Source organism: Marmota flaviventris, chromosome 1 (genome assembly GCF_047511675.1).
Source record: "Marmota flaviventris isolate mMarFla1 chromosome 1, mMarFla1.hap1, whole genome shotgun sequence".
Lineage (NCBI taxonomy): Eukaryota > Metazoa > Chordata > Mammalia > Rodentia > Sciuridae > Marmota > Marmota flaviventris.
The window spans coordinates 7,939,529-8,083,707 of NC_092498.1; the positions used below are offsets into that span (position 1 = coordinate 7,939,529).

Here is a 144,179-nt window from a genome sequence, read left to right on the forward strand (position 1 = left end):
TCTGTTAAGCAACCATTTGGGCCTAAAGGTGACTCACTGGAGCTCAACCCTCTTGGCCTGTTAGGATATGGTATGGTTGAGTAAATGAAGGCAAAGGACCTGGAATGGCATTTTCTTCCCATAACAGTACATTTATCCAGTATGAAGGGGGCAGGTTCGAGTGTGGGTCTGAAGACAGACGGAATCGGTGCCTGACAGAGCTGTCCCTTCACGTGTTCAGCTTTGCTTACTGTTAAGCAAAACAGAACCAAGGCACTTACCCAGGGCCGCCTGATCCTGGAGAGGTGAAGACTCGAGCAACCTCCTGAGGATCCTTTCCACTGTTCATGGACTCACACACAAATTCTCAAAGTTGTTGTTTCTTTACAGAATTTTTCCCAGAGATAGAAAAGGAATGGTTACAAGGAAAAGCAAACTGTGAGCACCACTCCCAATTGACGTTAAGGGGCGCTTTTCCAGTCCTTCCCCTGGAGCCTGAGGGCACTTAAGGGTTGGAGAAGGTCCCACTGCAGCTTGTGCCTGGCTTACCCACTGGGACACACTGGAAGTATGCATGCGTCATGAGCATTAAGAGCCTGCTGGGTTCCGAGGAACCCCAAGCACTGCTGCTCACTTTAGTCGGCTGTGCCTCCTCCCACTCTGCTAACTCAACCTGGTAAAGGGAGGATGTCCAAGCATTTGAGACATTCTGAGCTTCCATGAGGAAAATGAAAGACCTGGCTAGGGAGCCTGGCCACCTCCTCCCCATTCTTCTGGCCAGAAAATGAACACAAACCAGACCTAAGAATGAGAACCAAGAAGGAAGCTAGTGAGGAGCAGATGTACAACAGCCACTGAGGGGTGCAGGACACCCAGGATGTGGCCCCATCTGAGGTGGGTGTGCAGCCTGAAACTCAGCTTGAGGTCTCCTTTGGGGACATACTGGGAAGGTGCTCCATACTCATTGGAGAGGAGGAGGAACCCTTAACTCACCTCCTGTTGACCTGTTCGATTTGGCAGTTGAGGTGGGACACTGTAGAGCTCTGGCCAGCTCCACCTCCAAATCTCAGCTCCTCTGTTCAACTGTGACAGTCTAGCCCCTCCCCAGAGGATTAACCTGTGAAGTGCTCAGTGTCAGCCAACCGACCTGAGGTCACTGAATTTCTTGCTGCATTCAAGTCACAGGAGGAAGCCTCAGAAATAAGTGTGGGTGTTCAACAAATTGCAAGGGGAACTGATTAAGATCTTAATCCAGAGATGCAGCCCTTGAAGACTACAGGAAGACACGGGGAATATGAAGTTGCACAATCATTATATCTTTTATTTACATATAGAAATTAGTAAAACTTAAAACAAAACCAAATGCAACTTGTACAGAAATCCTTTAATTTTCTTTATTTTCACACATTAAAAAATGAAACACACTATACAAATGGTTTTTCATAGCAGATTACACGTGGGTCCATTCAGACTTGCTCTCAAAGTGCTGCCAACGTTACAGGCGCTGCCTTGGACGACAGCTGTTATCAGGTAGCCAATGTATTGATTTAAATGCAGTAGCATGCAGCCCTCAGCATGGAAGGTTCAGTTCCCCTCTGTTCTTAAATTAGGTTAAATGGCGTTGGTGTCCATATTTACAGACTTGAAATGTATCAGTCCTGAGCAGTTCTGCTGTAAATCCGAGACCAGCTGATGGGAGTCTTGGTCTCGGTTTTAAAAAGGGAGGTCCAAATGGTGGCAGGCTGGCTGCTATGAACTTGACTTGTTTCCATTCTCTCCACCAGAACTATTTGCTGCGGGTCGTGCAGACCCTTCTAGAAGGGTTAAGCCAAGTAACTGTAGGTGTCCTTTTCACCATCGACTCGCTCCAAATATTCCTTCTCAATCAGAATGTCAATGCATTTCTGGGCAGTTTGTTAGGAAAGGAAGAGGTAGTGAACGGGGAAGAAAAACACAAACCACCATCAGAACAGAGGTAGGCTGCCCTCACCAAGGCTCACCCCCTACTTCCCAAAGCTCGGCAAATTCACCCTGCATGTCTGCTTACGGTATAGGCAGCTCAGACGTTGCCTTCGCTGGTGGAATCCCTTCAGTAAACTTGGTGACTCCTCCAGAGCCAGCCCAGAAACCCCCTACCCCCACCCCCTGCAACTGGCACCAGAGGGTATAGAACCATCTGGGCTACAATTTCCCTTTCTAGCAGAGTCTCGCTGTCTTAGTCTTAGGCGGGACTTGGTCTCACAGGACTCCAGGAGCCACACCTGGCCTCCTGACTGCTGGGGAGTCACCATCATTGCCACCCTCTGAGGCTCTCCATTGTGGGTGTTCAACAAATTGCAAGGGGACTGATTAACTTATCCAAGTTTTTTCAGAAGAGGAAAGACCTGTTACTATTCTAAACAAGCTCAATTAGAAACAGGCCAAATGCGAGTCAACAGTAGACAAGTAATGAAGGTGTGTGCTCATACCACGGAACACCTGTGCGGGTGAAGATGGGCGCAGGACGGCTAGACGCTGCGGCCTCCAAGGCCCTCCTATAGAGGACGGAGCCAATTCCTCCTGCACGGCGAGCGTGTTCTATAAACCAGTTACGTATGGTTCACAACAAGGCCGGCTGCCCTTTGGTGTGAGAAGTCAGATGGACAGTGGTTTGCCGGGGAGAGCGTAGGTCCTGGCCGACTCTGGTTAGGTGGGATGTGTGTATGTATTGGGGAGGGGGGCGTGGGTGCTTCTGGGATGTTGGTGCCCTCTTATTCCTTGTCTGGGTGCCGATGACACAACTGTCTTTGAAAATTGCTAAGCTGTATACTTAAGGTGTGTGTACTTCTCTGTATGAAGATTTCAAGAGAATGTCAAAATTAATCCTACTTCTTTTGTATAACTCTATTACACAGGAGTAAGCCAGTTCCCTCCTTCTTCACAAACCAGCAGTTAATCCACCTCTCCCTCCTCTGCAGTGAGAAGGGAAAGCTGCCGCTGTGGGCCGGTACCTTGATCACTGGGACCCGAGGCTTGAACCTGGAGGACAGCTGGGTGAGGACCTCCCCGAGGAGCTGCTGGTGCTTCAGGACCTTCCTCATCTTCATGATCCTCACGATGGCCGCCTGTGAACAGAGCACACAAACGGATGCTTTGAGCTGCCAAGCTGAGCACTGGAGTTAAAGACAGCCGCATCAAGGCTGCCCAAAGCCTGGGTCTACGCACAGGCGCAGTTTCCCACGGGCAGCAGGTGTCCTGCAGGTGAGAGGGGGCAGGGAGCCAGTTTATCCGCCCATGTTTCAACTCTAACAAACATTAAAATGTTTTGCTCTTATGCCAACTTTAGTGACAGTCTTGAGAGCACGAAACTGCCCGTCCTTCTCTCAAGTGGCCCGCCTTCCCTCTCCTCTTCCTTCCTTAACTCCGCTGTGTTTATCTGCTTTCCAACATTTAAGGAAAGCGGAGACATAACGACCTCATCCCCTGGACACCAAGCGCCTGGTTCCAGAACTCATCTTTGGCCATTGCAGAATCGGTATTGACCTCGCAGCCACTCACTGCCACACATGACACAGCCTGTGCCTCAGCCCTGTCCTGAGGAGAATCACACGTGACGTGGCCATGTTTAGTCACCTGAATCAGGAGTTTGCGGTCTTCCTCAATGTTTTTGTGTGTGGTTTCTTGTTCTTGCTTCTGTTCAGTTTTCATTGGCACATTGATGTTAACCCTCAATTTCTTACTGTCAAGAAAACCAAAGAACCCGATCACTACTCTCCCCAAAAAGTGGCAAGGGAGCATCTTCCAATGTTTCAAAAGAGTTTGGCCCCCCTTGTCCCAGGCTGGGCAGAGGGTGTGACATGCCTTCCATCTCGGCTGGGAAGTGTCCTCCCTGAACACCACGCGCTGCCATCACGGGTGGCCTCCTGCTCTGCCAGTAACAGGGACAACTAGTGGCAACACATTACCACAGGACATCCAGGTCCTTGATCTGCTCCCCCAAAGGAGAGGAAGCTGAGACATTTGGACACATAGGCCTAAAAGTTCCAGGCGAGTCATTTAAAAGGGCATTTCTCAAATAAGGAAAAAACCCAAACTCTGCGTCTGATGAAGCACTTTGGACTGCCAACAGAATCCAAGGCCGCCAGCAGGCTTCGAGCTGGCCCCACCCAGCCTTGCGCTGACAGCAGACTCCCTCAGTTTGTAATACCAACGAACCCCAGGTGCAAGGGAATCAATCTATGCTCAAGCTGTTCAGTAGGCTTTTCTTACTTTTTATAACCAAGATACAACTTTATTAAGGTGTCCGGCTTCAACTCCACCTCGTCAACATTTGCGTTTTCATCCTCCAGGACCTGGAGGGAAACCACCGTTAGTCTACGGACCTCAGCACAAGTCGACTAGCTGCGGGTACAAAGTGCACAAACATACCAGCAACTTCGACTTCAGTAAAATCTGCAGCACCTGTGCCAGAATGTCCTGCAATTGGAGAGAGAAAGAAAGTGAGCTAAGGAGAACGAGCTCTGCTGTCTGCAACAGCCACCGTGGCAACCCCACGGCCCATGCTTCCTCCGTATAACCGTCCCCGAAGAAGAATATGTCCAGAGGAAAAAGAAAAACAGTGCTTCTCAGAGGTTCTCTAATCCATCACTTCCTCCCACCCTCAGTAAGAGTGGAGTCATTCCCTGATCACCAATAACAAAAGCTGACCATTCCACCACACCTGAGTATCAGAATGCACAGCTGGTTTCTTCCATTAAAGCTACAGGAAGTTTTCATTTCTTAAATGCCTGACAGATCATCTGAGACACTGATCACTGCAAAAGAAACTTGTTTTTTATTTTTTGGTGCTGGGAATAAACCTAGGGCCTTGCATGTATCAGGCAAGCACTCGATACCATTGAACTGCACCCACCCCATACCTCATACCCACCAAAGAACTTCAGCAGCAGCACTGGAAAAAAAGTTCTGTTTATGAACATGCTAGGGCTCAGGGACAGTGACTTGCTGCCAATGTGGCTTTGGTGACTTTAAGCATATTGTGTGGCGGCCTCTCATCCCTAACAGTGAATGGTCTGGTCACTTCCCAGTTTTATGATCTCATGGAACCCAAGGACACCATCAGCCTGGGCACCTCCACCACCCCCTGGACTGTCATCATGCACGAACAAAGGTCTTGCCCACACCATAAGGAAACCATTCTGGCCCAAGGATACACAGGTAAGGCAGGCAGTTCAAGAGGCCTCTAAGCTAGTAACTGGCCCAGAAGTGCCAACTATGGCTAGGGTAGGGAAGGGAACAGCAACCTAATACTAAACACGGGTAAAGACTGGCATGGCCTTGATCATGAAGCCAAGCAAAGGCAGCGAGATGGCTGCCCGTCAGCCCCTCCAGCAGCACCAGCCTCCAACTGCCTTTCAGTCGCCTCACTCTGATGTGACGAGGAAGCAGGAAAGGCTCCCACGTACCAAGGAGCGAACCCATCTGCTTATCAGGAGTTGAAGATGTATTTGAGACTAAAATGATTCTCCTTACTTTCTACGAGGCCAGCATTAACCTGAGCCCCAAAATGAGATAAATGTCACTAGGAAACAACAGATACCTTTTATGACTATAATCTAAAACTCCTCAAGAAAACATTGGCTGGGAACCACTCTTCTGAAATACTCGGGAGAAGTATTTCAAATCTCAGAGTGTTTGCATTCTGTGATATTTACATGGACTGTACTGGTTGAACCTCCCTGATCCAAAAACTTGAGATCTTGAACACTCTGAAATCTGAAACTGTCTCAATCTGCGGGTGAATCTCAAAATCCTACAGACCCCACAGTGGTTAAAGCTAGTGAGTGAAGCACGGTGTGAGACCCAGATGTATGTACAACAGCTGTGACCTTATATACTACTAATGCCTACCTAATCAATGAGGTCAAGAGAAAAACTCTACCTACAATAGTGTCAGAATGATCTGTAGGAATACATTTAACAAGAAATGCAAGACTCACATACTGAAAACTACGAAGCACAGGTGAAAGAAACTGAAGAGCCTAACCAGATAGAAAGACACCCATGCTCAGAATGGGAGAATTAACATTGCTGAGGTGGTGAAATATTCCTTCCTCAAAGCAACCTACAGATTTGGTATAATCCCTGTCACGATCTCAACTGCCCCTTTTTAAAGAAATGAACAAGCTGAGCCTGAATTCATATGACAATGTAAAGGCCTCAGAATACCAAAATAATCTTGAAAAACTAGAAAAAAGTTGCAGGTCTCCATTTTAAAACAGTAGTACTACAAACAACAGTAATCAAGACGGCATGGTGTGGCCTAAGGAGAGACAGGGATCACTGGGAAAGAACCCAGAAATAAAGCCACACACCTGTGGTTCATGTCACCACTGCTAACAAGTACAGGTCTCTTTGGGGTTAGAAATGTTCTGGAACTGGACAGCTGTGGTGGCTGTGTAAGCGTGTACACACCCTAACAACCACTGAGTTGCACACTTTGAAATGGGAAGATATGTTATGTGGAATTTTATGGTATTTAAAGTGTCAATAAAAATGACACTAAGAGAAAACTTAATCTAGGTAAGAAAAGTCTAGTTGAAAAGAGATTAAGAACTAGTTAAATGGAGAGAACAGTGTGTGTGTGTATGTGTGGGGGGTGGTGATATAAATCAGCTCGACCCAACTGCAGCCAATTTGAGTCACAACAACCTTGGATGCCGCTGTGCAGGCCTCATCTGTTCTCCCCACACAGATTCCAATCAACTCTAAACACAGACAAAACCATTAGCGTGATCTGAGGAACCCCATGGCCCAGACCCTGGTCCTGTCAGCAAGACGTACGTTCTGGCTTGGATGAAGCCACTTGTGCCTGACCATTACAAGTGCCCCTCCTCCTCCCCCAAACTGTGGTGACCATGGCCTTGCCACCACCCAAGACATGCTTGTGTCTCTAAGTCCCCAGTTTCCAGCACACCCTGCTCAGTCGGCCTCTCCTCAGCCTCCTGAAGGGTCATACACTGGGGCCAGGATTTTCCGGAACTCGGCACGTTCATATTCATGAAGCAAACTTCTATTTCAAATCAAAGACACCCACCCATGTCCTCTCCCCACACCTTCCTACCACATCCACAAGAACAAGGAGTGGCCCCTGGACACAGTAAACACCGTGGCGCGACAGCAATACCATTTTGATCTGCGTGCTGTCGGTCAGCTGCTGCACAGTGTAGGCGTCCTCTGAGTTGTACTGGAGCAGGATCGCCATCTGGAACGTGGATGCCTTTGAGGCCCCGTGTGAAAGACAGAGAAGAAAAATTTAAATAGTGGGGAAAAAAACACACAAACAGCTTTAAGTTTTATGAAACACACTTTTCAAACAGATGCAAAAAACAAAGCAGATCTATTTCAAAGGCAATACAAAGGCTGCAACGTCACCGTTACACACTTTCCGGAAGGACCAGTGGCTGACTACCTTCTCAAACATCACCATGATTTTGAGTTTCCTTCTTCAACGTGCTATGTAATACGCTCTACACACAGCCACGCGCGCTCACCTAAACATGCGTGCACCTGGTACACGGAGACATCAAGCACACATCTTCATGTTTGCTTTTGTACTTATGAGAAGGACATTATTTCTTGGTATAATATCGACATAAAACAACCCGCACAGTGAATCTTTTAATATATATATGTTTCCCCTGAGCACTTCACTATGAATGTATTAAAAACGTCTAGTGAAAAGGCAAGAAAAGCCCATGGGGGCTGAGGACCCCCAGGGAGCACCTGATGATGGACTCCTCTCCTGCCCTTCCCTCCCTCCCACAGGGTCCAGAGCTTCCAGCAATGCACAGGACTCCACGCCTGGTCGACGAGAGAGAAATATGCAATGACACCCTGGGCCTGTTTCAGGGCACCCACAGCAATGCTTCTGGCCAACTAAAAGATGCCAGTCAGAAATGACCAATGACTCTCCAGAGGGAGGAAGGAAGAGCAAGACTCTGCAAGGCCCCCGAGATGCTCTTCCCAGGACAGTGAGCAGGCTGCCTGGGGAACAGGAAATCCCATGATCTTTCTAATGGCAGTGACCAAAACAAATCTTAAAGGAACGTTGTCCTGGTTTGGTTACACAGGTGTTTTCTTTGGCCGTAATTTAGACTGTATGATTAAAATGCATGCCTTTTATTGTATTAAATGATTTCAATAAAGATGACGTACAATAAAGAATCAATTACAAACACAGGGAAAAGCACCTTATTTGTTCCTGCCTTAAATAAAACACAAGGACAGGGAAGGAACACATTACGGCTTCAAGCTGTGCCTGCTCTCAGCCACCTTAATGTGGCGGATGCACCCTGTGCTAAGCTTCCACCTGGTCAGGAACAGAGCAAGACACCCTAGGTTCTGGGTTCTGCAGTATAAACACATGCATTCTCTGGTGCGTATTTATAAACCAAACTTCCAATTGTAGAGTAACATGTGCTCAAGGTGATAAAGACCTCTGAACCCAGCACAACAGAACATTTACGCATTTAATAAAATTCCTGAAATTTAAATTAATGAATAGCTTGAGCTGCAGAATCCATTTGGAAGTTTCTTAACATTTAAAAAGACTTGCAATTATCTTTTTAGGCTCAGGGCAAAATGATGCCAGACGTTAAACAAGTGGTTACTGTGAAGCCCACCATTCACAAATGCTTGTGAAGAACCTGGACTTACATTTTTAGTAATAGGGACTGAACCAGAGGGGCGTCACCACTTAGCCACACCCTCAGTCTGGTTTTCACATTTTCTTTAGAGACGGGGTCTCGCTGAGCAGCTTATGGACTTGCTAAGTTGCTGAGGCTACTTTGAACTTGCAATCCTCCTGCCTCAGCTTCCCTAGCCGCTGGGATTATAGGCATGTGCCTCAACAATCCCACATGTGCCGCTGGGATTATAGGCATGTGCCTTTTAGAACCTGGATTTTTTTTTTTTTTAAAGAGTAAAAGCCTTAAGTGAAATTTTGGCTCTGCTACCTAATAAGCTAGAATCCAAAGAATCAGTAAAATTAACTGGACCTCAGTTTCCTCATCTACAAAATGGAAATATGATTACATGGTTATTTTGACCACATACTCATTTAGTTCTCAGAACTGCTGTAATCATTCTGGGTTATTATTAATACAAAACTGCTCAAAGAGCTGTTATCATAACTAAATATATGAAATTCCAGTTTTTAAGCTACCACCTAAACATCACTGTGTGTCAGGCAGAAACCACATCACATGCACACACCACTTCTCAAGTACAAACACCAACATCCCCGTTTGGCAGAGGGGCAAACTGAGGCTCAGAGTATTGTCTCCTTAGCCAACACTAGTGCAGCTTGTCGGCCCACAGAGACTGGGCTTTTAAACAAGTTTTTTTAAAAACTTGTTTCTAAATAAGAAGGTGATCTTACCTGCAAAGTGTACCTGTTCTTGAAGCAGTTAGTTACCAATTCTCCTTTGGACAACTGATACAACCATGTCAGTTTTCTGCCACTGTGACGGCTGGCGTAGAAAGCTGTGAATCGCTGATAGCTTCGTTCCAACTGGATAAAAGAACAGTAGTATGTGGACTCCACAGCCCACCACATCCTACAGTCAGCATTTCTAGATAAAGCGCCACCCCAAGTTTACAGCATCAAAGCTGTGCATACATAGAAGTCGGGGCTAGAGGAGACTCCTGGAAAGTTCTGGAAGCACTGGAGGGTAAAGCCAAATGGGGCTTCCACTTCAAGCCCAGCAGCTGCCATCAGATGTTTATCGCAGGCCCTGTGACTCAGCAGAGTGCCTGGCCAGCAGGGACCATGCCACAGTGGGGCCTGCTGCCCTGTCTATCTCTGCTCAGCCCCAACAGCAGTGGGCAGAGCCATCCTTACCTCGGACGGCAAGGCGAATGTGCAGGACTGCTGGAAGGGCCACGACCCGGAGCTCAGGACTTGGATACTGAAGTCCACTGGGGGAGGGGGTGAAAATTTAGAAATACCTTTAGTCTTACAAGCCAGAACATTCCATTGTTTCAGATAAACACGAAATCCTTAGTCAAAACATGTTAAATGAAGAATCCTGCTTAAATGTAAATTAAGAATTAAACAAACATTTTATTTAATTAAAATTAGTAAAAGACAGAAGAGTCCAAGTTTAAGTTTTACATGTTATTGTCAAAGAAGAGCCGTGATACCCTGTGCCGTTCTGTTTGCCCACTGTCTTTTTCTGCTGCACATGATGCAGTCTACCTGCCACCTCGGGTCACAGGCACTGCACAATAGCTTATGGCTTGTGAGGAGACCAAACTGGGCCCATGTAACCCATGAATTGTTAACAAGACTTTCACCTTAACAGATGGCAGAAGGCCCACTGGCAAAACTGCCAAGCTTACCAGTGGGTTAGCGTGGTTAGCACATGACATCAGCTGACAATGCTGGCACAAACCTGCCTCCCACCACCACCGCAAGACCCTAAAGCAGGACCCTGACTGCTCTCTCTGGTGCACTGAGTCGCTTGCATTGTCTATAATAGTCCTAACTCTGACCCGAAGTTGCAACGTCTAGTTTGACTCACTGTCTTTCTTGTAATCAAAAAAATTTCTAGGAGCTGGGGTTGTGGCTCAGAGGTAGAGCACTCACCTAGCATGCGTGAGGTGCTGGGTTCGATCCTAAGCACCATATAAAATAAAATAAAGGTATTATGTTCATCTATTAAAAAAAAAAAAAAAGTAAATATTAAAAAAAAATTTCTGGCCAGGTGCAGTGGCGCATGTCTGTAATCCCAGCAGCTCAGGAGGCTGAGGCAGGAGGATCGCAGATTCAAAGCCAGCTTCAGCAAAAAAGGAGGCGCTAATCAACTCAGTGAGACCCTGACTCTAAATAAAATACAAAATAGGGCTGAGAATGTGGCTCAGTGGCTGAATGCCCTGAGTTCAATCCCCAGAACACCCACTCTAATTTTTTTTTCCTAAAAACAACAAAATTTCTAGAATAGATCCAAAGTAAGGTTCAAAATAGGACAAGACAAACAAGCCCATGCACCCCTCATCTGTGTGGGGTGAACTTGGAGGCCAGAGAAGAGAGCCATGCTCAGGCCCCCAGGATCAGGAGGATCGTGTGGTATGCGGGGGGCGGGGGACGGGACTTCCTACTACTCCGTCTCGATGGCTGGCGGAGCACCTGCCACTGTTGCTAATGGTGTTGTTATTTCTCTCTTTGGCTGCAAAGAACCCTGCCTGCAGGAGAACACTTGATACTCACAGTCTAGCGGTTCTGAATTCGTCAGGTGCTTTTTGAACTGCTCATTCAGATCTTTGCTCACACCAATGTCCTGGAACATCCGCTGGAGCTTGGAAGTATACTCAAAACCACAGGCTTGCTGAAAGGATCCAGATACTGTTTCACTCATTTGTACAGAAATAGCAACATGCACAAGGCAATTTCAGAGGAGTAAGAGCATGGCATGACTCAATCACGTCAAACTACTCCCTGAGTTAATAATGTTTAGTTATGTGGTATGGTATAAAAGCATATAAATGATTAAAGTTGATACACTGTCACTACATGACACTGTCACTACATGTGAAACAGTGAAATCTTAATGCATACCAAACCACTGTTTCAGCATCCAAGAGCACAGCATCCCCACCCTCAGGTAGAACGCATAGATGATGTGATTTGTCCTTTATCCCAACCCCTCCCCCATCCCCAGTGTTGAGGCTCCAGCCACGTGGGTGAAGGTACTCGGAGGGGGCGCCTTTGGGGCAACTAGGTCTAGATCCCAGGCTTGGTGTCCTCTTGGACAGAACTTGTAACGTGCTCTCTGCCAGGTGAGGAGAGGGAGAGAAGGCGCAGCTGTACTCAGCTGGCCAGCACCTGGTCTTGGAGCTCCACCTCCAGAGTTTTGAGAACCAACTGCTGTTTCCAAAGCCTCTGGTCTAAGGTGTTTGGCTTTAGTGTCTGAGCAGACAAAGACGGCACTGACCCTGATTCTGGGTCAAGTGAAACATGCTGAGTCACAGACGGCCCCGGAAAGGCTGGCCGCCCCACCTGTACCCAGGGACAGGGCTCAGGGGCAGAACAGAAAACCCCAGAGCAAACAGCACAACAACCCAGCCTTGTGGCCGGTGGTGGAGTGGCAGAGTGCACTGGGCAACTCCTCTGCCCCTGGACAACCCAGTAAACACGACTGGATGGATGCGGTCTGAGGGCTCGGGGTCTCCAGGAAAGAGGACACTCACCTTGAGCTTGGAGATCATGCTCGCTTCGGCATCATCGCTCGCACTGTTCTGATGAACGAGTCTCTTGGCCAACATCTTCGCGTAGAACTTCTGGAACACATCTTTGTCCTCTATGTACTTGAAGACAACCATCTGACAAAGCCACGAGAGGACGCACTCATGAAGCACGCTCTCAAGGTGGCAGTCCACATGGCAGGACGCACAGTGTGCCTGGTTTTGGCCAGGCCTGTGTGCCAACGTGTATGAAGGCAAAATCCAGCCCAGAGCACTGGCACTAAGCATTTCCGCCAGTCCACTGAAGTACATGGAGCTGGCCTGGGCTTAGTGTCAACGAGGACAGTAATGCCTCAATTTAAGGAATAAAATCATCGATTCAAAATAAAATCACTGCCCAACATACACAGCCTCACAACAACTAGTGAAGCACAGAGGTGGCCGCGGAACGCCTTACCACTTGATTGAGTGTGTCTTCTAGTTCTGCCTCTTCTGGGTTCTTGGAACTGAAATTTTAAAAAAGGTACCATGTTTTAAAACAAAGAGCAGGCGTTTACACAAGCACCACTTGGCCAAATGACCCTATCAGAGAGTGGGCGGAGCGTAAGTGATCCGCTTCCTAGACCAGGCCAGACCTGAGGCTGCCGGAGGGTTGGCCCTCCTCACTGAGGTGACCTGGTAAGCCCCAGTTACACCAAAGAACGGACTGTGAAGGAATATTTAGAATATCCAACAGGAGACAGTTAGGAAAAAAAAAAACCCCAAGAAAAACATGACGCTATCCTTTAAGATAATCCATTTAAATATCAGTAAGTGAGGGTCACTTTTCTGATTGCTTTTTACAGTCTGCTGTAATTTAGCTTTGAAAAAATTAAAAGGTACATCGTTTCCTTTCGGTGGCCTAAGTGCCGCATAGAGGGAGGCATAGACAGCCTGAGAACATCCAGCTCAGAGACTACCTGTCCTTCACTGGCTGGTCAGGCAGCTGCGCTCCCAGGAGCAGTCACTCAGCACCCGCTAAAGGAATGCCTGGAAATTTCTCTGCCGCTGTGTTTCAGCAGACTTAACTGATGACACATCATAGATTTGATTAGGGCCATTTAGAAAAGACAATGGGTTAAAAAGGACACCAGTAACCTGAAAACCTCAGACTATCTCCATATTTAAATTACTTAATATGCTACATTCTAAAACAGGTGACATAAGTCACAGGAAGCATTGCAACGTCAAGCCCTTTTTCATTCTTAGAAAGCACGCACTAGAGCATCTGATGAGAAGAGCTGAAATCACGCACGAGCCCAGCGTGGTGGTAGTGAGCAGAAAGATCACCAACTACTCAAGTTCTCACTGGTAGGGGTTGGTGGGGGGGCGTGTTGCTAGAGATAGCTATTTTTAAAAATTAACTAATTTTTAGAGAGAGAGCTATTGACCTTTACCAAATGTTTCCCCATCTCCTACCACAAAGCCCATGTGGTTTTCCCAAGGTTCCCAGCTAAGGTTGGAGACCCTCAAGGCTTGCTCCTGCTGAGCTGGGCTCGAAGTTCCAGGAGGCTACACAGATTGTATTTCCAGGAATAATTCCTCAGTTCACTGAAGAATCTGGGTTGCTCAAACTTCAGATTTCTGCAACTCTCTTCTTATGTGAGACTTGTCTCTGGTCTTTTTATGCTGGTATATGTAGGTATTCTTGGGCTTTTTGGTATTGAGGTCATGTTCTTAGACTGTTCTCTAAGAATAATTTACCGATATCAAACCAGTACAATTTGTGTGGGAAACTACTGTAGCAGAGAGCCGGAAGGGAACTGTCTCCCTTCATTAACATTTGTTGATGTGACATTCAGGGTTGTGAAGCAGACCTTGAGCACCTCTGATCTGAGAGGAACTGTGGAAGGGAAGGAGAACCTGAGGGAAAGCAGGATGGGGTTGGGGATGGACACAGGGACACATGGGGACACACACAATCAGTGAGAACTTGACACACGTGGAGAGAGAAGCACATCTGACGATGTCACTTCCACTCTGAATACACATAAATCATAAATAAGATTAGGGAAAGTACCAGTTGAGAAATAAAATGATTAAAAAATAAAGACTATGAAACAGCAACATAACAAACTCATCAAATGAAAAATAATGTCTCAAAGTACACAGAGTAACACAGCACTAGATATGTGGTCTCTGCTTTCTGCAAACAGCCCGCGGGAGCTGGTACAAATTTCCAATTGGAAACGTGATGCATTATCTTTGAGGCATTTTCTCAAAAGGTACCAAAATTAAAATCCAATCCACATAGAACCATAATGTAAATTTTAACTCCTCAGATAAAAGCTGAGATTTTAAACAGAGGCACAAGCAAAAACACAAAGGGTAATACCTCTTCTTCAACAAGGAGTCACAGTATCGCGCCAGCAGCTCAGGGGATTTACTGGATGACTGGGCCATTTTGGTAACTGCGTTGTTGTTTATGAACCGACCACACGCCTGCGGGCAGGAGAGACAGTCAGAGAAAAGCATCTCGCCCCTGCGCGCTGCAGGCGAGCCACGGGAACAGACCCACCTTGTCAAGTGCAGCCACGAAGCCAGCGTCGTTGTTGAAGGCCGACATTACCAGGGCATTGTACTTTTTATGAACATCTAGCACTGTCTGTACATACATTTTGGGGTCCTTAGATAGAGGGAAAAACAGAAACAAAAGGTGGTTACTGGGAGTTCAACTGTATGTGCTGCTGTAGCATACTCTAGCCAGGCGGGGTGGTGCAGGCCTGTCTTCCTGGCTAAAGGAGGAGGCAACTTCAAGGCCAGCCTGGGCAACTCAGTGAGACCTTGTCTCAAGAAACATAAAAATTAAAAATAAATAAATAAAAGGGATGCAGCTCAGTGGTAGAGCATCCCTGGGTTCAATCCCTAGTACTGCCACTACACACACAAAAACAAAAAATAACAAATAATAACAAACAACAACAACAAAAAAAGCCCAAATCTAAAAGGTTTATATGCATTTTCAAAGAAATTAACAAATAAGATCAGAACTTTTGTTTGACCACTGAAACACACAGGACATTCTGATATATATATATATATATATATATATATATATATATATATATATATACATACACACACACATACATACATACATAGAGAGAGAGAGAGAGAGAGAGAGAGAGAGAATCTCCTTTGACTAAACATTTTCTAAGTGATAGCTCTGGCAAATCATTTTAGTTTTTGACATTACAAATCCAAATTCTGTACTTTATTTTGGCTGGAATCAGCCAGTGGGACCAATCTTGAACCCAGCTAGGAGCTCAGTCAGAGGGCCAGCAGTGGAGTGGGGAGGGTGGAGATGGCAGAACCAACTGGAAGAAGCGTGTGGGCTTGCATTGGTGGCCATAAGCCACAGGGTCCAGTTCCGCGTAGCCAGGGCAAGTGCTGGGGCAACAAGGAGTCTCCAGCAAAAGGAAACATGGGAATGAAATGGAAGGGTGGCTGTGGGGAGGCAAAGGAAACAGAGCCAAGGAGTGCTTACCCAATGAGCCACATCCCTAGCCCTTTTTTAAAATATTTTTTTTTAGTGTCAGGGTCAGCCCTCCCTTTCAGCAGGAACTTCCAGTCACGCAGGGTCTCTGCTTGGAATGGGTACGTTTTGACCACTGAGGCTCATCTGTGGGGACCCCTCTGCCTAGCTTTTTGAAGACTTCACTGAACTTCCAAGACAGGCTCTGCCTCCCCTGCCACACACTGCCCCAGTCCTAGCACAGGTGCCTGCCGATGGCTGCCTCTCTTGCCGGACAGACTGCACGAAGACACTGCAACTTGCCTGCTGCGCGTGGTGACCTCCAGGACAGGGAAGGGAAGGACAGGGAAGACTCTGGGTTAGCAGAGGGGAGGGAGGGTGGGAAGGATGGCATTATGACACACTCTTGGAGTGGCTCTGCACCAGGTACAGCCAGAGGAAGGGGAAGCTGCGCTCCACTGTGTACCATGTGTCAGGATATGTTCTGCTGTCAGGTATAACTAATTAGAACAAATTTTAAGAAATTTAAAAAGGAAATATACTTAAAAGTCTGCATAACTTTTTATTTCACCTGTCCCTAACAAGGTATCCCAAAAATGGCATCAAAGAGGTGCCCAGAGAGCTCACATAGTGTTGGATATGATTTCAGAGGGTCCACTGTGACCCTAAGTGTTACTTTAACATCTAAATATGTCATGAATGATCTAGCGTCATTAAAGAATACTGCCAAGGGTATCCCAGGTGCTACAGGTGAGGGAGCACCCTTCACCATTCATATGGAAACTGGTGCTTCCCCAGGCCAGTAACAGATCTGAACAGTCCTTGACGCCTGCTCTTCTCTACAGCACCTTGGAGGGCTCAGTTAGCATCCTTGCCTTTCATCCATCCAGGAGCCAACCAGAGCAGATTGTGACTTGAGTTTTGAGAATTCTGAGGACAGGCAGGAGTCCACACCAAAAGACGTAAAATGGCACATGACTGGGGCCTTGTTCACAGCCCTTACCTCCGAAAAAGGTAAGGACCTTCTCTTCTTTGAGAAGAAATTAGGGGAAAGAAATGAAAGAAGTAAGAAACACACCGCCTAATAATTTGGGGGTCTCTAATCCTTCCTCATAAGCACTTTGTCTTTGGGATAACTTTATCTCCACACAAAACAAAGAGAGAACACAGAGAAGCCAAAGTTTCAGAAATGTGCACACAATAAACACAAACCATCAACTACAGAGTAAAACAGCTAACAATCTGTATGCATGCAGACTGTCCTCAGTGCCCAGCGGGTTTCTGAGGTGCCTCCTGTGCCAGTCTGTGTGTGTTCGGGTGTGGGAGACCAACCTTGCATGTGACTGGGTCACATTCCCCAGCTGGGTGCTGAGGTGCTCAGTCGCAGAAATGTGGCAGAGCTTTCCCCACCCTTCTTGGGTTCGAGGGTTGGTGTCTCGTGCATGGGTGTGTCTTGCTACAGCCCCATGGGTGGAGCTACGCTCACCTGTTCCTTTGTAATATAGCCCCTTGCCCTGTTGAGGATAGAATCTCCCATGGAAGTGCCTTGTATGTGTCCCCTTCTCTTACTGTGCCTTTGGGTGTGGCCTACCCAGATGTCAGTCAACTTGCTGACAGTGGACATCATGAAGATAGACTCAGCCCCCTGAAACCTGACCCCTTGCCTCATTTGAATAACTTCTCCTCAATAAAAGGAGTCAGAGTGCGCTCTTGGTCTCTCTTCCTGAGGACCCTTAAGGTCACAGATTTTCACTTACTTTCTACAATTCAGCAGTCAATACTCTGCAATCCTAAGCATGCTTAACTTCTGGAGAGAACTTTCAACTTCCCTAGACTTTTAAAATTTAAATTGGAGTCCCGTTAAGAGCCAGCATTTATTGCTTTTGTCCCGGTGGCTTAAAGACTCAGATCTTTCAGCCCACGTTGGACGCCAATTGCCAGGTTTCTGTTCTCGAGACTAAAAGGCTCAGGGTTTACTCCAGTTGAACTGGGCTGCGCAAAATAACCACACAAGAGACACAAATACCTTCTTCTTTGGGGTCGCTGTGACAGCTCCTTGTGGAAGGTCACAGCATTAGTAAGCAGCAGAGCCGGGGTGTGAACCAAGGCAGACAGTCCAGGTCTGCATCAGTCACACTATAACGGCATCATGCGTCCCCATACTGGGGAGTTCATACTTAACCTTTTACTAAAACCTGGAGATCTTTTCCACAAAACCATTATTAAGCCAGCTCCCTCCCAAGTTGTAAATGTAAAGTTAATCACTTTATAAACCTAAAGAAAGAGCTTTACATACATCCCTCTAATGACTCATAGATGGGCCTGAGAATTCTCAATCCCCAAAATAAATATGGAAAAGGAACTTTCCAAAGATAATAGAGAAATAAGGATTAAAAAAAAAAAAAAATCCTAAAGTCAATATTGTCAAAAATAATTAACATTAAGCACAATAAAATCAGAGTCAGAAAAGTTTTCTCAGCTCAGGGGAAAGGACCAGCTCCAATTTAGAAACTTTTCTTCTCCATTAGTTCTCCCAAACATTTAAAAATTAAAGTCCATCACAGGAACCAAACTGAAGACAACTGACTTGTGTCTTGGAAACCTGATACTTCCCATGTAAAATCAGCACCTCAATTACAAAAAACCTAGCAGGAACATTCTAGGTAGCTCCTTGAGCAGGGAGAGCACTAAACAATGCTATAAATTTTTGGGCCTCTTTGGTGCAAACAGTCTTGTGATCTTCAGTTGGAGGGTACAACTTGGATCAAAGTTCCAGGGAGGGGAAAAAAACTGACGTCTTCAATGCCTCAAAGGGGCCAGAATGATTCATGCAGGTATTTGCTTGGGGGGGCGGGGGGGAGTAGTCCCTGAACTCTTATTTCAAAGAGTCAAAACAAGTTTGCTTGTTTTGAAGAATCTTAACTACCTGGGTGAACAACAGAGATGCATCACACATGCTTGCAGCTGTGTGAAAATACTAAGGCCACTGTTTTCAACTGAGTATTACTTACATTTAAGGCAGCTTCACCACACTTCTCAATTGCTGCAAGACCCTGATTATGAATGTGTGTCTCCAGCAGCTTTTTCAACTCTCCTAGGCCATCCTGGATTCTAGATACAAGATTATACATGCGTCCCAAATCTGCAAGAAGAAGGCAGTCACCTTTATGCACAGAAAAAACTCTGTATCTATTCCACTAATTACATATTTATATTGAGATGGAAGACATTCTGAAATAAGACAGCTCTTATTAGATATGTAAATAATCAAAAGCATACAAATTAAAAATAATCAAAAGCATTAAAACAATATTTTCTATTTGTGTATTTCTTTATGTATATTTTGCTAAAAGTTACAATAAAATTATGCTACTATAGAAGTAAGTGTATTCCCCTCCTTACTATGAGAATCTACTAACATTATAGAGAAGAGGTTCTTTTAATTAGTGTATCTAATGCTTCTTAAAATTCTCAACACTGAGATATTATCTATGCCTGACACATAATAGGCACTTAGATATGTTTAAGAAATGAATAAATTTAAGGAGAACATGGATCACCATCTAAACTATAAACGTCACAAATGGGACCCCAAATTCTTCATTGACTATGTATTGTACATGTTCAATTTATGAGAAGCAGAGAAAGAACCTGAAATACAAATATCTATGTCTGACTGTGCTCCTTACACATCCCAGTAAAGCAAGGAGAGGTTAAGGGACTATAAAATAGTCTTGTTGTCTCTTAAGAATTTTCAAAGGAAGAATACTCAAGAAAGAATTAGGGGGTAACATCATTTAACACTAAAAGTGTATGGAACAAGTTATATATAAAATTAAACTGAAGAGATGCTCTTTTATACCCAAACACCACAGGAATCTGCAACCAACATGCAGTAAGGGCCACACATGAATCTTTTCAACAACGATGGACACTGCAGACAGCAGCACATCGCAGCTCAAAGCGAGTGCCCACATTTGACAAGTTTTAGTGGCTCACCTTCATTCTTGTCGGCATCCAATAAATTCTGAAACTCTGTGTGGAAAATTTCCAAGTGTTTTTCGATAAGGACCTGCTCACATTTCCTGGCCAGCTCATCTTGCGTGCTTTCATGAAGATAAACCTGAACTCTTCGCTGTTCCTCAAGCAGACGAGCCTCTGCCTGCAGAGAATTAATTGAGTGGTTTTGATTTGCTTTTAAAGAACTGTAAAGTGAATAATGGAAAATTAAATTCACAAATCTGTTCTAAAAAAATAAATCATGAAAAAGGGGATATTTAAATGGCCATATTTAAATACACAGAAGTGTTTCAAGTCCTATCCAAAAGCCCTGACAGAGCTACTATTATTAACAGTTTGAATATCTTTACAACAATTTTTCTCCTTCAGATAAGTGATATTTCACCTTTTTTGGGTGTTAATGTCTCCAACCTGAAAAACCTAAAGACCCTCCCTGAACACAGACACCATGTAAGAAGCTCTACTTTTGATTGAAGGCTACCTGAAGTCAAGGATCACACCATCACAATCCTGGAAATGATTACTCAGGAATAATCATTAGCAATAAGGCTTTAAAAAAGTTTTAAAGAAAAAAATATACAGCCTTCAAAACATGTAAAGAAAAACAATATAGCTAGCCATCTCTTGCCAATCCACTGGGTTATTTACACACCTCGATTTCCTGTGTTTCCCTCCAAGGAGGAGAGAAAAATAGGCACTTGAACAGAGGAGCAAAATGACTTAAAGTCAGCGAGTTCTAGACTCCATCACCAAAAAGTGTGGTGCACAGCATCACCAAGGAAGCACTAAATCGTCAGAGCAAGGAGAAAATGTCATCGACAGTCTCAAATTATTCATGTAATCTGAACAAAGAGACAAAAACTTCTTTTGAATTGTAAAAATGCCAGTACTCAAAATGATTTTTGAATTTGGTATAATTTTGGGTAAATCTGGAAAAATTCAACTGGAAATGAAGAAATACTCAAGAGCCAAGAAAACATTAAACAACTGGCTGGGAAGGCTTGGGCTACCCAGAGCAACCAGGGGACAGGTGTTAAACCACAGAACAGAGCTGCAGCCTTATCACACATGCCACTGAGGGCTAAGGTGAAAGTGGATTTGGACAATAGTCCTAATGTGTGACGATGCACAGCACACCAGCGAATGCATCTGAATAAAACACGAGAAAGGAAAGGAAGAGATAATGTACAAATTAATGTAAAAAGTTTGAAGTTATTAAATTTCCAATTAAAAGGAAATTAATTTTACCTGATTCAACATGCTAAAATAAACTATAGCATATTTGGTAAATGAAATATAATTATCTGCCAAAATAAATATAAAATGTTAACACAACGAATCATTAATGGAGAGGTTACAAAAAAACCTATCACAATATTACAATCTGGTTTATATACACAATCAGTTAAGTGTCCCAGGCTAGCAGGGTCGTGTTATTTTTATTTTCCTGAAAGCCTGTGTAATTCTGTTTCTCTGATCACAAAGTCCTATTAAAATAATGAGACACTTTCTGTGCTTCACCCAGGAGTTCCCAGTTCAGATCTGGTGGCAAAACTGCAGTATTTCCTCCAGCCAGTACCTCAAGGATGAAGGCTGATGAAACAGAAGATGGAGACCCAGCAGCACCCTTGCTCTGGGGTTCAAGTTACGCCTGTTTCTTGGAAGGACATAATCCCCCTGGGCAGCTAGACAAACTTTATACTTCTTGCCCAGATGAAAGATCAGGCTTCCACATCACTGCTGATTCACTGAGGGGCACTGGCTTTCCCCCTTTAAGCTAGAAATAGCAGCATTTCACAGACCCCTCCCGAAAGAGCCAAGCAGCAGGAGAGCAAGCAGGTGCCCAAGGGACTGGGGAGGCATTCGTGGCCATAGGGGCTCTGCCGAGCTTATTTCACACACTGGTGAATCAGCCATGGGCCTAGGTGCTGGGTGTGGGCATGTTTTAGAAAGGATGACCTTTTACCCTCTTCCTAAACTCTTTAAGACAAGCAAGCTCTTCATCAGTGTGCTTGGCAGACAGTTTTAGAACACCGAGACCAAACTCAAAGTAGAAGTAACCTACAAAAGATTACCCTAAATTAATTCTGTTAGGATCAGTTTCAGGTTTAAAAAAAGGAAAGCAGACCATAAAGGGTGAGCAAATTAATTGACATTATTTTAATTTTGAAGTTAAAAAACTAAGAAAAAGAAACATTAGGAACCCAGAATAGTCAAAGTTTCTGTAGCTTAGATTAGTCTCAGTCACATAGGACAGTAAGATATTTTAAAAACATTAATGTGGCTTCCAGTTGTTCAGTCATCAAAGCTGTCCTTAGAAGGATGCGCCAGATTCTCAAATGTCTCCACTGAAATACTCCCGGCAACAGGAGAGTGAGTAGGGACCTTCACGGAATCTGAGGATCTAGCCCAAACTAGCTGCTGAAAGCACCGAGTTTCTGAAGGTCCACTCTTGACCTCAGTGTTGTTCAGGAGTTTTACAGTCTTAATGAAAAACCTTCTGAGTCACTGAATCAGAGCTGCCTCCTGTCCGCCCGTGGCGCTGCATCCCAGGCACTGAGGTTCTGGGAGGGACTAACGTGGAAGACCAAAGCCTTCCATCCTGCTAGCTTTCTGCCCTATACTCTTCTATACTCACTTTTATACATACATATATACTTTAAAAAATCTCAGATTATTTAGAAATTAAGGCTCATTTAATCCTCATTCTTACCTATTATTATTTCCAACTTCACAGGTGAGAAACTGAGGAATAGAAAGGTTATCTCCTTAGTGGCATAGGGATTTTAACCTAGATTCACAGTCCAGCATCAGATGCAAGGCCATTAAATAAGAGCAAAATTGTTTGTATGACTCTCAATTCCAATTTCATGCTTGCAGACTTTTTGCATTACAGACTTCTGAAATGTGCTAGAAGTCATGTTAGGTATGAGCCAGATGGCTCTGGGCCAAACCTTTAATTCCTCTATGATGAAATCAAATTGCTGGGCACAGTGGCACATGCCTGTCTTCCCAGCGGCTCAGGAGGCTGAGGCAGGAGGATGGAATTCAAAGCCAGCGTCAACAACTTAGTAAGGCTCAAGCAACTTAGCAAGACCTTGTCTCTAAATAAAATATTAAAAAGGCTAGGATGTGGCTCAGTGGTTAAGTACCTCTGGGTTCAATTCCTGCTATCAAAAAAAGAAGAGGGCTGAGGTTATGGCTCAGTGTCTAGTAGAGCACTTGCCCAGCATGTGTGGGTACTGGGTTCGATTCTCAGCACCACATGTTGCATGCAAGTAAATGAATAAAGAAGAAGAAATCAAATTTACGCAACTAGGATGCAGGAAGCACACTGGCTTCCTTAAAGGCAGGCACATTCTGGTCAAACCAGGCCAGTGCACATCTCTGCTCCCCAGACTTTCCTGCTCATGTGGTTCTGCCCTAAAAAGCTATTTTGCTTGCACTGGAGTGCTACTGGTCTTCATCATCATGGACAACTGAGAAAACGACAACTCACACTAAGAAGTGCACAAAAAGGACTCATATGGCTACTGTGGACATACACTCTGATAAGAGGTTCCACTTTTTAAAACGTGGTTTTAGGGGCTGGGGATGTGGCTCAAGCGGAAGCGCGCTCGCCTGGCATGCTCACGGCACTGGGTTCGATCCTCAGCACCACATACAAACAAAGATGTTGTGTCCGCCGAAAACTAAAAAAAAATATTAAAAAATTCTCTCTCTTTAAAAAAAAAAATAAAAATAAAACGTGGTTTTAGAAGAACAAACAGAGAATTTAAGAGACATGTTTATGAAAACTACATTGTCACACTACAAAATGAAATAACAGGCAGCACTAAGATTCGAAACAGATAATGTTTCAAAAGTTCATGTGTCAGACAGTTGTTGGAAACTTTGGATAAAAAAAACAACTACTCTGGTTGAGCTAGTGTTTGATCAGTACAAAAAAAAGTCAATTTAACTCTCAAAATACACAAAGGATGATAATTTTGAATGGTTGGTTATATTTTGAGATATTAGAAATTTATTTGTTGAGAACTTTCAACTTCAAACGTATACGCTCCACTTACAACAACTGTCTTCCATAGGAAAATACATTCAGACCACCGCAGACAAATTGGGTAGGACTTCATGTGACTGAAGCAGAGCAATTGCTCTTACTAATTTTCTAAGCTGACTCACTTTCTATCCCCATTTATGGAAAAAGTGATTCTGTAGTCTATTCACTCTCAAGTAAGTAGGGGACAAAGGGCAAAGCAGATATCAGACTCAGTAAGACCCAGAGGCTCCGTGGAAGTCTCCTAGTGTCTCCAGGTCTGGGTCAGCAAACTATATATAACATATATGCCAAATTCTACTGCTATCTGGATTGTTTTGTTTGGTACTGGGGACTGAACCCAGGGGTGTTTAAACACTAAGCCACATCCCCAGCTCTTTTTATTTCTGATTTTGAGACATGGTTTCACTAAGTTGTTTAGGGCCTAAGTTGCCCTTGAACTCAGGATTCTCCTGCCTTGCTCCCCTCCCCCACAGTCACTGTGAATACAGGCATGTGCCACTGCAGCCAGCCAATGATTTTTTTGTTTATTTGTTTTCAAGTGTTTAGGACTGAACCCAGGGCCTTGCACTGGCGAGATAAACATTCTATCACTGAGCTACATTCCCAGCCTGTTTTTTGTAAATAAAATTTTACTGGATCCCAGTCATACCTATTTGTTTACATAATGTTGTGGCTGCTTTTGCCCTACAATGGCAGGGTTGAATAGCTGCAGCAGAGACCAACGTAGCCCACAAAGCCTAAAATATCTATTATCTAGCCCTGCAGAGAAAGTTCACAGCTTCTTGATCTAATCATTTCTGAGAGCCTACATCTAGGCTACCTGAATTTTCAAGAAAGAGAACCAAGAATAATTGCACTAGAACTTCATGATGACATCACTAAGTACAAAAAAAGAAAAGGATGCATGAAACATGGACCACTCCTTCAGTTTCAGAAGGCTAATGTGAACCTAATCTAAACCTGAAGGCTGTGTTACAAATTCTTAGGGAATATTCTAGGAACAAAAAAGCTAACACTTTAACTTTGCAAATCTGAGAACACTTATTTCTTAAAATTGTCTCACTGGACACAGACCACATTCCAGAAGAAACCCTCCAAACTATGAAAGGCATGCAGCTCTCATGGTTACAACCTTAGAACATCAAAGAGAACACGCAGTCACGGTCACGACTACAAACTCATTTATAAAAGCGTCTTAGAGAAGCAGGAGCACGGCACCTGCTAAATGCACTACATGACAATAGTGCCAACGCAGGGCTGCGAGGACAGCTGCAGGTGCCGAGACCTCACCAAGGAGCAACGACTATTTCAACTTATGTCTACTGTACGTACTATGTTTCAGCTTACCTTTTTCATATATTCAGTAACTGGGTTCTGCTGCAAGAATTCAGTACTCTCTCTGGTATAAAATCTCTCTGTGTCAGCCAAAAATTGAGATTCAAAGGATTCTTTATACACTGTTAACGTAGGGCCCTTTGCAAATGCATCATCTTCATTCAGCCCCAATTCCACTAGAAATAAATACGAGCTACATTTCAATCACCCTATTTTTTTGTTATATTTCACAGAAAATACTTAGGTGTAGCATTCAGTTTAAGTTATGCTTAAAAGGTTAATGTGAAATGGAGGGTATAAAGTAATTCTTATTTACTAGTATAAAAGAACACTTGTTTCACTAAAAGAAAAGAAAAAAATCCAAGATGTCTAAAAGGCAAGTAATTCTGACCCAGGCCCAGATATGCTTCCAAATTACCATAAAGTTCATTTAGAGAACTTTTACATTTGAAAAAGCAATACAAATTTCTAATTTTAAACTTTCAAAGAAATACAATGCTACCCAAGTTTTTAAAACACTGTATTACTTTATCAGTTTCTCAATCTCAATTTTTCAAGCTGATATAGATTTCTGGTTATCATTTAGCTCAATAATGTTCTCTCATATTTACATCCAGTAATTCAATGAGACCAGAAAATAATTCGTATTTCTTTTCCATCAAATTTCCTTAAGGCACAAGGACCAAACAATTTTTTTGATGGGTAAAATCAATAAAATCACACTGACTTGAAGAGAATTAGGAGAACCTTTGTAAATGCTAGCAACATTCTTGATAATATTAAAATATTTTAAAATGCATCTTGTTAGAGCATTGCTATAATTATCATATGATATGAAAATGAATAAATTAAAGGGAAATTATTTACCATAGGACTGTACAACTCCACTAATCAGTCTTGTATTGATGGTCTCACCATTTCTTTCCTTTTCAATCAGTTTTAAAACAGCATTTGTTACCTTCAGAAAGAATAAAGACAGAAGATATATTTCACAATATATATTACTACATATTCCTTAAACATTCAAAGCCACTAAACAATGCATTATGACAGATATTCTTGAAATCTCTCAAAGGCCTGAGGAGGACAAAGTTAAGTAATGAAATGGGGACTTTTAAAAGCAAAACACACGCACTCACACAAGCAGGTACCTGTTTATTCAATGGCCTGAACAGACAATCTCTCCAAGTCACCAATGCAAGCTGGATAAGAAAGAAAAAATAAATAAAACAATTAAAAAATTATTAACTATACATACAATAAATAGTGTTAGATATCTATACTTTTACTATGTTTTCCCAAGACTGAAGTCATAGGAAATAACCTGAATTCCAAATTTTATCAAAGTTAGAATATACCTTGGTAAAAATCTATCAGAACAAGATCAGAAAGCCACTCTTGAGCTACCCATCTCAAGAGGCAGAGAAGGTACAGGTGCTTATCGGCTCACATTTTAACAGTTAAAATACAAAGACAAATTTGATTTAAGGAGCACATTTTCTGTCAGTTTAAAGGGCAAAAGTGGATTCAACCTATAAATTTGTCCCTTGGATCAAACAAATTTAATTTGACCTTCCACATTTGATGAAAATAATTCCATTTATTACATCAGCTTTGACATACTCAGTAAGATAAATTATAGATTTTAAACTCTAAAATGAAATTTTTAACAGTCTAATACACAAATGCTAACTGTTGAGACATTCATTTTAAATATAAATCCTAGTTTTATTTTTCACAAATCTCACTATAGTTGATACAACAGGGTTTATAAAAGATATATTTCTGAAAACATTATATGTAAATTTATTTTATGAAGGACTTTAAAAGTGGTGTTTCCTCAAATAAATAGCATTAAAAACAATATTTAAGAGAAAAAAATTTTTTGACAAATCATGAACAATAAATATATACTGAAGGCTAATATTGGGGAAAAATTAAGATTTCATCATTAGGAGCTATGACTAAGATGCTCGAACGATGCCGGAAGGAAGAGACTCCTCCTCTTGGAGAAACACAGGGAGGAGGCACTCTGGAAATGCCCCTCACTGTGGAGTCCTGGCTGTCCTCGCCTTCCTCAAAGCAGAGGAGAGGCAGAAAGGTCTGTAGCACACACAAACTTCTAAAAAGCATTGACAGGTCACCAAAAAGCGCAACTTTAAATCACCACTCCCTTAGACCTAACCTGAGGTGGGTCTAAGGGAGAAGAGCCTGGCAGGAAGAGGAAGCAGGACCAGCAGCAGGCCAAAGGAACTCCAATGCAAGTTAGGGAACCGGTCTGGTTGCATCATTTGAATACATCAACTAGAAAATTAAACGAATGTCCTCTGGTTGACTTGAAAAGAAACTTTCTACAGTTAAAAAATGAAGAATCAATCGGGGGCCGGGGATGTGGCTCAAGTAGTAACATGCTTGCCTGGCATGCGTGAGGCACTGGGTTCGATCCTCAGCACCACATAAAATAAAATAAAGATACTGTGTCCACCTAAAGCTAAAAAATAAATATTTAAAAAAAAAATGAAGAATCGTTTCGAAAAAAGTAAAACTTCACAAGTAGTCATGAAATGATTTCTTGACAAGCAGCCCCATTTTCTGGAGATTCCAGACATATGATGAGAGATCACCCGTACAAACTGTCCCACTGTGCCTGGCACCCAAACTCCTGTATGAATTATGCAGTGTCACTAGCACAGCACACAGTGGAACGTTGTTTCTAAGGAGGGGTACTGACTTAGTCTTTGCTAGAATTTATGGCCCTCTCTTGCATTTCTGAACAGTAGCTATGGCATGTGAGGGTGTATGTAGGAAGTACAAATTTTGAAAGTGGATTAAAAATAATAAAAGCAAGTTGGATCTTTTTTTTGGGGGGGTAGGTTTACTGGGGATTGAACTCAGGGGACTCAACCACTGAGCCACATCCCCACCCATATTTTGTATTTTAATATTTAGTGACAGGGTCTCAGTGAGTTGCTTAACACCTTGCTTTTGCTGAGGCTGGCTTTGAATTCATGATCCTCCTGTCTCAGCCTCCCAAGTGTCTGGGATTATAGGCATGTGCCACTGTGACCAGCAGCAGCTGAATCTTAATCAAGTATCCTTGTACTTTTAGAAGTCTGTATGTTGCTATGTGGTATACATGGTCTTTAGGTCAAGTGGATTTCTAAAATGAAATCATCCAAAACCATGCTGATTCTTACTCTGCCAACTTGGGAGTTTCAAGAAAGCATTTTGACATGAAAGACAATGAAAAGCACTTCAACCATTTCTCAATGCATACATATTTCAAAAAGCATCTGGTAGTTGTGGTGTGGTGGTACATGCCAATATTCTCACCAACCCAGGAGGGTGAGGCAGGAGGATTCCAAGTTCAAGGCCAGCCTCAGCAATTTAGCAAGGCCTAAGCAACTTAATAAGATACTGTTTCAAAACAAAAAATGAAAAAGGCTGAGGATGTCGCTCAATGATAAAGTGCCCCTGGGTTTCATTCCCAGCACCAAACAAACAAAAAAACCCATGTTATAATACATGGTAAACATATGTAATCTGTCAACCAAAAAAAAAAGAGTATAAAACAAAAGAAAAAGGGAAGTATAAAAACTTCAAATAAAAACTAAACTTAGAAAGTTTTGTTAAAAACTTAAGTATATAACAAAACTACCACTACGATACAACAAGAATTTTGATGCCGAAATTCAGCTATATAAACAATAAAAATTAGCCATGCCTTGGGCCACATTATGCTTTAATTAAATGTGCAACAGTGAAGCAACAAAATATTGCTAATATAGGAACAATTTTATGTATGGACATATATAAAACCTTACGTAACCACAGTTCAAAAACACCAGACTGTCGGGCCCCACCTGTAGACTGTCCAATGAAGTCTAGGACGAGGTCTGAGAATTTGTGCTCCTAGCAAGTTTCCAGATTATGCTGAGAACCATACTTTGAAAACCAATAAGCCTAAAAAACCTTCACTGACTGAAGAAATGTATTGATGGGGGTGGTTTCATGATTAATTCAAGGTCTTCTCCTGGAAACAGAGTTCCCAGACAGGAGAGTGTGTGAGGCTCATGCTTAGGGCTTGAGTCTCAGGCAAGGTGCCTGATTTGCAAAATGAGATGGTGATTAAACCATTAAAGAATACACTTCTAAAAAGTAAGTGCAAAACTGTGTAAGCTGTATTTTATAACTCCATTTCTCATCCTTCTACTTTGTCACAAAGTATGGAGGAGTCATTCATTGATAAAGAAAATTAGTATAAATATTCTGAAAACAGCTTAACATTTGCCTAGTTCTCCTTATTGAAAGACAACGTATCATTAAGAAACATTTTAAATATTTTTAAAAACATCTTACTGAATAGATTTCATATATTCCTTTTCGTCCTTCATCACATTCACGGCGAACCCAATGTCTATTGAGGTAGGCACAGATTCCATTTAGCACTTTGCTTGAGAATCGGTAATCTTCCCATTGCTGAGTGTAGAACTTCAGCACGCTCTCGTCCATCAGATCCTCTCCATCCTGAAAACAAGTTCACTAAAGCTTTAAGATGACTGTTGTACGCAGATCAAAGAAAAAGCTAATGAAACAAAATACACCAATACAAAAGGATTCTTAAATCACTCTGTGTACAAAACCACACTAACTTATTATAGATTCTCACAAGAACACAGTAAAAAATTCTTTCACATGAAATTAAACTAGAACCTTTTCTATGGCATTAAATATGAACATACACTTACAAAAAGTACTCTAAACTTTAGGAATCTGATGGCTACTTCTTTTTTTTTAATAAGGAATTAACTTTAAAATCATCTCTATTCTTGATAATTTTCCTGTTAAAAGAATTAACATGTCACATTAACTAAGAACATAGGGCAAAACATGAAAAAGGGAAGTATAAAAACAATTTTTAAATGCTTTTCCCGTCTTTAAATTTACTTAAAGATTATAAAAAGTTATAGCCTTTTGTGGAAATCTGTTGCATTTTCATAAAAGTAAAATAAGTACAATAATGTGATATATCTTCTTTAACCAGACCTCATGAAGAAAATGTACATTTACTCTTAAGTATTTTTACTGAGATCTCTACAACTTAAACCACAATTTTTATCTGAAGAAAACTAACTGGAAACTTTTCCCTACGTATTAGTGGAATCTAAAAAGTATGTCCTACCCTTTAAAAACGCAGCACCACCATTTCCAGGTGCTGTGCAGAAAAGCACTGAAGAGGAGAATGAGAGGGGAGGGGCGCCTCCGCACTCAGGCCAGGGCAACGTCGAAGGCGGGAAGGCCAAGGCTGCCAGAATGGACGCTCCATGAGTAACTGTACTCAGGTGACCCAACCATGCACGCAAACACCTGACCATGTCTAAACACAACCAAATTTTTGTTCACTTAATATGAAATGAACTTTAAAATGCAAAGCTAGGCTATTCTGACTTATGATATAGACCTTTTTTTTAAAATTCAAAAATATCACTAATGGTCTGCCTATCAATACTTTTACATAATACAGTACACTGTCATGCTCTTTGGTAACAAAAAATAAGTAATTACAATATCCAATTTATAAAGTGTTGTGAATAGAAAAAACAAAGTGGTTGTAGGAAGACCTTAGTCTCCGGAGAACGTGCAAGCGGTACTACTATGAACCACTGTTTGTGGTCAACTGACTACAGTGTTAGAATGATATATGTTTCCGATGAGCTTGTAAAATAAACTAAAAAACAGAACAAACAACAACAACAAAAACAAAACAAAACAAGCTAGATCACATTTGAACAATGTGATTGTCAAAGAACCTTGTTTACTTTTTTTTCAGTGCCGGAGGTGAACCCAGAGCCTCCTTATGCTAGGCAGGTGCTCTACCACTAGGCTATACCTCCAGCCTGTTTACACATTTTCATGGACAACACCATATGGGGCTCAAAATATAGTAATATCTGGATACGTAATTATATGCTTGAAATGAAAAGGTTCATCAATTTCTTTCTTCATCTCTCCCCACTGTACTGGGGACTGAACCAAAGAGCACTTTACCTAACCCTTTTTATTTTGAGATAGGGTCTTGCTAAGTTGCTGAAGATGACCTCAAACTTATAATCCTCCTGCTTCGGTCTCTTGAGTAACTGGGATTACAGGCATATACACCATGCCTGGCTAGGGTTCATCAATCTCTAATCACCAGATACAAACTGGCTAACAATTTATGGAACAACATTATTATGGTAATAAGGATGTCCAAAACTTCTAATTTAAAAAAATGAAAACATGCTTTATAGAGGTTTCATCATTATAAGAGATAAAAGATTAAACAATACTAAAACATTTAATGAACAAGCAAAGTGAAAAACTGAGCATTTAAGGTAGAATTACCATTTCCTCTTTACCTTCTATTATAAATGTGCAATAGAGATGTAAAATGTCTTACCTTAAGAAGATTTGTCAAGTAATTCTTCAAAAATTCTTTAAGTCGTTTGTACAATTCCAGGCCAACAAACTGAGCCCCTCCAGGTGTCTGCCCCTTTTTCGATTTAGAAGGAGGGACTCCAGCTCCCCGTGCTTGGTTTGACTGGTGTACGCTAGTACAGTAGTTATAAACGTGACTTGGAGAAAAGTTAAGGGAATCAATGTGCACCTCAAATGCAAACAGTGGCTAATATATATTTCAGTACCAATACATTGCCTACATGTCGACCAGAACCTGTTAAAAACTACAGTGGAAAAAAAGATTCTACTCCCTGTCAATAGAGTGGAGTCTGTAAGCTCCATCCACAAGGTGCCCACGGGCCTGGGGACAAGTGATAAACCAGAGACTGCCAAGAAAGAATCTGGAGCTTTCAGACCACCTCGCGTGCCTGACCTTGTGGAAAGCTGTCTGAGTATTTAGAAGGCATGAAAAGAACTGGCAACAGGTACCAAGGAAAGGTTGCAAATGAAGAAGAAAAAACCAATTACAGTATTTACTTCAGGAAAAACAAAAAGCTAATAATCATCATAGCAGATGAAGCTCAGCTATAAATATTTCCAGAAACACAATATGAATACTGACATAATAAAACTTTATTTTAAAATGATTTGCAAGGGCTGGGGCTGTAGCTCTGTGGTAGAGTGCTTGCCTAGCATGTATGAGGCACTGGGTTCAATTTCAGCACCACATATAAATAAATAAAATAAAGGTCCATCGACAACTAGAAAAAATATTTTTTAAAAAACCAATTTGCAAATGGATGCACATAAAACTACATTCTAAGGATGAAGGATGAAAAGCAGGAGAGGAGCAAGAGAGCCATAGCCTGCGCCATGCTAGAATCGCAGGTCAGAAGCTGACCAGCCAAATCCCTTCCACAGGAGAAAGAGTGGCAGGTGCAGCCAGCTGCCCCCTGCAGGGGTGCTGGAGGGAATGGGCTGGGACAGGAGGGCAGAGGACTGACTGCATGGTCCTAACCTTTAAATATGATGAACTCATCTTGCACGTGAAATTACCTGGGTAAAGCTGAAAATATCCAGGAACACTTATCTATTCTCAGGTTTGTTAAACCCTAGCTAAGCAAAGTCTATATATAAATACTTAATTATAAATTTCAAATATATTAAAGTAAAAAGTACCTTAAACTAACAAAATTACTATCTTTATGCATTTATTTTTTTGGTACTGGGAGTTGAACCCAGGGGCACTTTACCACTGAGCTATATCCCCAGCATTGCTATAATTAAAATAATTTAAAACAATATGAAAAAAACAAGCCTCTATAAAAACATGGCCAAAGCACACCAACAGAAAATCCAAAAGTAAAAGAAGACACATTAATGACTAGAAAAACTCATGAGGTAATCAAAGAACTATCTTAACATAATGAATTAAATATTTCAATTATACAATCACAGATGACAATAAACCACCTTTTGTTCACAACAAGTTGACAAACATTTGTCCCAAATTCCACCCATAAACCCCACCCCACCCCACCCCCACCCCCGGGCTGCCACCACCTTTTTAGGAAGTGAAATATTATAGGTTGTAACAAACTCTATGCCTCCCTAGTCCCTCCCATTCTTTGAAGAAAACACCCCATGATTTGCTATATATTGTTCCTATGCATGTTTTTATACTTTACTGGAAAACAACATATATTGTTTTGCATGTTTTACAGTTTCAGATTACGCAAACTGTAATCCACACATTCACTTCTGTATCTGTTTTTGATAACGTGCGAGATAGCTCCAGCAGTGTTAATACACTGTATAGTATCTATGTACAACGACACATCCATTTTCTTGTTTATGGACCTTGCTAGACATCATTTTAGCAGGTACCAGTTTGGGGTACTTTCAAACAAAGTTGCGTACATTTTTAGCATGTCCCTTGCACACAGGTACAAGTCTGTAGCAGCAGGGACTCCCCAGCACACCTTCAGCCAGACTGCTTTACAAAGTGGCTGCTGTGCATTTCCACTGCCACAACCTTGCCCAGGCACGTACTATGGTTCTCGTGGCTTTAAGTGCATTTTAGTTGATTGTTTTCATTTTCTTCTGTATATTGTCTGCTCATATCCTAACTAAAAAGTTTGCTCAGACATTAATACTAGGAATACAAAAGGGCATAACCACTTTGCAAAAAAAATTTGTCCATTTCTTAAAGCAAATTGTGGTCTATTTGGAGAACATTACTTGGCAGTTTAAAAAGTGCACTACCCCGACACATATCATGAATTAATTTCCAAAACATACTGAATAAAAACAGCCAGACACATGAAATTCCACCCATGTAAACTTCCAGAACCAACAAAATTTAACTCATAGTGCTAGAAATTGGGAGAGTGATTCCTTTTGCATGACTAAAGGGTGAATAATCATCAAGGAGGACTGGAGAGAACTTTTAGTATCTTGAATAAGGTTATGTTTACACAAAAGTATGCCCGTCAAAAATATGCAAATCAATGAGGCATGGTGACACACTCCTGTAATCCCAGCAACTCAGGAGCCTAAGGTTTGAGAATGGCAAGTTTAAGGCCAGTCTCAACAACTCAGTAAAAACCTGTCTCAAAAAAAAAAGGACTGGGGATGCAGCTCAGTGGTAAAGTGTCCTTGGGTTCAATCCCTATACATACCCCACACACACAACAAATAAACCACATGCTTTAATATACGTAGATTTTGTTATACAATCTTTGCCCTAAAAAAATTCTACATTTTAAAAAACGTAAGCACTTAAATATTTCTGCTAACTCACTAAGTTGCCTCTGGACTTGAATTTATTGTGAAAAATGTCCTTATGAGCAGCTATTGTTGAGTAAAGAGAAATTCTTAATCTGTCATCAAATTTTTCCCAATTTTCTTCTATAGCTTGTGCCACGCTGGTTGAGGAAATCATTTCCTTGGCCAAGACAGTCATTCTACTGTATGTTCATATAAAGCTGACTTCTTCACTGAGGTTTCCAATCCAGGCAGACTTAACTCATACATGACACAAGAAGTCATTTTAGTTATCTGCATTATCAATGGCTCTACAAATTAAACCGGCCAACCCATCCTCACCATGTATACTGCTACTTCTAGAAAACTGTTTCAACGGTTTCCAAGCAACTGCCTTTTTAGTCTTCTTTTAAAACACATCTGTTCTTTCTGTAATATCCCCTTAATCACATTGTGGGGTTTTTATGATTAATTTTGCCAGTAGCTTGTGTATTGAGTCTTTTCAAACAGCCAGTATGAGTTTTATTAATTTTCATTCTTATGACTTTATTTCATTTGGTTCTTTTGTATTTACTTCTTTATATTTATTCTCTGTGTATAAATCTTTGGTCAGTTAACTTTGCAATTTCTCTTAACATTTGAAATACACAAATGTGCGACAATATATGAAACACACCACTTGGCCATGCCACTCCAGTCTGATGTGCACACACTTCCCCTGTTGTTCAGTATTTTCTTTTTTCCATTATTAGTTGGTTCTGTCTTTAGTGTTCAACTGTTTAAATTTCCAAAGTTTATTTTTTAACCTTTAAGAATTTCACTTTAAAATTAGATTATAAAATTCAAAGAACATCCTCTTTTTGATAGTATTTTTTAAATGATGAGACTTATGTTGAACGCAATTTATTTTTAGGCAGGGAAGAGGACAAGTACTCCCCATGTACCCAGGAGGATGGTCCATTCCATAATTGTCAGATACCGAGACTGTTAGGTACAGTTAGTTAATTCTGCCTTTCAAATCTATACTGTTATTGATTTGCCTGTTTATTAATAAGAAATTTTTATTGTAATCTCCCAATATAATAACGGTTTTGTCAATTTCTCTTATAATTCCCTAAGGTACCTATCATATTTTGAGACAGTGTTAACAAATTTGGAATTATGTTCCTGGTGACACGGTCCTTTCATCTTTAGAAATAGCTCTATAGCTCTGTTTAATCTAACAACACTGCTTTAGAAACCTACTGTATTTGATATTACTAAGTCATTTCTTTTTTTGTTGTTGTTAGAATTTTTCTCATGACTTTTGTTCTATTTTCTACCTTTATGTTTCTGTGTTTTGGTATGTCTACTGTAAACCACCAGAGCATAATTAATGGACCTCATAATCTGTGATAGGAAAGTTTGATTTTACAATTAAATTATTCTATAAGACTATCTGGATTAATTTCTACCATTGTATTTTGTATTTTCCAATTTTATATGCATCTCCTTTTCTCCCTTCTATTAGAATGGTAATTTGCATATTCCATTCCAATTCTTTTATTATTTTGAAATTTTACATTCTGTTTGAATTCTAGAAATGGTTATCTTAAAATTTGATATACACCGTCTCTGGCCTATTTGGGAAAATGTTTGGCCTTCATCTCATCAAGTATTTCTGCTGTTTTCTCCTAGTTCTTCTGTTGCAGATATGTTGGTCAAGTGCATGCTTCTTCCATACATCAGTTAAAAACTTCAATTATTTTCTGTCACTTTATCTTTGTTCAAACTTTCGCATTTTTCTAGATATACCACCTGCTTAAGTGAATCTCCAGCAGCTATGTCAAATTTGCTGTTAATTTTTTTATTTGCAAAATGTCTTGGGTTTTCCAAAGTGTTCTCATCCTTATCTATCATTAATCATTTTGGATGGAATGAAACACCCTCTTCCAGGATCCTTTTATTTGAAGTTCTGGGGTCTGACTTTGTGGCTTGGAGCATGTACTGACTTCATGGTGAACTTTCTCCTATGCTTTGCAACTTTATTTTAACTCATGGAGGGGGGCGGGCTTTCACATTAATTTCCCAGCTTGAAGTAAGTTCCACACACATTTGAGTTACAAATTCTCAAGGCAGACTTTCCCCAAACCCTCCTGCATCCAGAGCTCAGTTTAAATATTTTCTCAGTTGCCTCCCTGGCAGAGCAGGTTCGTTGAGGTTTTTGCATGGTCTGAATTTTTTCAGCTCCCCGCCTGCTGTTCCCACCAGGGCTCTGTCTCCTCCTGTGTGGCTGCCACCAACCAGCCCACCTTTTCCCGAAGCCCCACGCTGTCCGGGGTTCCCCTCATCTTTGCGCAAAGTCAGCTGTGCATTTATGCTACATTTCACCCATCATCCAGTTCTAGGATTTGTTAGCCTGACTTCTGTTTCTTGGCAGTAGTATATTATTTTGACTATTAACTTAAAAAGTTTTAAAAAACGAACCCAATGATAGCTTATGTGCAGTTAAGTGATACTTCTGGACTTCTATTAAAAGGTCAAGAGTGAACACCATGTTCACCTGATGGTTCTGCAAATGGCTCAACTAGAATCACCATCTGATCAAGAAACTCCACCCCCAGGCATCCACAGGAGGACACAGACACAAATGTTTACGGCAGTATTATTCACAGAGTCAGAAGGAGGAAACAACCCAAATGTCCCCAACTGACCGACAGAGAAACAATGTGGAATGTCCATGAAATGGAATACTATTTTACTCCCAAAAACAAACAAAATATTGGCATGTGCTATAACATGGTGAAATTTTAAAACATTACGCTAAGTGGAGGAAAACCAGTCATAAGAGACCACGGGTTCATCTATCTGCTCAGGCTGCCAAAATACAGACTTCAGCTTAAACACCAAACAATAGGAATTCATTCTCAGTTCTGAAGACTACAAGTCCAAAATCAACCATCTGAGGTTAGTTCCTAGCTTTCTGTCTTCTCACACAGCTATGTGGACAGACAGAACTCTTTGGTGTCCCTTCCTCTTCTTAAAAGGACAAAATGCTGTCAGACTAAGACCCTGGCCTCACAACCTAACTTAACCTTAATTATTCCCCCCAAAGACCCTGCCTCCAAGACCCATCATTCAGGGGTGAGGGTTTTAACATGAATTAACATTAACAACACAGTCCCCAGTCCCCAACACTATGGGTTACATGATCACACGAACATAAAACGTGCAGAGCAAGCTGATTTGGAAGTGGAAAGTGGGTTAGCAGGGGGAGACAAGGGAGTGACAGCTGGGGAAAGGATTTCTTTTTGAGATGATGAAAATATCTAAAATTGAATATGTAGGGTCAGATATATTTGTAAATATACTAAAAACTACTGAGATGTCCACTTTTGTATTCCATGTGAATTCTATCTCAATAAAGCCATTATTTTTCTAAAAATTCAAATAATTCTAATCATAATCCCAGCAATTTTGGGGTCAACACAAACTATAAAGAGGAATGCAAAGAAACAAGAGGAGTCAAAATAATCTTGGGGAGTGGGGAAGAACAAAGCTGAAAGATTCTATCATTTAACTTAAGGAATTCTCACAAAGCATGCCTATAATCTCAGTGACTCAGGAGGCTGAGGCAGGAGGATCACAAATTCAAAGCCAGCATCAGCAACATAGCAAGACCCCGTCTCAAAATAAAAAAATGGACCAGGCGCAGTGACGCATGCCTATAATCCCAGCACCTCGGGAGGCTGAGACAGGAGGACAGTGAGTTCAAAGCCAGCCTCAGCAATGGCTAGGTACTAAGCAACTCAATGAGACTCTGTCTCTAAATAAAATACAAAATAGGGCTGGAGATGTAGCTCAGTGGTTGAGTGCCCCTGAGTTCAATCCCTGGTACGAAAAAAATTAAAATATTATAAATAAATAAATAAAGAAAGAAAGGGTTGGGATGTGGCTCAGTGGTTAAGCACCCCTGGGTTCAATTCCTGGTAACAACAACAACAACAAAACATCCTAAAGGCTGGAGATGGGGATACAGATCAATGGCATGCATAAGGTCCTGGATTCAATCCCCAGCACTGCGTACCCCCCATCCAAAAAAAGAGAGAAAAGAATTCTCATAAAGCTACAGTATACCAATATTACAAACAAAAATACTCACACTAATGTCTCACATGAACATGAACATAGATGCAAAAAATATTTGACTAAGGACCAACATATCAGTGAGATAGAGCCCTATAAATAGAAGTATTTGTCATTTAGTTTAACTAATAAGGGGATAAAGGTTGTCAGCAAATGAGGCTGAAGTAACTGCATGGGGAGCTCCACCTCAAACCTAACTCACACCACACTTTGTTAACTTTAGTCAGACCATAAACCTAAACACCTAAACGAAGCTTTAGTAGGAAAACACAGAATATTTGTGATCTAGGCAAAGGTTTCTTAGGTTATAGAAAGCAAAAACTGTTGAATAAACAAAGGAAAACAACCAATGTAAGCCAGGTTTCCTTAAAATAATAATAAAAAAATTGTTCAAAGACATCAATAAACATTTGCTCACCCAAAGATATAAAAAAAGAGCTACTCTAATTAATTAAACTATTCTAAAACTGGGATGCAGGACGAAAGAATTGGACACTGTAAACAGAAGACTCCAGGTCTACCAGCAATTGAAAGGCATTCACCTCACAGGGACAGTCCTCACGGGTGTGGACTTCTGGCCAAGTGTGAACCACGTCTGACAGAAGAACCTCATCAACTGAACTCGAATCACGGTGAGTCTGCAGAAAGGCAAGACTCAAGGCGCATCTGACATGGCTCTGATGATGTCAATCTTACTTTGAACTCAACTAAACAACATGAGGAAACGTAATCAGGAAAGGAAAAGCAGATTCTTATTGTGTCTCAGAAATCTGTTCAGGGACCCAGCCCTGCCTCAGGTCCCATAGGGATGAAAGCCAAGGGCAGGGCCACCGGCACCACTCATCTGTTAATTGGGCAGGAGAACCAGTAACAGAGGAGGACACCAAGTGGGGTTTCTTCCTAAGAACTGGCCCAAAGGGTCCCTATGGGGAAACTCCAGGGCATGTCCTGCCTGAGCCAGGTTCACCCTGCTACTGTCCTCACAGAGGCCACACTGGCCACCTACCTCCCAAGATGTGACAAGACAAATGTGAACAAAGTGAGAAAAACAAAGTATGACAATGTTTAGAAGAAAAACGGTCCCATTGAAAGTTATTCTTAAAGTAAACAAATGATAGAATATGAGAAAAAGTTAAAAATAGGAATTAAGAGGAAATGAGAAAAAAACAGATGAAAATAAAATCTAAACAGCAATAAGATAGAAGTTTCATTTGGTGGGCAAGTGGTTAGCAGTTGAGCGCCAAGGCTCTTTTTCACAGATCCCCAGAAGAGTTTCTTGGGCAGGAAAATCAAGGAGGACTGGGCAGCAATCTGGGTCTCTCCCACTGGTAGGGGGAAATGCTGAGATAGGTGGTGGCCTTAGAGCCAAGTCGGGTCAGCCTCCAAAATATGTCCTAGAACTCCCCTGCCATCCTGGAACATTCAACACTGGCCAAGGCACACTCTGCTAGGACAGTTCTGCTTGGGAGAACAACTGCTGGAACAAGGTCCTATCAGACACTCACAGGGCACCTGCCCCACGCCACGCACTGTAAAGGACAGGTAGAAAGAAAAACTGCCCTCCTAGAGCTCTGTGTCACCCAGGAGCAGCCGGCACACAGCTGACCGCCATTTGGAGGCCGCGGCGGATGCAGCAGTCCTCTCTACCATCAGCAGGGGCCGGGAGATGCCCCAATGATTGTCACCCATAAGCTACATGCCTTATTTGTCAAGTAAAAGATATCTGGGCAATCAGCTTTTGACCTTTATTTATTATAAGACTCCAACCACTTTCATTTTTTTTAAAGTCAATTCAATTAAAGAAATAAAACTAGGGCTGGGGTTGTGGCTCAGTGGTAGAACACTTGCCTAGCAGGTGTGAGGCACTGGGTTCAATTCTCAACACCACATAAAAATAAAGGTCCAACAACAACTAATAAAATATTTTTAAAAAATAAATAAAACTAAGGTTCTATTAAAATTCATTTGAAAGGCTCTACACTTCCCGTCTTCACATGCCAATAAATGGGCCACCTATACAAGATGGCAGTGGCAGCAGGCCTCATACCATTTGTACAATCAGAGTATAAAGTCAAATAAGAATAAAGTTCTTCCCAATCTGTGGTTAGGTGCATTTCTGAAAAGAATATCCCACCCAAAACAAATTCACATCTAACAGCATACTATAAAAGCAAAGATGATTGTGATGAACTTTAAAATTTAAATGCTTAGAAAGACGAGTATGTATGTGTGTATGTATATATGTATTTGTGTGTGCGTGTATATATATATATATATATATATACACACACACACACACACACTACAAATCAAGTTTAGAAGAGTGAACATACCATATTTACACTGACCAAAAAAAAAAAAGAAATCATTTATTTAGGCAATTATGCACATGAGAGCAATTTCTGTGGGCTCTTGCTCCAAAGCAGGTACGTAATTCCTCAGTCCTAAAAACTATCAGTTCTTAGTGAAAGGTACAATTTTGCAAGTGAGTATAATTTGGACTTGGTGTTTACAAAACAAAGACAAAAAAAACAAGGATTGTTCAAAAATCATCCAGATTAGAACACTAGTGCACACCTGTAATTCTAACAACTTAGAAGGCTGGGAGGATCACAAGTCCACGGTCAAACTCAGCAAACCCAACACTTAGGCACTCACTCTGCCACGGAGCTCCATCCCCTGCCCTTCCCTGCAGGTCTGACAGCCGTTTATAGTTCTGACAAATTCTTAGTGTCAAGGCCTGAAGTTATTTCCCATTTTTCCCATTATTAAAATAAGCCAAAGAGACTTGAACATACAATTTGAATAAACTATTTCTATCTTGAGTTAAAAAAATAAATTCCTGAAAGTATATTTTTAAGTCTTTAGAAGAGTGTCTCCAATTCCTCTCCAGAAAGTAGCAGACTACCGCTTCCACACGCTCGGTCTCCCAATTCCAGTGCTAGTACCTTGTATCTTTAAAACTTTTCCACCTTATTAGTTAAAAAACTAAAATCTCCTTTTAAATCTTGATTTCCTTAACAGTTGTAAGGCTGAACATGTGTCCACATGTTAATCGTCTGCATTTCTTTCTTCTTCTTTTTTTTTTTTGTGAACTATGTCCTTTAGAGCCTTCTAGAGGGATGGGTGAGCACATATACAAATGAAAATGGTAGTACACATTTGAAAAAATAAGAACATGTTTAGGCTCATCTGATGTAAGTCATGCTCATCAGGTGAGCAAACAAAATTAAGGTAAGTCTCCCAAATAAAAGAGTGCGAGATGAAGCAGCCCAACACATTTGTTGGGTTAGATGGATCCAGATGTCCACAGATCTACGACATCAGTCTATTTGATCTTCTGTTTGAGCTGCTTTTCCATGAGATTTTGATTTCCTATGTGGAGAGTAAGAGCCTGCAGCAGGCAAGTGAAGAAGAAAGGCTGGCACCTGGAGTGCTCCCCCTGGACACAGAAGACAAGGCGTGAACTCTGCAGACCTAGGGGTGGTGGTGGCCAAGACTGAGACAACTGGCAGGTGGGCCAACAGCAGAGGCCAGTGAGTCCTCACACACTGTCCCTGCAATACAAGCTGCAGTCTGCCCAGGGCTCGGCGGGCTGACTCCTGGTGAAAAAGGCACCCCTCTCCCGTGATCACAGACTGTGCGCCACGGAGGATCACGTACGAATTCTGAGTGCACTTGCTGTGACTTACTCAACAGCAAAAGTGGCGAAGACAAGAAAGTAGGAATCCTTGGACTGGGAGAAAGAGGACTTCAAAAAAACAGGCTAAGAAAACACACGAGTTCAGTTCACAGCACTAGTGGGGAAAAACAGACTTCCAAGTTTATGAGAGCTAATCTAGGCACCGGGGTGGTTCCCCCGGGGGACAATGCAGTTCACCACGCCTGGTCTGTTGAGCCACTGGTTTTCATTCTTGAGAAGAAACTCATGGAAGGGTGTATTTGCTATCACAAGTCCACATGCTTTATTCTTAAAAAAAAAAGCTTTCCTTGGTGAGACTTACTGCTAAGTAATTACCAAGATGTTTTCCCCCAAAGTTTTACATGAAACATATAAGTCGAAATAGGCAAATTCTGGGTAAAATCTCTGATTTCTCCACCTCATTTATTTGTTGCCACAGTCTCAATTTCCCGGTTTTATGCCCACCAAACCATCCAAGCCTGTCTTACTCAAGAGTTGACGTAATGGTGGGAACAGCCAGACAGTCAAGATGCTTCTGTGATTCCTTTCTTTAAACCTCTTTTGTACCTATAATAACATCTAGCAAATGATGAAACTCTACTCTAATGGTTCCATGAGGAAGAATAGAGACCCACCGTATGAGTGCAGAAACCTCCCCAATCTAGGTGGAAGGCTTTTATGGAAATGTGGATCAAGACCATTTCCAAAGTTTTGTCTCTTAGTTATTGCACCAGACTTTGGGATCCAAAAAACAATACTACTTTCTTTCTGGAATCATAAGTGAACACAATAGCAGTACCTGTTCCCAGGGAACAAAACCAGTGCCTTCTCTGTGAATGTGTGATCTATGGAGAAACCTGTAGCTGCACCTTCTGAGGCTATCTATGAGAAAATAATTTGGAATTTTATGTCCAAATTAAACAAAAAAAAGATATCAACATGGAAATTTAAACTGATTCCCAGGGAGGCTAACATTATGATTTAGATAGGTGATAACTACAAAACAACCACGAATAACCACAACCAGGTTACTGAACACGGATTCTTGTCTGAAAACTAGGGACAGGTGACAGGTAGACCAAGGATCAACAAAAAGAAACAGAACCCTCCAACACACAGCCTGATATCTAGATGAGCTTGCTGGACTCCACACTTCCCTCCACTAGTTGGGACCCATGCTTGTTTCTGGAGCCCAGCACAGTATCTGATATGTAATGGTATCAATAAACTAAGAAGTTTCACTACCTATTTCAATTTCAAATGGAAAGAAATCTGTTATTTACCCATTTACTTGGACAGTACTATGTTGCACTGAAAAAAAAAAAAAAAAGTCATCATAACCACCTGTAGTGTCAGCCATGACAGAAAACCAGATGTGTACACTAGTCAGAAAAAGAGCAAGGGCTTGAGGTTAAAACTTGAGAACAAAAAAACCTTGGAGAAGGGTATACAAACAGGTTAACTGAATTAGATCTTACTCTTTATAGAAGCTGGGATTTTTTTCCCCCTTTCCCTAAACTCCCTTCTTTCCTTTGCCATTTTGAATTGAAAAAAAAAAAAAAAATTCAAGAAAAACATTTAATAATCTCCCTCCTATTATAGTAAACACAAATGCCAGAGGCCCCTAGAGGTTCTAAGAATACTTGTTTCCCATCCAGAAGTAGGTCAATTTCTCTAGAAAATGCAGGTGCCTTCCAAGTACAAGTAAAACACACTTTGGGACACCCATTTCCAGCATCGACAGAGGCTCCCTTCACCAGTCCTCAGGCTGGGCCGAGCCTGGGGTCAGAAGTGGAAGGTTCCCAGCATACTGCCTGACACCCAGGACTCAAATTGTAGCTCTTATTTTTTAGAGAATAGCTGAAGAATTAAATTAAGATACTTTAGACTCAAGTTTAGGTTTTCCAACTTCAATAAATAAATGAAGCTATTATTTTCTCAAGGAAAACTGAAAGGAAAAGAATAATACCCAACTTAAGAGTGGCAGTCCTGGGTTGGGGATATGGTACAGTGAGAGTGTACTTGCCTAGCATTTTTGAGACTCTGGTTTTGAGCTTTGGCACTTCAAAAACAAAGAGTGGCAGTCCTTAAAAAAATTCAAGTTGCAGTTATCAGAATAGTTACAAATTATAATTATTTATAGAATAAAATAATTCAATAATTCCTGAAAACTGGCCCTTCCTTAAAAGTATATTATACATGTCCCTTGCTGCGCTGCCACTAGGACTTATTTATTTTTTAATATTTTTTAGGTGTAGGTGGACACAAGACAATGCCTTTATTTTTATGTGGTGCTGAGAATCAACCTGGGTCCTGCCCATGCTAGGCGAGCACTCTACTGCTGAACCACAATCCCAGCCCCAGGATTTATTTTTAAAACATTTTTCTCTTCCCCTCCTCCTCCTCCTCCTCCTCCCTAATCTCAGGGGAAACAGGATTACCTTTCTTCCCCATCCTATGCAGAATTATCAGTCCTTGAGCACACACCCACCACAAGAATGAAGTAAATCAAACTTAGGAATGGTTCCAGAAGATATAAGAAAAGACTGTCTCCCAAATTAACAAGTGAATTACAACTCCCGACAGAGAACTGGAATGTAGCCTTTGAATCATCTTTTTAAAAGGACCTCTTTTCCCCTGATGGGTAGAATCACAGCCTCTGGGACAGGAATCCCCTGTGTTTCCCCTTTGCTAGCAAAGCAATAAAACCCTTTCCTTAAAAAAATAAAAATAAATAAAAACCTACATGTCAATGACTTAAGAGATTCCACTCAGGCAGAGCCCCAAGGGAACAGGGGACTGTGATGTTCATACCAGCACTCCTAACAACCCAAGGCAGAAATAAGCCCAAAGCCTTCATTGATGAATGGATACACAAATGTAAAAGAGCCGCGCGAGATTCACTCATCAAGAGAAACAAGGTTCTGACAGTGCTACAAAGACAAGCACAAGACACCACCCCATGGCAAGAAGCTAGACACAAGGCCTCGTGCTCTACAAGTCCATTTACACCAACAGCCCATCAGAGACAAATCCAGAGACAGAAAGGAGACTGCCAGGGACAAGGGGAGGGGAATGTGGAGACTGAATGCTAGTGGGAACAAGGTGTCTTTTTAGTGATGAAAATGTTCTAACATTAACATAGTAATAGTGGCAAAACTAAATATACTGAAAACCACTGAACTGTACACTTATAAAACGAATTTTTTAAAAGTGTTCTACAATGTAAGTGTATTTACATATGTATCCTATACAGTAAGTTTTAATTAATTAGAGACAGTTTCATATCTATAATTAATGTTAATTTTTTTAGGATTCTAAAATATTTAAAATTTAAAGGTACACTATAGCATCACATAACCTAGTTGGATAATCACTGAAATCTTCATTAAATTGGCAACCTTAAAGTCCTAAAATCAGTAGCAACCTGCTGAGTTAGCTTTAATTTCCATTTTGTATCTGTATGGAACCAAGCCCATCTAAGTAAGTACATCATGACAGCAGGAGCTACGTCTTTCATACCCTCATAATCTTTGTGGTTTGCAGCACAATCCCTTGTACATATCATGGACTAAATAATGAGTAAAATGCTTTATTAATAACATATTCGTATGTTGGGGCCATAATGGTCAAACTTTCACTCCATGTGCTGTTCCTTTTGATCAGGACAACAGCTGCCTCTGAAGGCCACATGGTAAATACTTCAGGCTTTGTGGGCTAAACTGTTTCTGATACAACTACTCAACTCTGACCCAGAACAAGAAGGCATTTAAATGAACCATTCCCTGCTTAAGCCAGCACTGTCTCTGGAACTTTCTATAGTTACAGACACATTCCAGTATCCCACTACTGAATACCTGAAATGTGGCTAGGAACTGAATCTTTGTAAATTATTGCTGTCCTTCAATATCCAGGACCTCCTCCATACCAAAATCCAGATTCTCAAGTCTCATATAAAATGGTGCAGCATTTACACATAACCTAATGCATACCCTCCCATACCCTTGAAAGTCATCTCTAATGATTTAAAACACCTAGTGCAATATGAACAACTGCTATACTACATTGTTTGGGGAATGATGACAGGAAAAAAATTATGCACATATTCACAACAGAGATCAAAATTTCCCAAATATTTTAAATGGCTGGTTTGTGGAATCCATGGACACGGAGCTAGTAAATAAGGAGAAGCAACCTATTTTAAATGTGAACATCTACATGTAGTTGGTGGCTACCATACTGAACAGCAATGCATGAGATTACTAGTCAAATCTTACCTCTGCTCAAAAATTAAAGCAAAAAACAAAGTTGGTGACTGTATTATAGGATGAACTGGGAAGAGTAAACATGAAGTAAGATTTCTAATGATTCAAAAATCAAAATAGTAAATAATCAAAATTCTTAACAAACAAATCTCAGCTCAAGCAGGAGGATACGTATAGAGTTCCATGTATCTGGACTTGGCCATGCTTTGTCTGGTGTACACTTGCTGGATTCCAGCTCTGAGGTCATCCCAGATCTGGTCAAGGCCAATTTGCTTCAGTCCATGGGGATTCTGACTCCTGTTTGATGACATTGTGAGCAATGTTCTGAAGTCGTCCAGGGCAGCGATCCTTATTCAAGACACAGCTATTTCTCCATTAGTTGAAAATATACAGTATCATTCCAAATTCATTCACGGCAGCTCAGAAAGGATGTCCTTTAAGTGTGAAGAATGAAATCTCATTGCAGGCAAACCTGAAGAAGAAATAAAGGGAATTAATTTTTTCTAACATCCCTGAGCAGTTAACATGGTGACACATGCTGACAAAAAGACCGAATCTGGGCATCAGCAGCAGGCACTGCTCTTGCCCTGAGGAAATGTGAAACATTCATTACACAGTCCATGTGTAGAAACATGTTTACTTGATATTTCATCCATAATCACTTCACTCATGAGAAAAGTTGGGTAAAACTTTGCACAAGTAGAAACTGTTGCCTTTCATTACTTCTAAAATTATCAATATTTAAAATATCACAACTTGACCTACATAGCCATTAGGAAAACAAACTTGAAGAAAAAAGGTCAAAGGACATGCTCAAGAAATTCCCAGAAACACAAATAGCAAATAAATAGGAAAACTCATTCAATCTCAATAACTATGAGTTTTAGTAATTTTTTGCTTAGCATTTGACAAGAAGGTGAGTGCTGGTGAAGGAGAAGATGAGAGGATATGGGCACTTCCTTGTAGAAGATAATTTGGCAAGAACTATCAAAATTTACAACGTGTCCTGGACTTGAAGCTCAGCTCCTCACCTACTAGGTAGATATGGGCGAGCTGCTTAAATTCTCTAAGCTTCAGCTTTCTACATGACCAATCACTTTCCTCAAACGACTGTTGTAATACCTAAAAAAAGATAACGTATGTAAAATATTTATACACAGAAAATGTTTAACAAGTGGTAATGGCTATTATTTCCAAGCACATGAAGCTACTGTGAAACACAATCTATGTTTCAGATCTTGGATCCATAAAGGCCCTTGGTAGTCAATATATATTTTTTAAATTTTTATTATTAGGTACCAGGGATTGAACCCAGGGGTGTTTTAACCAGCCCTTTTAAATATTTTATGTAAATACAGGATCTTACTGAGTCGCTTAGGGCCTCACTAAGTTGCTGGGGCTGCTTTGAACTCACAATCCTCCTGCCTCAGCCTCTCAAATGCCTGGGATTACAAGTGTGTGCCACCATACCTGGCATCAATATTGTATAACGCTTCTCAATACTGTATAATTTAATGCTTCTTAATGCTGGATAAGTTAAGGCTTCTTGATACTATGTAAGTTAACACTTCTTAATGTACAGCATATTTCAGGCATACTTGTAAGGGTTGTCTGTGTGTACCACATCAAAATGTGAAGGTTTTGAATACATATTTCTGGTTTAAATCAAGAAACACTTCTGAATTACTGTAACGACTTCACAAAATAAATGATCATTGGAGAGCTCAAGGGATCTAAGACAACAAGGGCAACAAGGTTGCCAGAGCCTGTGGATCCAGGTCTGAGTTGCCATCAAGGAGTTCAGAACATCCCATGTCTCTCCACATCACTGGGCTCCCAGTAGCCCAAGGCACATTTAAGGACCTCAGGGGTTGTGCCTATGGATAAGTTTGAACTACCAATACCTGAATCATCTCTAATACTTATAATCTAAGCTTGTAGGAGTTAACATTTTCTGAAACCACACCACTGAATTCAAATAGATATGTTCAAATGTGAACTGAGAACATATCTAGCAGAAGGACTCCTCAAGTACAAAGAACTAACAACTCAGCAATCGCTCTGCAAATGTTTCTAATGTGGGTCTTGAATCAGTCCTCCTTTCCTTGGCCTGGGGAGGATCATAGTGACATCCCACTTGATAACGCTTAGCACATCTGGACTGGCACTTGCCACCTGACCATTGGATGGACCTCTCTCTCCCCCAACCCTGCTCTAATTTCCCACTTTGACTGCCCAAACTAGAATTAACAGTACAGTTAATTCTACCTTGGATAAGCTTTCTCACACGCATCTAGATGTTCTTTGACTTTTTCTTCTCTTCTAATTTCCACCAACAACTGAGGAAAATGTTCTCTGCCTCTAGCTCCATTCTCCACCATCACTGCCCACCTGTGTAGTGGCAACGCCACTGTATCTAAGCGTCAGAAATCTGGGAAGGATGCTGATGCCTCATCTTTCATATTAAAGCTACTGATGTTAGCTGTCAAGGTTGACTTGCTCAATGTCATTTCCTCCTACAGTAATCTCCATGATCCCTTACCTGGGCCACTGTTTTAATAGTCTAAACAGAGTCTGGTAACTGTGTCCATTTGTATGCTCTCATCCCATTCTGACCTACCTATCAGTCTAAAATTGTTGTCATCCTAATTCTGAATAAGCTGTCATCCTAAGAGCAATGGGGACACCAGAGAGTCAGAACAGGAAAATCCCAATGCAGCACAACCAGACCCTTCTTTCTGCCCACTTACATCTTACAAAGCTCCCCTTTTTTTCCCCAGGGTTGACACACAGACTCCTCCCCCCTCTCTCCAAGCTACCCTGGTTTAGACCTTTCACAGGGAGTCATTGAGTCACATGACTGACTGCGTCAGGCCACTCAAGAGGTAAAGAGCAGCAAGGTATTCACCAGTGGCACACAGACGTGCACTGTTTTTGCTGTACTGGGAGCCAGAGCCTAGAATTCTCAGCATAGGTACATGGTCAGAATATTCCTGAAGGCCACCTTGGGCAAGTGCTAATGGTAGACACATCTCACATAAGTGGCAATGAAGACAGTGTCACTGACAGCAGCACAGAATCCTCAGACTCAGAAGATTAAATATTGTTAAGTGCATACACTTCACCACATGGTAAATTTTCTCAACTTTAATATTCTGACTAAACATATGTATTAATGTTATTAATGAAACTAATGTATTAACTTTTTTCCACACTGGAAAAATGTTCGCTTTAACTGTCACAAAGAAATGATGTGCATAGATTCGGACTATTTAATTATAACCTATATTCTCAACACCCTAATCTTGCACCAGACAGGTAAAAAATTATTTTTAAGTACTACTAGGGGGAGGAAAAAGAATCTTCATTAATGGTTGCCCCTTTTGCAAAAAAAAAAAAAGGCATAAAATGTGACAATTATGTGGTGAAATATGATACTCAGGTGAGATTGACTGGGGAGTCAGAGAAGAGGTCAGGTTCGCGTATAACATGGGACCTTCCTTCTATAACACTTGTCCAAAGTGGTGGCCCATGCTTGTTTCCTCACTGTGACACACTGCTTCATGGGTGTGAAGATCCAGGGCATACTTTCTCTTTTGCCTACCAGGTTATATTGAAAACCCAGTAGAGAGCCCAGCACAAAGCTCAAAGTTTTGCACATATAAAAGAATAAATTAAGGAACTGAAGAGTTGTAAATTTTTAAAAGATCTACAAATATGAAAATCCAATACCATAGAGCATCTAAATTTGCTCAAAATCCCTTGAGAATCTCTACAACAATCTCTATCGACTTCCTTTTAAACTTCTGCCTTCAAACACTCGATTTTAGACTAAAATTTACTTCCCAGCTGAGCACGGTGGCACACACCTGTAATCCCAGCAGCTTGGGAGGCTGAGATAGAAGGATCTTGAGTTCAAAGCCAGCTTCAGCAATGGCGAGGCACTGAGCAACTCAGAGAGACCCTGTCCCTAATAAAATACAAAATAGGGCTGCGGATGTGGCTCAGTGGTCGACTGCCCCTAAATTCGATCCCCAGTATCATTTTTACTTTCCGTTTCATTTAGTAATGGTTTATACTGTCTGGTCATTACAAACGTGTGGACAGCTTAACAGTGTTTAAACAGGCGTATGAATCATGCAGAATTTCAGCGACCACTTACACCTATGTAACAAACACTCAGCAGAAGCTGCTCTGTGCCAGGCACTGTCCTATGTGCTAAATCAGAACAGCATGGTCTATGTTCACAATGCAGCTATGGAATAAAAAAAGCATCCTTCCTTCTAAGAAGCTAACACAAACAGACTCTGAGTGCATAAGCTACTTGTGAACTGGAAACTTGATGTACCATGCATTTGTGTACTAAAAGCATTCTGCTCACGAGAACCAATTATAGTTACAGACATTAGAAGCTGACCTTAAAAATACTCTGGCCTTTCCTTTTTTCAGATGAAGAAATGGATTCAAAGAAGCAAACAAACTTAGCCAAGATTATTACACCAAAAATTAGCAGTACCATGATCAGGTCCCTGACCATGTTCTCAAGCCAGTTATGTTCCCAGTACTCTAGTCTGGATTTTAGGTTTTTCATTTTCAATAAACAGTGAAACCCCTGTAAGTCATGACAAAATAGATTCACCAATTATCTATTCGTTAAACCAAGAAACCCAAATACCCTAATGAAAAACCCGATTTAAAGAGCTAGCAAATTACTCCTAATTGTATCAATAATATTTCTATTCAAATACTTTAAAATTTAAGAAAGCTCATTTTTTAAAACAGCCTTTTTAGTCAGGTATGGTGGCACACACCTGTAATCCCAGCAACTCAGGAGGCTGAGGCAGGAAGATTGCACATTTGTGGCCAGCAACTTAGTGAGACCATAAGCAATTAAATAAGACTGTTTTTATTTTTATTTTTTTAAAGAGAGAGAGAGAGAGAGAGAGAGAGAGAATGAATGAGAATTTTTTTTAATATTTATTTTTTAGTTTTTCGGCGGACACAACATCTTTGTTTGTATGTGGTGCTGAGGATAGAACCCGGGCCGCGCACATGCCAGGTGAGCGCACTACCACTTGAGCCACATCCCCAGCCCCAAGACTGTTTAAAAAGGGCTTGGGAGGATCCCTGGAGAGTGGCTCACTGGCAGACTGCTTACCTCGCACATGTGAGGCACTGGCTTTAATCCTCAGTACCACATAAAAAAATAAAAATAAAAAAGATATTGTGTCCATCTATAACTAAAAAAGTAATTTTAAAAAAGATATTTTAAAAAAAGGCTGGGGATGTGGCTTTATGGTAAGGCACCCCTAGATTAAGTCTCTGGTACCCGCCCCCCTCCAAAGAAAAAGTGTTTTTAAAAATAAAGACAAACACTAAAATATCAAAACAGTAAAAAGGAAAAGGTCAGTATACCACTTGTCATTTCGAAAGTTAAAATACACCAAACAAAAGCAGCCAGTGTAGATTCTCCTATTAGCACCTCTGCTCTCCTGTCCTGCATATGCAATATGTCCGACATGTGTTCTTCACGTGTTGTTGTTCTTTATATTATACTTCTGATCCCTTGAGTCATATGCATCCTCTTCATGTTCAATGTCAGGTTTATTTTATTATACACTCCTGCATCCAGTTCTACATGTGATAACTGAGCTACGCATTCAGCTTACATTTAGAGTAAGGTGAGAACTTGGCAAAACCTTCTAGTCCTGATGTTATATATTTATTATTCTCCATCTATCCATTCCCCTTTTCTAGTTGACACTACTGAGTATTCAAAATCTACACGCTGACGTTCTGAGGTTCTCAAACATTCACAAGTCCTTACCTGTGTAAGTGGGCAAGTGTAAAGGGGATGACCTTACCTTATATTTTTAATATCCACTGGAGAACCTCATACCTACACACATAAAACATTTTTAACTAATATAGCAAAGGAACCTAAAAGTAAGACTAAATGAAAATGTCAAATGTAAGCACCACAAAAATGTCTGAAAAGAGAAGAGTGGCTGACCAGCAGCAGCAGATCTGCTGATCTCAGGCTGGGCTTCTAGAGCAGACGTTGAGACCAGGCTAGGGTGGAAGATGCTTCTTAGGGATGCACACCTGTGAGAGGAAGAGCAGGAGCTCACCGGGCAGAGGGAAGAGGACTATGGTGTCGGCCCGCCAAAGCTGTTGTCAGTGCTTCACCTGGTGCCGCAGGCCAGCCTTCTAACTGAGTGAACTGACTGCAAAACTGCATGGAGCAATGAAGCAGAACACAGGTGCCCACAAAAGGCTAGTCTGGCCGGGCGTGATGGCACATGCCTGTAATCCCAGCGGCTCAAAGCCATCCTCAGCAAAAGGGAGGGGCTAAGCAACTCAGTGAGATCCTGTCTCTAAATAAAATATAACATAGGGCTGTGGATGTGGCTCAGTGGATGTGGCTCAGTGGTTGAGTGCCCCTGAGTTCAATCCCCAGTACCCCCGCCCCGCAAAAAAGCTAGCTTATCTGTCACAATGTTGAATTTCCAGAAATGTACCACTTTAGGTACCCTCTACCTCATATCCAGGCCATCAAAAACCATCAATAATCTTAAGCAGACTTCATAAAAGTCAAGTCAAAGGCCAAATGGTTTTAGGTAAAAGGTTAAGACCATGTAGCCAGAAAGCTTAGGAGGTCCGCCTAACCTACAGATAATGACAAAAACAAAAAACAAAACACACTTAGCCCATCAGGCTGTTTTGAAAGTACGCTTGGCATTAGTGTTCACCAAACTATGGTTATGAAGGTCCACAAGTTTCAGGACACATCTTCAGATCCTCTACTGCATGACTTTGGAGTAAGGCCCCAGCAGCTGGCAGACAGGACGTCACCAACAAGGGAAACAAATGCCAGTTCAAGTGGCCACGGGTCCCTCACCCCTCACAAGCCCCCTCCAACTCCACACAGACTGTTTTCCTGATAGGCGATCAAGGACAGGACACCCAATTGTACCTTCACACACTCTGGCCACTGGTTACTCAAAGCTGTGCAGATTGCCACAGCATATGCTGTTGTCCTCCTTCAGTCATTTCATCTTAGGACAATGAGAATGGGATGGAACACAACAGTCAAAATAAGCAGGTCTAACAGAAGAAGGGGGACTGGATATTTAAGGACTCATCTATTAGAAAAACCTCATTCCAAAAGGAGATAAGTCAACTGATTCATTAAACAAGCTTTCTAACAATTTGAACTGTGAGCTAACTAGCCCATCTCAAGATTCATGTTGTATAAGATTCCTTCACTGAGTAAAATTATCAACTATCTCAACAACTAAAGGACCTCCAAGAATCCTGAAAATGTATTTCCTCTTTGATACTAAAAATTCAAAGTTTTACCCATGCATACTGAAAGGCCCTTTAAAAAGTGCACTTACAAGTCTTCCACAAAACACTAATTGGAACGTCAACTGAACTGAACATCAAGGGAATCTGGGAAGTAGCAGCTCTAGTCAAGTGAAATACTTTGTTGCTACAACACTTCAGAGGCCTTAATGACTGAGCATGTCTTATGAACTGCCCAGAAAAAAATATTTTTAGTATAAAACATTTTCACTCAAACTCACTTGGCCATAGCATTTATTTTCCAGGATGTATCTTGGACTGTTTCTCAAGAAAACTCTAGAACTGCAAGGAATGCCCCCACCCCAAAACAGTGTATTTGTGTTGACCACCCGCCGCCCAGCTCTCTGGGTACCACACACTGTTCTGCAAACTTTTTCACTTAAAAATGAGCTACACCTCACTTTACTTAAAATAATATAATACAGAGAGCTATATAATATTTTTTACTCATTGAACTAGTAGTCTCCTACTAAAAAATTTCAAGTCTTTTAAACTATTTTAAATAATACTGCAAAATACGCCTTGCAAGTATTTATTTTTTGCCTACTTTAGGAATGCAGATAAAGACCTACCTGTATCTACATGACAACTATCAGGTGAATTATGACACCACCTATTAGGACAGGAACAGACACAGAAGACTTGAAGGTTACCTGGACAACTGGCCACAGGGGGCTACAGCACAGAAGAGAAGACTGGACTGGCTCTGGGTTCATTTCTAAAAGATGCTGCTTGATTCTGGGAACCACCAAAAATCACAGAAATTACAGCTAATGAATGGGCTTAAACAGTTCTGAGTAACATTTAAGAACCGACTGAGGGACTGGGAGTGTGCTGGTAGAGTGCTTGCCTCATATGCCCAGGGCCCTGGGTTCAATCCCCAGCACTAGGGTGACAAGGAACCCAGAGAGTTTGTAACTGTGAACTAGAAGCCAGGAGATGAAAAGGCAGTGGTTTGGTGGCTGGGCTTAATGAGGCCACATAAAACTGCCGTTATCTTCTCCTATGACCTTGAGCAGATTCTTTTACATCACCTGCCTCATGGACTTGCAGTAAGGCTGTTAAATGAGGCGACAGTGCTTGGCAGATGCTATTACTGCCATTGTCATTATATCTGAATGTACCTTCTGAGTTGAGTTTTGTGTTAAGTTGGTGGTGACCTTAACAAGGCAAGAGTTCCAAACTAGAATGGGCTAGGTCAGCATGCCTATCATCTCAGGTATGGAGGATCTCTGCAGGCTAAGGCAGGAGGATCACAAGGTGGGGCAATCCAGTGAGATCCTATCTTAAACTAAAAATGACTGGTGGTGTAGCTCTGTGGCACAGCATCCTGGGTTCAATCCAAGAAGGAAGGAAGGAAGGGGTGAGGGAAAGGAAGAAATTGGAACAGGATGGGAGGGCTAGAAAGGCAGACTAGGAACACTGAGAAGGATGAACAAACAGAAAGGCCAAGTGATCTGCCCCCAGACCCCAACAATTCTCTCTCTGCCTTTAGAGAAAATGGCACAGGATGGAACAGGAGGCATGGCTGGCAGGCAGACATGCAGATCACTGCTCTGCAGGGCAACATCTGGGTGAGAAGCTAAGGCAGGGCCATGTCTATGAATGACAGGAACAAAAAGAACCTCAAGGAAAGGAGGCAGGACACCCTGGCAGGCTTCCCATGTGAAGGGCTGCCTATGACCACAGGTGTTAAGAGTGAGGGAGGCTCTGGACAGGGCCAGAGGGTCCATTGAACTTCTAGATCTGGCAATTAGTGGTGGCCACCACACAGAGGAGAAACAGGCAAGCCACAGAGCTTCCAAGGAGCCACTTCAGGATTCTCTGTGGTATGAATGAACAGGTGCGGACCATGAGGCCCAGGGATGCTGGAGGACAATGGGAACAGGTGTACCCTGAAATAGCTGTGAAAAGTCTTCGTCCTTAGTAAGGGCTGGGAGGAAGGTGACAAGAGGCCACGGGTTGTTTCCTATTGGTGACTAGGAGTCCAGAGTGCTCCTAGTCACAAGTGGAGAGAAAAGTGAGGGAATGGGGCACAGGCCTTGGCCAGAGGACATCCCAGGCAGCTGGGACACACCAGTTCACACGATGGCAGGCTCGCAACCAAATACGACAGGACCACTGGTTTCAGGAGGCTGGCCTCCACCTGCAGGATCTGGCCCCAGAGGGCCAGTGTCTCTTCACCATATCTGACCCAAACAAGCTGCGTTGTCTCCTCATGCACCACTCCCCTGGCAAGTCCTAGAGCTCCAAGAAGAATGCTACGCTCCTGAGCGATCAGTGAGTATGAGTAAATCTCTACTTGCTGTATCACAGACTGTAACTGTGTCCCTCCTCAAACTCTTCAAAACCCAGACACCATTTTTGCCCATAAATGTGAAATATTTATTTCTATAAATTAAGACCAAACACATTTCGCAGATACTACTGCCAAAGCCAATGTTGAAGAGTGTTAAACTGAGATGATTCAAATCAGAGTTGTGACAGGAACACAAGAAATAAGCTCTTTCAAGAAAAGATGACAACTGCTCTGGTACAAATTGGTAGCTCTTGAAAAAATCTACAAGTATAGAAGCAGCAAGACAAAATGTTTTGGTATATCATTTAAAAAGTCTATATTTGAGTTAATAAAAATAGTTAAAATTCATTATTAAATATAAAATAAGACTCGATTCAGCTTATCTAGCTCAGTGACACTTTAAAAAATGATCCTAGACAGTACTCAATAAAGTAATTTTTAATTTCCTAACACCTGGTGGGAGCATGCACAACACTCAGGTGTGAGATGTGAAACATGCAGTGAGCACCTCAGACCTAAAGAACCCCCGTTTCTTCTCCTCATCAGCAACACACAGGCACAGCACCTGTGCACTGCTTAGAGAAGGAAAAAGGCACTCTAGAAACAACCCTCCATGCTCCCCGGCAGGAGACTCACACGGAAGCCATGATGGGACAATCACACAACACCATACACAAACGAGTGGATTGCAGCTACTGCTTGGCAGACACGTCTCTCAGAATCCATGTGAAAAAGTCACAGAAGGCACATGACATATGGTACCATTTCTACACATAAGATTAATTTTTAAAAAGCATTTTTACAAAAGAAAAGCAGTTGGAGCTCCCCCTGCCATTAACTACTGGCCACCATGGTTTCACTGCACTTATGTTTTAGAAAGAAAATAAACAAAACCCAACCCCTACTGTTGATGGTACATGCTTCTGTGGGTAAAATGACATGATGACTGGTATTTACTTTTAAATGCTACAGGAAAAGAACTATGAGATGCAAGGGGCACCGTGATTTCTACACTCCATAATTAAAAGCTAACAAAAACTCAGCTGAACAACATAAGGCGAGGAGAGAAAGAAAAGCAAAATGAGCCAGGGGACAAGCAGCCATGAAAGACCTGCGGCAGGAACAGCTCGGGGAAGCCCTTGGAGCCTTCATAGCACTGGGTCCCCGGGGGCTGGCTGTGCGCCTGTAGCAATCCACTCGCTTCTCAGCTGCCTTGTGCAGCACCTTATGTTTTATTACCATCTCTTTGACATATCCAAAAGGAAACTATTAGCGGCTGAAGGGTGCTGCAGTCTGGCTGGGCACAATTCAGGAGCCACTTGTCAAAAGAAACAAACTTTATTTTTAGAACCACACACGCCAAACAAAACAGCTCCTCAGGAAAAACCTTCAGAGCCCAACTGCCACCACCAGCTTCCCACAAGCCTCTCCACTTCCCACACTCCTCCTCCTCTTGGGGCTGACTGGCTGGGTCGTGTGGGCGGAGCCAAAAAAAGTCCCCCAATGAGCAGCTCCATGGTCTGAAAGGGCGGGGAAACAGCCCAATGAGCATCACCGCAGAGGAGCCAATCAGTTGGCAGCTAGAAGTTTGCTGGGGCTGCTGTGAGCCAATCATAAGCTGGCAGGTGGAAGTTTGCTGGCAGGTGGAAGTTTGCTGGGGCCCCTTCAGCTGTGGCTCTCAACATGAAGGGTACCTGGGTGTGAGAAGAGTGAGCTCCATGCAGCCCGTGGGGGACACTGCAGTGGAGGCCACTCACACTGCCTGGAGGAAAGGAAAGGAACGCCTGGAGGTGCAAACCTGAGTTCCCGTCAGCATTTTAGGAACAGGCTTCTTAAAAATCTGAGGAGTAAGAAAAATGGCAACTAGCAACAGGTGCTGATGTGACACCTCCGACCCACGCGGCCACTGCATGCCTTGGCCACTTCCTCTTCCCTCCTTTCCCCCATGTCTTTCAAAGGCCACAAACTCCCATGTTCCAAACTCTTGAATAGAAGCCTCAGTTACTCCAACCCGAGCCCCAGGAGTGAAGCCAGGGCTGCCCTCCCCTCCGAGCCCCCACAACCCACCCACCCTCCCTCCCCAGGCCTTCTGCAAAGCTGCTCATTACAGGCTTAGCCTGTAGGTTGGTCTCTCCACCCTCCTGGAGGAGCAGCAGCTGCCGCCTGTCCTCACCCTCTTAAATCCATTCACTTCTCTTTATTACTCACAACTGCTGGGGTCCGGACATTGTATCTCCTGGAGTCACTTGACTAAGGGGTCTAAAATGCTTTGTCACCAGTCTCGCCCCTCCAGTCCACACTGCTGCCCAAGGAACTTTCTTCCACAAACAGGCACTCGTTCTGAATGAGGGCCAGTGACCTTCCATACTCTGCTCATGTACCCCACAATCACAGCCACCTCCTCCAGGTTGGAGCCATCAAACAGAATCACGCCATGGCCATTTATCAACTATGCAAGGGAGAACTCCTGCTCATGGGGGCTCCTCCACACTGTGCCACCAGAAGCTCTATGCACTAACTCACCAATCCTCAAACAGCTACGCTCTCTACACGACACTACCGACATCTCACAGATGAGGGCACTCAGGCTCAGAGATGTGAAATTGTTTGCCCAAACCCACTCTGCCACTCATCGATGGCAAGGATTCCAACCCTGGAACTATACTCTAAAACCCAGTTCTTTCCATCCCCTGCTCAGTGCTGCTGCCATAGGAAGGTGAGTGTTGCTCATTCCATTTCCCTAAGGACACTGAGAGCTACCCTTCAATTTCAGATTACAAGCTGACTTCCAAGGGAACCACGCAAAAAGACAGTGAGTTTCCTGACATAACTGGGTAACAAGTCCAAACTGCTACTAAAGAGCAGGACAGGGAGAACCATCAAACTCACAAACTTGACTTTTATTTACACTAAATTCCAAAAATACTTTTAAACTTTCATTTCAATTTTCACTAGTTTACATCTGATTATTAATTATTTTTTAATTTTGGCCAATTTTTTTACTCCAGAAGGAACTTTAGCTTAGATGACAAGACAAGAACTAATATCTTATAAAGACAGAATAACAGTTTATGCATTCAATAATTAGAGTTCTACTTATACAACAGCCAAGAAAGGCATTTACTAGTTTAGGTAAGACTCAATGACTTGATTACTGAAATTCAAGGTTCATACCTCAACATTGTAAAAGCTATCTATGCTAAGCCAACATCATTCTAAATGGAGAAAAATTGAAAGCATTCCCTCTAAAAACTGGAACAAAACAAGGATGCCCTCTTTCACCACTTCTATTCAACACAGTCCTTAAGATTCTAGCCAGAACAATCAGACAGACAAAAGAAATTAAGAACTCAAACTGTCACTAATCTGCCAACAACATGATTCTATATTTAGAAGATTAAAAAAAAATTCCACCAGAAAACTTCTAGAACAAATAAATTCAGCCAAGTAGCAGGATATAAAAACCAATACCCCTAAATCAAATGCACTTCTATATAAAAGTGATGAATTCACTGAAAGAGAAATTAGGAAAACTACCCAATTCAAAATAGCCTCAAAAAAAAAAAAGCAAACCCTGGGAATCACTAACAAAAGAGGTAAAAGACCTCTACAATGAAAACTACAGAACACTAAAGAAGAAAACTGAAGAAGACCTTAGAAGATGGAAAGATCCCCCATGCTCTTGGATAGGATAAGAGTTAATATCGTCAAAATGACCATACTACCAAAACTCTTATACAGATTTAATGCAATTCCTATTGAAATCACAATGACATTCTTCATAGAACTAGAAAAAGCAATCATGAAATTCATCTGGAAAAATAAGAAATCAAGAATAGCCAAAGCAATCCTTAGCAAGAAGAGCTGAAGCAGGAGGCATCACAACACCAGACTTTAAACTATACTACAGAGAAACAGCAGTAACAAAAACAGCATGGCACTGGCACCAAAATAGACATGTAGACCAATGGTACAGAATAAAAGACACAGAGACCAAACAACATAAATACAGCTATCTCATACTAGACAAAAGCAACAAAAACATACATTGGAGAAAGGATAGCCTCTTCAACAAATGGTGCCGGTAAAACTGGAAATCCGTACATAGCAAAAGGAAATTAAACCTCTCTCTCTCACCATGCACAAAACTTAACTCAAAGTAGATCAAGGACCTAGGAATTAGACCAGAGACCCTGCACCTAATAGAAGAAAAAGTAGGTCCAAATCTTCATCATGTCAGATTAGGCCCTGACTTCCTTAACAAGACTCTTAAAGCTCAAGAAATAAAATCAAGAATCAATAAATGGGGGGCTGGGGTTGTGGCTCAGAGGTAGAGTACTCGCCTGTCATGCATGAGGCACTGGGTTCAATCCTCATCACCACATAAAAATAAAATAAAGATATTGTGTCCACTTATAACCAAAAAAAATATTAAAAAAAGAAGAATCAATAAATGGGATGAAGTCAAACTAAAAGCTTCTTCTCAGCAAAAGAAACAATCAATGAGGTGAAGAGAGAGTCTACAATATGGGAGCAAATTTTTACCACATGCACATCAGATAGAGCACTGCTCTCCAGTATACATAAAGAACTCAAAGAACTTAATACCAATAAATAAATAAATAAACAACCCAATCAATAAATGGGCTAAGGAACTGAACAGACACCTCTCAGAAGAAGATATACAAGTGATCAACAAATATATGAAAAAATGTTCAATATCGTAATTTAAGAAATGCAAATCAAAACTACTCTAAGATTTCATCTCACCCCAGTCATTATGACAGTTATAAGTGTTTGAGAGGATGTGGGGGAAAAGGCACACTCATAATTGCTGGTGGGACTGCAAATTGGTGCAACCACTTTGGAAAGCAGTATGGAGGCTCCTTAGAAAACTTGGAATGAACCACCATTTGACCCAGCTATTTCACTCCTCAGTCTACACCCAAAGGACTTAAAATCAGCATACTACAGTGATACATGCACACCAATGTTTATAGCAACTGAATTCACAATAGCTAAACTGAGGAACCAACCTAAATACCCATCAATATATGAACAGATAAAGAATCTGTGGTATATATACACAATGGAAGATTACTTAGCATTATAGCATCTGCAGGTAAATGGATGGAGTTGGGGAATATTATGTTAAGCAAAATAAGAATGTTTTCTCGGATTAGTATTATTGGAGTGGGGGGGAATGGGAAGAATGGCAGAACTTTGTACTGGGCAAAGGGGAGGGTGGGGTTAGGAAAGATGGTGGAATGAGATGGACATTGTTACCCTAGGTACATGTATGATTGCACGAATGGTGCTTCTCTACATCGTGTACAACCAGAGAATTAAAATGTCATGCTCCATTTGTGTACGATGAATTAAATGCATTGTTCTGTCCTGTACGATTAAGTAGAATAAAAAAAATAATGAATTAAAAAAAGAATACAAGGTTCTCAAAATTCACACTTGAAAAATTTAAAATTGTCTCCTTTCTATATAGAACTAGAGGAACTTCTATTCAAAAAATTGCAATTAACAAGAAGCATTCAAAAATTAAATTAGGAATGGAGATAGAGCTTAGTGGTAGGATGCTTGCTTAGAATGCAAGAGGCCCTAGGTTGGATTCTCAGCACTGGGGACAAATATAGTAATAAACAGCTTGTCAGAAACATTAGCTAAGTTTTATCTCTACTTATCTAAGGACTTTGAAAAGCTTTAAGTTAGCCAGGTACAGTATTGCATACCTGTAATCCCAGCAACCCAGGAGGCAAGAAAAAAAAATTAAAAGGCTGGGGATGGGGCTCAGTGGTGGAAGGAAGGAAGGAAGGAAGGAACTAACTTTGAGTCCAAGGCTATAATCAGAGAAGCAATATAAATAATGCCCAAGTAAATTTTGCTTCTAGAACGAATTCAAAGTTGAGTTGTCAGTACCTGAAAATATCATACATGCCTACATTGCCTCATTTATCTTTATTTAAAGCTAGTAAACATCAGGGGCATTAAAAGTCCTGGTTTAGTTCAAACAAATTTACCATGACTCATCAATTCTACTACTACTCCCCAAGCAAGAAAACATACATGCACTCAAAGACTTGTACACAAATGTGTTCATAGTTTATTATTTATAATAGCCCAAAAGTAGATAACCCAAATGTTCATCCATCAGTGATAAATGGATAAGCAGACCACAGCACAGCCACATAGCTGCAGACTACCTGACAATAAAGGATGGAGTACCAATGCAGCAGGGATGAACCTCCAAACATTGCTCCAGGTGAAGGCCACATGCAGAGGACCACATACCATACCTGATTTACTATGTGTTATGTCCACGATAGAAAGTAGATTAATGGTTGCCTGTTGGTCAGGGAGTGACTGCAAACAGGCACAGGAATCTTTTGGGGTAATGGAACTGTTCACACATTGGGTTGTGGTGATGGCGGCACAACTGTGACTTTCCTAAAAATTCTTGACTTTATACACTTAAAATGAGTGAATTTTGTGGTTATTAGAATCATGTCTCAGTTAAGAAAAAAGACCAAACTTAAAGCATGCTAGCTATGAACAAACTGTCCAGTTCTGCTCATCCACAGAAGCGACTGCACCTCTCTCTACAAGATGGCAGGGATCTGCAGACACATAGGTCTTAGCATAAGCACCAAATGCAGTATTCCACCAGAAAGCAAGCCCATTTCTAACAGAAGAGCTTGTACTGTCCTACAACAATATATAAACAGCTGAAAATACATAAAGAAGACTTGCCTCAAGGTATGGGAAGAGGTACATGGTATACAGGGTTTACCACCTAGTTACACACAAAAATGGCAGCAAGTAGTTCAGGGGGAAAGAACTCATTCTAGGCCACAATGGTCAAGAAGGCTTTGGTGAAATCAATATTTTCTGCAGCTTCGCAAAGAACAATTAGGATTTGAACATAAGAGGTACAGGAAGGGTGTTGTACAGGGAAGAGCAAGAGGCAGAAAAACAAATCACACGAGAGTATGTGGGGCTGATGCAAGCAGCTGGGTGGCAGGGCAGGCAGGCAGGCAGGCACGGGTAGGCCAACTCGAGGCCTTTGTTCTGTGTGGTAACAGTTATGAAGGCTTCAGGAGGGAAGCCCTACTACAGACGTGATTTTAGAAATAGCAGTCTGCGCTCTGTGGAGTTTGCATGAGAAAGGACACAGGTGTGGCATTAATGGGAGCATCACTCAACTTAGACCAGCAGCATGCAAAAAGAAAGGCTAGCAGCAAAGACAACCCAAAGTAGAAATCACAGTCACAGTCACTCAACTGACTGGATTTGGGTGGCTCAGGGAGAGAAGAATTAAGGATGACAAAGGCTTGTCTCAAATCTGTATTTCCTAACCTCCAATAAACTATCTCTGGTTACACTGGCAATTCAAAATAACTTGCCTGGTGGAAAATGCTCAATGATATGAACCAGAATTTGGCCATTTCTAATAACAACACAGACACATTTACCCTCTGACCCAGCAATCCACTTCTAGGAATAAACCAGCCAGGGCTGGGGCTGGGGCTCAGTGGTAGAGCACTTGCCTAGCACGTGTGAGGCACCGGGCTCGATTCTGAGCACCATGTATAAATAAATACATAAAGGTCCATTGACAACTAAAAATAAATAAATGAATAAATAAACTGGCCAAAACCACAAGAGTTGTAAATTCAAGTTTAGTCATGGCAAAAGACTGGAAATCGACCCAAAACTCCACAAATGGGACAAGAAGACTGAACCCTGGCAGGTTCACATAACGGTGTGAAAAGGAAGGAGGAGGACGTCCAGGCACGGGCACAGGGACTTCCCAGCAGAGATGACTGAACAATGCTGCCTTTCCTGTAGCTGCTACAATTCCAAAGTGCATGGGGAGGGGAGTGAACACAAGAACAGAGAGATCTGCTTTTCTTTTCAAAAAGAAAAACTGGGAGGACAAGCTGATGAAGATGGCTCCCCACAGAAGAGGACCCAGGATAGGACCAAGGTGCAGGCGAGACTTCAGTGGGGCCCATAGAGAACTCGGGGGCCTGTAAATGAAGACAGAGAAGAAATAACATCTTTATTTTCACTACCCCTGACTGAAATCTGACAATCCCATCACTTAGCATGCTGATAACAAACCACAGTGGTTTCCGCAGGGCTCTTTTTCAACAAGAGATTTTCCATTGTCCCATGACAGTAACTGCCAGAATCATTTACAGTCATCAATACTTTGGAATTACAGTAGTGACAGAACTCACTCACTAGACCTTAAATACACAGCAAATAGGTTAAAAGTGGAATTCTTCATCTTTCATGATGAAAAAAGTAAACAAAAGTCACATTGCAAAAGCTATAAAAACATCTTGGGACTTATTTGCCTACAGGATCTCAACCAATCACATCCTCCGCTTTAGGGAATCACCTGGCAACACTATAAGGGTAAATAAATATAAACTCACATATACAAAATTCAATGTGGATCATTCACTGTGTTTATTTGAAAATCTTTATATCACTAAACTGAGCACTCAATTTAAAAATCCTCATGCTCGCAAAATCCCAAGGGTAAAGGGAATTTGAGAGGAACTTTACATAAGAAAGTTGGCATTATTAAGAGAAACGGCTAAGTTATGTGAAGAGAATGAATGTAGAGGAGGTGAAGAGCATAACTTAAGACATGTTGAATGTGAAGTGATTTTAAAAACACCAAAATGAAAATGCCCAAGCAGGCAGTTTAAAAAACAAAACTGTAGCTCAAAGGAAATCACCTCTGATAAAATGAATTTAGTAACGGGGGAAAAAGAAGGTAAAATTATAGGCATCAGCCTGGATAACATCTTCAAAGTATAAAGAATGAACAGATGAGAACTAAAGCTTATAGTTAGAGGACTCAGGGACAGTGAGTCCCTGTCTCCCCTCCAACACCCCCAGAATATACAGGTAGGAGAACCAGGAGGCCAGGAACAGCAAGTAAAGAATAGTTAGTTAATGCAACTTCTAGTTCAACAGCAGCAAAGGTTGAAGATACATCAAGGAAAGTTCTACCATAAAAAAGTCACTGTAGTGAGTGTCAGAAGACTGGTGGCTTCAGAACAAAGCTCCAGTTGGGTGCTGTGGTGGACACCTGTATTCCCAGGTACTTGGGAGGCTAAAGCAAGAGACCTGACAAGTTCAAGGCCAGCCAGGGCAACTCAGTGAGATTCTGTCTCCCCCCCAAAAAAGTAGAAAGGGTTGGGGATGTAGCTCAGTGGTAGAGCACATGCCTAGCATAAATTCAATCCTCAGTATTAAAAAAAAAAAAAAAAAAAGCAAAACTCAGCTCCAGGCAATAGACGTAATTCAGTGATGGAATGACTACACTTAAGACCCTGGGTTCAACCCCCAGGACAGGCACAGAGAATGGAGCTCTAGTAAAGTGGAAGGCAACAAAACCAGACAGCAGTCCTGTGGAAAGAGAAAACAGCCTATCAAAACAAAGGTGAAAGGAGGACATCAGCTCTGTTGATAACAGAAACAGACTAAGAGAGGGGATGACTATTACCCCCGTTCACCATTATACATACAGTGACAGTGTGAAAGGGACAGGAGGCTTCCTTTTAAGTTCTAAAGCTAGGATATAAATATAACGATTATCAACATACAAACATGTGACAGCTCTCATGCTTCAACTTCCAAAATAAACCACATACTTCATTCAAAAATAATAATAAAAATGTTTCAAAACTGAATGAATTTAACCCTGAATTCAAAGTCTGGAACAGGGTCGACCACATTCTGCCTAGGTGTGTTCATGCTTCCTACTGCTCCTTACGACTTCTAGTAAAAGATGATCCCAACTCAGATGGCACCAAGAAAACAATACCATGCACTGTAGAGAAGAAACAAATAGGAAGAATCTGAAACAAGTGAGCATGTTAGTCAGATTCACCTAGGTTCCTAATTCTCTTCACTCACTTTAAAGCAATCTTTAAAAATTAAACACAGGGGTGGCAGTGGGGAGATGTCTGTCAAAGGTATAAAATTCAGTTACACAGGATGAATGTGCTGGAGATATACTGTACAGCATACCAAATGTAGTTAATAATAATATACTTGAAACTTACTTTAAAAGGAACAAAAAGTTCTAAGAGTAAACCTTCAAAGTTCTCACCACAAAAAAATATGTGATTAGCTTGATTTAATCATTTCACAAAATACACATATGTCAAGGTATGTATATATCATAAACAAGTTTTGTCAATTATACCTTAAAAAGGTTGGGGGGTGGCTGGGGTTGTGGCTCAGCGGTAGAGTGCTTGCCTAGCACATGCAAGGCCCTGGGTTCGATCCTCAGCACCACATAAAAATAAATAAATAAAGATATTGTGTCCAACTAAAAAATAAATATAAAAAAATAAAATAAATTTTTTTAAAAAGGTTGGGGGATTAAACACCAAAGTACCGAATTCTCAGAACTGCTGTATAAAGACTAATATTAGAGACATCATAAACATCCAGTCCTATACCTTGTACACAGCAGGAATCCCCCAGTGGTAGCTTGCTTCTTTGTAAACACTAGAGGGGTTGGAGAAAATTCTTAAGGATCCATCTAACATGGTTTTAACCAGGAAATGGTTAAAACCCATTAAATACAAGGCCATTTTTTGTTGACTATTACAAGCCATAAATGCTGAATAATTATGCTTGTAATATTTGTAAACCCCTCCTTAAAAATCAAAGTAGCAGCTTACTTTTGACTTTTATATTTTGCACTCATGATACACACAATTTTAAAAGCTAGAAAACATTAGTAAACAAAAGCCATTATTTAATATTATACTTATTTTTCTTAATTCAAAATTAGGCTTCTTGATAATTATTGCTATTTGAAAAATGGATATTTTACTAAGTAGATTTTACATTTATATCTTTTTTATGTACAACTGGAAAATGTACCAGTAAAGGTTATTCTTTGTGTAGAAAAATCTAGAGATTTAATGGGAGCAATACTTCTGATCTGCAGGCCCCTGTTCTGTGCTCGTGCCCAGGTAACTTGTTCACAGTTTAATCCTCTCCACTCAATAGTGGGTGTCTTGGCCAATACAGGTGTTCTAGAAATACAGATAAGTACTCCAAATATTTTAGGGACATACTCAAATCTCTTAGGATACTTCAAAAAACATACCAAAACTCCTGGCATTTTATTATCCCTTGGCCTAGTTAGAATAATATTACTAAAGGGAAAGCCACAATGTTTATATTAAATACAAATTTAAGAGGAATAAAATTATTCAAATAAGCCATGAAAACTATTAATACTGATCATTTTAAAGACTTAAATAAAACCAAGATCCACATCCTGGGGTAGTACAAGAGCAAATATAATTCAAACTTCAGTTATCTCCTCTGTTTCTCCCACTTTCTAAAAGCCAACTGAGCTATGAAATTAGCAGACACTAAAATTTACTAAATGAATTAATATATTGGTCTTCTAGCTGTCAATCTTTGGTTCTTCTAATTACATAATATAAATACTTACACACACTAATTTAATTCAATCCCCCACACACATTTTACAATCATGAGAAATAGATCAAGTATGAATTTTCTCACTTTCTCCTATGAGCACCTCAAGAATTAGAAAACAAATTCTGTTCTCTGGTTTTTGCTGTCTTGCCCCTGTGTGTGTGTGTGTGTGTGTGTGTGTGTGTGTGTGTGTCTGTCTTGCTGGGGATTGAACCCAGGGTCTTGTACATGCAAGGCAAGCACTCTACCAACTGAGCTATATCCCCAGGTCTTGTTTTCTTGCTTTTTGAGGGCCTTCACTATTTGTTTTTGCAGCACGAGGCATCAAACCGAGGTCCTCGGCACACTAGGTAAGCGCTGTATCACTGAGCTACAGCCCCAATCCACAATTTTTATTCTCTTAGACATGGTACCTGGACAATTAATAGAAGAAGCCCCTGCCCCTTTTTAATTGTTCTTAGTTATAGTTGGACACAAATACCTTTATTTTTATGTGGTGCTGAGGATCAAACCCAGGCCTCACACATGCTAGGCAAGCGCTCTACCACTCAGCTACACAAACCACTGAGCTACAGAGCCCCAGCCCAGAAGAGCACCTTTTTAAAATTTAATCTATATACAAAAAGCCCTCAAAGTCTTAAAATTGTTTGTAACAATTTTAATTCAGTCAATATCTATTATTTTTTTCTACTTTAATGACTACAGAACTTCTAAGTAGGGTACCACAAGCATTGCTGGTATAGTTGCTGTAAAAGCTAAAACTGTACAAAAAACTGTGAGCACATTACACCTGATAGGTGTTATACAGATTAACCAGTTTGTCCAAATAAACTATTTGGAGCTGTGGAGAACTAGATTTCAATTCTCAGTTCCAGTGCAATGCTTTTCCTCAATGATGGAGATTGGTACTTGTATGCATTTTACTGCCAAGAATTTTCATTCATTGTAAAACAAGAAGAAACGGAATTACATTTGATCATCTATTTATACCATGTTTGTTTTTTGAACAGAGGGCTTTATTCCATTACTGTGTAGATCATAAAACCAACTTAGCAAATGGCAATTGGAACTTCTTAAAAAATTGAAATAGGAAAAAAAAAAAAAAAAACCCATAGGCTCTAACAAGGTTAATAAGTATTATAGGCTGAGTAACCCTTATCCAAAATGCTTGGGACCAGAGAGATCTCAGATTTTGGAGTATTTGTATATATATACAGTCATATATTTTGTGGATGAGAACCAAATCTAAACCAGAAATTCATTTATGTTTCATATACACTTTATACACACAGACTGAAGGCACGTTTACATAGTATTTTTAATGCACCTATGTTTTCACTGTGACAAGTCATGTAAAGTCAGCTGTGGAACTGTCCACTAGTGGCATAATGTTGGTCCTCAAACATCAAATAATGTTAGATTTTAGAGTATTTTTGGATTTAAACCTTTCAAATTAGGGATGTTCAGCCTGTGACTTTTCAGTTCTGACCGTTGGTGCTGGGTTACCCTAAAAAACACATTTCTTGCCAGGTGCGGTGGCACATGCCTGTAATCCCAGCAGCTTAAGAGGCTGAGACAGGAAGATTGCAAGTTCAAAGTCAGCCTCAGCAACAGCAAGGCTAAGCAACTCAGTGAGACCTGTCTTTAAATAAAATACAAAAAATGGGCTTGGGATGTGATTCAGTGGTCAAGTGCCCCAAGTTCAACCCCTGGTACCAAAAACAAAACAAAAAAACCCACATTTCTTATACAGAAATAGCTTAAGGGCCACTACTCATATCACCGTGAGTGACAAAGACTATTTCAAACACCTAATATGCAAACATATATGCATGTTTGTGGAACTTAACATTTCTTAACTTCTGTGCCTGTATTTAATTTTCTGTAGTGGGGACAATACTATTATTTTTTAAGTCAAAATGAAGTAAATTAACATTGCCTAAAACTTCACAATACCTTCGGTAATGGATAAAACTAAGGTAGTAATTCTCCAAAATTCCCACCAAAATGTTCCTATCAGCAGAAGGGGGGCATTCCTTTGCATTCTAACAGATCTGAGGATCCAGTTTAAGAAGCTGATAAAGATCACATTTTCTTTGAAATATCATTCTATCTTAAAACTCATGCAAGTTGGGGGCTGGGGATGTGGCTCAAGCAGTAGCGTGCTCGCCTGGCATGCGTGCCCGGGTTCAATCCTCAGCACCACATACAAACAAAGATGTTGTGTCCGCCGAAAACTAAAAAATAAATATTAAAAAAATTCTTTCTCTCTCTCTCTCTCTTAAAAAAAAAAAAAAAAAAACTCATGCAAGTTGGGTGTGGTGGTGCACACTTTAATCCCAGCTGCTTGGGAGGCTGAGGCAGGAGAATTCAAGTTCAAAGCTAGCCTCAGCAATAAAAAATGGGCTGGAGATGTGGCTCAATGGTAAAGTGCCCTTGGGCTCAATTCCCAGTACCAAAAACAACCAAACAAAAAACAAAGACAAAACACCACTCATGAACTCACTCTACAACAAAATACCTATTTGAAATAGATATCATTCTACCATGAAATGCGTATTTGAAAAGCACTTGCTCCCTGTCCTTCCTGGCTAGTGATGGGTGAGCCACTACTGCACTCAATCTACTAACTATAAAAGCCACGTCAGTCTTGGTGCCACATAGGATCCAGAACCCAGCCAAACAAATGCACAAATCTTCATCCTAAGATGACCAGGATGCAGAGTCCAGGGAATATCTTCAGGCCACTGAGGACAGGGACTCAGATGTGCTCTTAGTGCACAGAGGCCCAATCCCTGGCATACCCCACTGGCAAGTCTCTCCCCACCTCTCCTCCCAGCCAGATGTGTGCTTGACCACTGCTTCAGCAAAGGATGCACAGATGCTGTGACAACTATTTAAATATAAACTCACTACAACTCATAGTTCCCACAATTCTTCTCAACCAATTTCCAAAATTCCCTGTGCCGTGACCCATTTACCCCACAGCTGGTGGATGCTAGGCCTTGAAACTACCTGCTTCATAAAGAGATTTTGAAAGCTAGCACATCTTGAAGTGATCAAGAAGCTCATCACCTCAATGGGATTTTCAATTAAAAAAAAAACAAAAAAAAAAACACAAAACTTTTCCACTACTTTTCTTTTCACTAAGATAAATAATTTACTTTGGATAACAATGTCCATCACAGTCACATTACACCATTCTTGCTAATCCCCGCCTCCTCCCTTTCCCTCTCTCCCCTCTTCCCTATCTAGACATGAATTGGTATAAATAAATGTGTAATAAGAATTGTAATGCAAAAAAAAGTACATGTATAAAGACATGAATTGGCATGAACACACTTTATATAAAAGATAAATTGTGCTCTATGTGTAATAAGAATTGTAATGCATTCAGCTGCCATGTGTTTAAAAAAATAAAATTAATTTTAAAAAAGATAAATAATTTAATCCTAAGTTAAAAATTTCTGATTAGCAACTTTCCCTAGCTAAGCAAATGTTGAAACTTGCATCCCATTTCACTACAAACTAGCTGAAAAGGACGTATACATCTACCATTCTCTTTATTTCATTTGAGCTTTAATGGTTTTTGATTTGCAGACAACTTACCACTCCATCCTAGGGAAGGCTGAGAAGTCAGAAGGAAGGCTTAGAAGTCAGACCTAGCCCTGTTAGGTGAGACATTTCCCAGGCACTAGTGATGGTCCTGAAGAACTCAGGCTTCACACAGAGCTTGTTATCAACCCTGCACCTACCCCCATTCTGTGTATACGGTCAGTGCTGCATTTAATCAAATCCGTCTTGATGAAAATCCCTTTCTGACTTGTAAATTTTGTAAATTTTCAGACATTGTAAATGCTAGGGAAAGGGTGTAAGGAGACGCATAACCAGACTGTGTATTTGAACCTGGATATCAAAAGACAATTAGATTAAATGCAGTCTATGAACTGACTAGCTGAGCACACCTTCTGAGCCCATGAAAATGTCATTTGATGACAGCTTTCACTAAAAAGTGGTGTTCTTTGGGGCTTTTAATTCAAACTTGCTTTCTACACAGATCTGGTCATGTCTATCTCAAAGGGGAAAATTTGGTGAAGCCTGAGATGGTTTGAATCAGGGAAGCCTCCAGCATTTTCTACTTGAGTTTTTGCACTGAGCACCCCTAATCAAGATGCATCTTTTTACTTGCAAAGATTTCTCCTGAAATTCCCACACAGCCTGTACAACTTGTTCTTATCTGCAACTATCAAAGTGGTGTTGTTCGTTTAGGTTGGGGGGGAGGGTTATGGTTGCTGTTCTGTTTTTGTGATAGGGAGGTGTGTGGAGGGTGTCTTGCTGTGTTTCCCAGGCTCAAGGGATCCTTCCAACATCAGCCATACCAGAAACCAGGCAAGGGCATTGTTCAGAGGCAGAAGAGATATAAAAGCAGCCCCTCTGCATCTCTACAAAAACCGAAACCCATATTTTAAGTAAAAAAACACTCCACTGTGGAGATGTCACTAGTTTCTATTACTGCTCAGGCTATGATTGGTGCAGCAGTCATTCAGCTTTACTGTTCAGCTCAAGGTTAGTGTGGGGGTCCGCATAAGGCTGCCAGTATTCTTGGATTCATATAACTGACTTCATTAACAGTGTATTTTCTCAAGCACGGCTTTCAAGCTTATTTACTCCAAGTAGCTTACTTTGAAAATTACCATTCATGTTCCCATTTGAAAATATAGTTAATGTTTTTAAAAGTAAAGAAAAAACACCAAGGGGCTGGGGATGTGGCTCAAGCAGTAGCAGACTCGCCTGGCATGCGTGGGGCTTTGAGTTCAATCCTCAGCACCACATAAAAATAAAATAAGAATGTTGTGACCACTGAAAACTAAAAAATAAATATTAAAGAAAAAAGAAAAAACACCAAGCCAGTATTAAAAAAAAAAAAAGAAAGAAAGAAAAAGAAAAAACACCAAGCCAGGCATGGTGGCACATGCCTGTAATCCCAGTGGCTCAGAAGGCTGAATTCAAAGTCAGCCTCAGCAAAAGCGAGGTGCTAAGCAACTTTGTGAGACCCTGTCTCTAAATAAATGGGGCTGGGGATGTGGCTCAGTGGTCAAGTGCCCCTGAGTTCAATCCTAGTACCAAAAAAAAAAAGAACACCAAAATCCACCCAATCACAAAATACATATTTTTCCATAGTTTTAATAAAATCAAAAACTCACATTAACAGACATATTAGAGGAAACATGATTCAATTTTCTAAGATAAATGTGACATATCAAAACTGCAAATAAATCAACTTCTAAAAATTACAAATAAAGAAAAAATAAAGTGTGCTAGTTACTTAGTACATTTTAGGACTAATTTTCCCCCAAATCTCACATACACACACACAAAGTCTTGTGGTCACTTTACTTTACACTAGACTGTCAATCAAACAAATAAATCCTCTGCACTTGGCAGGAGGATCTCCTTTTTAAGAAAAACTACAGCTGGGGATATAGCTCGGTGGTAAACTGCTTGCCTAGCATGCATAAGGCCCTGAGTGCCACCCCGGCACCAGAAAATTTTAAAGATAATGCTGATAATAAAATAAAACTGCAGTTTCATTCACTGTTGTCAAGGGAGTTATCAATTTTTTTTTTCAAATCACTTTTCCTGCAACTATTATGGGAACTAGTGTCACAGATATATATATATATATGTATATATACACATACACTCACCTTTGTATCTACCATAAAAAGCAGAGGAGACATCTGACACATTATACTTTCAAAATGATTCTAATAATCTATAAATTCTTTAATCAAAATTTTTCATGGATCAGCTTTAGCAAAAGAAAGTTCCAATACTTTTATATACTATGGTACAATCCTAGTTAACAGAATTTCCACAAATTAATTGCTTTATTGAAATTATTTAATCTTTTGTTCTCCAAAATCGTAAAGCAAGTTTGAAGAACAAAGATTGAGAGAAATAGCAGAACCAATGCCAGCTACTTTCAGGCAAGAAGTGTAGTAGAGCCGGTTAAAAAGAAAAAAAAAAAAAGCAGCAAGTTAAAAATGGAAGGGATTGCTGTGGTGAAGGACTGAGACACCGAGCACCGTCCACTCAACCAGGCCATGGTGGCTCCGCACCTGCCCTGGAGACTGTGTGGGCCAGGGAGCCACGGCAGGTCCTGCATCAACACAGGTGATACACCAGGCTGGGGGCACAGACATACTGAAGCCGCTGACAACAGGGTGAAACCTGAATCAAGAGCTAATAAGATCTGGTAGCTACTGAATATGAACAAGAAAGAACAAAGTTTTAGGCCTGTGTCTAGATACAGTGCTAGACACAGAAAGCTGGAGAGGGCTGAGGGAACAAGCTAAAGAGAGCAGTCTGGGGCAGGCTGAAGGTAGTGAGGGCAGGTTAGCCTAAGGGGAAAGCCCTGAAGGCAGTGAGCAGGAGGAAAGGATCTCTACTCAAGCTGCCCAACCTAAATAAAACTGAAAGACACAGAACAGAAGTACAACAGGATCAAGTCCAAGAGAGCTACCAAACCCCCACCAGGAAAAAAAAAAAAAAAAGACTGCAGCAAGGATTCCCCACTGAACCCTCATGTCCACAGATCACCCAAGGAAAAAAAAAAAAAAAAAAAAAAGTGATCTGGCATAGAACATGTAGAACGGGTATATGTTACAACCCCTCTCTAGAGGGCACAGAATGTTCTAGAAAGTGACCTGGTTACGCTTCCCAAACCAATCTGACCTAACATATCATGTGAGCAGTAATCACCCTGTGAAGGCCACCGAGTTTAAAATGCAGACAAACCAACCTAATGTGTCAGGAAAGCACCTAAGAGTACTTTAGGAGAAAGAAGTACCAAGATACCTTTAAAACTTAATGTTTCTAGACTCTTTTATTGTGCTGGAGACCATACACAAGACCTAATGCCTAGGAAAGTGCTCTGCCACTGAGCTATGCCCCCAGCCCCTAGACTTTTAAAGAAAAAGAGAATCTGAAATGTCTGTAGTTACTGTTACAAACCAGTATTTTCCAGGTTTAAGAAGTTCTCTCAATATTTGATACTACCAATAAAATATGATGAACACAGGCTTTAATTTTCTTGTTTTCTCAGTACTAATTATGGATTAATGCTGATGAATATGCTTTTAAAAAATGTTTAAGATACTTCCTTTAACAGCAGCTAGAATTTAGGATTGAGACAAAAACTAAAGTCAAGCAAAAATCTCTTCCTGACAACGAAATCTACAACAGTTTTTCACTGGGATCCTGACCTCCAAGGCTCATACACACTGTGCTACAAAGAACAGAAGAGCTTCCACATGCTCATCATGCTTCATCAAAGACAGAAAAAAATGAACACAAATCTTGGGCTGGGGTTGTAGCTCAGAGGTAGAGCGCTTGCCTAGCACGTGTGAGGCACTGGGTTCGATTCTCAGCACCACATATAAATAAATAAATAAAAGTCCAGCAACAATTTAAAAAATATATATTTTTTTAAAAATTACTATATACCAAATCTTGACTGTAAAAGCACATGCTTTTCCCACATTCTGATTGAAAATCTATATGTGCTCTACAAAACATGTTCTTTTAACATGTTGGGAGTAAGATGGGTATGGTGGAACATGTCTATAATTCCAGTTACTCCAGAGGCTGAGGCAGGAGGATTCCAAGTTCTAGGCCAGCCTCAGCAACTCAGTGTGTGTTGTGTATAGGGGGGACAACTAATATCCCCCCCCCTTTCAAAACTGTCAATGCACATTAACATATTAAAGACTGATGCAAACCAGCATTACCTAAATTTATTCACAGATCTTCCCTCCAATTCTTATACCTTACAGGGACAAACTCTAATTTAAGAAAATAAATAAAAATCCTTAAAACACAGTAACATGTAGAGTGATAGAGCAGAGCTCCTTTATTGTAAAAATGATAGCAAAGCAAAACAAATAAACCAAAGCTTCCTAATGTTCAAAGAGATCATATATATTAAAACAAAACAAAACAACAACAACAAAAAACCCTGTACAGGGCAAAGTCACCTATACTTAGGACACAAACAAAGCTACTACTGAAAAGATGAACTTCAGGCAAAACTGTTCCAGAATCCCTAGGCCTGCCTTCCCTTTTATCTCTCTTGGGTCACTTGTTGGAAGCAACCTCCTCTCCGTATCAGGTGCCCAGGTAGACTTTCATCAACATGTCAAATACAAAACACTCAAATTCAGTAGTCGACCTGATAACTAATGTCATAATACACTCCTATGCTGCATGTCAAAATCTACTTTCAATCAGGACAGCAAAGATGGAATTCTGTTCAATATAAGGCATTTAAGAGCAGCAGAAAGTGGATAGCCAGCAGCTACTAAGTAACAAAAACATGGTCAGTGGGTCTTCAGGGAGCACTCAGTGCTGAACACTCCACTAAGTGTTATCATATGAAGGAAGAATCTGCAAGTAAATTTTCTTTGAATTTTTTTTTTCCTTTTAAAAATGGCATTGGGGATTGAACCCAGGGATGATCCACCTCTGATCTATACCCCCCATCCCTTTTTATTTCTGAGTCTAAATTATTGAGGCTGGACTTGAACTTGTGATCCACCTGCCTCAGCCTCCTGAGTCACTGGGATTATAGATATGCTCCATCATATCCAATCATTAATCTTTTAAAGATTTTTAATCTTTAAAATGGGGAAATCAGAAATCACCCTGGATTTTTTCCTTTCTCACCCTCCCCCAAGCTGTATCTCTCCTAGTTCCCAAAGATACACTTGGGGTTTGGGGAGGAGGAAATGGCCTAGCCTTTGCATCTATGCCTGCAATCTCACTTTGGATTGCGGAGTCTGGTCTGTACTTTATTCATCTCATGCAGGATTCCTAACCTTTCTGACCAGAGCAGACCTCCTTCCATCTCACAGGAAGAGAGATTTGAGCTCTTTTTCCTTCTTCCCACACCCTGACTTGACATCCCCTGAGGCAGGTATAATTATTTAGTATAAAATTTCTATGTGGCAAAGGCATTCCCCCCCCCCCAATTTGGTGACAATGCGGTAAACCTATTTTCCATAATTCCAACAGTATTCCTAATTTAAGCCATCTAGAGTAGCATTCTTAAGATAATCAATAGTGACCTTTCCAATTTACAAGCTACAGAACTATGCCAAAGTAATTAACTTTCTAATTTTTAGCAACTTTATATTCTTAAACATAATGACATCAACTTTAAATGTTCCATTTAAAATGCATGTCCTATCACTAGGAAGCAAAAAGGATAGGAAGGTCACAATGTACCTAAGAAAAGGAAACTTCCATTCCAAAGGCAACTAATCAACACCTAATCTCTTTTTAAAAATGGCATTGGGGATTGAACCCAGGGATGATCCACCTCTGATCTTTATCCCCATCCTTATCTTAAGTAAATCTATCAAAATGTAAATGAATTTCATTGTATTAAGACAACCTAGTGAAGGGTACCTAAGTAGTGAAGGATTGCAATATGAGAAATGAATGGGAAGACAAAGGCAAACCTGACCACCAGAACCACAGGCTACCAGGTCAGACATGTCACCTGTACAGCACACAGGAGCAACTACAGGTAAAGCAAGCACCATGTGCCGCCAGCATTAACAAGCAGAAGCTCTGCCTTGCCAGTGGTCCCTCTGCTTCTGTTTTCTTGGGATTTCCATTTTGAATTACCCAATCTTTCTGGGGATGTAGTTCAGAGGTGGAGCACCTGTCTAACATATGCAAAGCCCTAGGTTTGATACTTCGAAATGCAAAAGAAAAATCTGTCTACTGTATCATAAATACATCTGCACTGTAGAAAATTGGAGGAAAAAATAAAAACAGCCCATAATCCCACTGCTCAAAGATATAATCAGATGCTAAAAAAATTTTATTACATATGGTACCTTATAGCACTCATAAAATGCTCATTAAATATAGTATTATGGAAATACAAAGATTTACCTAAACAATACTAAATCATCCATAATAGCACATAAGAAGATATTAAACAATAGCATACCCAGGACAGACTACTAATCTATGAATCACTTTTTAGTTTCTTAACTAAATCCTTAGAAGCACATTAGCTATTTCAAGGTACACACATATTTTTATGCAAGTTGTTCTTGCATATTTTGCTCCTGAAAAATCCTATTCGATTACTCTTTCTAGCAATGACTGCATTCATTTCTGCATATTCTCAACAGATATGGCTTATTTTATTAATCTTTGCTCCCCTTTCCCTCCAAAGAACCCCAGTATCTCACAGATCTGCATCTTGGGGAATACTACTGGTAAAACTGAAGACTTTTTTCATGTTTCCTGCTCCTTGTATAAATTACCAGTCCCCCCCCCCCCTTTTTTTCCAGGAGGCAGGGGACTATTTTATTGGTTTATAAGTCATCCTTTCATAGCTTGGAAAGTAAATTTGCTTGTAAGTGACTATTTTTTCTCAGTTTGCTATTTGCCTTGTAATTCTTATAGGATTTTAACTTATGGAAGTTTTATTACTCTAAAGTAGCCAAATGAATCTTCTCCTTTACCGTCTCTACTTTTGATGTTACAGTTATGTTATCTTCACCCTATTATCTTTTATAAGTATTTTAAATATTTTAAAAAATCATTTTAGGGCTGGGGTTGTGGCTCAGCGGCAGAGCGCTTGCCTAGCACGTGCAAGGCCCTGGGTTCGACCCTCAGCACCACATAAAAATAAATAAATAAAATAAAGGTATTGTGTCCAAATACAACTAAAAAATAAATATTTTTTAAAAATTATTTTAAATCACACAAGTTCACCTTCCTGAAATCATAACTGTTTTTCTGTCTTAAATACTTTCACCAAAGCAGACACATTTTATCCGTGTTTAAATGGCTGCACCCATTTCATGTTTCCTAAACTATTATGATATAGTCTGCTCCACATGATAAATTCCATAGTGATGATCAGATATCAATCCTTCAAATATTTTCATTTTAAAGGTAAATCATCGTTAATATTTTAGTTCATTATCTAACAAAACAACTTCCACCTTATAAATCAATCAGATGGAGCCCTTGTTAAAGGTCAAGCCCTGGGATACTATTTCATTCTAACTGGGGATTCACCACCTTTCCAGCCCTGGCCTCCACCACAGAAGTCTCTGCTCCTACATTCTAAACAAAGGGTTAAGCCATAGTACCTGAACTTCATGGAGCTTTGTAAAGATTTCAAGTGAGGGATGTACAAAAATGTTGACATTAGTAGCACGCTAGGCACAGGGGCCAGACACGTGGCACACCATCCCTGTCCTACAGGGCAGTCTAGAGGGAGAAATCACCGAGTACTATCAGAGGTGTGAATGCTGAGACAGTAAAACAGGCAGGACCCCAGGAACCTGGGAAGGCTCCTAATGGGCAAGCTTCCAAGAGATGGCAACCTTGAACTGTCAGCTATAGGATGGAAAAGAGACACAAAGCTCAGGGAAGGGAACCGCAATCACGCAGAAGCATGGCCTGGAAGCCAGGGAGAGCAAAACCATGCTACCTGGTTCGAGCTTCCCAAGGGAACAATCAAAACGACTATCAAACCTAGGGGTCACAACTCTGCTTGTCAACTGTATATATGATACATTACCTTCTATGAGGTAGTTTTTCCAGTGTTGCTGTTCCTGTTAAAAAGTTGTGACATTCCCATGGGATCCATATACTCTGAGGGCCTAAAGAAACCTTAAAAAGTATCAATTAAAAGCTATTTCATTTTACAAATGAGGAAATACAGGCCCAGAAAAGTTAGGCTCAAACTAGACTCCATGTCTTTTCACCCAAACAAAAATAAAGAAATAAGTACCCTCCCCATGCAGGTTTTTTTAGACACTAGAAAATCTGTGTGAATAAAAAATTGAAGTCATAAGTGTTGCAATAATAAGTATGTAGTGTACATTAGTAAATGTACCTATTACTAGCTTAAAGTCCTTGATAATAAACTTAAAGGTTTTATCCAAACTCACTTAATTCTTCATTTAATGCTCATTTCTTGGCTTTTTTTTTTTTTTGGATACCAGGGATTGAACTCAGGGGCACTTGACCATGAGCCACACCCCCAGCCCTATTTTGTATTTTATTTTGAGAAAGGGTCTCACTGAGTTGCTTAGTGCCTCGCTTTTGCTGAGGCTGACTTTGAACTCACAATCTCCTGCCTCAGCCTCCAGAGCCTTTGGGATTACAGGCCTGCACCACTATACAGGCTCATTTCTTGGTTTTGAAACAAACAAAAAACCACCTTACTGATAATCCACCAATAATTTTTAAAAGGCAAGGTAAATTTAGTATTGGTCTTTAAAATAAATGGCCACCACCCTTTTCTCCAGGCATAGCTAAAAGATCAGTTCAAAAAGAAGCCACTAGACTCCAAAAGACATCTTTTCCCAGAGTGACAATAGCAAAGGGCAGAAAGGCCATGCTTTGGAAGCTAGAGGGTTGAAACTTTAAGAAATACAAACACAGTCAAAAGATGTAGGGCCCTAATTATTAAAATTTGAAGAATGAAAAACAACTCCTCAATTTAAAGTACATTAACCTAAATTTTCCATGCTGAAGAGAAGGCACACCATTTCTGCCCCTGGGTATAATGGGAATGAAAAGGTCCTCAGGACCCAGTGGGACTTCATGCAGACTAGTCACACCCCTGGGCTGGCCTCCTTCCCAACAAGGAAGAACCTCAACTACCAAACTGCTTTGCTCCAAAGGCAAGGCAAGGCTTTGGGGTGAAGTGGGGGTGTTTTGTTTAAAAACACACACACACGTAAAAATCTATACCTTAAAACAAGTTTGTGAAAGTTTTACAAGTTGTTTTTTTCTCACTTCCCTGGATTTCCACAGTTAAAGAAAACCTGAACATTATTCTCTTAGGGCACTCAACTAGATACTAGGGAGAGGGAGTGTGGAAAATGAGAAAGGTGACAAATGCTTCTCTCTTAAGCAGCATATAATAGAGGCTGGGGCTGTAGCTCAATGGCAGAGTGCTTCCTGTGAGGCACTGGGTTTGATCTTTAGCACCAAATAAAAATAAATAAAATAAAGGTATTCTATCCATCTACAACGAAAAAAAATTTAAAGCATATAAATAATAGTTTGCACTTTAAACTATCTTAAATACAGCAATTATGTTTTCTGCAGCAAAATCAGAGCAAAAGGCCAAACATTGGGATTAAATTAGAAGTATTCCAGAAAGTTCCTTCATTCAAAAAAACAAAACAAAACAATACTGAGGTATATTACTCTGGGAGTGCAAAAATAAGTAAAGAATATCCCCTATTTTCTCAATGAATTCACAGCCTGGATTGTGTATGGGAAATAAGTCTTCCTTAACAATCAAGACTAAGTTAATTATAGCTGGAAGGTAGTACTTAGTAGGGGCAGAGGAGTTCAAGTAATACGTATGGAGGTGGGGCAAAATAGGCTCTTGGCATTTGTCTTGGCCTATGAGGACATGAGCAAGGTGCTCTCAAAGAGGGAGGGTGGATCATCTAAACTGGTGGAAAAACCATAGTGTATCTAAAACTGGTTGCAAAATAGTTTTTAAAAGATGATGCCAATAAGAAAAAAAAATTTTAACATTTTTAGAAAGCAACTCAGCCATCCCTCTCAAACTAAATGTGCACTCTCCTGAAACCTCCAAAAATGGGCATAATAAGAGTTAAAGCAAGCCAGTCTTGTGTTTGCAGGCTTGGGAATTTGAAATTCAATGCCATTATCTCCACTTGCCCTGGAAAGCAACAAATGGAATGGTCAAGGAAGAGTTTTCTAATATCCCTAAACCTTAAAAAAAAAAAAAAAAAAAAAAATCCTACTTTAGTAGTGGGTTTTACTTTTTAAATATCAAGTAGGACTGTGCTACATAAAATACATAAAACCCTGGGACATCAGAAAATCCGTTAAATTCTCGCGTACCCCTCAAAACGAAGTGCTAAAGTTAAAACGGTATGCTTAGGTTCATGAGCGAGCAGCTCATGACTTAAAAAGTATAAGCGCTTTCGAAAACTGCCTGACCATTTACTCCCCTCTTAACTATTTTAATGCCACTACAGGAAAGAGCAATTACAGAGCAAATACTTGGGTACGTTGACTGCAATTCAGTACTTGTGCCTTTACCACTAACCCCTACTAGGAACTAAAAGCAACAATAGTGACCCAGAGGGAAAAGCGAATCCTCTTTGGGGCAGAGCTAGTGGGAAACCTCTTAACTTTGGAGGTTAATCTCTGGGGAACGTGTAAAAGCATTCCAATCCGAATTAGGTCTACACTGCACCGCATTACACAGGTGACAGAAAGAGGGGCCTCCCAGGCCTGGGAATGAAGGTGCACGACCCGGGGCCCGGAGACCCCTACTCCCCGCGGCCTGGCCCGGCGCCAGGTTACCTCCGGGGTCAGAGCGCGCGCTCCCGCCGGGACCGGGGGCGCGCCGAGGCCGTGGCGCAGGGCCCGGCCCGACTCACGAGCGCCGGGGGGCTCCGTCCCGTTGGGCCGCCGAACTCGCATCCCTGCGCGCCCGCCGCGGCCCGCTCCCCAGGAGAACGGGGCAAAAGGACGACTATTACCCAATAATAGCGCCGTGCACCGTCGCAACAATGCGAGCGGGGGACCCAGGGGCCGCGGGCAGGGGACCGGAAAGCCGGAGCGCCCGGCGCGGCTCAGCGGCTGCTCCTGCGCGCGAGCCCGGGCTCCTGGAGAGCCTGAGTCCCGCTGCGAGCGTGACCTGCGCGGGCAAGGGGGAAAGGGCGCGCGTCCGGGCGTCCCGCGGGGGTCGCCGCACGAGGCGAGGACGCCGAGCCGCCCGCGGCTGGGAAAGGCCGGAGCCGCCAGGCCGCCGGGCTGGGGCGATGAATCGGGCTTTTTCCCAGTGCGTAGCCGGGCCTGGCGGCCGCGAGCCCGAATCCAGAATCCGAGGCCCCGCCAGGCCCCAGTCGGCCTGCCCGGTGACTCAGGGCCGGGGCCCCCTCGCCGCCCTCCGCCCACGAGTCCCCCGGCCCAGCCGCCATTCCGCCCCGCCGCGGCGCGGGCCTTGCCCGGCGCCTGCGCTCGGCGCCGCGGCCCCAGTCACTGCGACACCGCGGCTCGGGCCGGGCCTGCGCCGCCGCAGCCGCCGCCGCTGGGCCCCGGTGGCCGCCGGCACTCACCCGCGTCTCCCGGGTGCCCCCAAGGCTCCGGCGACGTGTCCGCTCGCTCGCTGGGCCCGGGCCCCGAGAAACCCCGTCCCGCCAAGGTCTGGCTGCGTCCCTCAGCCGCCCGGGCTGCCCCGCCTGGAGCTGCGTGCGACACGGCGCCCGCCTCCGCCTCCTCCCCTGCCCGCCCGCCGGCCCTCCTCCCGCCGCCGCCGCCTGCACCACGCAACCTCCGCCCTCTCGCCTTCCCTGCGCGGCTCCCCGCCCTCCCGGCCTCACCGGCTCCGGCGACCGCGGGAGAAGCCGTGGGGGAGGGCCGGAACGCACCGCCATCGGCGTCCGGGGAGGGGGAGCCGGGAAACCGCCGCCGCCATCGCCCCGCTCGCCCGAGGCGCGGGAGGGGCCCGGAAACCTCCCGCCCGCCCGCGGCGGCCGGCGACCTGGCTGGCCCTCGGCGGCGGCCCCGCTCGCGGGGCGCTATCTACCTGCGAGCCGCGGCCCCTGCCCGGGCGCCCAGCTGTCCCGCGCGGCGCGCCGGATCCGCCGCCGGGTTTTGCAGCCGCCCCCACCGCCGGGCCACCTCCGGAGGCCGGGTTCCCGCCACTTCGGACCTGTCGAGTGGGCTGACCTTGGGCGGGGGGCTCCGGGTCCGGGAGAAACTTCCCGAAGGAGAGGGGCTTCCGCCGCCCTTGCGCGCACACAGCCCGAGCTGGCAAGGGACGCAGCTGCACGCAGCCATGTGCCTCCGCTCCGGGGGACAGACCCCGGCCGAGTGGAGCAACCCCGAGACGCGCAGAAATGGGCCAGGCTCCGAGAGCCGCGCCGGGCCCTGACCCCTGCACCTGCCCGCCGCCGGGCCGCCTGACACCCGGGCTCACCTGCAAGTGTGTGTCCCGCTTTTTCTAACGCTTTCTCCAAAAGGACTGAACCAGTCCTTTAGCCGACTTATTTTTGGCAAGTTTTAACAAAAACTCAGCTTACCCTTAGTCTCCGTCAGAAGAGATGGTGGCTAGACTTGGAGGCTTTGATGACACAAAGGGGTGGCCTGCGCTGTTACTGTGAGAATCGTTTTCACGTGTAGTCGGAAGTAGTTACTATCACTGGTTGGAAATTAAATCATGATTGGGGCTTTGGAATGTTCAAACTAAGTGGGAATTTTGGCAGCACGACTAGCCAGTGGGCTTCCTGTGGTGACGAGCTGGGGAGAGAGTGGACTTAACCCGTACCTAGGTGGAGGCAGGTGTTCCGATGCCCTGGCTCCGCGATTCCATGGACAGGGGCAGGGCAGGAGTTCAGATAGCCCGTCGTCTGGGTCAGACATGTGGCGGATGCGACTTCCTGTTCTCTGCAAACTAGAACACTGCGGAGACCCCCTGCCAGAGCAGGGGGCGGCCCAGGGTCCTCGCTGTGTCCTAAGTAACTTGGGTTTCTTGCAGAAGAAACATCCTACTGGTATGTAGTCCCTTGGGCAGAAATGTGGCTTTTGTCAACTTTTGTTAAGTATCTTTAGAGAGATTTTTTGGTGGGTGGCTGGGAATGTCAATCCCTGGTAGAGTGCTTGCTAGCATGTGTGAGGCCCTGGGTTCAAGCCCCAGTAGCTTCCCCCGCCCCCCCCCACCAAAAAAAAAATTATTGTTGTATTTACCTGTGTCCAAATTATATGATTCTTCAATTAATGCTGGAGTTTAAAAATGGAAGGTTTATCGGATTTATTCCTATGGACAACGCCATCCCATGTGCATATGGCCGTTTTGTTTTGTACTGGGAATTGAGCCAAGGGCACTCTACCACTGAGCTACATTCACAGCCTTTTAAAAAAAAAAAAATTTTTTTTTTTTTAATTGAAGCAGAGTCTCCCTAAATTGCTGAGGCTGCCCTTGAACTTTCAATCCCTCTGCCTCACCCTTCTGAGTCACTGGGATTACAGGAGCATGCCACTGTGCTCAGCAACATATAGGTTTTTAAATATCCCAATCTCTGCCCTTTGCTGGAACCTCTGTGTCCCTCATCTCCATCTTCTCTAAGCCCTCTCCTCCCACCTTACCATACTATGTGATCTTTTCCCTGACTTCCCACAGCTGAATATGGGAGCTGAGTGGATTAACGTTCCCTTACCTTCTGTTTGTCCTTAGTACTTAGCCCACCAGCATACCCTCTCCTCTTCTCACTGCCCTCATCCTGATTCCTAACGCTCTCTCCTTTACTCTCCACCTGTCTGTACTGTTCCTCTTAGCTGCTAGATTTATTTGATCTAGACCACTTCACAACCAGATTGTGTCTACTCTGGGAAGATAAGCTGGCCTCTTACCCATCAGGACAAGACCATCTATTCTCTTTCCACTCAGAACCTCCTTCCCTTGTCTTTCTCCCCTATCTCATAAATCCATGTCTCTCAGATGACCCAAAGTTTGGAAGTATTCTTAATTTTTTAAAAAGTTTTTATTAGTTATTGATAGACCTTTATTTATTTATTTGTTTATATGTGGTGCTAAGAACCGAACCCAGTGCCTCACACATGCTAGGCAAGTACTCTACCAACCCCAGCCCCCGGAAGGATTTTTTTTTAATATTAGTTGTAGATGAACACAGTATCTTTATGTATTTTTTATGCGGTGGTGAGGATTGAACCCAGTGCCTCCTACATGCGAGGCAAGCACTTTACCACTGAGCTACAGCCTCAGCCCCGTGGAAGGATTCTTAATTTAATGTCAGAATCAAAGTTCAAAACAGTCTTAAAAGAATAGAATATTAGACCAAAACCAGTGAAAGAAAATATCACTTTACAAGTCTAAAATATGATGTAGTTGGAAAAAAATCTCAAGTTTTAGATTTAGGTGGACCTTGGTTTCTACCCAGACTCAATAATTTTTTGGTCAAGTTCAGTGAACTGTAAATTGGGGATAAAAAGTATCTACCTCTCAAGTGTGTTATTCCATTATAATCTTGGATCATTCATTGTTAGCTCCCTTCCCTTCCTCATTTTCCACAGAGTGGAGGCCCATGGGCATCTCTGTTGATACTCATAACATTCACATTTTCTAAGTCATACAGGCCTGGAAAGCAACTCAAAATCCTGACCCATTCACCTGGCATCCCAGAACCATTGCCAACCCAGGGAAATCCTTTGTTTATTTTGGCTCAGGCTTCGAGGACATCATCATTATCACACCTGTTTTCCAATGAAAAAACCCAAGGCTCAGAGGTGTTAGGGAATTTGCTCCAAATCACCAAGCTCAGTCCTTGGCATAACCTGACCTGAGTGTGTCCACTATGTTATAAGACACTTTCTTCCACTGGTATCATTGCTTTAATCTTTTAAATGGTTTTCCCAGTTCTGGTATATCCCCTGTCCTTTCCCCTACATAGTAACAACTGTAAATTATTCCTTTAAACTGAAACTTTCATTACTTCGTTGTCCTTTTAAAATTCAGTGGCTCCCCATTGTTGATAGGGTTCAGTCCAAATTCTGGCCCATCACTTAAGGTTTTATATCTTGTCCTAACTTACTTTTCCAATTGTATTAGTTCCCAGATACCTCCTAAAAGGAATTCTCGGCTCCATCCAATCCCATTGGACACACTCATGGCCCATGTGTTCCAGCCTTGAATCACCATTGGTGAATGCTTGCTTCCCTTTGAACCCTTAGTAAATAGATACAGTTCCTGCCTTTTCATTTCTATCTCAAATCATGCTTACTTTACAAGATCCTGCTCCCTTTCCCTCCCAGGAAGCCCATCTGCTTTTTGACCTCAACTCTCACTTGTGCCTCCCCTCCCCCCAAACCCGAACAGTACTGAGGTTTCAAACCAGAGCCTCATGCATGCTAAGTAAGTGCTCTACCACTGAGCTATATTCCTGACTCTTTAAATTTTATTTTGAGACTAAGTGGCTGAGGCTGGCCTCAAACTTGCAATTCCCCTGCCTCAGGCTTCAGGGTGGCTGGGATTTCAGGTGAGTGCCACCAGCAGGTGTGCCCCTGGCCTTCCACGTGCACTTTAAACTAGGAGGTCTGTGCTTGGGGAGAAGGGCTGTTCCCTGAAGTGCCCCAGCCCCTGCAGCATTGTGCCTGGAGACCACTGCAGTTTGTTTACTCCTAAATCAAAGGGCACTGAGTCACTTGCCTGGCTCTAGGAGCCATTATTTTTAAAACCCAGGCAAGGAAATAACCATCCAGTGCAAAGTAAATCAATTTAACAGGATGGTTTCCAACCTGACTTTGCTTCAGGATCCCCTGATTCTGAAAGACAATATTCCAGGGGTCCCATTCCAGACCCAGTAAATCAAAATTGGGTGGGAAAGAGCAGGGAGGGGATTTGAAATTGCCAGAATTCATAGCTTGGCTTCACTACTCATTAACTGGGTAACTTTGAGCAAGTTACATAAATTCTCCATGCCTCAAAAGATGATGGTTGTATTTCAGGCTGGGGACGTAGCTCAGGGGTAGAGCGCTTTGCTTGCCCAGTGTGCATGAGGTACTGGGTTCAAGTCCTAGCACCACAAAAATTTAAAATTTTAAAAATTATTTCATAAAGAGTTTTAAAAAAAATGAAACAATAATATTACTGCTGCTGGTGATGATGATTCTGTGATGACTTAAGGCCAATCTGGTGAACCGAGTTGGCAACCACTGAGTTAAGGAGCCATTCCCACTCCTTCCCCTGCTAGAGTTTAAAGCTTCCAGAATTAAGCATTATGATATATTCCAATAAACTTTGTTTTTGAAATAGTGTAATTAAGAAAGAGGGGCTGGGTTTATAGCTCAGTTGGTAGAGGGTTTGCCTCGCATGTGTGGGTTCCATCCTCAGCAACACATAAAAATGAATAAAATAAAGGTATCTGTCTACAACTAAAAAAATATTTTAAAAAAAGAATGAGGATTTTCTGTATGCACAATTTTATTATAAATCTTAAATATAATATATTAATATAATTATTAATATATAATTAATATAAATATATACATTTATATTAATATGTAAATTGTACAAAATACAACATTCCCCAAAACCCAAAATTTATTATTGGTACTAATTCCTATAGGTTTGCTATGTTACCACAAATCAAGAAACCACTAAATATTTCAAAGCATTTAACATCAAAAGTTTTAAACCCGAACTGTGTGTAGTAATCCCTTAAAAACAAACAAAAAAACTGCAACCTATTTTGTTTTTGTTTTTTGTACCAGGGATTGAACCCAGGGGCACTTAAACACTGAGCCACAACTGCAGCCCTTTTTATTTTTTTATTTTTAGATGGGGTCTCACTAAGTTGCTTAGGATTTCACTAAATACAGCCTGAATTTTTTAAAAAAATATTTTCTCTACAAAGAATCTTATCAGCTATACAAAGATCAGTAGCTTTTACTGATACTTTTGTTTTCTCGGCAGTACTTGGGACTGGACCCATGGCTTTGGGCATGCGAGGCAAGTACTACCTCTGAGCTACATCCCCAGTTCTAAAAATCAGTTTTTATACTGAAGCAAGTATCAGCTGCACTTGAACTTCCCTTCTTCACTGTGGCCTGAGTGCAGACACACGCCATGCCCTCAGTACAGGACAGCCCATGTTCATCTTCAACCTCTTCCTCCTCCTCTGGTGCCTTCTCCTTTGAGCCCATTCCCCTGCCCAGCCCTTTCTTCTTACCTCACTCTCGCCTCTAGCTCAGTATGCAGCAATGTGCTTTAATATTTCCCTTTTAGCTTAGCTCTTTTTGCTTATCTGGATGATTCTCATTGGTGGACTGTTCCAGACACATTTCACCCAATTTTTTTTTTTTTGCAGCATCCACAATGGAGAGGTCTGGGTGTCTCCTCTGATCTTTGGGCAATGTTCAGAGCAAAACAGAAAGAAGGCAGATGGTGGTCTTTTGAGAACATCAGATCTTTTTTATCACCTTTGGGAGGAACATAATTTCTCATCTCCCTGACATAGTACTTTGTCACTTTTCCCCATATCTTTGAACTTTAACTTTTCCTTTACAGACATGAGCTTCCATTTTTCTGAACATTTCTTGGAGAATTCATTGAAATTGAAAAGGAGTCTGGGTATTTCTTCTTTTGGCATATGAAGACATTTTGCCCCTCTCCTCCCCTGTGGTGACAGAATGGTGCCTGGTGTGAGCTTTTCCTCAGAATCCCCCAGAGGGGCCAGATCCAACAGAGGTGTTTCACTTGACAATCCCAGTATGAAACAGTTTCCAGATTTTTTAATTAAATGTTTTATTTTAATCCATATCATGAAATGTACATTATTCACGATTTTTAAAAATCTGGTTCCTCTTAGAAAAATATCTGTACATATGTTGTAACTGTGTAATTCAACCAGGTAAGTGTTCAGAAGAAACAGGAAAAACATGAAGCAGTGTTTTTCTTCCATTTCAAAGAGCCATAAACTGGTTTTGAAGAAGCAAGTGTTTAAATCTTCCATGTTAATTCATTAGAAAAAAAAATCATAGCTCATTTTGGCCCATCAAATGCCAAAGAAACAAGATTTTAATGATATTTAGAGGTAACTAGATGTGAAATATGAAGCAGAAAATTACCAAAGTCAAACATTCCTCATGGGGAACACGAAATTGGTAGACCTCACCTTCCCAACTCTAAGACTTTCTTTCCTTTTTTTTTTTTCTTTTCTTTTTTTTCCTGAGAGACAGGCTCTGGTTACTAGGTCCAGGCTGAACTCCAATGCTCCACTCAAGTGATTCCCCGCTTGAGCCTCCCAACTTGCTGAGACAGCAGGTGCTGCCACCACTCCCAGCTCTCAGTTTCTGACTTCTAAATCACTTATTCAAGCAAATACACAAAGGGCTTGTTTTGATGGCTAGAATACACAATTCCTAATTAGCATTTCTGAAGAACCCAAATTGTTCTGAGAGGGTAAGAGGGCTTGGTGGTCCTTTGTACTTTAGCACCAACAAGTTGAATCATATTGCCTTCTTTTAACATGGATCAGTAAAACCTAAAAATGCAAAAAGTTTGGAGCAAATCAAGTTTTGCAGAAACATTGAGAGCCTCAGGGAAGGTTGAAAACCTCAGATCAGAGGTTCAGGGAAGAGGAGACTTCAGCAAAAGAAGGGAAGACTGGAAAGGCACTGAAAGATTTTAAAATTTAATACCAAATTTCAGATGTCGCATGTTTCTGGTCCTGAGCCTCATGTTTTGGAACCTAGAAAATACTATTGTCAGTCCTGAATTAAGTGGTCTTTGGAGGTCCATCCTGGGGGACCTAAACACCATCTAACATTGGATTAGGTTGGATCACATGAGATTGTAATTCATTTTCAAATGGTTCAACTGTCTCCATGAGAAACCATTCAGAGTTCCAGAAATTGTCCTAAAATCTCTCCTTTAAGGAAGCCCTCTCTGACCCTTCATACCTCAACCACCCATATTGGAACTAGGTGTCTGCTTTGTGATTCTCTTGCATCCTGTGTCTGTTCTCAATGAAGAATTTATCTTCTTGCATTTAATTGTTCCCTTGTCTATCTGCAACTCCCTCATAGATTGTGAGCCCCTTGATTTCAGAGACAGTCTTTTGTTACTACATCCACTGCGTTTAGCATAGCGCCTGGCACATAGTAGAGGAATGATTGGAATCCAATTTATGCATTAGTTGGAATTGCTTGTATTATGAAACACAGTCATTTCACTTTCCTGCTCAAAGGCCTTTAATAATTCCCTGTTCCCTACTGAAAAAACCACAAACTCCTCAATCCTAACCTTGAAACATCATCTAAAATTTGATTCCAATGGATAAATTCTTCCAGATTGTCCCCTTTAATTTCTAATAGATATCACACTAGATCCAAACTGGATCCAAATTGGATCCTGGGAATGCCTGATTGGCCCCAAGCATTCTCTCATGCAACTCCACCTTCCATATAAGCTGCTCTTCCCCAGCCACTGCTTACCCCAGTAGAATCCATCCTTCTGGGCCCACTTTGAATGCAATCTCTTGAGCAAAATCCTCTCCTGCTCCTCAACCAGATGTGAATTTCATTTCTCGCACAGGTAGGTTTCTTGAAGACATTTTTAAATAGATTTAAATGGAACCACTAGTTAGGGTTCTCCAGAGAAACAAAATCAATAGAGATGGATGGATCCATTAACCAATAGATAGATGGATATTTATTTTATGAAATTGACTCAGGCAGGACTCATGTGATTATGGAGACTGGCAAGTCCAAAATCTGCAGGGTAGGTTTGCAGGCTGGCACCCCATGGAAGAGCCAACTTTGCAGTTCAAGTCTAAGACCATCAGGATGCTTAGGGAAGTGTAGACCTTGCTTTAAAAAGATCTTCAATGCTAGGACGAGGACCACACACGATATGGACAGCCAATTTCTTTATTGAGAGTCCACTTTGTTCAGAATGTTTATCTCTTAGCAGATCTTGTGGTGCCGTCACACAGATATTCCCAGACAGCATGGGTACTCCCATTGGCTTCCTTTGTTGGGAATGTCCTTTTTTTTTTTTTTTTTTTTGGTACCAGGATTGAACACAGGGGCGCTTAACCACTGAGCAACATCCCCAGCCCTTTTTAAAATACTTTATTAGAGACAGGGTCTCATTGAGTTGCTTAGTGCCTCGCTGAATTGCTGAGGCTGGCTTTGAACTCTTGATCCTCCTGCCTCGGCCTCCCGAGCTGCTGGGATTATAGGCATATACCACCGTGCCCGGCTTGTCCTTCCTTTTTCTTTGGCTGAGGAATATTAATTACTTCCCCAGACTCCTGATTCAATGTCAAACTCTGAAGTTTTCTCAGCCTCTTCTCTCTACCCTCACAGTGTCTGGAGATTTTTCTTTTCTTTTTTCATAAACATCGGGCAAAATACCTCTGAAAAACTCCCTCACCCTGAACTTTCCTCATCAATTCCAAATCACAGAGTGTAAATTTCGAAGCTACCACTCACATGCCTGTGCTCATGTAATGCGGATAAAGCGTATCTTAGATTATTCCACGTTTTTATTGGCATAAGTTGGAGAGAATATTCTAGTCATGAATAATGAAATGTGTTTTCCAGGTCAGAGCATATTCTTGCCAGGAAAAACTTTATAGCTCATCAACACCATTTGTTGAAGTAAATATTTTAAAGAAATATTACGCACAGAGCATTCAAGAAATCGCAATGACCTTAGATCTTAGTTTTCATGTTCCATAAAATCAGTTGCCTTTTTTTTTTTTTTTTTGTACTTGGAATTGAACCCAGATGCTCTTAACCACCGAGCCATATTCCCAGCTATTTTTATTTATTTTTATCTTGAGTCAGGGTCTCACTAAGTTGCTGAGACTGTCCCAGAACTTCTATCCTCCTGCCTCAGCCTCCTGAGTTGCTAGGATTACAGGTATGTGCCATTTTATGGGGCAGTCAGTTGCTTTTTTTTTTTTTTTTGGTACCAGGGATTGAACTCAGGGGCACTTAAGCACTGAGCCACATCCCCAGCTCTTTTTTGTATTTTGTTTAGCGACAGGGTCTCACTGAATTGCTTAGCACCTCTGGCTTTGAACTCTCAATCCTCCTGCCTCAGCCTCCGGAGCTGCTAGGATTATAGGTGTGCGTCATCCCACGTGGCTAAGAATAAGGAGGCTGAAGGAACCTGCAGCCTGGAGTCCTCAATTAATGGATAAGAACAACCACCACCAAAAAACGTATTATATTATCATTTTGTGGGAAAAATTGCTTATTCCCCAAGTAATTTTTCTGTGGGTGACAAGTGAAGTGACATCTTGAGAATTTACATAATTTCTCTGACCTTTTTTTTAAAGGATGTGTTTAATTCAGAGTTGGGATCTGGATTAATAACTGCTGGCTAGTTCTGCTGATAGAAGAAATTCAGAAACCAAACTCTTATTGCACCATGAGAGCTGCTTACTATTTTTGCTGATAATGTCCCAGAAATGTGGTCACAGTCATCACCCACTGCTCCATCTCAGCAGCAACACAGTCATTAGCAGGCATTGGGCTTCTCTGAGAACAGTCTCAGTCTTCAAGTCCCTTCTGCAAACTTAACAGATAAATAAGAGGGAAATAGCCTGGCAAGAACAAGAATTACAAATATTCCCCCTAAATAACTTGGTAGGGAAGCAAGAGATAAGGGATGGGTAGAAAACTGCAACTCAATATCCAGAAGAACAGTTCAACTTTCCTCCCAGTGGCTGGTAATCTTTCCCCTTCTTTTGTCAATTACACTATTATTTTTCCCCTACCCACTATCTCCCAATAGCCTAAACTACTACTTTTTTTTTTTTTTTTTGATAAATGCTGGGAATATACCCAGGACCCCGTGCATGCTAGACCACTACAACCCCACGTCTGAATCTTTTCCTAAGAGATTAGAACTAGATGAATATCCAGCAATCTTCTCCTTAGTTATTAGAAGATTGCAGTCTTAATTGCATTTAAATGAGGAAATGCTTCTTGAACTGAGCAGACGGACTTTTACTGTGAAGGTACCAGCAAGACCACTTGGAAGAAACTGGCAATGCAATAAAATTTAATACCAGACTCTTATGACACATATGAAATTCTAATGGTCAGAGTAAAGTGATTTTTGTTTTTAATCCCAGTATATCCACGGATTTGAAAAATATTTACTGAGATGTGTTTCTTGAGCAAGTATTTCATGAATCACTTGCTAACTGACCTACTTTTCTGTTTTATTCCCCCCAAAGCCAAAACCTGCAGGTGGTTGAGACAGGAAGTAGGGGTGGCTCTAACCTTGCACAGAACTGGATATAATCCACCCCCCACACCCTGAGATTGTGCTGCAGGTAAGCTATTTTCAGTTCTGCCCTCAGTGTGAGAACTGGGGGAAGATGCAAGGAAGAAGTAGGCTACCAAAGGAACAAGACAGACTCAGGCAGGACAGGTTAGCACAGGGTGTGAGGCAGCATGGGCTCCTGGCTGGTCCTGCCCCCAGACTCTGCCTCTTGGAGCAGAGGGGCATCTCTCAGGATGGTCTTGCTGAATCGCATTCTTCTGACACCTGGAGTTCAAGCTGTCAGAGCTGTCCCTCTCGTTGTATTTACCATTTTCTAGCTTGAACTATTTGGAAGCAGGGCTATGTCACTGCCACCCTGGTTACACGGTTTGTCCCCAACCCTGTGGCAGGCTCACTCCCTGCCCTCCCCTCCTGTTCACCTTGAGCTGCCCTGGGTCTTGGAGTATCCCATGTAGATGCCCTGCACTTTAGCTTTTGCTCCCGCGTGTTTGCATGCTCTTCTTCCTCCTGGGTCATTTCATTACGTTTATTCTTCAAGTCGTATTTAGGTTCTTCCCTCATCAGACTTCCCAGAGTCCCAGGGCTGAAATGGATCTTGTCTCCTCATGCTTTACCTGGGCTTCTGGAGTCTTGTTTTTCTGAATGTGAGACTCCACACTCCTTGTCTGTCCATCCTCTTTTTCCGCTCTTTCTCAGAGCCAAAGGTTTTAATTGGACAGCGTCCGACTCCTCAGTCCTTCCCCTTATATATTGTGCTTTTGCTGTTGAAGCTGAGAACACTTCACCCACTCCTGGGTTCCAGAGAGTTCCTCCTGTGGTTTTCCTAAACACGTTTTAGGATTATGTTTTACTTTTAACTGTGGGGTCTATTTTGAGCTCATTTTTGTGTGAAGTGCAAGGTTGAGGGTAAAGCTCATTTGCCCATGGACAGCCAACTGCTCCAGCAACATCTGTTGACAAAACTATCCTTCTTCTGTTGGATTCTCTTTGTAACTTTGTCAAACAAAGTTACAAAGTTGTGAATCATATTTGTGGGCTACTATTTCTGGGTTTTCTCTCCTAGTCTATTGGTCCACATGTTAAGATCCTAGGTATCTTGAGAGCCAGATATATGTCTTTATTTCTACCATGTCTTTGGCATATTATCTTGGAAACAGTAGTTAACTAACTTGGTGCCTAGGGCATTGTAGGTTCTCAATAAATTTTTGTTAAAAATAAAGAGTTAATAAGTGTCTTACAAATGGGAGTTAAATTATTGCTGAATTAGTTCTTAGAGTTTTGAGAAGCAGACTTAGGTGTCTCAGCCCAGTGATAACCTTTCCCTTGGGCTTCTTGACACAGTCACTAGAGTCCCCACATGTCCTGCACACTCTGAAGGCCTCTGCCCGTGAAAGAGGGTCTCATGTACAACAGCTGCCCCCTCTGCAAGCCCAACCTGCCCCCACACAGCTTGCTCGCCAGGTCTTCCGCCCCATCTGGTGCCCAGATTCCCACTGTGCGCCCCACCCCCATACACCGGTTTTTGATCCCACCTCCCAGGGCACCACCTGCACTCTGCATGGTGGCCAGTGCCTGCCCAGCTACTCCAGACCAGCTCTATCAAATAGTAGACTTCTCTGCTCCCTGGTGGGCCAAACTGCCCCTTCTGCAAGGAGACTGAACCCATTGCAAGCTGGCCCCCTGACTCTAGGGTGCTGAATAGAGTTTCCTCCTGCCTTATAATCACTCTTAGCACAATCAATAATTCCTCACGTTCATCTTCCCTAACCAGCCTGCCATGGGGCTTCAATCTCCTGAGTGGACTCAGACTTAGTCAGCCACTGCCTCTACCTTTTAGGGTCCTGTGACACCAAGTCTCCCCTCCTCTCCTGTACTCCACAGCATGCCTCTGAGAGGTTCAGCTGACACTTTGGAAGGAATTAAGTTGGCTGGGACACTGGGAAGGTCCAGGTCTTTGGAATAACAAGCCAACTATTTATCTGTTGAGTGATAGCCAACGTGTCTCAGGCCTTGTTAGTCAAGTCACTTTGTCCATTTGAGCCTTCAAAGGAGAATAGTCATGTTGCTCCTACTTCTCAGCATTGATGCGCTGGCACGCGGGCAAGGCCCATGGAGCGCTTTGTTCAGTGTTGTGTCCAAATACAGAGTGCCATTTTCATTTAACCTCAGGACAAATTATGGAATGGAAGTCTGACTCCTGCTGAGCACCTGTCAGTATTCAGAACAGTGGAGCATTTCTTCTGAAATGAGACCACAGGGGCTGTGACTTTCATGTGACATTGGGCCCCAGCATATCAATCTACAGTGGTTGCCTCACTGGGTGCAGCAACGTGTGCCTCTGGAAGCAGCTTCTTGGGAGACTGAGCCACGCGGAGCACTTGATCCCAGGAGATAAAGGCCAGCCTGGGCAACATAATGAGGTCTGTCTCAAAAATAATAATAACTATTACTATTATTAAAATGGTTGCCTCTCCATAAAAAGACCATAAAAGACACACTCCCAATAAAAGGCAAAATAAAGATTCTCTATTTTAAAAGAAATAAAAAGAAGGTTAAATATAGTAGAAATATTGTAGAAGAAAAACTGCTAGGTTTAATTAAGATTTCTAGCTGCTTAGAAAAATGACGTAGTTAAGGTTACAAGCATGTGAATGAACAGGGTCAGGTTAAGTGTGTTTTTATCCAAAACATTTGGGTATAGACTAATTATTGTAAGAAAGGAATGATGTTAAATCAGATCTCAGCAGTAATTTTTTAGAATCTGGTGATTAAAACAAATGTTAAAGAAGAATGGAGAGAGAAGGAGAAAGATAAGGAAAAGGAGAGGTGGAAGGGAAAAAAGAGGAAGAGAAGGAGGAGGGAGAAAGTTTTAAGATTTAAGAATTTCTGCGTTTCTGAGGCATCTTTAGCCTGACTTTTAAGTTCCCCAAACTTATTGTTTACACACATATTCAACAGGCAGTAAGTTTAACATGCTGAGGACATCGTAAAAAGAAAACTCCAAATCATAAATATAATATGATATGCAGTACTAGGGATTTCTTAAAAATCATTACATTATGTTTGTTAAAAGTACTTTTAACAGAACTATTTGAAAATGACACTTTGTTAAGAGATGAGTTTTCTGAACATGTCAGTTTTTCATCCTGACTTGTAACAATGAAAATAAGAATGCAAAGAGTTATTTGCCTACTTTAAAAAAGTAAGCAAGGATATGAGAGCTGCCAAAGTCAGCTGCCATCCTTTAAAAACATTATTTGCATAGGTAAAATTGTATATTTAATGTGCTTCGTGTCACTTCAGTGCACCCAGTGAGACCTCAGCCTCTGAATTGTCACAGTCTTGGGGCTAATATTCTTTATAATGGCTTTAATATATGCACAATTTTTTATGCTCCTCCTTTAAAGAAATGGAACCAAATTCCTCTTCCCTTGAGTATGTCCTGGACTTAGGACTTGCTTCTAATAAATAGAATAAAGTGGAAATGATGATGCGAGTCTCAGGAAACTTGGTCTTTGAAGGTAGCATGGATTCTTCCTTGCTTTACTCCTCCTTAGATTGCTTCCTTTGTGGAAAGTCAGCCACCATATTGTGAGATATCCATGTGCAGGAAAACCGAGGCCTACGGCCAATAGCCAGGTGAGGGAGGAGCTGGAATGGATCTTCCAGCCCAGTCTAGCCTTCCGATGACCATAGACTTTGCTGGCCTCCTGATGTGGGGGAGACTCTGAGCCAGAATCGCTCAGCTCAGGCAGCCCCAAATTCCTGAGCCACAGAAAATGTGAGACTATAAATGTTTGTTGTTTAAAGCCACCAAAATTTGGGGTAATTTGTTACACAGCAATAGATAACTAATACATTCTTAATACATTCTTAGAAATAACATATCTCCTTTCTCTATTTACCAGGAAAAGATCATATGAGCTAAAGTAGCTTTTCAGTTATATACCACTTGAATATCTCACCGTAGAACTCCTCTGCCTTCCAACCTCAGCCTGGGCCGGAGGGAGCACTTGAGGCCAGCTCAAGATGCAAGAGTAGTTGCTACATCAGGAGGCCAGCAGGGGCTGTGGTCATCGGAAGGCTAGACGGGCTGGAAGTCCATTCCCAGCTCCTCCCTCACCAGGCTATTGGCTATAGGCCTCTGTTTTCCTGCACATGGAGATCTCACAACATGGTGGCTGATTTTCCACAAAGGAAGCAATCTAAGGAGGAGTGAGCAAGGAAGAAACCATGCTACCTTCAAGGACCCAGTTTCCCGAGGCTCTCTGCCCAGGCTCCTAGGCTCCTGACACTACCTCACCCAACCTCTGTTTCCAGCATTACCTTTCCTTCTTTGACTCTGAAGGAGTCTGCCTCCCTCTCAAGAGGACTTTATAATTCATTGGACCGCCCAGATAATCCAGGACCACCTCCTCCAGAGTAGAGATCCTTAATTTAATCACATTTGCAAAGCCCCTTCTGTCACACAAGGTAAGATATTCCCAGGTTCTAAGGGTTAGGCCATGGACATCTTTGGGTGTCTGTTATTCTGCCTACCATGTCCACTTTTAATGACAGCCCTAAAGGCAGATCAGGTGGCTCTCTGATCTCACCCACCTGCAGAGCAGCACCCTTTTCTCCTCTTTGCCTCTCTGTGCCCAAGTACCTGACAGGAACAACTTAGAGGAGGAAAGGTTTGTTTTGGCTCACAGTTTCAGAGTTCAGTCCTTGGTCAGCTGGCTTTAAGGCAGAAACATCATGGCAGAAGGGTATGGGGGAAGAAAGCTGCTTAGTGCAGGGTAGCAGGGAAGCAGAGAGAGAGGGAGGGAGGGAGGGAGGGAATGAGAGAGAGGAAGGGACCAGGGACAAGAGAAACTAAGATCCTACTTTCTCCAACTCCGGCGCCCCTTCCAGTAGTCCCTGCAGCTATCAACACAAAATAAGATAACATAACCCAGGATAAGAGCATGACATTACACAACACGACACACAAATGTAATAATGTTTCAATCATCACCCAGGAAACAGTCCAGACATCTTTCTGCAGCTTTTGGCAATTTCCCCTACTTCTGTCTCTCAGTGTATCCCTTGGTCTTCTCAACACCATTCTTTCCTAAATCTCTATGTCCTCCATTTATTGCTCAAAATTACTGTCTTCCAGGTTTGTCTCCTCTGTGCTGGCCTAGTGGCTTAGCACTCTCCCCAGGAGGCTTTTGACCTACCTGTGTGCAATGACTCCCAGCCCAGTTCTCCTCCTGGGCCAGGCTTCCCACTTCCTGGCCCACATTCCTCTGTGTCTTCTTGGCTCCTCCACCCAGATGGCTGGTGAGCGCCCCAAGCTATCTTATTTTGCTTTCCTCACAGAAGAGCTGTGACAGACACTTCTCTGGTTCTTTGTAGCCTCACTTGCCTCTTCGTGGCTTTTAAATGCTGGCCTTCCTCAAAAAGCCCGGTCTTGGCTTTTCCTCTTCTCACTTGATATTCTGTCAATTACCACCTCAACGTACACGTCTTGCACATTTATATCTTTAAACAGAAGACTTCTTTGAAGCTCTGGACCAATACACCAAACAACTTCCTTGATCACACTTAGGTATCTCGAAGACAGCGACACTCAGCAGAGTCCCAAAGTGTATCTGATGTCCCCCCAGCCCTGTTCTTCAGGATTCGTCATTTCAGCCCCTGGCTTTGCCATTCAGTCCGTTGCATGACAATTTTCTTCCTTCCCCTTCATAGTTCACCTCATGGAGTTTACTTATTTTTTTTATTGATTTTTTTAAAAAAATAAATGACAGTGGAATGCATTTCAATTTTTATTACACATATACAGCACAATTTTTCATATTTCTGTTTATATATAAAGTATGTTGACACCAATTCGTGTCTTCATACATGTACTTTGGATAATGATGTCCATCACATTCCACCATTCTTGCTAATCCCCTGCCCCCTCCCTTCTCACACCCCTCTGCCCTATCTAGAGTTCCTCTATTCCCCCCATGCTCCCCCTAGCTACCCCACTGTGAGTCAGCCTCCTTATATCAGAGAAAACATTCGGCATTTGTTTTTTGGGATTGGCTAACTTCACTTAGCATTATCTTCTTCCACGCCATCCATTTACCTGCAAATGCCATGATTTTATTCTCTTTTATTGCTGAGTAAAATTCCATTGTGTGTATATGTCACATTTTTTTTTAATCCATTCCTTCACTGAAGGGCATCTAGGTTGGCTCCACAGTTTAGCTATTGTGAATTGTGCTGCTATAAAACATTGATGTGGCTGTGTCCCTATAGTATGCTGTTTTTAAGTCCTTTGGGTATAGTCCGAGGAGAGGGATAGCTGGGTCAAATGGTGGTTCCATTCCCAGATTTCCAAGGAATCTCCATACTGCTTTCAATATTGGCTACATCAATTTGCAATCCCACCAGCAGTTGTATGAGTGTGCCTTTCCCCCCACATCCTCGCCAACACTTATTGTTGTTTCATGGAGTTTACTTCTGAGTGTTGTTTACTTAAAGATCAGCTTTATGGAGTCTGATTTAGGTCCTGTAAAATTTAACAATTTTTCACCCACATCATTTATTTAGTGAATGTTATAACACCAACCTAAAAAACAACCAAAAAAGCAAACTGAGGGGTATGGGAGGAGAGGAATGATGGTGATGGGGGTCACCAGGGTAACTGCTTTATAATTCATTAAGATCTACCTCAGAAACATCTACCTCTGTTTAGTGTATTTTCCTATGATGTGTTTTATTTTACAGAATGAGTTTAAAAAGCAACTGTTACCAAGTAAATATAATTTAATATAAAAAATTAACAAGAAGTACTAATATTAAAATTATTAAACAAAGAAAAATAAATAAATAAATAAAATTTAACAATTTTAAAAGTGAATGGTTCAACAAGTTTTGGTGAATACATGCAATCACATAACTTATACCAGGGTCAAGATATGGAATCTCTCCATGGCCCCCCAACATTTCCTCATGCCCCTTTACAGTAAGTCTCCTTCCCCCCATGCCAGGTGCTCTGGAAACCACTGACTTGTTTTTAGAATTTCAAATAAACAAAACCAGACGGTAGTTTGTCTTTGGCATCTGATTTCTCTCATTTAGCATAAGGCTGTTGCAATTTGGGCGATTGTAACATCAGTTCATTCCATTTCTTTGCTGATGGCATTTCACAGTGGAGGCATACCACAATTTATCTCTTCACCAATTGTTGGATAGGTGTCCTTTTCCCATTGAATTACCTTGGGATCTTTGTCAAAAATCAGTCAGTCAATGGGATTTTTCCCAGGAATGTGTTACTCAAAACACAAAAATAAATCAGTGTGATAAAACACCCTAGTAGAAAGAAGGAAACACCTGGGCATGGTGGTGCGCGCCTGTAATCTCAGCGGCTTGGGAGGCTGAGGCAGGAGGAGTGTAAGTTCAAAGCCAGCCTTGACCACTTAGCAGGGCCCTGAGCAATTTAATGATACCCAGTCTCAAAAGAGAAAGTAAAAGGGGCTGGGGATGTGCTTGGCAGTTAAGAATTCCTGGGTTCAATACTTAGTACCAAAAGAAAAAAAAAGAAACAAATATAATAATTTTAATTAATGTAGAAAAGGCATTTGAATCCATATCCTTTCATAATAAGAACATCCGGTAAACTGGAAAGCACTAAGAACTTCCTGAACATAATGAAGGCCATATATAAAACCCACAGCTAATATTATATATATTTTTTGGGGGGTAGTACTGGGGATTGAACTCAGGGGCACTTGACCACTGAGCCACATCCCCAGTCCTATTTTGTATTTTACTTAGAGATGATGTTTCACTGAGTTGCTTAGAGTTTCACAGTTGCTGAGGCTGACTTTGAACTCGTGATCTTCCTGCCTCAACCTCCTGAACCGACGGATTACAGACGTGGGCCACCACACGGTGAGCTAATATTATATTTGATGATAAAAACTAACAGCTTTTCTGCCAAGATCAGGAAAGCTTGCTTTTGCCTTTTCAACTTCATAATAGAAGTTCTAGCCAGAGCAATCAGGCAAGAAAAAGGAAAAAAAAAATCTAAATTGGGAATAAAGATGTAAAACTCTCTGCAGTCCTTTCACAAAGATTACATTATCTTACGTGCAAAAGCCTTAAAGAATTTGCAAAAAGACATTTAGACATAATAATGAAGTCAGTAAAGTTGCAGGATACAAAGTGAATACACACACACACACAAATTAGTTGTATTCCTATACACTAGCAAAGAACAGTCTGAAAAGGAATCAAGAAAGTAATTCCATTTACAATAGCATGTTTATACTTGTGCCAAAAGGGCACCATTGAATGCCTTAACTTTTATGGCAAAACTCGCAGTCAGGTAGTATTTTTCAACTTTGTTTTTATTTTTAAAAATCACTATGGTAATTCTAGACTTTTTAAAATTCTTATAAATTTTAGATTTAACTTGCTGATTCTCTAAGAAAGCCTGCTGAGATTTTGATTGACATTTCTCCTCTATCTTTTGAACTGTTTTTTTTTTTTTTTTTCCATCTCTACCACAAATGTCACCCTAATAGAAGTTGGGCCAAACTGGTCCATCTGCCTACACTTTGGTTCCTCCCCAGTCTTTTATTCCCCCTGCAATTGGAGTGGTATTTAAATATATATATATATATATATATATATATATATATATATATATATATATATATATATATCTGATCAAGTTACTTACTTCAAAGGTGTCTCATTATTCTTGTCAAAATATTTAGCCATTGTTATTGAGCAGGTACTGACTCAACAGAACAGGCCAACTGTTTGGAGAAGTATTTTATCCCCACCCCATCATTATGACAGATATTCTTTTGGTTGCTAGATCTTGGGGAAGCCCAGTGGGGGTGGGGAAGTGCTGAACAGCTGGAAAAGCGTCTCGGGGGATGGGAAAACACTAGGGTAGCTTGGTATAACACCTTTCATCAACTTGCACCAAGGTGTGTTTGTTGGTTAGCTTTTCGTCACTGTGAACAAAATACCTGACACAAACAACTTGGAGGAAGAGAAGTTTATTTTGGGCTCATGGCTTCAGAGGTTCTGTCCATGGTTGGCTAACTCTAATGCTCTGGGCCCGAGGTGAGGCATGCCTTCTGGCAGAAGGGCATGTTGGAGGAAAGCTATTAGCTCATGGCATCCAGGAAGCAGAGATACAGATTGAGAAGCCAGGGACAAGATATAATCCCCAAGGGCATGACCCCAGTGACCTACTTCCTTTAGCTACACCCCACCTGCTGACAGCTACCACCCACTTAGTCCCATTCGAATTATTAGTCCACCAAAGGGATTAATCATAATCTAATCATTTCACCTCTGAACATTCCTTCATGTCACATGAGCTTTTCCAGAGACATCTCCTCTGTCTCCAAACCATAACATTACATAATGTCTGACTGTCAGCGTGGCCGTACTGGTGTGGCCTGCCTGCTCATCAGGCTGTCCCCGTGGCCTTCTGTGATCTGGTGTGTCTACCTTTCCAGTGTCATCTTCTGCCCCAGCTGTTCCAGCCATACTGGTTTTCTTTGAATTGGGAAAAGACCTCCCTCCCACTATGGAGCCCAAGGACACTTTGTTTCTCCCCCCAGCACTTAGCTGACTCCCACTCATCCTCCCTTTCTCTGCTCCAAGACTACTTTCTCATAATTCCTGAGGAAGCTCCCTTCTCCCCCCTCCCCACATACACCTGGCATAATAAACCTTCAGGGCGCAATCATCACAGAGGATATGTTTAAACATATATTTATGTGATTACCTAGCCAATCCTCTGTCAACCCAAGAGGTCCAGGGCCCTGTCTCCTTTTGGTTGCACTTGTACCCACTGTGCCAGCCTACTGACTGGCTTTTACTAGTGACTGAGAGTTAATTGTTGAATAAATGAATGAAAACCCAAACTGAGTACCTTCCCTGGCAAGCCCACCCTTTCCAAATTCCCCATTTTGGGGCTGGGATGTAGCTCAGTGGCAAAGCGTCTGCCTTGCATTCGCAAAGCCCTGGGTTCGACCCCCAGTTCCAAAAAAAAAAAAAAAGACAAAAAAAAAAAAAAAGAACCCCCAATTCCCCATTTTGGCTAACAGCATCATCTACCAGTTGCTGTAGTATGGGACTGAGAAATCATTCCAGATTGTTCCTTCTCTAGTCCACTGTTAAGACAGACACCGCATCATATGAGCTCCTACATGTCCTATATCTGAGCTCATGCTGGCATCACTTCTCGTTTGGGCTAGAGCAGGCTTCTCCAAACCCCTCTAATGGTCTCTGGTTTGGCCTGTACCTGTTCACTTTTTGTATGTAGGGTCATCACACCCTTACGGTGAGCCCTAATGGTGATCAGGTTACTGCCCATGTAAAATACTTCTGGGTCAAGTCCAAAGTCCCTCATAACCTGGTTCTTGCTGACTTGCCCAAGGCTCAAGTTCTGTTAGAATGAGCATCCCTGCACTCAGGCCAGTTCCATTCATCTGTTCTTAGGACCCAGCATCATGGCTGGCCCCCAGCAAGCAAACAAAAACGTCTGTGGTATGGGAAGGAAATGAACAAGATGTATTTCGGACTCACTGAGCTATCTGCTACAACAGTACAGTCCAAGAAACAATGTGCACAGGAATGACTGCAAGTCATTAAGGAGTGGATTAAATGACATTTGTAAGCTTACTATAACATCTCTTGGATGGCATTCGAATAAGAATGGTTATGGCTTTGAAGGTTTGATAAGGCATAGTTATTATTTTTAGAAAGTTAGCTCTGCAAAATCACATTCTATAAGAACTTGAGATAGCAGGAAATTGGACAATGGCTTAAAAATATTATGTTTTCCTTTGTGTGTATGTGTGTGGGGGGGAGGTTAGCAACATTTGTGAATTTGTCCTAGCCGTTCTTAAATTCTGCATTTATATTATTTCTTTTTCTTTTTTTTTTTTAAGAGAGAGAGATTTTAATTTTTTTTTTTTCAGTTTTTTCGGCGGACACAACATCTTTGTTTGTATGTGGTGCTGAGGATCGAACCTGGGCCGCACACATGCCAGGCGAGCGAGCCACATCCCCATCCTTATATTATTTTTCTGTTCCTCCAAATTATTATCATAACAGAAATTTGCAAACTTCTAATTACCTGTTTTTATTTGCTGCTCTGAGAGATTGTGTTTAGAATTAAAGTTAAATTTAGGCGTAATTTAAAGTGTGACTGGAGAAGCCCACAGGCACACATGTACGCAATTTAACACGGAATGAGACAGCAGGTACCCTAGTACACCACCTATTTAGGGGCCATAATCCCATCTGCTGAAGGCAGCTGGCACAAGGAGACTGAGAAATGAAAACCAAAGGGAGAGGGCTTCAGATATGGTCTCATCCCCTGTAAACTGGGAAAGTAGTCAGAATCTATTTTAGCAAGGGGTAGGGGCGTGTCGAGGGCACAGCTGTAGAATAAAGGCTGAGTAAGACACTATAATTATAGCATTTGAGACTCTACGACTTTTCAAATGTGTGATAGGAATAATTAAGATGATTAAGTGGTAATTGTTTCAATTTTGTTGCCAGAAAGGTGACTTTGCCTCCAAAGGTAAGTTAAGTGGTTGTCAACTGTTTGGGTTCTGATCCCCACAGTGGGCTTGGAAGCTGAATTTGGAATCAAGGTCCCACCTTAGTCTCTGTGTTAAGAAACTGGTGACCTTTTTTCCAGTGGCCAGCACGAGATGTTAGCTCAGTCAGGCTATCTAATCTGAAGCTGCCTTTCTGGAATTCTGTGAATTTGTCCAGTTTGGCTAGTTTTCTTCCAGGACAGCGAGCTCAAAGAACTGACAAAGAAAGAACTGTTGCTATAAATTCTTACTTACAATGAAGTCTCATACGTTGGCTTTGATGAACACAAACTGCAAATGGATTTGGATAAGGCTTAACTTGCATTTTACCATGACACCATTTAAAAAAAAATTGAAAAGTAACTTTGCATTATTGGTAAGATTTCAAAGCAAGTAAATACTTTAAAAGCACCCTCAAGGATGTAGATGCAGTATTTAAATGTATCCTGTTTACCAAATCACTCTTGTCCTTTCATAAAATAAGTTATTTTGGTAGCTAGTAAGATATTACTCAATGTTGAATCTTCATGTCATTTTTTTAAATTGAGGCCACTCTATGCACTTATTGCTATGTTCAGTATTATTGGAGATAAAAACAGATATTTAGGAGCCAATAACCTGCTTAGAAGGATAAAAGTTTCACCCACCAATATCTATAACAAAATGAGCACGTGTATGTTAGTGTAAACTGTATCATGATGAAGTACTGCAGAGGTTCAGGAGGCAGGGGTCAGTGAATGCTGAGACAAAGAAGACGCTCAGCATGTGGACTGAAATGCAACTTCCCTTCTCCAAAAGTGACAATTCAGACTTTCATGAGTTTACAGAGGATTTTTCTGCATTTAATTTTGATTATTGACATGAACTGGTGTGGAGGATGTAAGTAGGGAGAACAAGAGAGAAGCACACTGGTGAGGTTGTGGAACAGCCCCTGGTGCTGTGCTGTCCCCAACCAGCAGCCCTCAGGGCTGAGGCTGCAGAAGTCCTCGGAGCTATTAGCCCTTGGTAGGAGGAGGGGCAAACTCACCCAGCATCTTTGACTCTCCCCAATTCTTGATGATTTTCTCCTGAAATCTATTTCTGGCAAGAATAGAAATTTTCTTTTGCATATCCTCAAGCTACAATATAACTGGTTTGGAACTTTCATTAAAATCTCACCTCTTGATTATAAGAGATGTCTATTATTTGACCTGCTCAGCATCTGTTCCCCATTTTTCTGATAACAGAAACCTTCTTTGGAGCATTTGCTGATGCTAACGATAGTGCTGGCTCATCCTAGCTCATGAAAGTCAATTGTTAAGATTCAGAGAACTTAGCCAGCCTGTTGTTATACAGTCATTATTTAACATTAACTTTTATAAATTTATAGTTAAATAAGTTATATTGAAATAAAGACTATGGCTGGGCATGGTGATCCCAGTGACTTGGGAGGCTGAGGCAGAAGGAATGAAAATTTGAGGCTAGCTTCAGCTACTAAACAAGGTCCTAAGCAACTTAGTAAGACCCTGTCTTTGGAGGAAAAAAAAAATAAAAAGATTGGGGATGTAACTAAGTGGTAAAGTGCCTCTGGGATCAATTTCCAGTACCACCCCCCCTTAAAAAAATCAGTTTAGAGTTCTTACTAAGTACTTAGTTATAATAAGAGAATAAAAGTTTGATAATGGCTGGATGCTCGGGGTGGTGGTAATCTAAGACATTTTTCCAGCAGAACCAAATGCATGTCTTCACAAAACTATTGAATTCCTAGGTCTATCTGATTGCCTTGGATGGTGCCATCTTTGATTAGATTTGTTTGTTGCCAACCAAGTGTTGACTGTGGCCATCCTGAGCCTCTCCACATACTCTGAGTCCTCTTTCCCTTGGGGTGAAATTCACTTTACAAACCTGCTGAGCTCAGTGTTGCATTCCTTAAGAGTGACAGGTCTTGAAGCCATCTGAATTTGTCCAGGACACAAAAAAGCCTTGAACTGTGTCAAAGGTTCATTGTCTAACCCAGACTTCTCCATGACTCTAGACAAAAGACCTCACTTCTCCGAGACTGAGCTTTCTAGAGAGACAGGAGGTGAGACTAAACAATCAAGGATGTCTTTGGCACATTAGACTCCTGATTCTTCAAATATTTTTTCATCAAATAAAAACAAAATAGGTGGATAATTCGCCACCTATCTAGAAAGGCTCAGATTTTCCATCTTTTCAATTCCAGAGAAAATAGCAAGCCAAGAGTGACAACAGGATTAAATGACAAACGACTTTGCCCTGGAAGAAGATGGAGGAAAATGGGCCCCTGCGGAGGTTTGCTGCGGGGAGGGAGATGGTTGGGTTCATGCTTCAGCTTCTGGCTCTGCATGCTAGCCTGGGATCGCAGGTGCTAATTAAATTAATAAAAAGGCATTTTGTTAAAACATGTGCCCCATACCTGCTGTGTCACCAGGCACAGGTTTCTCCCCTGTTGTGACGGAACAGCTTTGCCACTTAAGGATGAAGGCAAAAAGAAAATAACAGCCAGAAGGAAAAGATGAATTGTAGCCAATACATCCCTGATTTCCCCCATTCATTTGCGGTGACACATTAGGAAAGCACACATTCTGGATTTGACATTCTCAATTACTTAGGGCGTGACAACTTTGTTTAATAGTTATTATAATTACAAGAAATAGCATCCTGTCCTCATTCAATTAAAGACCCGGATGATGAACTGAGAAGTTACAGCTTATAAAACTGAAGCTTCAGATGCGTACAGGAGCATTCCCATGTCTCTGTTGAATGGTCTGGGGTCACTTATGGGAAATTATTTTAAATAGCTCTTATAACATCTCTTCTTTTATTTGAATGCTGATAGAAAACTGGTTTTTGTTTGAGGAAGAGACATAAAACTTTCTTTTTTAGCTTAGCTCAATTTTACATTAAAAGGAGATGTACTCCCACATATGAAGATTATATTTAATTGTAAGAGTCTTAAAATCCACAGTAAGCGTCGGGTAGGGTGGCGCATGCCTAGCCTTTTGGGAGGCTGAGGCAGGAGGACAGAAAGTTCAAAGCCACCCTCAGCAACTTAGTGAGGCCCTCAGCAATTTAGCAGATGCTGTCTCAGAAAAAAAAAGGAATGGTGTGTGCTGGAATGTGGCTCCATGGGTAACCACCACTGGGTGCAATCCCTGGTTTAAAAAAAAAAAAATCCAAAGTAAGGATTTGTCTCTGTCTCTTATCTAGAGACTGACAGAATGTCCAGGCTAGTACAAAACTCCGTGTGTTAGGATCAGGCTCTTCCTGCCCTATCAGTCTTCCACTTGTGCCCTTTGTTCTAGAGATCGTCTCATGGTTTCAGATGAAGCTGTACATAGTTTTCACTTACATCTTTTTTGGGGGGATGGTGGACTGGGGGATTGAATCCAGGAATGCTCTACCACTGAGCTACATCCCCTGCCCTTTTTATTTTTTATTTTGAGACAGGGTCTCACTAAGTTGCTGAGACTGGCCTCTAACTTGTGATCCTTTTACGTCAGCCTCCCAGGTAGCCAGGATTACAAACTGGCACCACCACACCCAGTTTCATTTGCATCTTTTGGCAACCCTAGGCACATGAGGCTTAGGGGAAGTTGGAAAATTAAGTCTCTCTTCTAGATACTTAAAGTTCTGTGTTCTACTATTATAGAACAAACATTGGCAAACTTTTTCTATAAATAGCCATCTGGATGATACTTAAGACTTTTGTGAACCACATGCCTTCTGTCTCAACTATCTCTGTGTGATTGTGGTGGAAAAGCAGCCATGGACAATAAAGAGATGAGTGTCTGTGGCTGTGTTCCAATAAAACTTTATCTATACAGACAGGTGGCAGGGGCTGGGCTTGTGGCTCAGTGGTAGAGCGCTTGCCTTGTAGCACTTGTGAGGCACTGGGTTCAATCCTGAGCACCACATAATAAATAAATAAATAAAATAAGTAAGTTATAAAAAATAATAAAATTTCTCCTTAAAAAAAAAAATGGTGGGGCAGGAGTTGTGGCTCAGTGGTAGAGCACTTGCCTGGCATGTGTGAGGCCCTGGGTTGGATCCTCAACACTGCATATAAATAAATAAAATAAAACTAAATACAACTAAAAAAAAGTGGCAGTAAAATGTGTGGCAGTCTCAGGTTCAGTTAAAAAAACAAACAAACAAACAAACAAAAAAACAGGTGTTAGGCAGGATCTGGCCTCAGGCTGATCTTTAGTAGAGTAGGTAGGTAAAACACTTCCTTTCTCCATGCATCCATTGATAGGCCTGTGAGTTGATTCCATATCTTAGCTATTGTGCATAGTACAGCAATAGACACTGTACCTCATTATGTATAATCAAGTATTTAAAAAATGTTTAAGGAAATGCAAATATTAACTATAAGGTCCTTGCTTAGCATCTGGACCACCATCTTAAGTGACAACTGCCATTTTAAGGAAAAAGTTTTGCTTTCCTGTCCAAGGGCCTGAGAAAGGCTCACCACTCCCTCATTCCAACCCCACCCCTAATGGCTACATTAGGACCCGCCTGGCTCTGACTCCTGAGCCTGCCCTATAAAAGTCCCAGAACCCCAAGCCTGTTTCGCCTCTCTCTGCTATAGAGAGATGGCCTTTATTTGTCAGCTCTGACAAACTCTCAGGTGTATCTCCGCCTGGTCTCCATCTTTTATTTCTCGCTTACCCATTTCTCGTTCCTTGCTTTCCCTTTAGTAACTACATTGATCTGATCATTATGCATTGTGTATGTATTAAGTTATCACACTGTAACTCATAAATTTGTACCATTAAAATGATAATAAAATGAAAAAATAGGAAATGGGTAAAATAAATACCAGGGATAAGTAGTCGCTTCTGCTACAACAGATAATAACACATTAGTAATATTAGCCCCCTTTCATTAATAGTTAATGGCAAGTAAAAATGCCAGTAATTAATAGATATCAACGAAGCACGTAGGCAGAGAGCAAATTTGTTTAAGGTTTGTAAGGGTAAAAGAAATTGAAGTTAAAGTGTAAAAGTTAAAGTGTAAAAGACCAGGCATTGTAAAGTTTCTAAGCTGCAAGGCCTGAGTTAAAATGTAAAGGACTAGGTATTGTGAAGTTCCTATGCTACATGCAAAACCTGAAATTCCTGTAGCTGTTAAGACAGTGCTTGGAACGCCCAGTAAATATTCCCCCTGACCGCCTGGTTGTTTAATAACTTAGGGCCCTGTACGATCTTGCACATAGGCATCGCAGGGCCTGGACCAATCAGTTTGAATGTGTACCCCGCTTTAGAACTGACCTATCACCCCCGCCCGACCTGTTCCCGCCAATGAATGAACTAATCATATTTAGGAATTGTTGTTTGATTTTCCCGCGGTGTATGATGATTTGTTAAAGGAAACTGTGATGTATGTAAAATCCCCACCCTCCCCCAAAAAAGTGTACTTAAGCAGTGCTCAGCCCCTGCTCGGGCCTCTGGGCTGCTTTCCCTTCTCCAGTGGGCACGGAGCCCCAGCATGCTGGATCAATAAATCCCCTTCTGCCAGTTGCATTAGTGGTCTCTTTCTCCGACGCTTCGCCGGACCCTTACAGGTTCTCTCTCTCTTTTTCCCTATTCATGCTTCAGCTTCTGTGGTTCTAGGGATTTAACACAGGGGCACCTACCACTGAGGCACATCACCCACCCTTTTTTGTAGTTGAATCAAGGACTTGCCAAATTTCCCTGGCCTTGAACTTGTGATTCTTCTGCCTCAGCCCCCTGTACTTGGGATTAGAGGTGTGCACTGCCATCCCTAAGGCTCTTTCAAAGTCTGGTTAATGAATATCTTTCTTTTTTTTTATTTTATTTTTTTAGGTGTTGGAGGACCTTTATTTTATTCATTTATTTATGTGGTGCTGAGAATTGAAACCAGTGCCTCACATATGCTAGGCAAGTGCTCTACCACTGAGCCACAGCCTCAGCCCCTAATGAATTTCAGTTATGCCTTTTGTCCCTCATGCTGACTCTTGTTTTGCTTAAGCATAAAACTTCTGCCTTTTTTTTTCTTTAAAAAAATTTTTTTTAGGTGTAGTTGGACACAATGCCTTTATTTTATTTATTTATTTTTATGTGGTGCTGAGGACTGAACACAGGGCCTCACACGTGGAGTGCTCTACCACTGAGCCACAGCTCCAGCCCCTGACTTTTTTTTCTGACCTTGGTAAGAGAATGGGTTTTCTGAACCCCACCCCCCACCCCCCGGGGAGATCCAAGGTTCTGTGAGATAAGCACTCCAGCCTTCGGAAGAGAACGTTCCCTGCTGAGACAGCTGTGGTTTTCCTGCTCTGGCAGGCAGAGTGGGATGGGATGTGATCTTTTGTGGAAGTTTCATTAGCAGTAAGACCTCCTCTTTCACCTCTGTGGACAGGAGTGAAGAGCAGCAGTGTTCCACGAGGGAGCTCCCTGTGAGCAAAATAAATCCTAGAGAAGCTCAATAAAAATTCACTGTGGGGATTTTACTTTTCACTAATCTTATGTATCTTTTCCCCCTGAGTGCAAAGTAACAAACGGTTTAACAAGTCAAAAGTAAATATACAGATACAGAATGGAGTCTTCTCTGATCCCCCTCTCAACCGTCTCTCCTAGACTCTTTCCCCAGATCTGTTCTAACCTTCAGGGTCAGGAAAGAGGTGTTGTTGTAGTTGTTCCTGTTGCTTCCAGATCTCTTCAATGGGATAAGCTGTTCCGCAAACTGCCCTCCTCCTTCCTTTGCCTCCACTTAAGATCCAGTTAGTAGAAGGAATGTCAACCTGTGAGATCTTCCCTTTCCATCCTACAGACTGTCCTTAAACCTAAGCTCCTCATTTTGTATTCACTAGAGAAGATACTTAGCTTTAATAAACTGGTCAAACATTTTTACTACATGGAGCAGGCACTGGAATGCCAGCAGACCTATCTTTCCACATCTTAGAAAATTAGAATCCAATGGTGGAGCTAAAAGTAGCTTAAAGATGATTTAGTTCATGGGGTGGGGGGCTGGGGATATAGCTCAGTTGGTAGAGTGCTTACCTTGCATGCTCAAGGCCATGGGTTCAATTCCTAGCACCACCAAAAAAAAAAAAAAAAAAAATAGTTCAGCTGGGTGCGGTGGTGCAAGACTATAATCCCAGTGGTTCAGGAGCCTGAGGCAACAGGATTCAAAGTTCAAGGCCAACCTCAGCAACTGAGATCCATCTCAAATATATACATTGGAGACATGGGTCTCTGGGTTCAGTCCCCAGTACCAAATAAATAAATAAAGATGCTGTTCAAATTCCTTAGTGGATGGAGAGGAAGTAAAGTTCAGAGAAGGCATGTGATGTGTGCACAGCTAGCCAATAATGAATAAATTTGGTGGAAACTCGTATCTCTCATTCCCAGTGACACGGGAGGAGAGGAGCTATTGGGAACAGAAAGGCTGATACTGACCTTCAGACCTGGGGAAGGAGAGGAAGAGTTGGGTGCCTTTCCACCAAGTGGGAGGTAACCTGGCTTCTCCTGGAAAGGTCATCTGTCTGCTGGGCTGTGGTTGCAGAGACCTGCCTGACAAGTGGGCCTGGGACAAGTGGGAAGTGTGTGAGGTAAGGCGCTGCCCTTAGCAGTTAACTTCCTGGGGCATCCCTAGGATTTTAGGGTGGCGTCAAGGAGCTATCCTCAGATCTGCAAAGCATTTGCTCTACTTTGGTTTCCCTGTGACAGTTTTGGGAAGAAACTCTTTCATGAGTCCAGACAAAAAGCTTACCAACAAATTCTCCCAAAAGTCAGGGATTACAAAGAAATAAAAATTCACATTCATGCGCATGGTGATATAGTTTTTCAGGAACATAAACAGTGTGCACAATGTGATTTACTAGTTTATTTCTGGGGTCATCTCCATGAATGAATAAAATCTTCATAAATGCATATGAACATATGGGTGCATATATATATTCACACATATATAAAGTACATATATAGTTATATATACATTATACATATAAATAACATGAATACTATATTAATAATATATATTTATGTTAATATAATATCAATATAAATATAAACTATGGGTGTATACTCACATGTGTTCATATGTACCTATGGAAATTTTACCCATTTCTGGAGATGACCCTAGAAATTGATTAATAAACATGTTGGAAATTACTAAGTGTTTATGTATTTTTATATATGTATACACATGTATTTCCATTTACCAAGTATTTACATATACACACATACACACATCTACATGCATGACTTGATTATATATACATATGTGCAAAGCCTTCTTTCTCCACTTATGATCATATTGCAAGATCCCTCTCCTTCCTCAGATGTCTAGCCATGTATGTTGTATACTTTTTCTTCTCTTTCCTTTGCCCTCAAGAACTGTCGGAAGAAAGAGAAACGGTAGGATGCGGGGAGAAGAGAGAACATGTTGGGTGATCAAAAGATGCCCAAACATTAATACGAAAGAATAAGAGCTTAATCATAATTGGTACTGACACACGCTCTTCTGGAATCTCATCTTTTAGCCTAAGGGAGGAAATTTTAAAAGAACACATTTTAAAATGAAAGTAATTCTTTTCTTACTTTCTAAAACCAACAATATTACCTTGTATTGCAAGTCATTACTGTGAAAACATTAGGGGAAAGACCATTTGAAGTTCAATTTGACTATTTTACTAACTATTCTCTTGGATGGCACAGATAATTTTAAGCAGAGAGGGTTGTCACCTGTGCTTAGGGTCATTGCTTCATGTCCAAGTAGGCCACAGTCTTGTCCGCTCCAGATCTCTCCATGGAAAGAAGTGAGACTTCTTTTCTGTGAAGTTCTCTGGAACCTACCGGGGAGGAAGGTGCACTAGAGAAGGGATGGGGGGTGGAGAAGTCACTGGAGAAGATTGTGCGAGGCTTCTCAAGGGAGAGCCACCAAACAAGAGCAGACTCTATTATTTTAAGATTTTTCGGGTGTTCGATGTCTAGAATGAACTATAGTAACTTCCATTACCTGAAAAATTGACATCTGTGTTGAAAATTTATCCTTTAATTCATTCAGCAAATATTTATTGAGTGCTTCTTAGATGAAAGTTTCTTGGGATATAGTGGGGAACCAAATGCAGTTCCTGCTCCCAAAGACCTCATGGCAGTCAGCCATTAAAAAAAAAAAAAAGTCCTGAAAGTTAGCAGAGCACAGCATCTGCAGGAGAAGCAGACAGGTATGTCTTGATGGACCCAGTGGGGAGGTCCATGGATGGGGAAGGGAGGAGTCCCATCTTCTAGAGCCAGTGACAGTAAGCTGAGACCTGAAGAATAGGTTAGCAGAGCCCAGGCAGGTGACCTGGGCAGGGAAGGGGTGTCCCTTGCACAGCAACCGTCACTGAGAAGGCCCAGAGGAGAGAGGACTTCTAGGAACCATAATGGAGATGGCCAGGGTGGCTGGAGAGGCATGTAGGAAAGAGGGTAGAGGTCAGTCAGGAGAGGGGCCGGAAGCCAGGTCCCAGGGGAACTGGTGAGCACAGTCAGACCTGAAACCTATTTTAAGAGCAATGGGAATCCAGGGTTATGATTTTAGTTAAGAAGCAACATAGGTAGAGGGGAGTGAAGGAAACGGAGGGGGTGAAGGGGTAGGAAGGACATAGAATGAAACAGACATTATTACCTATGTGCGTATATAACTATATGACCCGGATGATTCTACATCATGTACAACCAGAAGAATGAGAAATTATACTCCAATATTTATGATGTATCAAAGTGCAGTCTATTTTCATGTATAACTAATTGAAACAAAAAAACTTAAAAAATAAAAAAGAAACAACATGATCAATTCCTTTTTTATTTTTTTCTGTTTAGATATACATGGCAATAGAGTGTGTTTCGACATATTATACATACAGGGAGTACAACTTCCCGTTTAAAAAAATTTTTTTAGTTGTACATGGACATAATACATTTATTCAATTTATTTATGTGGTGCTGAGGATCAAACCCAGTGCCCCATGCACGCAAGGCAAGCACGCTACCACTGAGCCACAACCCCAGCCCTAACTTCTCATTGTTGAGGTTGTACATGATGTGGAGTTACACTGGTTGTGTATGCATGAACATAGGAAAGTTATGTGTGATTCATGCTACTGTTTTTCCTAATCCCATCTCCTTCCCTTCCCTTCATTCCCCTTTATCTAATCCAATGAATTTCTATCTCCCCCTTATTTTTTGTTAGCATCCACATATCAGAGAGAACATTTGGCCTTTGGTTTTTTGGGATTGACTTATTTCACTTAGCATAATGTCCAGTTCACCCATTTACTGGCAAATGCTGTAATTTCATTCTTCTTTATGGTTGAGTATTATTCCATTGTATATATAAACCACATTTTCTTTATCCATTTATCTGTTGAAGGGCACTTATGTTGGTTCCATAGCTTAGCTATTGTGAATTGAGCAACTATAATCACTGATGTGGCTGTGTCTCTGTAGTATGCTGATTTTAAGTCCTTTGGATATATGCCGAGGAGTGGGATAGCTGGGTCAAATGGTGGTTCCATTCCAAGTTTTTCTGAGGAATCTTCAGACTGCTTTCCAGAGTGGTTGCACCAATTTGCAGTCCCACCAGCAATGTGTGAGTGAACATTTCCCCCACATCCTCGCCAACATTTATTGTTACTTGTATTCTTGATAATTGCCATTCTGACTGGAGTGAGATGGAATCTCAGGGTAGTTTTAATTTGCATTCTCTAATTGCTAGTGATATTGACTTTTTAAAATATATTTTTTGATCATTTGTATTTCTTCTTCTGTGAAGTGCCTGTTCAGTTCCTTTGCCCATTTATTGATTGGGTTTTTTGTTTTTTAGCGTTTTTGAGTTCTTTATATCCTGGAGATTACTGCTCTATCTGAGGTGCAGGTGGCAAAGATTTTTTTTCCCCTCCTGTAGGCTGTCTTCACGCTCTTGATTGTTTCAGTAAGGTCCTTTTGACGGTAGTGTGAAGACTAGATTGAGAGGGGACAAGTGACAAGCAGAAGGACCACGGGAGGCTGTAATGGTCAGCCAGGGAACAGGGGGTGGGTGACTGGTGCTAGCGAGTGGCAGCAAGGACTCCAAGGACAGCCAACGCCTACTGTGTGGCAAAGGCCCTTCTAAGTGCTTTTTGACATGCGCAAGCTCAGGGAGTCCTCCTGGTGCCCGAGTGGCGGGGGAGTCTGTTCCTACCTCCTGTGCTGTAAGAGACACAGAGCGGCTGAGTTACTTGCCTCACCAAGAGGTAGGTCTGGGATTTGAACCCCTGCCATCTGCAGGTTCAACACCTCCCTACAGTCTTCTCTCCGGGATGCACTGACTTGAGGTACTTAGAGGGTGGACTTGGTCGGGCATTTGCTGACGGCCTACACTTGGGAGTCACGAGGCACAGGAAGAGCTCTGGGTGATGACGGGGCCAGAGGTACCGCCCTTCACTGGTTTGAATCAGAGAGGCCAAGAGGAGAGGCTCAAGAGAATTATAGATCTGGAGTTGCCGAGCCAGGTCAGGGCTCACAAACATGGATTTGGAGGACATCAACATGGATTGCAAGTGGAGAAGTAGATGAAGTTACTCAGGGACAGTGTTCAGGGTGGTCAGAGAGGATAGCACAGCACTCCCAAAGGACACCAACATTTATGGTATGGCTAAGAGAAAAGTGGCTTGAAAAGGAGTCTGACAGGATGTGGCTAGAGAAGTCTGAGAAAAATCAGAGGGACGTGGAGTCATGGAAATCAAGTGAGAGAATGTTCTGGAAAGAGGTCTGCCGACAGAGTCCGATGCTGCCAGCAGGTGAGGACTGAGCCGGCCCTGTGAGACCTGACAGTGAAGTCCTGGGAGGACAGCCAGGCGGTGGGGGTGGGATGGGGGCTTGAGAGGGAAGCACGAGGGGCTGGTGGGGAGAGAGCACGGGAACCTGAGGCTTGGAAATTCGTGTAATTTTTAAAATTTGTTTTAATTAGTTACACATGACAGCACAATGATCTTGATATTCCATACATTTGAATCAGATGGGGTATAATTTCTCAAGTTTGTTTGATTTTTAACTTAGGAGCCACCTCGGGGTTCTCTTCCAGGACTGCTGATGGTAAGCAGCTCCTTCAGAAGGAGACGTGAAAGATGGAGCAAGGGAAGGGACCAGGCAAAGCAGGAGTCCTTCAGAGAGGAGAAGAGATTCAGAGCACAGAGCACAGCCTGGAGTGCGGTTCCACGCGGGTGGATGCAGGTTCCCAGTGGCCCGGTGGTGGGCATTTCCGTCAGGGGACTTCCTTTTAGTAGGTTCGAGTGCGGCCAGAAGGTTAGGAGAGTAGACAGTTTGTGAGATATCTGGTGTGACTCACGCTCAGGGAATGGCACAGGGAAGGTTCCAGGGGTTGCTGGCAGTGCCAGGGCCCAAGGAGTCTGCAGCCCTGACCCTGTGGTGGCACCAGTCTGTGAGGTTGGCTGTCGGTCTCAGGCAGCCCAGGTGTACGAAGATCAGAAACCTTGGCTTGATCCAGGTATTTTACCCGGATCCAGGTATTTTACCCGGAGGTCGGGGAGGGTGCAAGACAGTTGAGGGTCTGCAGGACTCTGGGGGCAGGTGGGTCATGGGACCTCAGCCAGCAGGGGAAAGTGGGAGGGGGCAGACTCGAGCTCTGGCCCTCTCGTAGACTCTGTCACTTTGGGCAATTGCCACATATCTCTGGTTTCCCCTACTCATGAGTGAGGGTGTTGGTTGGATGATGGCTCACATCCCTTCCATTTTTCAAATTCTGTGATTCCGTTTTTCAAAAGTGCAGTGCTCTCTGACCTCGCGGGAGAGACACGGCCAGTTCTTCTAATAACTAGGCTTAAACAACTCTCCCCGTGCCAGAGATGCGAATTCCACGGACCTTCGTAGACCATTGATGAGACTTTTTCATTTTCTCATGAAAATATGCACAGTTTTTTGAGGTCTTCTCATAAATCAAGAAAGACTATCTCATTGCCGTGGGAAATCCAGCCCCGCTGTAAGCTTCCCAATCTGCTTGATTCAGTTCAACTTGGAAACACAGTGATGGGGTGTCTGCTTTGCATAAATTATTGTGATGGCAGTTGCAGGGGACACAAAGATAAAACAATCCTTGCTTATTATAGTTTAACAGGAAGGATAAGACCAAGACAGAAATAAGTATATCAGGACTGTTAATCTTAGTCTTCAACCCAAGTAAGAAAGAACAATTTCTTTCTACATTTTTCTTTTTTTGGTGGGGCAGGGGCAGTGGGGGTACCAGGGATTGAACTCAGGGGCACTTGACCACTGAGCCACATCCCCAGCCCTATTTTGTATTTTATTAGAGACAGGGTTCACTGAGTTACTTAATGCCTTGCTAAGTTGCTAAGGCTGGCTTTGAACTCACCATCCTCCTGCCTCAGCCTCCTGAGCCGCTGGGATGACAGGTGTGCGCCACCACACCCAGCCTCTAGGTTTTTCTTTAATGTCTGTATTGAGCCCTACCTTTGACCAGGATGGAATAAACTTAGTTGGTGTTCCCATCATTTTCTGGGTCATGACTAATTCTAGGAGCTTAGATAATCTAAAGGCCTTGAAAGTGCACATACCGGCCCCCATCAAGACCCACTTCTTCGAGGTTTCTCTTTGTTTCGGACTGCTCCATCTCTTTAAGGTGTCCACTGAAGTCTTTTTTTCTATAGATTACCTACACACTAACGTTAGCTAGGAATGCACAGAATCTCCCTCTTGCTCCCAAGTTACCAGAGAAAGACACCTGGAAGGGGGCTTGCCAGAAACACTAACCTTGACAAGAACCAGACACCGGCCACTGGAACCAGCACAGAAACTTTGATCATGTAGTCTTCTTAGGTCCTGGGGCTGCAACCTGTATGGAGATGAGAGGCACACAATCCTCACTCGTGGAGAGGCAGAGGCTGCTTTTCCAAACACCAGACCACTCAGGCGCCCATCTGTCTGGGACTCAATCCTTTCCCTTGAAAAATCACCTATTGTCCCTTAGGGGCAATCAAGGGGCAAAATGGTCATTGACAGGCAAGAGCAGCTGTCTCTGCCATGCCGGCTCTGACTTCACACCACACCTCTGGCCAGGGTTACTCTACTGGAAGCTCCCAACCCACGGGGGATGGAGAGAAGCTGAGCTCTGAGGCAAGGGTGAGGCAAGGGAACGTGGGGAGGCAGGTGGCCAGAACAACAGACACCTGCTCAGGAGGAAGGAGAGGAAGTCCCACCCTGGAGCAGGAAGGCTTAGAGGAGAGGGCACTTGTGGAGGACTTTGAAGGATTGGAAGAGTCATTTTTTTGGACCAGGGATTGAACCCAGGAGTACTTAACCACTGAGCCACATCCCCATCCCCCCCTTTTTTAATATTTAATATTTCTAGGCGAGCGCTCTACTGCTGAGCCACAATCCCAGCCCCCCCATCCCTTTTTTATTTTTATTTTGAGACAGGGTCTCACTAAGTTATTTAGGGCCTTGATAAGTTGCCGAGACGGGCTTTGAACTCGCCATCCTCCTGCCTCAGCCTCCTGAGCTGCTGGGATGACAGCCCTTTGCCACCACGCCTGGCTGGGAAGAGTTTTGATGGACAGAGATGAGAGACAGGCTAGAAAGAGAAATGATATTCCAGACCAAAGAAACACCTCGAGCAAAGGCTCAGAGACAGGAAATAACGAGATTCTTTGGAGATGATCTGAGAACCATTTTTGCCAGAGTTTGGTGGACGAGGAGGGGGAGAAGAGATGATGTTGATAGGGCTGAAAATGTTGATTTGAAGCCATATTAAGAAATCAGAATGAGGAATTGTCATGGCTAAATTGTGTCCTCTCCCAAATTTGCAGTAGTACTTCTCAGTACTTCAGAGTGTGGCTAAGTTCAGGGTTAGGGTCTGTTAAGAGGTAATTAAGTCAAGGTGAGGTCCTCAGGGTGGACCCAAATCCAATATAACTGGAGTCCTTATTAGAAGAGTGTGGACTGCAGGCTGAAGTTACTCCGTGTAGTTAGGACAGCAGTTCTCGGGCTGTGTCTAGCCCTGAGCGATTCCACCTTATAAAGCAGCAGTTGCTAAGGCCAAATGACTCAGGGACTTGTCTGAGCAAATTGATGATAATGGATGATGACATACAGAATTTATTGAAAAGAGTACCCCCTAGCTGCACAGCACAATCACAAGGCACACACCGATACGTAAGTTAGTCATGCTAATAAAAGATTAGCACCCGTGAACTTAGCGGATTAAATCTGTTCTCTATCTTGGCTCTCAGTTCTGTCTCTTGTGTGACTTCAGTGTTAAAGATGATAGTAATTAAGATCGAAATGGAATAGGAGAATCCGCGATGGCCCTGTTCACAGCTACCAAGTGAATCACGAGGACTCAGTGAACCAAAGTTGATGAAATGGATGCGGCTTGTGTATTTATTGCTATGCAAAAAATCCTGATGTTGTAAAAAGATACAAACTTGTGTGGTCTAGGTTAATGGCATAGCTTGCCTATGACAAGGAGGAAATTGGGACCCAGACAGGGAAGGAAGGCCATGTGCACACACGGAAAAGATGTTCATGTAAGAACCAAGGAGAGAGACCTCAGAAGAAGCCAGCTCTGCTGACACCTTGATCTTAGGCTTTCAACTTCCAGACTGGGAGAAAAATAAATTTCTGTTGTTTAAATAACCCGGCCTCTGGTTCTTTGGTAGTGCTAGCAAACTAACACAGACAGCTTGTTCTTATTTTGTAAGCAGAAGGCCCAAGGGAAACCATTTAAAGTGGGGGATTATATAATTAGATTTATGCTTCAGGAAAATGGATCTAACTGTGGTATACAGGACAGGGCTAGGTAGAGTCTGGAGGCCAGAAGACCAATTCCTAGACCAGCCCGAGTCTTTAGGGAGGCGAATGAGGCCATTGGTTTAAATAGCAGCAATGGGGTGGGGAGGTGGGGTGGGGGAATACAGAAGGGGACAACTGTCACGGAAACAGCATCTCTAAGGCTCAGTGGCAAGCTCCGTACTGGAGGAGAGGAGGGAAGAGAGTTAAGTATCTAGATTTTCCTTAACCTGTTATCTGAGAGAATGGGACAGTGAAAGAGGACTCTGGATGACAAGTGACCAGGACTCAATTCAAACCAGCTTAAGGAAAATGGAATTTTCAGCTGATGTGATTATAAGATCTGAGGGGTTGCGCTGGCTTTCCACACTCCGGGCTCCGGGTGCTCAGAGACGGTCGGCAGCACCTACTTCTCTGTGTGTCTTGGCTTTGCTTCCCGTGGGTCCCCCTGTGTCTTCTGTGTGGCTGGGGAAGATCTTTAATGTTCATCATCCAAGAAGAAAGACAAAGTGGTGCTCCTCCCGGGACCCATAGGCCAAATCCTACTGGCTCCCTCACTGGGCAGGAGGAAGGAGACAGCTGGCCATCCGGGGTCGGCTCATGCCTGACAATGACAACTTAGGCTGCGTGGGGACCTGGTAGATCTCCACTGAGGACAGAAATGCAGGCAGCCAGGAACAGTCGACGTCCTCTAAGTGAGTTAGGATCTGGACATCTTAGTTTTGGATGTGCCGGTCCTGAGCACGGTGGGTGTGCAGGGACAGTGAGACACTGGTGATGTGGGTTTGGAGCTCAAGAGAGAGAATGAGTGCCCATGTTTTCCTGGAAAAGAGAGTAGTGGAGGGAAAGAGGCAGGACCAACGAAATATCACAGAATTTCTACCCTTGGCCAAAGAGAGAAGAAGAAGAAGATAGGAGTAGTTGGAGAGGGGCAGGTCACCCAGGAAATAAAAATTTTATGAAAGGAAAGCAAGGAGAAGCTTTCAAGAAGGAGGAACATCAACTAGGAGTGATGGTCCTGTCTGTAATACTAGCTACTTGAGAGTCTGGGGCAGGAGGATTGCAAGTTTGAGGCCACCCTCTGCAATTTACCAAGATCCTGTCTCAAAAAATAAAAGGTTTGGGGATATATCTTGGTAGTAGAGTGGTATGAAGAAGAGGAAGGAGGAGGAGGAGGAGGAGGAGGAGGAGGAGGAGGAGGAGGAGGAGGAGGAGGAGGAGGAGGAGGAGAAAGCGGCGATGGAGTCTTAATAGTTTTCAGAGATAAATGAGGGCGAGAACTGAGGAAAGACAGGGGATTATTAGGTGCTTGGAAGGTGCCAGTGCCTCTTGGGGTAAGAAGCGGTGATATTGAAGAGTAATTACATTTTTTTAAAATTGCATTTTTAGGGGCAGTCATCAACCATAAAGTTAATGGGCAAGGTGAGTCTTTAAATGTACACTTCAAACTTTTGACTTTATTGACATTTTAAGACAAAAAGTTATCCGTTAGTTCATAAGGGAACAGAGGCCCAGGGAGGGACAGTATTTAATTGCCCGAGTTCCCCGTGGGGTCTGGTGGGATCTGCGTCCACAGCCACCTAGGTTTGCCACGCTGAGCATCTGCCCAGGACTCCTGTACACCAGGAGGTGCATGCTCAGATGCTTTTGGAGGCCGAAAACGTAAAGCAAATGAGTGAAGCTGGGGAGGTCAGGCCCCTCTGAAAGGGGACGCTGTGACTCTGCTCAGCTGATCGCTGCTGCACGGGACTGGGGGCCTAGGGCTGTCCAGGTGTGATTTCCAAGAGAACCGGGCAACCCGAGTTTTCATGGGAAAGCCGTTTCTTACACACTGGCAGCTGATTAAAAAAAATAAAAGCACTGTGTGTGCAAAACAGGTTTGTGGGTTGGCCTGCCAGCTTACGATCTCGGTACTGCACTGGGGGGATGGGGAGAAAAGAAAGAGAGAAGCAGGGAAGAGCCACGGTGACGGTGACGAGGCGACCCAGCAGGCTTCAGCTGCTGTCATCCACCTGGGTGGGGACGTTGTTCCTGCAGCTCCGAAAATCTGGACACCCCTCGTCTGTGGGTACAGTGTGCCTTTTAAAGCCTTGTTTGTCTGTAACTTGGTCTCCTTTTATCTTTTATGTAAATCTGGAAAATTCTTTAATGATTTCCATTCTGTCCTTTTTAGAATGTAAACACCACATGATCTGGATTAAAATAGAAAATAGGTTCTGCCAGTTCTGCAGATACAGCTAATGCCACGCCGTCTCAGTCACTCACCCTTACTTTTGTCTACTAGGTAAAAGACAATGCCTTGTACCTTCCAGGGGGGGTGGAAGGCAAGGACAAGCTGTCTCCACACCCTGGAGGATTACAGTGGAAGAACTCGAGAAAAGGGAGTGACATAAATAGACACCACCACCCATCGTGCAGCCCTGACGCTCATGCCTGCCAGTTTTTGGACTCAGAGTTGAGTGCAGAGAAAGACATGTAACAAATGGTGATGGTGTTGGGCATGGGTCATGATAATAGTATGACAGAAACAAAAGATAGCGTCTGATTCTGCCTGCGGGAGCCCAGGAGTCTTCAAGGAGGGAACATTGGAGACAAGTCCTTGAGGGCGCCTGGAGACCCGTGGTGCAGACAGCTGGGCAGGTTCTCCAGGTAGACGTCACAGCACCTGCAGAACTCCGTGCAGAGGAACATGGTGTGAACCAGGTCTGAAGGGCGAGAAGCTCTTTCCTCAGAAGAGCTGCAGGCAAGGTGCAGCGTGGTCCTTTTCATTTTGAACCTGTTGTCCCACGAACAATGAGGGCAGAAGGACATCTTGGGCGCAGCAGACAGCCACATGTGTCCAGATGTGCCTCATGCCCTCTCCCTGGGAAGAAGCTGTTCATGTCACGTAGGCCCAGGGAAGCACAATCGCACTTCCTGGGATGTTTTGAAATGGGCGTTACCTGTATTCCAGCATAATCCACTGACCAATGCCTTATGTTATGGAGTTACCCACTCTTTTTCATTACATGATAGGGTTATGTTTTAAATAGGGATTTAATTACCAGATCCATTTTCTGCTTACACTGAATCTGTCATCCATGTGACTATTGAATATTTATAATAAGCAAGCCTAGCTATAGGAGTTTGGTTATAAAGAAGAGACAATGTATTCTATATTTGGCTTATGGAAATCTGTATCATTGCCTTCATTCTCAATGAAAAAGAAAAATACCAACTGAAACAGAGGAGTGTTTCCTTTCTTGGCAGAGACATGCAGAGGGACGGTAACAGGCCAAGGGGTGGAGCTGGATTACCCTGAGGCATCCCTGGTGGGTGCCCTGGGCCTTCTAGAGCCAGGGCCATAGGCTTTGGGCTGGACTGCATGACTTTGCTTCATTTCTAAGTGTGTGTCTCCATTAAATTATATCATAAATATGGGTGAAAACTCAGTATTTCAGGGCCTTTTATCTGCATCATGTGATCCAAACGTTGACAGATACTTATAAATAAAAACAATTGCACGGTAAATAAAATGTCAAGTCCAGTTAATGAATTCTCTTGGACTCTTGTGAATGCGAGCTGTCAGCTGGCCATGCTAGGGTGACGGCTGTGGTTTGGACACGGGTGGAGTGTGAGTCCCAAGAGTCCAGGTGTTGAAATTGAATCCCCAAGATGAGGGTAGAAGCTTAATCCCCATTAAGAGGGTAAAAGTTTAATCCAACTACAGGTGTGGCATTGAGGAGGTGATTAGGGTTAGATTAGGGTCATCTGGGAGGAGTCCCATGATCAAATCTTGGTGGGTCTAGAAGAAGAGGAAGAGAGACCAGAACATATACACAGACACACAGACACACACACACACACACACACACATGTGCTCTCTGTCTCTTACCATGTGATATTCTGTGCTGCCTCAGAACTCTTCCAGCAAGAAGGCCATCATCAGATGTGTCCCCTCAAACTTGGGTTTCCAGAACCATGTGCCAAAAATCAACCCTTTTTCTTTATAAACTGATTGGCTTCAAGTATTTCATTACAGTAACACATGTGGACTAATACACTGACTCCCTATGTTGGCACGGAAAGCCCCATGTCCTAGGGAGCCAAACTGCATGGTAATTCGGCCCATCAGAACTCAACCCTGTCCAGCTTGGATTGAGACCCTATATTCTGATTTGTTCTTACACCAGCTATTAGAACTCAGTGTCTGACTGGGGCAGAAATTGATGTTGCCTATAGATCACTTGAAAAAGTGAATGACCCATGACTGTGGCAATTGATAAAATCTTCATTCAAATTGTTCCAATTACAAATTTGACTATGAATCACAGAGAACAATGAGAAAGGCAGAAACGGAAGGAAGGAAGGAAGGAAGGAAGGAAGGAAGGGAGGGAGGAAGGGAGGGAGGGAGGAAGGGAGAAAGGAAGGGAGGGAGGAAGGAAGGAAGGAAGGAAGGAAGGGAGGGAGGGAGGAAGGGAGGAAGGAAGGAAGAAAGGGAGGGAGGCACAAAAGGCAGAAGGAGGAGTTCAGAAGGTGGTGTTCCCCTGCTCTGGCTCCTCCTCTGGAAATACAAACCCCCGAAGCCTGTGCATCTGTAAGGCCTGCAAACAGAGCTGCCTGCAGGAGGGTATAATGGAACCTCTGACATCCCACCCTTCCTCTCCCCCTCGTCCTCACACACTCTTATTTAAAGGATCGATCCTAAAATATCCTTGTGCCCAGCATTTTAACCTAATGTCCTTTAGCGAGTTTCCTCCTTAACATCTTTTAATGAAACGTTGCAAACATACAGACAAGCTGAGAGAATGTCGCATGAGCACCTGACACCTGGACTCTGGGCCTAACAGTTGACTCACGGCTACATGGTGTCTTCCATCTCCCCGTCTTACTCTTCGGATGCTTTTCTAAGTAGGTTGCTTCAGCCTCTAACCACTTTAGCTTGCATATCGTTAACCAGTTCGGGACTTTTGTGCATTTTCATTTTATCCTTTTGAGATAAAGTTTAGACATAATGAATTGTTATTGATCTTAAGTATATTTTCCCATGAAATTTTTATTATAATTATTATTTTTTTTTTGCAGGGTCTCATTAATTTCCTTAGGGCCTTGCTGGTTGCTGAGGCTGGCTTTGAACTCGTGATCCTCGTGCCTCAGCCTCTGGAGTCACTGGGATAACAGGTGTGCCCCACCTTGCCTGGCTTTCCCAGTGAATTTTGACAAATACACTCGTGTGTGTAAATCCAACCCTTATCAGGATATAGAGCATCAGCATCACACTGGAAAGTTCCCCCAGCCTCCTCCTGGGTAACCCCGACCTCGCTCCACTGGCCCCTCCTACTGTACACCCCATATGACTATAATCCCCCCAAAAAAGTCACTCTGCTGACTTTTTCCCACTGCAGACTAATTTATCTGTTCTAGAAGTCCGTGTAGTTGGAGCCACGGAGCAGGCCCTCTCTTAGGTCTGCTTTTCTTGGCTCAGCGTTCCTCCTGGGAGAGGCACCCTGGGCTCTCTGCAGTGCTGACCACTCCCCATCCGTACCTTCTCCATTTGCCTGTTAACAGACCCCTGGTGTTTCCAGCTTTTACACCCTATATATAAAGTTGCTCCAGACATAATCGTGGAAAAATTTGCATTTCTTCCAGGTGAGTACATAGGAGTGGAATCCATAGCATTTAAAGAAAAAAAAAAATGGTTTAGTTCAATGAGGTTCACTGGCTGGTGGCCTGGCCGCAGCTCAGAATGTTCCGTCCCTTCCCGTTCCATCTTGCTTCTCTCCCCTTCTCTATTTTCTTCTTCTGTTTTCTGTGAGCCACTCACTCTCTCTCCTCACAGCTTATAATGCTCTATTAGCATTTTCTTACTGTCTGTCCTAAAGGTGCTTCCTGCCAGAGGGAGCACAGTGTTGGGAAAAGACCTTGATTCTTGGGTGACGTTCAGGGTGCACCTCAGCGACTCTGCAGCGGGGCTCCAGGGGGTGGAAGAGATGCCTCAGAGCTCCTTTTCCACCTTCATTGTTCTGTGAATCTACCATTTCCTTTTCTTTCCCTTCCTTCCTTCTTTCTTTTTCCTGAACTGGGATTGAACACAAGGCTTTGCACAAGCTAGGAAAGTGCTGTACCCCTGAGCTACATCCTCAGTCCTTTTTATTTTGAGACCGTTTTTCTCCGTTGCCCAACTGACCTTGAACTGGAGATCCTCCTGCCCCAGCCTCCTAAGTCATTGGGATTATAGGCAAGTGTCACTGTTCCTGACTCTGTGGGTTCTTTTCTAAGGCACAATCTGGCAGAAAGCCAAGGGACGAGGAGGACTAAATCAGACCTTAAGGTAGAGATGGAAAAGGGCAAAACAGAAAAGCAAATAAACCGTTTTTGTGCTACTAGTCAAACAGTGATGTCCCATCCCGGCCTCTGCTTCTTTCCTCACTCCTGGTTGCAGACTCAGGACCCACCTGGCCTAGCCTTCTCCTCTGTTGCTGGGCACCCCCTCTCCTCTGTCTACCAGTTCATGTGTACATGCTCCAGGGGTGCTCACCGCACCTTTCAGGACATTGCATGAAGCAGCTAATGTCAATGAAGCAGTGAGGAAACCAAAAGAGGTCCCATCTTGCCGAGGTATGTATGTACTACTTTTATTTATTTTTTTGGTACCAGGGAATGAACTCAGGGGCACTTGACCACTGAGCCGCATCCCCAGCCCTATTTTGTATTTTATTTAGAGACAGGGTCTCACTCAGTTGCTTAGCACCTCACTAAGTTGCTGAGGCTGGCTTTGAACTCACGTTCCTCCTGCCTCAGCCTCCTGAGTGGCTGGGATTACAGGCATGTGCCACTGCGCTAGGCTGTATGTACTACTTAGTTGGGGCTTTGGGGCGATTTTACCCATCTTATAGGTAGGAGGCTTGGGTGCAGGAAGTGAAGAAACAGCATGGCTGTGCGCTTGAGATCTTCCCCACAGATTCCAGGACGAGGTGAACCGAATTCGATTGAAGAGGGTCAGTTCCAGAAACTTTGTCCTACTGCTCTCAGAAGTGCCCCCTACAGGTCAGAATACATGTCCCAGTTTGGGCTTCGAGAATGGGGTCCCTGGCAGGCGGAGGGGCGTCATTTTCAAGCCTGTGTGGTCTTTGGATACCTTGGGTGCTTCTTACCTTACAATAATTGGCAGGTTATGTCATTCCCCAAAGGAAAAGTTCAGCCGGGATTTAGACAAAGGCTAAATGAGGGAAAAACTACTGAAGAAAGAGGGAAACGTTCAAAAATAAAAGTAGGATCAGGGGGAGGGGGAAACACGAGAGAATGTTGCAAAGAAGATGAGAAAAAATGGCAACTGTACAAGGAAAATACGAAATCCTTCAAACACAATATTTTATGTTAAAAGAAATTCTGGGCTAACTCCATTTAAAATTTCACCCAGAATCAGAAAATTTAAAACAGAAACCTGGAACCATAGCGCCCCCTAGTACATATAATTGCAGCCACATTATGTATCTTGTCATCACTAATGTATTTTGATGTGCTCAAAATGTACTCATATTTCACAAAAATACAAATTAGTTATAGTTCAACAGGAGCAGGGTTAGGCTTTCAATCCAGGCTCTAACAGTTATATTAGTGATTATTTTTTCTGTTTCTAATATACCAATTAAACTATTGAATTCCAATTAATTAAGTCATTGAACTCAAACATAAGAGCATCACAATATACGCTAAAGGTGGAATGAACTCTAGCTTTTAAGTAATTATCTCTGAGGTCGGAGCTTTTCAGTTTCCTATGTTATTCCAGTCGACTGAGTCTCAAGAGTCATTTACAGGAAAAGAAAAAGGCATTTAGATGATTCTGAGACTGTCAGTTCTCATCAGGCAGCGGGGCATGAGTCTGTGACTTTAAGACCCAACCGGCGTGCCCCACAGCTGCTGCAGCTGGACGCCCTGCTGTGCCCCTACACTGTCACCCAAGACTCTTCCAGTGAGGGAGGGAGGACCGCCAACTCCAGGCCTAGGAGGAGCCACTCGACCTTCAACCCCTAAGAAGAAAGGCACTGAAAGACAGGACCAGCAAGCAGAGATTCTAACTTTGCTACCTGCAGAAATTTCGAAGTTTGAGATAAAGAAGATCAAATAGGTGAGGTCCGGCTGGAGCTGCTCAGAGCCAGGTCTTGGGTATGAGGAGAGAAAGGGGAAGAGGCAGGACACCCTGGCTTGGGAACCAGATTAGCTAAGCTGGCGGACCAGTGGGAGGGTGTGTAGCTACAGAGGTGTGTAGCTATCAGAGGGTCTTTTTTTTTTTTTTTTTAAATATTTTTTTTCTAAAGAAAGAGAGAGAGAGACAGAGAGAGAGAGAGAGAATTTTAATATTTATTTTTTAGTTTTCGGCGGACACAACATCTTTGTTTGTATGTGGTGCTGAGGATTGAACCCGGGCCTCACACACGCCAGGCAAGCGCGCTACCGCTTGAGCCACATCCCCAGCCCCTATCAGAGGGTCTTAAAAAATCTGGGGACATTTCATTTGCAATCCCAGCTACTCAGGAGGCCGAGGCAGGAGGATTGCAAGTTTGAGGCCAGCCTAGGCAACTTTGTGAGACCCTGTCTCAAAATTAAAGAAAAAAAAAAAAAGTAGAAAGGGCTGGGGATGTAACTCAGTAATAGAGTGTCCCTGGGTTCAATCCCGAGTGCAAAGAGAGAAAGAGAGAGCATGCGTGCTGGGAACGTCTGCTCATGTGGCCTTTCAACTCCAGCTTAGGTACAGAGATAACCACTTTTCCCAGCACCCCACATCATAATTAGCCCACTTCCTTGATAGTCCTGAGCATGTCTACTCAGAAATACATTTGAAAAAAGAGCTCTTTTAATTCATCAAAACCAAAAAAGGATATTTCTAGACTGATGCTGTAAGCCAGTTGCACAGGAGGAGAGGGCAGCCCTGAGCAGGGCAGTGTCTATGACTGAGGGGACTCAGGTGAGCACAGCTAAGCCATCTGCAGCTGGATTTCCAGTAGCTGGAGGAAGACGTGTTGGTCCTGAAGAGGGAAAACAGGGTCACAGTACCCATTACAGTCCACCCCTGAGCGGCTCAGCTCATTTCCTTCTTCTAGGAAGCGGCTCCTATGGGGACAGCTCCTTTAGGAGTCTGGTTGGTGTTGATCCTGGAGTATTTGAGGGGAGGAGTTAGCGGATCCCCCTCCTCCTCCTCCTCCTCCTCCTCCTCCTCCTCCTCCTCCTCCTCCTCCTCTCCTTCTCGATTCCACTTTCCCTGGGCTAGCATTCCTGCAGATCCTATTAAGTAGTTCTGACCCTCATTCCTGAAGGGTGTCAGCCTCGGCTTCCCTTGCTCTTCTCAGGCTGTGCCCACTCTATTGGCTATTTACCTTTAAAATGGCACAGGAGTGCCAAGAGAGGTCCCAGTGGGTTACCTGAGTGCCAACTGTATACCTGTGTAGCAGGAAACTTTGTCCTGACAATAAGGTTACTTGCCTGCTGGTCCCAGGGCCCGAGGATTCTGAAATGACTGACAGCAGCCATGGTTCAAAGTTCAGTGGGATTCCTGCAGAGTCCCTGGGTGGAAGTGCTACTGCCCAAGATTAAGATTGTTTAATGTCTCATGACCTGGATATATCCTAATTTATTTAACCCGTCATCCTTGATGACTCCCTCCCTCCTCTCTCCTCCCTTTCCTTCTGTCCTTCCTTCCTCCTCCCTACTACAAACAAACCCAACAGCAAGGATTTCTTTAGGATAGATTCTAAAGGAGAATTAACTGGGTAAAGGGTGTGTATGCTTTAAATTTAAATGAACACGGCCAGATTTCCCTCTCAGATAGCTTCACTAATTTATAATTGGCAAGTTATTTGATTTCTGTGATCCTTTATTTCCTCAGCTCTAGAAATTTAATATAGTAAAACCTATTATGTAGATTTGGTGAGATTATAAAATGAGAAAACAAATGTTTTAACAGTGTTCAGAAGGTGGTTGATTCTCACTATCCTTAAGACTTAAATCAGGTAGGAAAAATCTATTTTACTGTCATCTTTAGTCTAATTATTTATGAGATCGAAGATGGTCACAAGTTTCTCTGTGAGAAGACTTCATGTTTGCTGAATTTTGGAGATTAAAAATTGGGGGTGGTGGGGCCGAGGTTGTAGCTCAGTGGCAGAGCGCTTGCCTAGTGGGTGTGATGCACTGGGTTTGATCCTTAGCACCACGCAAAATAAATAAATAAAACATCTACAACTCAAAATATATTTTAAAAATTGCGGGGGGGGGGGTGTTACTAAAAAATTATTACATGCAAGAAAGTAAAAAAGACAGTGCTGTGATTTTTTTCTTGTTATGGCAGGGCTTCACTTAACAAGCCTAAGGATCATCTGACTTTCTTAATAAATATAACTTTCTTATTTAACTTTCTCTTTGCTAACCAATGGACCCAGAAATTTACAATAAAAGATGTTAATATGTAAAAAAAGTGAGGAGCTCAAAATTATTTTTGTCCGATAGCAATGCCAACGATTTCTGCTCACTAAGAAAATAATCCTAAATATTTTAGTTCGTTGCCCTGTAGAAGGAACATCACTGAGTTCTGGATCTAATTTTTACAGTTTTATTTTCATCTTTTCTCTTACTGACATGCACATCCATTTCTTGTATCTGCCTGTGAATCACTTTGACATTCTTTTGTTTCCCTCACTAATGAGCTAAAAAGAAAAAAAAAAAATGGTTGTAAGCTCTTATGCATGTTTTTAGTATGTTTTGAAAATTATGTTTTCCGAGGCAGGCTGTTGGACCCCCAGGGCCTGGGGCAGCCCTTCCTGGTGCCAATGACTGCCTGGCCTCCCCTGACTGGGACCAGTTGAGGAGGCCCAGGCCCACTGGCCCACGTGCTCCCACAAGAACAAGCAGGTGACCAGCGCCCTGGCTGGGCAGCTCTTCTCTGCACAGGAGTGGGCGGTGATGCAGAACCACGTAGAGCGCGCAGTGCAAGTGGCCCAGCAGGCAGCGGCTCAAGGTCTGAGGACTGAGGGGGCTGTTGTGGGGCACTCAGGTTCAGCTACCACTGCAGCTGCGCAGGCAGCCCCCTGATGCACACTGTCAGGTGTGCATGGACCCTGCAGCCCAGGGCCAGAGCCTGGACACCTACAACTTCAGGCCCCATCCAGTCTGCTCATCTGCTGGGCCACCGTCCCCCAGGGTGTGCAGACTGGAGGAGGGCGAGGATGGGGACGGCCTGCCCTACGTGTGCACTGGCCTTGACCTCTGCATCACCCTGGGCCCTGCGAGATGTGCACCATGACCTGGTTTAGTCCCTCATGCAGCGGGGCTTCTATGGGGTACCCTGGCCAGTCGGTGCCCCAGGCCCACTCTTCTGTGTCCATGCCCAGTCCGGCTTCTGCCACTGCTGCCAGGTGTTCTGTGTGGAGCTTGAGGACAGTTGTGGCTGTCTGGACCTGACACCTAGGCCCAGTGCCCTCCTGTTTCCAGAAGGTTCTCTACTCCTGCCCAGTCTCAGCTGGCGTCTGAGACTCCACAGGGCCTCTTCCTCCAGGGGCTGCCATCCTGTCTGTTAGTAGGATGCCCACCTCTTGCCTGGGATGCTGGTGCCTTCCAGCTCCAGTGCCTTCCAGCTCCAGAGCCAGCCGGGTGGTCTCAGGGGCTCACTGTGCTTGGAACGGGCCACAGTGAGAGCCGTTCTCAGCCACAGTGGCTGTTTTATAGTCCCCGTGGCCCTCCGTGGTCATGTCAGAAAACAGCTTTGACGTGTGCCCATTAACCACCTCAAAACAAAACAGGATTTTTCTTTTGATGGCATTTCATAGTATGTCAGTGGTTTGTTCCTTTTTATTGTTTTATTGTTCTAAAACCATGCAATTACCTTCGCACCTTGCAAATGGGTTCTTTTTAGGGGAGAGGGGGCTTCATCCTTTTGCTTTCTTTTGAGTTCTCTCCAAATTCTCCTTGGCTCTAGAGAATGATTAGTCACAGAAGTCAAGCAAGGCGAGAAGTCCCCCCCCCTCCATCTCCCGCCCCACTTCTCAGCTTAGACTCTTCTCCTTCGGGAACGTTCCAGCATCCTTCTATCTTATCCCGACGCCCTGTGATTTCCCCTTGCAATAGGAGGCACTGAAAGCGCTTGTTGTTTCTTTTTCTGGCTTCCCCAAGAGCACCGACTGTGTTCTGTTGACTTTTTATTTCCAGCTTTCAGCACTGTGCCTGGCTGTAAGTACTCCACACGTATTTTGAATGAGTGAATTATGGGATGAGAATGACGCGAGTCTTATTTTGTGTTCCAAGGATGATGTGGAGATAGTTACATCTAAATTATTGCTCTAGCAATGGAGACAACAGTCTTTAGCACGCGTCTTCCTTGTAGGTCTTCTTTTTGCAGATGTAGCAGTGGTGCCTGCCTGTGCATAACCAGGTCTCCATTTTATAAAGTTGCTCTTGGTCGTTATGTGAATATTTTCAGACTCCATCTCCTTTAAGACGGTATGAGCAGGGCTCCATGACACACGCCTGTAATCCCGGCGCCTTGGGAGGCTGAGGCAGGAGGATCATGAGTTCGAAGCTGGCCTCAGCAAAAGTGAGGCACTCAGCAACTCAGATCCTGTCTAAATAAAATACAAAATAGGGCTGGGATGTGGATCAGTGGTCGAGTGCCCCTGAGTTCAATCCCCAGTACCAAAAAAAAAAAAAAAAAAAAAAAAAAAAGACCTGCATGAGCCTGTTGCAGAGGAAGATCCTGACATTCAGCCAAACGTCCGAGTACACTTAGACACACCTATTTCATGTGCTTCTTAATCACCTTTAATTTGCTCATTCAAATGGTTCTGCCTAATTTGTTCTTAGATTTGCCCCAAAGACTCTGGGCTTTGGTTTGGCCCGGTTTATACTTGGGGTATGTGGCTACTCCTTTTCTAACCTCCACCCACCCTCAGATCTGCTTTTCTGCTTTTCACCAGGCTTTGGCATCTCCAAGTACCTGACCTCAGCTCAGCCTGCCCTTGGCTTGTTCCTCCTGCCTGACTCGGACAACATGAAGGACACTTGCTCTTCCACAGAGAGACAGAACCAGTGTGGTTTGCCTAGAGAGAGCTTGCATTGAGCAGAGAATGAGCAGGTACATCATATTTGAAAAGAGAGCATTTTAATTTCATGCAGGTATCGTTTCCACCTTTTCTTATCTAATTCTGCTGTAAAATATTCATTTTGCCAATATCGAGCAGGCTATTCAGCAGTAGGAAAAAAATGGTTGCCTGTCAGTAATTAAAGTTCTGCTTTGCCTTAAGTTTCTTTTCCAACTTTTCTGTACAAAGAGGAGAAAACAGTTTGGAAAAGATTTGCACTTAGCTTGTCGCACTAGTACTGTTGAGCTTGGTGCCTCTGTAACCATGTGTTCTTTCCATATATTATTCCACAACATTTTTGTTTGTTTTGGGTACTGGGGATTGAATTCAGGGGCACCTGACTACTGAGCCACACACCCAGGCCCTATTTTGTATTTTGTTTAGAGACAGGATCTCACTGAGTTGCTTAGCGGGCATCACGGTTTCGAGTCTGGCTTTGAACTCATGATCCTCCTGTCTCAGCCTCCTGAGCCACTGGGATTATAAGTGAGAGCCACCGTGCCCAGGTCTACAACATTTGAACAAGTTCTTTATAAAGATATTTTCATAACTTCTGGCAATCCTGGCTGTAGATGATTGGAAAATGGCCATTTTAAAATAAAGCTAATTTCTAGTTTGTTATTAACATGGTTTTTAGTTATGTCTTTGAAAGCCTCCAGGGAATGAATTTTGCAAAATAAAATCAGCTATCTATGTAGGAAAGCCTCTTCATGATTGTTTATGACTTTTTGACGTGGTTCTTTTCAACTGGCAGTTTTTAGTTTGTTTGTTTGTTTATCACTAGATTAAAAAGTATAGGAACTGTCACCCCATACGTTTCAGAGGAGGTGAAGAAAACTTACTGGCTGGAGTGTGCTGTCACTGGCCCATGACCAGATGTGCATATTTGTAGGGCTCAGGGTGTGGGATGTGAGAAGTGCTGGCATCCAGAAGTTGGCCTGGCCCAAAGAACCACAAAAAAGACCAAATTTCAGACAGGCCGTATTACAGTTTCCCACTTGTGATTTTGCCAACTTCCAGCCACTTCTTTCTCTAGCACTGAGCAAACAAGACCAATGATCATTCTTAAAACGTCTTGGATATATAGGCCAATCTTTCTTTTAGTTATCTTTAATTTGCATTGTATTGATTTACCATTCATACACATCCACTCAGGTTACTTTTAAATAAAGCTTTCAAATTAACTGCATACTAAAAAATTAAGCTATTCAGGGGCATAAAGGCTGTTGGAAAGTGGGTTGCCTCTTCTCCTCTACAAGATTGGGATGACCAGCCCTGACAGGCAAACGGCCTGCAGAAGGTTTTCCATTCTGGCCATAGCCAGTTCTGATATGTTCCTAGAACCACCGTATGTAGCACACTGGCTGTAAATATTTTGTTTCATCTGAATTTTATTAGAAAATCCTAAATCTTGGGGCTGGGGTTGTGGCTCAGCGGAGAGCGCTCGCCTAACATGAGTGAGGCCCTGGGTTGGATCCTCAGCACCACATATAAACCAATAAATTAAATAGAGATATTGTGTCCAATTACAAAAGAAAATCCTGAATCTTATTTGCTAGAATAAAAAAGAACCTGTTTGGAGACAGTGTTTTAGTCTTTTTTTTTTTTCCTGTGGATGTTATTTCTCTCACTGCTACACCATTTGTCAATAAAGCAGCGGTTCCACTTGCAGAGTGCAGACCAGTGGATCTGCTCTGCACAGGAGCGCATTTGTCAAGGATGTGGGTTTTGAAGATGTAGGCATCTGCACTCAACCCTCAGGCTTTGTGAGGAATGCAGACCCAGACTAAGAGCCAGAGTTGCAGAATCACAGAGTTTTGAGGTTTCATTCTCAGAGACTTTCTCTTGGGTTTTGCTAAGTATGTATTTCCTTTATTAAACATAGGTCTTCCTATATTCAAACAATAATATATTAGACACTTAAAATTTCTGTTGAGAGAGTAGATCTCATGTTAAGTGTTCTTGCTGAAATAAAATAAAACAGTCCTAAACCAGGCATGGTGGGGCAGGCCTGTAATCCCAGTGACTCAGGAGGATGAGGCAGGAGGTTCACAAATTTGAGGACAGCCTCAGCAATTTAGCAAGGCCCTAAGCAACTTACGAGACCCTGTCTTAAAATTAAAAAAAAAAAAAAAAAGGTGGGGGAGTGCTGGGGATGTAACTCAGTGGGTAAGCCTCTCTGGGTTCAGTCTCCAGTACCAAAAAGTAAGTAAACAGAAGGGAGGATAGCACTTTAAATTTGATTATTTTATTAATTATTTTATCAAATGTTGGTTATATCCAGAATATTCTATAACAAACAATAAAAGAACAATAAGGAACTTTATTCCTGCCCATCTCACACTTAGGAGGGATGGCCCTGGAGTACATTTTCAGGAGTGGAACACCCGGAACAGATGTGCATGTGCTGTAATTTTGACCGACACTGTAAATTGCCCTCCATGGGTTTTAATAATTTACATCCCCCCCAACAATGGGTAAGGGGTCTTACCAACAGCGTGGGTTACCAAACTCTTTGATTCTGATAGGTGAAAGTGATCTTTCTGTGTAGTTTGACTGGGCCTTGTATTTCATGAGTGCTGGTGAGTATCTTTTGTATGCTCAAAAGCCATCTGTATTTTTCATTTGTTTTGTAAACCGTCCTTCCTATTATACTTTGCTAATTCTTTCATCGAGTTGAAGATGTTTCTAAGAGTCAGTTTGCATTTTATTTATTGGTGAACTCAGCCCTTGGTTTGGGATGTAGCAGAAAGTGTCCCCACCCCTCACCTCAATTTCATATTTGTGCTTTGACTTTGCTTTTTTTTTTTTAAATGCTACTTTATTTTTTTTTTTAAAAAGCAAGACTGTGTTTGTCAGCTTTCCATTACTGTCACAAAGTACTTGAGATTATTAACTTAAAATGAGGAAAAATTTATTCTGGCTAGTAGTTTTGGGGGTCTCAGCCCATGGTTGGCTGGCCCTGCGGTTTCTGGGTCTGTGAGGCAACACATTACTGGGAGAAGAGGGCAGTAGAGGAAACCCATTCACTGCATGGTGGGGATCAAAGGGAGCTCAAGAGGAAGGAGGTGGGGGCTCACCCAGTGACCTAAAACCTGCCACCGGATTCCACCTCTTAAAGTTTTCTACCACCTTCCAACAGCATTAAGCTGAGGACCAAGCCTTTAACACGTGTGCCTTGGGGAACGTTCCAGACCCAAGCTGTAGCAAAGAAGATTTATAAATCTTTTATAGCAAAGGTTCAACCTCCAGTACCAAAAATAAATAAATAAAATAAATTAATAAATAAATAAAATAATATAAAGGGCTGGGGCAATGTAGCTCAGTGGCAGAGCACCCCTGGGTTCAATTCCCAGTGCTGCAAACATAACAAAACAAAAACAAACAAAACCCCCCAAAACAGCTGCAAAAACTTTAGTCATTTATGAAAACCTGTACACGAATGTTTAGGAACATTTAGGAACTTATGAAAAGGTTACGAGCATATCTGAATACTTTAAAGATCAGAAATGATGTCATTTCTAACAGCAAAGCATTGGAAATAACATAAATGTCCAATAAATGGGGATTAAATAAATAATGGTGCACCTGTACAATGTAATACTATGCAGGAACTAATAATGTTTCCAAGAATGAAGTGGAAAGAAATAGACTTTTGTTAAGTGAAAAGCTAGTTATAAAACATTTTGACCCTATTTTTCTAGGAAATAAAAATCATACACATAACTAATACTTTACTAATTTGGAACAGATGAGTATGGTTACAACTTAAAAAAAAATTGTTCATTGTTTGAGTCCTCACTCATTGTAATCGCAGGAATCCAAGTCACTTCTCCTTTGTAGTCTCTGGTTTCCATACCATCTTCCTGCCTCCTTTCCCTCTGATTGGCCAAGAACCCTGAACTTATCTGGATTCAAGTTCTGTATTCCAGCTGTGTGTGACCATAAGCTTATTTTCGGTTTCCTTAGGGGTAAACAGCACATCTGTACTAGAACCAGTGTGAGCATTAATGAAATAATACACATAAAAGCCCAGTACAGTGCTTTAAACACAGTGAGTGACCTCCGTAAGTTGCTGCCGTTATATGTGATACATGTAATATAGGAGGTAATAATATAATATTTTCATGGCTACTGGTTGAATTGTGTCTCCCCAAAATCCATGTGGCCCTAACACCTTAGAATGTGACTGTATTTAAAGATAGGGTGTATAAAAAGGTGATTAGGTTAAAATGAGGTCATCAGGGTGGGCCCAAATCCAATGAGACTGTCCTTATGAGAGAGGAGATTGCGCGCGCGCGCACACACACACACACACACACACACACACACACACACTTGGCAGTCGTGAGAGGACTCAGGTAGGAGACAGCCATCTCCCAGCCAAGGGGAGGGGCCTCAGAGGGAACCAACCCTACCCACACCTTGGTCTTGGACTTCCGGCTTCCAGAACAGGAGGACATACATTTCGGTGGTTGATGCTGGGTGGCTTGGTACTTTGCTACTGCAGCCCCAGGAGACAAGTACGAGGGTCTGTCACCAAGTGAGGCAGTGGTCAGCTTTCTCCATCTCACACTGGTAAATGTGTCTCCTCCTTTATGTGAAATATGACGGTTTCAAGTGGTTTTTGGGTGGCACTGGAGAAGCTGTGTGACATCTAAGTTACTTGGGTCAGAGGCCAGGTGCAGGATGGGTCTCTGCCTATCATAAGGTAACTGTGGGGAAGGACCCAAGTCCAGGGCACTGGAGAGTGGCCAGAGTCCAGTTCCCAGGGGCCACTTAGGAAGGAGATCACAGGTCTTGTGGGGAAGTCGAGGCTGGGAGGAGAAGGCACAGGCATGTAGTGGCACCCCGTTTCTCCACAGAAAAGTCTTACCTGGGCTTCTCCAGAATTCTTCACCATGGCTGATTTTGGGACTGTCAGCAAAAGAGTCTCTGCAAAAGAGTTCACTGTAGATAAACGTCCTATTTTCGGGTTGCCCTGATTTACTTGGCCACTGGCCGGGAGAAGATACCAGCACTCCAGGTGCTGGACACCCCCTTACTAGTTTTTCACAAACTGTATCCACTATAGTAATTTGTAGATGTAGCCTTGAGCTGGGGCTTCACAGAGATGTCTACATTTTCAAGATAAGTTACCAGTTGGGCTCCCTGGTAACAGCTGGCAGGGGGAGGAAATAGAGGGGAGAAGAAGCTCTCCCCTTCTCAGGTGCTGACCTTGAGGGGTTAACTTGCCCACACACTGAGAGGAAAAGCTGCTTTACTGAACTTCTGCAGACTGGGAACTTCTGAGCCCCTCCCCTTACACGCTGGGTATAAAATTCTGAAACTCCCTGAACTCGGGGTTCAGGGGATTGATTGATTACAGCAAAAGCTGTGCCCTCTGAACCTGGCTGCAGCCCAATAAACCTGTTTCCTGCTGTCTTCAGTGCCTTGCCTTGTCTGTCCCTACGACAGGCAGGCAGCCCTGTGGGCAGTGTTGGGCCTGGGAAGGGCAGGCCCCGGCTCCCACCAGACGCCCTGAGTGCATGCTCCCTCACCTGAAGAGACAAGGATCCCAGGGCAGCAGGGCCCTGCCAGCTTCACTACAATGGAGTGATTCTCTCCCAAGGCTGGGCACGTGCCCAGTTCAACAAGAAGAAACTTGACGAGGAATTCATTCTGTCAAGTCCTTGCACTTCTAAGAGCAGAAGGAGTGTCAGGGAAAGGGCCTATTAATTCCGTGTTTTCCAAGAAATGTGTTGTCAAAAGCATGCTGGAGCGAAAAAAGAATCATTCTCAGTGTGACGGCATTATGGGCAAGCTTTGGGATCATTATTTCAAATTTTGATTTTATCTCACTATGTTCTATTTCCAGTGGATGATTTTTAAAGAGTGCACTGGGCTGGTGTATAGCAGGCCAGTTTTCTGGCTTCTACCCTGTGCCCCCTGACACCCAGGCTGCTGTCACCAGGAAGATCTTGCCCTCTCCCGCCACCTCCCCATCCTTCCACTTAATATTTCATTTTTATAAACTATTTATTTTTACCAAACTGATAGCTATATAACATAAAACTAACCATTTTTAAATGAACAATCCAATGGCATTTGGTATATTCAGTGTTGTGCAACATCTCTGCCCAGTTCCAGAACATTTTCTTCACCCAGAAAGGAGACCCTGTGCCCAGGACACAGTTTGCTGCCTGCTCCTTCTCTCCCAGTCCTGGAAGCCATCAGTCTGTCTGTCTCTGGGGGTCTGCCTACTCTGTACATTTCAGAGATGGAGTCAGACAATGGTGGCCCTTTGTGACATGCTTAGCACCATGTTTTCAAGATTCATCTGCAGCGAAGTGGGTAAAAGCTCTTCGTCCGCTCTTATACTAAGATCCCACCACAGTAACGCGCCACATCCGGTTCTCTCCTCAGTTGGTAGGCGTTGGGGTTGCTTCTACCTTTTGGTTACACTGAGGGATGAGTGTTGCTGCTGTGAACCTGTGTGCACAAGTATTTGCTTGTCCCCTGCTTCGTTTCTTTTAGGTATTTGCACTTAATGGCTGTGTGAGGACGTTGGCTTAACGATGGATGGCATGTTTGATGGAGCTGAGAAACTCCTGCCATCCAGTGACATCTTAGCCATTGTGACGTCACAGGTCTGCAGGATGCTGGTGTAAACCAACCCTCTGTGCTGTCAGTCATATAAAAGCACAGCACATGTAATCATGTATGGCACCTAATATTTGGTTATGAGTGACTATGTGACCGGTTTATGTATTGATTATATCTTTGTTGTTGTTTTAGAGTTACTACTTATTAAAAAATGCTTACTGTAAAACAGTCTACCATGTGACTCTGCATACAGCCCCGTACGTCTTGCATCTCCCGCGTCTCTGGATGGTATGGAGAGGGTGTGCAGTGGCTATCCTTATCATCTGAGTGTGTGCAAGTGCCTGCTGGCGTATTTGCACAGGATGAAATCATCTCACGGTGCGTTTCTCAGAGCACATTGCCATGATGAAGTGAAGCATGCCTGTGTCTAGGAGCAGAGTCGCTGGGCCATGCAGGAAGTCTATGTGTTTGCTTATTTTTTAAAGTTTATGAATGCTGATTCACTTTTTCTTTTCTTTTTTTTTTAAATTTGTTTTAGTTGTAGATGGACATAATAAACTTTATTTTTATTTATTTATTTTTATGTGGTGCTGAGGATTGAACCCAGGGCCTCACACATGCAAGGCAAGTGCTCTGCCACTGAGCTACAACCTCAGCCTATCTTTTTCTTTTTTTAAAAAATTTTTTTTAATTTTAATTTTTTATTTAAAAAAATGTTTAATTTTTTAAACCATAATTGTATCCCATCCCACAACCCAAGCATGACTCAGTATGCGTGACATGACCAAGTATTGACATGCATATAAAATAGGTAGAAAGAACCACTCTGGCAACAGTTTTGCCATTCTGTTGACACATTCCATAACACAGAATCCACTTCAAGAATCAGTCACTGAGGGCTGGGGTTGTAGCTCAGTGGTAGAGTGCTGGCCTTGCATACACGAGGAACTGGGTTCAATTCTCAGTACTGCATGTAAATGAATAAAATAAAGGCTTATTGACAACTAAAAGTATTTTTTTTTAAAAAAGAATTAGCCACTGAGAAAGACAACATGATTTTTGTTAAGTTTCTTTCCAACTGTGGCTTCTGGGGAGCATTAACGTATAATAACTTACATCAGGCATTTCATATTTCTTAGACTTATAGAATCATTTCACATGGAGAGTTTTCACAAGACTTGCAGAGTGTTTATTAACACTGAAAAAATTTCAAGTAGTTCTCACATTTACAGGGTTTGGATGCGGTGTGCATTTTTTACATGTTGTAAGCTGGGGGCCGATGGAAGATTTTTTCCACATTGTTTAAATTCAAGGTCTCTTTTGCTGTGTGTTCTTCCATCACTTGAAGTTCTACTTGGAGAATGAAAAGCTTTCCCATGCTGATAATATCTGTAGGCTTTCTTTCTCTGGTCTTCTCACATGGGCCAGTAGGGTTGTGTGAAAAAGTGTCCCACATTCTGTATACAGAATATGTCCCAGTAAAAGTCTTTAATGCTTGGGTAATACCATATTAATTTTTTTTTCATGTACTTCTAACCGAAATGACTGAATATGTAAGCACGTCACACTCATAAGGCTATTCTCCACAGTGAGTCCTTTCATGTTTATACAAGGAGCCGGGACGCCTGGAGGCTACCCCACATTGCTTACATTTGTAAGGTCCATCCCTCTCCACTGTATTGTGCAAGAGCATGTGTCTTCGAAGGCTTCCGAAACAAATAATGTTTCCCACATTCCTTACAGTCATATGGCTTCTGCCACCGTGTGTTCTCATGTGATACTGAACGTAAGTAAGACAACCAAAGGCTTTCCCACGCTGCTTACGTGCCACAGTCCGGCTGCAGCAAAATAACCGGGGGTGACGAATAACTTGTGTAGATTGATACAGCAGGAGTAGGAGCCGTTTATTGCAGGACAGGAGCAGTATTTATACATTCCACACAGCTTATCTAATTAGCATAAACTAGATACATCAGTCAACCAATCAGGTATCTCCACACTTAATGGCTCACTGTCGTTACTTCACAAACCACTCCCTCTGGCATTTTGCCAGGCACCATCCAGACTTGTTTACGAACTCTAACATTCCCCTGGCAAAATGCCAGGTGTTATTTTGACTTGTTTACAGACTCTAACACTTACCTTCATAAGGCTTATTCCCTGTGTGAGTTGTTTCATGGTTTCGAAAGGAAGCAGAGTATTTAAAGGTTCTACCACACTCTTTACTTTCATAAGGTTTCTCTCCATTGTGAGCGAGTACACGGATTCGAAGAGAACTAGGATTAAAAACCCTTGATCGCACACCTTGCATTTGTAATTCCACTCTCCACTGTGAGTTGCCATGTGTCTTTGAACTGAGTGGGAATAAGTGAACGTTCTGCCACACTTCTCACATTCGCAGGGTTTCTCTCCAGTATGAGTCGTTCATGTTTTGGAAGGTGACTGGGATGCCGGAAGGTCTTATCACATAGCTTACATTTATAGGGCTTCTCTCCAGTGACAGTCCTTTCATGTATTTGAAGGGAACTAGAATTCAAAAATAAGTTTTCCCACATTGCTTGCATTCATATGTTTCCTCTCTCATGTGACCTGCTTTATGATTTCGAAGGAAACGGGGGTAAGGAAACCCTTTGCCATCTCCATGGTGATGGGGATGAGTGAACTTTTCCCCACACTGCTCATGTTCGTGGGGTTTCTCTCCATTGTGTATCCTTTTGTGTTTTTGAAGGTAACTGGGCCACCTAAAGGCCTTACCACATACTTGGCATTCATAGGGTTTGTCTCTGTATTCCTGATACTCAAACGGTCTGCGTCTAGACTTCTTAAATGATGAATGACCAACGGCCACTCCTCCAGCCACATGGCTTCCACCTGGTTTGGATCCAGGTGTTTTCTTGGCCACAATATGATCCGGAATCTGGCTGAAGGTTTTTTCTTCTTTATTCCCACGGAGTCTCCCTGCCACTTGACTTCTTAGATTTCTCTTTGGATTTTTGTACTGATCTTCCATGTTCTGGTGTTCCCATTTTTTTTTTTCCAGAGAACCAGTTCTTGAGGGTTTCCTGCATTTCATCTCAATAGAGTTTCTTCTGGGAAGACTTCAGCAAATCTCACTCCTCCTGGGTGAAGTTCACATCTACATCCTCAAAGATCAGTGGGTCGATTTTCTGGCTTCTGGGAGCTCCAGGTGAACTCACTGAGACAGACTGGGCGACAGGGCGATGGAACCTCTCGGGACCTCCCTCGGTAGAGGCAGCGCAGAGCACTGCAGACCCCGAAAGGAGCACTCAGTGGTGCCAGGCATCTGTTCCCCATGCCGCACTCTGCTAAAGAATTTTTTTTTAGTTGTAAATGGACACAATGCCTTTAATTAATTATTAATTAATTAATTAATTTGGTGTTGAGGATTGAACCCAGTGCCTCACGTGCTAGGCGAGTGCTCTACCACTGAGCCAAAACCCCAGCCCCACTTTTTCTTATTCATTATTTTTTTGCCTGCTTTTTTCCCCCCAGTTTGAGGGAGGTATATTTGACAAGTAAGAATCGTATGTATTTATGGTGAACGACGTGATATTTTGGTGTCTGTATGCGTGGTGAAATAATTACTACAATCTACCTGATTAACATATCCATCACC

General features: G+C 42.5%; 1 protein-coding gene across 1 annotated transcript; it reads right to left on the bottom strand.

Annotated features, from left to right (window-relative positions):
- Positions 1–1,342: 1,342 nt before the first annotated feature.
- On the bottom strand, positions 1,343–82,879 carry Cul1 (cullin 1). The gene is made up of 22 exons (XM_027943344.2): positions 82,737–82,879; positions 46,581–46,881; positions 31,573–31,747; positions 29,493–29,660; positions 26,285–26,335; positions 26,001–26,091; positions 25,146–25,309; positions 19,718–19,880; positions 18,730–18,860; positions 14,762–14,869; positions 14,579–14,685; positions 12,662–12,710; positions 12,211–12,342; positions 11,231–11,348; positions 9,863–9,939; positions 9,401–9,532; positions 7,145–7,237; positions 4,387–4,434; positions 4,228–4,310; positions 3,592–3,697; positions 2,970–3,083; positions 1,343–1,883 (listed from the first exon to the last, which is right to left on the bottom strand). The coding sequence occupies exons 2-22, from the start codon at positions 46,718–46,720 to the stop codon at positions 1,803–1,805; spliced, it is 2,331 nt and encodes a 776-aa protein (XP_027799145.1). The 5' UTR covers positions 46,721–46,881; positions 82,737–82,879; the 3' UTR covers positions 1,343–1,802.
- Positions 82,880–144,179: the final 61,300 nt, after the last annotated feature.

Bases quoted from the DNA above. Each gene is read 5' to 3' on its own strand.
- Cul1 (XM_027943344.2), bottom strand. From the start codon at position 46,720: ATGTCATCAAACAGGAGTCAGAATCCCCATGGACTGAAGCAAATTGGC. The intron at 18,861-19,717 runs GTGAGCCACTAA...TTCTTCTTGCAG, and splicing joins GGATGCCGACAAGAATGAAG to ATTTGGGACGCATGTATAAT. The intron at 11,349-12,210 runs GTGAGTGTCCTC...GGATCCTTTCAG, and splicing joins GCATGATCTCCAAGCTCAAG to CAAGCCTGTGGTTTTGAGTA.